General features: G+C 34.8%; 14 protein-coding genes and 1 non-coding gene across 22 annotated transcripts; 11 read left to right on the top strand and 4 right to left on the bottom strand.

Moving 5' to 3' along the window:
* Window positions 1-2,374: 2,374 nt before the first annotated feature.
* LOC107032427 lies at window positions 2,375-3,835 on the bottom strand. Of its 2 annotated transcripts, XM_027912098.1 has the most exons (2): window positions 3,693-3,832; window positions 2,375-3,588 (listed from the first exon to the last, which is right to left on the bottom strand). In XM_027912098.1, exon 2 carries the CDS (start codon window positions 3,437-3,439, stop codon window positions 2,483-2,485), a length of 957 nt encoding a protein of 318 aa, XP_027767899.1. In that variant the 5' UTR covers window positions 3,440-3,588; window positions 3,693-3,832; the 3' UTR covers window positions 2,375-2,482. The 2 variants fall into 2 exon arrangements, with proteins under 2 accessions (XP_027767899.1, XP_015089513.1); XM_015234027.2 differs by having other exon boundaries at window positions 2,375-3,835.
* Window positions 3,836-8,775: 4,940 nt separating this feature from the next.
* TRNAH-GUG lies at window positions 8,776-8,847 on the bottom strand. Its single transcript has one exon. It is a non-coding gene; the product is annotated as a tRNA-His (tRNA).
* Window positions 8,848-10,324: 1,477 nt separating this feature from the next.
* Window positions 10,325-18,124, top strand: LOC107002779 (BTB/POZ domain-containing protein At1g04390). 4 transcript variants are annotated; one of them, XR_003574848.1, is made up of 9 exons: window positions 10,325-10,552; window positions 12,201-12,327; window positions 13,024-13,531; window positions 13,624-13,757; window positions 13,849-14,294; window positions 14,543-15,657; window positions 16,107-16,259; window positions 16,618-16,864; window positions 16,991-17,132. XR_003574848.1 is itself a non-coding variant. In XM_015200946.2 (8 exons), the coding sequence occupies exons 1-8, from the start codon at window positions 10,443-10,445 to the stop codon at window positions 17,439-17,441; spliced, it is 3,054 nt and encodes a 1,017-aa protein (XP_015056432.1). In that variant the 5' UTR covers window positions 10,325-10,442; the 3' UTR covers window positions 17,442-18,124. The 4 variants fall into 4 exon arrangements, 2 of the variants coding, with proteins under 2 accessions (XP_015056432.1, XP_027768257.1); XR_003574849.1 differs by having other exon boundaries at window positions 14,543-15,667; XM_015200946.2 differs by lacking the exon at window positions 16,618-16,864 and having other exon boundaries at window positions 14,543-15,667; window positions 16,991-18,124.
* Window positions 18,125-18,910: 786 nt separating this feature from the next.
* On the top strand, window positions 18,911-25,612 carry LOC107002561 (serine/arginine-rich splicing factor SR45). Of its 3 annotated transcripts, none has more exons than XM_027912485.1 (12): window positions 18,911-19,240; window positions 20,440-20,514; window positions 21,003-21,091; window positions 23,055-23,101; window positions 23,211-23,291; window positions 23,392-23,557; window positions 23,641-23,851; window positions 23,937-23,990; window positions 24,429-24,539; window positions 24,868-24,934; window positions 25,048-25,088; window positions 25,301-25,612. In XM_027912485.1, exons 1-12 carry the CDS (start codon window positions 19,008-19,010, stop codon window positions 25,362-25,364), a joined length of 1,239 nt encoding a protein of 412 aa, XP_027768286.1. In that variant the 5' UTR covers window positions 18,911-19,007; the 3' UTR covers window positions 25,365-25,612. The 3 variants fall into 3 exon arrangements, with proteins under 3 accessions (XP_027768286.1, XP_027768285.1, XP_015056109.2); XM_027912484.1 differs by having other exon boundaries at window positions 23,922-23,990; XM_015200623.2 differs by having other exon boundaries at window positions 18,913-19,240; window positions 23,925-23,990.
* Window positions 25,613-26,611: 999 nt separating this feature from the next.
* Window positions 26,612-31,352, top strand: LOC107032182 (uncharacterized protein At4g15545). Its single transcript, XM_015233768.2, has 10 exons — window positions 26,612-27,065; window positions 27,162-27,230; window positions 29,260-29,313; window positions 29,797-29,860; window positions 30,007-30,078; window positions 30,160-30,417; window positions 30,604-30,649; window positions 30,739-30,817; window positions 30,921-31,033; window positions 31,111-31,352. The coding sequence occupies exons 1-9, from the start codon at window positions 26,769-26,771 to the stop codon at window positions 31,011-31,013; spliced, it is 1,032 nt and encodes a 343-aa protein (XP_015089254.1). The 5' UTR covers window positions 26,612-26,768; the 3' UTR covers window positions 31,014-31,033; window positions 31,111-31,352.
* Window positions 31,353-33,097: 1,745 nt separating this feature from the next.
* Window positions 33,098-37,291, top strand: LOC107002818 (ubiquitin-NEDD8-like protein RUB2). Its single transcript, XM_015200992.2, has 3 exons — window positions 33,098-33,320; window positions 35,207-35,466; window positions 36,994-37,291. Exons 1-3 carry the CDS (start codon window positions 33,228-33,230, stop codon window positions 37,103-37,105), a joined length of 465 nt encoding a protein of 154 aa, XP_015056478.1. The 5' UTR covers window positions 33,098-33,227; the 3' UTR covers window positions 37,106-37,291.
* A 3,785-nt stretch (window positions 37,292-41,076) lies between these two features.
* Window positions 41,077-42,309, top strand: LOC107002014 (transcription factor MYB58). Its single transcript, XM_015199947.2, has 3 exons — window positions 41,077-41,283; window positions 41,431-41,560; window positions 41,644-42,309. The coding sequence occupies exons 1-3, from the start codon at window positions 41,145-41,147 to the stop codon at window positions 42,101-42,103; spliced, it is 729 nt and encodes a 242-aa protein (XP_015055433.1). The 5' UTR covers window positions 41,077-41,144; the 3' UTR covers window positions 42,104-42,309.
* A 118-nt stretch (window positions 42,310-42,427) lies between these two features.
* On the bottom strand, window positions 42,428-45,933 carry LOC107032297 (putative rRNA methylase YtqB). Its single transcript, XM_015233885.2, has 6 exons — window positions 45,595-45,933; window positions 45,450-45,516; window positions 44,220-44,412; window positions 43,287-43,360; window positions 43,027-43,182; window positions 42,428-42,717 (listed from the first exon to the last, which is right to left on the bottom strand). Exons 1-6 carry the CDS (start codon window positions 45,836-45,838, stop codon window positions 42,594-42,596), a joined length of 858 nt encoding a protein of 285 aa, XP_015089371.1. The 5' UTR covers window positions 45,839-45,933; the 3' UTR covers window positions 42,428-42,593.
* A 1,828-nt stretch (window positions 45,934-47,761) lies between these two features.
* On the top strand, window positions 47,762-65,073 carry LOC107002467 (nuclear cap-binding protein subunit 1). Its single transcript, XM_015200505.2, has 19 exons — window positions 47,762-47,937; window positions 48,020-48,079; window positions 49,305-49,361; window positions 51,909-51,980; window positions 52,647-52,709; window positions 53,285-53,461; window positions 54,612-54,743; window positions 55,869-55,935; window positions 56,211-56,410; window positions 56,847-56,917; window positions 57,117-57,201; window positions 59,303-59,371; window positions 59,491-59,609; window positions 60,371-60,509; window positions 61,580-62,077; window positions 63,463-63,762; window positions 63,871-64,043; window positions 64,176-64,287; window positions 64,760-65,073. Exons 1-19 carry the CDS (start codon window positions 47,854-47,856, stop codon window positions 64,865-64,867), a joined length of 2,586 nt encoding a protein of 861 aa, XP_015055991.1. The 5' UTR covers window positions 47,762-47,853; the 3' UTR covers window positions 64,868-65,073.
* Window positions 65,074-65,521: 448 nt separating this feature from the next.
* On the top strand, window positions 65,522-72,332 carry LOC107031845 (DEAD-box ATP-dependent RNA helicase 36). The gene is made up of 6 exons (XM_015233332.2): window positions 65,522-66,359; window positions 66,994-67,316; window positions 69,750-69,953; window positions 70,035-70,116; window positions 71,166-71,264; window positions 71,977-72,332. Exons 1-6 carry the CDS (start codon window positions 65,763-65,765, stop codon window positions 72,136-72,138), a joined length of 1,467 nt encoding a protein of 488 aa, XP_015088818.1. The 5' UTR covers window positions 65,522-65,762; the 3' UTR covers window positions 72,139-72,332.
* Window positions 72,333-74,509: 2,177 nt separating this feature from the next.
* On the top strand, window positions 74,510-80,091 carry LOC107002617 (glyceraldehyde-3-phosphate dehydrogenase GAPCP1, chloroplastic-like). Its single transcript, XM_015200704.2, has 14 exons — window positions 74,510-74,709; window positions 74,880-74,977; window positions 75,060-75,127; window positions 75,226-75,264; window positions 75,457-75,557; window positions 76,136-76,248; window positions 76,339-76,438; window positions 76,533-76,679; window positions 76,773-76,833; window positions 76,935-77,032; window positions 77,169-77,311; window positions 77,407-77,490; window positions 79,565-79,654; window positions 79,788-80,091. Exons 1-14 carry the CDS (start codon window positions 74,647-74,649, stop codon window positions 79,840-79,842), a joined length of 1,260 nt encoding a protein of 419 aa, XP_015056190.1. The 5' UTR covers window positions 74,510-74,646; the 3' UTR covers window positions 79,843-80,091.
* Window positions 80,092-81,120: 1,029 nt separating this feature from the next.
* Window positions 81,121-83,532, top strand: LOC107032367 (metal tolerance protein 10). 2 transcript variants are annotated; one of them, XM_015233963.2, is made up of 6 exons: window positions 81,121-81,514; window positions 81,773-81,885; window positions 81,961-82,206; window positions 82,279-82,359; window positions 82,627-82,857; window positions 82,965-83,532. In XM_015233963.2, the coding sequence occupies exons 1-6, from the start codon at window positions 81,292-81,294 to the stop codon at window positions 83,307-83,309; spliced, it is 1,239 nt and encodes a 412-aa protein (XP_015089449.1). In that variant the 5' UTR covers window positions 81,121-81,291; the 3' UTR covers window positions 83,310-83,532. The 2 variants fall into 2 exon arrangements, with proteins under 2 accessions (XP_015089449.1, XP_027767912.1); XM_027912111.1 differs by having other exon boundaries at window positions 81,401-81,514; window positions 81,738-81,885.
* Window positions 83,533-84,688: 1,156 nt separating this feature from the next.
* LOC107002313 (protein FORGETTER 1) lies at window positions 84,689-111,750 on the top strand. The gene is made up of 32 exons (XM_015200283.2): window positions 84,689-85,345; window positions 89,474-89,539; window positions 90,045-90,218; window positions 90,293-90,423; window positions 90,641-90,717; window positions 91,358-91,539; window positions 91,689-91,766; window positions 94,421-94,553; window positions 95,942-96,002; window positions 96,077-96,158; window positions 96,862-96,990; window positions 97,106-97,249; window positions 97,407-97,506; window positions 97,583-97,708; window positions 98,341-98,414; window positions 98,510-98,682; window positions 98,800-98,893; window positions 101,424-101,521; window positions 101,598-101,733; window positions 101,939-102,045; window positions 102,263-102,358; window positions 102,451-102,538; window positions 102,649-102,769; window positions 106,985-107,096; window positions 107,172-107,295; window positions 107,362-107,439; window positions 107,511-107,629; window positions 108,535-108,588; window positions 108,709-108,811; window positions 109,886-110,014; window positions 110,738-110,849; window positions 111,350-111,750. The coding sequence occupies exons 1-32, from the start codon at window positions 84,902-84,904 to the stop codon at window positions 111,379-111,381; spliced, it is 3,777 nt and encodes a 1,258-aa protein (XP_015055769.1). The 5' UTR covers window positions 84,689-84,901; the 3' UTR covers window positions 111,382-111,750.
* Window positions 111,751-115,649: 3,899 nt separating this feature from the next.
* Window positions 115,650-117,495, top strand: LOC107032349 (F-box protein SKIP27-like). Its single transcript, XM_015233945.2, has 4 exons — window positions 115,650-115,850; window positions 116,218-116,458; window positions 116,650-116,724; window positions 116,837-117,495. The coding sequence occupies exons 2-4, from the start codon at window positions 116,258-116,260 to the stop codon at window positions 117,092-117,094; spliced, it is 534 nt and encodes a 177-aa protein (XP_015089431.1). The 5' UTR covers window positions 115,650-115,850; window positions 116,218-116,257; the 3' UTR covers window positions 117,095-117,495.
* A 2,249-nt stretch (window positions 117,496-119,744) lies between these two features.
* LOC107032225 lies at window positions 119,745-121,051 on the bottom strand. The gene is made up of 2 exons (XM_015233810.2): window positions 120,724-121,051; window positions 119,745-120,021 (listed from the first exon to the last, which is right to left on the bottom strand). Exons 1-2 carry the CDS (start codon window positions 120,973-120,975, stop codon window positions 119,854-119,856), a joined length of 420 nt encoding a protein of 139 aa, XP_015089296.1. The 5' UTR covers window positions 120,976-121,051; the 3' UTR covers window positions 119,745-119,853.
* Window positions 121,052-131,046: the final 9,995 nt, after the last annotated feature.

The following is a 131,046-nucleotide window of genomic DNA, read 5'->3' as shown; positions in this document are numbered from 1 at the left end:
TTTCCCCCCCCCCCCCCCCCTTAAATTACGTTCATAAAAACTTGTAATAGCTTACAAATTACACATAAAAAAGGATCAACTGTATTAGACAAATTAGCTCCGTCTGATACGATGAGTCAAAGGTATTCCGAACATATTATTCTTTTCCTTTTGATGTTTAATATCTGTATCTTTTAACATGTTTCGAAATTATTCATATTTAAGGCTTGAATTTAAAAACACTCTAACTATTTATTTGAATTGGACAGTTTATTTATTGTACACAAACGACAAGCAGTTATTTCTAAATCGAAAAAAAAATCAAATGGTCCAACACATTATTTATTTTACAGTTGCAAGTACGTTGGCCACTACATTTTATACAGTGATCATTTATCATAATGGACCGTATGTATAACAAACATCACATGAATAAATCAATTATGATTAAAGAAAAAAACATCAATCATGCAAAGAATTTTTTTAAAAAAAAGAAGAAGCTCTGATTATTGAAATATATTTAGTGTGTACAAACGGATTAATAGAATCGATAATTTATCTTGAAAATTACTTTATCTTAGTATATATTTATTGTATCAAGTGAGCATTTTATAATATTACTTATGGAGAGAATTAATTGCATATATTACAATATTTCTCTTAACCAGCTTGGCCGACTTAGGAGCAAGCTGGAGCTGTATACGAAATATTTCTTTCGTTTTAATTTATATTTTTTAAATTTTAAAATTTATAATTTATAAATAGGAAAAAGGGCTGATATACCCTTCAACTTTGTCATTTGGACCTGATATACCCCTCGTTATGAAAGTAGCTCATATATGCCCTTCTTGTTATACCGACGGCTCACATATACTCCTGCTGTTACAAAATGGCTCACATATACCCTTTATTTAACGGAAGTTAAAAAAATTAGTTTTAAATTTATATTTATCTCTTTTAATTTTTTTTAAAAATTATTTAGGGGTATATATGATTCTTCTATCAAAATTCAAGGTATATTTTAATTTTTTTAATACATAAATTATTTTTTGACTTTTTTTATTATAATTATTTGAGTTTCTTATGCTTATTTTATTTTTTCTTTCATTCCTTTGTTTAAAGAAAAAAGGTTTAAACTATTTTTTTTGTCTATATTGTATTTTGATTTTTGTATTCGAAGAAAAAAATTTAGTCATCTACAATAAGTTTTACAAGAATATTAGTGAAACATAAATAAATTTGATTATCAAAATAATAATTCTAAATTAGTCATTGAAACAAAAAAAGCAAAAAAATATATTTGAAAAGGATTAAATTTACTCATATGAAATTATATATTGTAAAAAAAATTAAATTAAAATTATCTTTTTTTTCATTTTCGTTAGAGAAAAAAGGTATATGTAAGTCATTTATTTATAAGTATGGATATATGTCACTTTCATAACAAGGAATATATCATCTCTAAATAACAAAGTAACAAAGTTAAGGAGTATATCAAACCTTTTTCCCTTTATAAATATATAAATTTCTGTTCGAAAATTGTTCAAACTTTAATAAACAAAATGACAGAGAAAGATGCCAAAACTCATGCATGGCTCTGCAGAAATGCCACACTTCTCAAAGCAACAACACAAACACGTGCTCTCACAGATCACACTGATTCAAACCCAACACCATCATTATACTAAAAGAAAATAAATTATTCTACTTTTTCTAAAAGTTATTCAATCACACAATTCTTTTAGTTTAACCCAAAAGTTATATCGTAATAAAGTTGATAATTACTTTTTTATCTTAGATTTATTAAATTCGAATTATTAGAACATTTTATCATTCAACATCAACTTTAATATAATAACGAATATTGGATAGAACAAAAACTACAAAGGAACTTTTCAACCATTTATCATAAAATATCTAGATGAGTTATCGTATATTGATACAAGTGTTTTTATCCTTAATCAGAGTTTATAAGTTCAAACTTGAAAATTTTATTAAAAATCGATGATACGTAATTCAGATTTACTCGAAATTTTAAGAAGAATATCGAGTGGAAAAAATGATCCGTCTATTGAAAATGTTACCTCTTAATAGATCGTACACAATTTTAATTTAATTGAAATTCTATTGTAGGATAGAAGGATATCGAGTGGAAAAAAACAATTCGTTATGAAATATTCTATCTGTTTTAAGTTATGAGATTTTAACAAATTTATAAGTATATAAATTTTATTTAGAGGTAATTTATAAATATATAAATTTTATTTCAAAAAAATTATTATAAGAATAAATTTTTGGTCAAACTTAAACGGTTACGCTACTTAAATTGGGGACAGAGAGATTAATTGGAAAATGAATTCAACATAGATTTAGGGTTAACTAAACAAAGAAGCAAGAACATGTAAACAAGATTAGTTAATTAATTCCATGCATATTTACATAATCTTCTAAGATTTGTAAAAACCAGAAAAAAAATAATTGAAATTGAGGATTTGATTACCATTTACTTCATTCTATGGCCTGTTGCAGTGTTGCTGCTACAATGGTGTTTCTTGTTTACAGTAGCAGAAGAAAACAGGGGAAACCCAAAAACTCCAGATTTTGAAGAACCTCGAAGAGAGCTGCAAACGGGAACATTCAGAACTGTAGTAACACGAACATTAGCTGAATAGGACCTTTCCACCCCACCTCCATGTTTGTATCTTGGTCCACCATTGAAGCTGCTTGGACTACTTGAGCTTCTTCCTAAGTTGTGGAAAATTATCTTCCCTGAAGAATTCATGCGAGGACTATCATCAATGGAGAGTCCCCGTAGAGTAGAATCAGCTGGTTGTTTGTTTATTGGGCTTCCAGCTAATCGAGTAGGGATTGGATTTTCCGATGACAAAGCTCTATGTTTCACTAATCGGATTCTAGGGGGATTAGGATTGCTATTGTGGTTTGTTTGAGTACTTGGTTTATCAGAATCAAGAGAAAGTCTAGGAAGATCATCGTGTTCATGGCCAGAAGAGGAAGACGATGAAAGAGATAAACGGGAACTAGAAATTGATATGGACTCGTTATCGGAGTCCTTATTGAGCAACGGAAGATGAAGAGACGAATCAACAGTGGATGATTTCGAGCTGCGATTGAGGAAATTCTTCAGAGATTTATGAGCATTGGAGCAGTTTTTTGTAGCTTCGTGCTTGTCATTTTGCAATTTCTTCAACCCTAGTATTTCTCTCCATCGACTAGAACACCTTGGAGCTTTCGGAGAGAACAGATACGGGTCCTTACGAGAAATCTCATTATTTCTCATACGAATTTTCGGCGTCTCCGGCGACCTTACACCGGCAGACGTAGACACAGCCGCCGGACGAACCGTCGGGAGTTGCAGAGGCATTAATTTTCCATCAGAAAAAAGCTCATCCGCCGGTAACATATTCACCGGATCTTCAAGTCGGAACTCGAAATCCACCATTTCATTGACGGAAACTTCCGGATCTAATATTACTTCCGGGTTATCCACAGGTGTTGATATTCTAGGACTCAACCAACCATATGACTTGTACTTGGTCGGAGAACAATCGAGAAAATTCTCCGGCGACACACCGACGTTGTTTATACAAGCTGAAGCCATGGTTTTAATTGGTGAAAAAAACAAAGAAAAAATACCCAAAAACAAACTTGTAGTAAAATCAAATTCTGCAGTTGAAAGAAGAAAGGAGAGGTACCATTTGTATAGAATCCCGAGCAGCTTCAAATCTATGGAGTTTTCAGAGAGAAAGCTAAGCTAGCTAGGGTTTAGAGAGGGGGTTGTGAATATTGTGGAGTTTAGTTTAAGCTAAGCATAGCATAGTAGTAGTATAGTGTAGTGATGAATGGTGATACTAGTAGATTAGAAATGCCACCCGATAGTTCGGTGCATAAATCATTTCGTATTTATATAAATTTTAATAAATAAATGACTTTTACGATTTAATAAATATGATGAAAATCGTACATATAAGTCATAATAACGAATTACATTTTGAAAGATATAATGAAAATCTTATACGATAACTGTTTTCACTATTCGAAACGTATTAATATAAAAGCATAATAGAATAAACATGATCCTTAACTTGGTTTCAGCGAACAACTATGCCTTCCAACTTTGAGCATGTACAAGTAGACACTTAAACTTGTATATAATTAAACAAGTAGACACACGTGTCTTACATGACATAATACATGTAGGACGCCACGTAGGATACAAAATTGTCATGTAGGGCCCATGTAGGACGAATGAGTATATTTGTTCAATTTTATACAAACTTAAGTGTCTAGTTGTATACACCCAAAATTAAGAATCATAATTGTCGATTGACGTCAAGTTAAAAATCATGTTTGTTCATTATGCCTAATATAAATTATAACAAAGAATCATAGTTTGAGTGATATGATGAGACTAATGTATAATAAGAAACAAATGTTCATTTTTTTCATACATCCCATACAAGTGATGTATATGAGTTTCAATTAGCATAATTAAGAAAGATTCAAACTAACTTGAATCATTCATATCATAGTACTAATAATATGTGGATATGATCAATCATATACAAAAATATGGATAGATTACATTAATTGTATAGTAGATGTCTAGTTTACTGTTTGGTTATACAAAAAATATGGATAGATTACATTAATTGTATATTAGAGGTCTAGTTTAGTGTTTTGACCAAAATGAAGGTTGAAAAACATTAGCTAGTACGTAATGGTAGATTTTTTTACTAAAACTTATATAAGGTATAGAGTATAATTAAAAAAACTCGAAAGAAAAAAAAAATCTTACATAAATTATAGCCTAGTTAACATTAACAAACGGTAAATATCATTTTTTAGAGCCGTAAAGAGAAATCATGATGCTATTATCTTTGATCCGTCGTAAAGGAAAAACTTTATTATCATTTGTATTACTTAAATTTTTCGCTTAGTAGCCTAAAAGGCTAACAAATACAATATACACCGAAGAAGGTCGAACTTCGTCCTCCTTCTTCCTCTATATTCTCTTAAACTTATACTCATCGTAATTTTACCTCAATTTATGATGTAAAGTTTACACTAAATAAATGTTATCCTTATATTTAATTTTATCGTTAAAATCTTTTTATATAATAAAATCTCGAGAAAAAAAAAACTAAACTATAATTAAAAATATGATAGTCTTATTTCATCTAAAGCTATAATTTTAACAAATTGAATTAAAGAAATAACTTTTTACTTCATCGAGGCTATTCGAGTGCAAATCATTCAAATTCTTTCTAAAGTACAATAATTAGTAATAGACAAATAGAATTAAACACAAAAAAATATAAGCATATTTATTTTCATACACCCATACAAGTAATAATATGATTAAGAAAGGTTCTATCAATTTAAGTTATTCATGTCACAATAATTCATAGTATATGTGGATATGAACAATCACATATCAAAATCAAACTATAGGATAAATTACATTAATAATGGTGGGGTTCTTGCTTAGTATTTTTGAGCAAATGAGGAGTTGAATTGTGGATATTTAGTCAAAAAAAAAAAATGGATGTGACTTTATTTTTATTATTTTATGATAGAATAAGGGATAATCCAAAAACAAAATTACAAAGAAAAGATAAATACCATAATTTGAGGAGGATGGTTCTTGGAAATATCTGAAAATGAATAAAATATAAAAATGACATGTGCTGCTATTATTTATTTATTTAATTAATTACAATAAGCTTAAATCAACGTGCTATGGAATAATTTTACTCACTATCCAAGATTTCTCCAAATTTCGAGGTAAATCTTGCATCTTATCTCATGTCATAAAAATTATGACGAGAAAATAAATAATTATTTTAATATTTGACTACTTTAATACTCCTTCCATTTCAAAATTAATGACCTAGTTTGAGTTTGAACGGAATTTAAGAAAATAAAGAAATTTTTCTAATTTTGTGGTTCTAAATTAAAGTTATATTAAGTATATCAAAACGCCCTTTAATCTTGTGGTCCTAAATATGTCATGTGGAAAGTTAAAGTTAAAGTATTGCCAAAAATGAAAATGAGTCATTTTTTTGAAAAAAATGAAAAGAAATATGACCATTTTTTAAAAATGGAAGAAGTATATATTTTAGGGAAAATGGAAAAATATTCCCCGAACTATCTTTAATGATATGCAGATATCCTTCGTCATACTTTAGGGACATTGCTGCCCTTGCCGTCCAAAAACTAAAACATATATCGATGGATAAGATTATGACACGTGTATGTCCGTTAGTATAAAGGATATATATGTTCTAGTTTTTGGACGATAGGGGCATCAATGTCGCTAAAGTATGACGGAGGGCATCTGTATGCCATCTACGATAGTTCGGCGACAAATTTATCCTTTTCTCCTATATTTTATATTTGAAATAAAACTAATCTTAATCTCAATATTAACGTATTTAAAATCGTAAATTATATTTTTAAAAAATCTCTATGTCAAATTTAAATGTTATCACATTAAAATAGAGAAAGTATTTATATATATTGAGCTAGATTAATAAATGAAATAATTATTTTTACTTGAAAGAATTCTAGACTTTTCAAGTAAAAAATATTATATACAAACATAGTCACTTTTATAACTTTATTTTAAAACTTGAAAGCATCATTTGGATAACGACTTATAAAGTGTTGGAAAAGACCACTTGTCACTTGTACTTCGTTTTCTTGAGGCTATATGACAAATAGTGGCTAAATACAAATAATTGTAACATAAATTGTCACCTAAAATAATATTACTAATGTTATTTTTTTGAATTTTTACTTGGTGTTCAGAGTCTATATTAGAGTTTAATTAAATATAGATCGCATACTGCAAGATTTATTTGGAGATGATGACTCTAACATGATTTTTTTTTTTCATATTCAAGGCTCGAACTTGAAATCTGTAGTTAAGGGTGAAACAATCTCACTATTGTATTACAATTCATGCTGATATGTTGGTAATGTTGATATAGCAATATTATTTTGTCAAACATCTTTATAACACGGAAAAAATTGAGACGTCAAATTTGTGTTGAAACTAAAATAAGATAAATCAAAAGATGAAGTTAGAATTTTTTTTAGGTATTCTACTACTCTTTTTGACAATTTTTATTATTCTATATCAAATAAGATTTAAATATTAGATAATATTTTAAATACATGATAATTAAATTTTATAATAAGTGAACGAAAACCCTAAAAACAAATAAAAATATTGTAGAGAAAATCAATTATATAAGTTGGATGTAGATATTAGTTGGTGCTAACCTATCCACCTAACCTAACAATTTATGATTTCATAATAAATTTTTACTATTTTCTTATTTTAAATGTTTTAAGAAAAAGATAGTGATCGAGTTTTTTCAATAGATAATGTTAAATAATTAGAAATTTTGATTGAAACAATTTTACAAAATTATAAATATCTTTTTTATTTTAAAATAAACAGATTTTTAATGTATTAAAGTTAAAAAAATAAAAATATTTTAAAAAATAAAATAACATAGATAAAATATCAGTATCATCAAATTCTGAACAAAATGATTTTTCCTTTTCAATAGACCATCAAATTTGAAAAGTAAAAAAAAAAAAAACATCACAATTCATTACTATGAAAACTGAAAAGTCAGTGTTTAATTTAATTCAGTTGAAATAATTATGGAGGAAAGTCTTACTAATCATTTAATTTGATTATGAATAGTGATTAATACCCCCCCTCCCCCCACCCCCTTTTTGTATAATAGAGAGAATAGGAGGGCCAAAGTTTTTTGACCAAAAAAACTAGGAGGAGGGACAAAGTTAAGAAATAATCTCCCAATAAAATACTATGAGAAACAATAAAAATAGTCACTTTTAACTTATCTTATTAGATATTAGATAATTTTACGTGAATATCATAGTGTTAAGAGTTAATGATATTTTATTTTTATATTTTTCAAATTATAAAATTTCGTATATTTAGTGGTATTTGAAGACGTTTTGATATAGAGCGTCCCAGTTTCGAATACATCCTTCAATATCTCGAAACATCGTGTTTTAATTTCGAATACATCACTGAACGTTTCGATATATCACGTATAGTGATGTATCCAAGTTATACATCGCGTATAATGATATATTCAAGAATAAAAGTGAGTAGAGACTTTTGTAAGTTCTTCAAATAATTTTTTTAAAAATATAATAAGATAAGTTCTGTATTTCCATAACTTTTTTCTAATTATTAGCCATTAACTTTTTAAAACTACTAACATTCAATCATTTTAAAAAGAAAATATTTTTAGACACAAATATTTAATTAAAACACAGAATAACTCTAGCAAATATTGTTTGGAATTCAAAGAGTTGGACAAGTGAACCTAAAAAATTATTTATCAAGTCCAAAAGCAAAAAATGATTCACAAAGCTAAATAAATTGCTAGAATTTCAAATCTCATGAATAAAATATGAGGTTTAAATTTTAATAAAATCAAACTAAAGAACAATTGATCAATTGCCACTCAATATGATAAAACTTGTTTTAGGAGGCATTTGTCCATGAAATTCTCCATTTTTTTCTGAAATTGAACTCTAGCCATGTTACTGCTATCTTTTTTCGGGAAAATTTCACAATAAAACATGATCGATCGCTCACTAACGTGGCTATTAATTCTAACACTAAACAAGGTATTAGATTGGGCTTTTTGTTGCTGTTTAGTGAAAAAGGGCTGCTACTTTAAAGCCCAATTTAATTGGAAATTAGCCCAAAAAAATTGAAAATGTGGCTGCTGGGATTCGAGCCCAGGTCTCCACGGCCACAACGTGGAATTCTTACCACTAAACTACAGCCACTTGATATTGCAAAAATTAATTTATTTTATATACTTCCTTTTATTTCAAAATAAGTAATTTTTACATTTTGAAAACTATATTGTACTCTTTGTTTTACCTTGCACATAACTAATTAGTAGTATATTTACGTATGAAAATGATATTTACAAGTCCCACATACATTTGACAACCTTATACTTTTTTTTTAGGTTTGTTACTTATTATTTCATAATGTATCGTATAGTGTTGTATTATTTTAATGTATATAATATTTGGATAAATTATGTTATTTTTTTAAAGTAAAAGTTTTAAATATATTATCGAATTTTGAGAAAAAACTTACTTGTGTCATCTGTTAAAAGTTTGGCTCATCTAAGCATTTTAGTTTGAGAAAAAGTTCATCCCTGACACTATTTGTTAACTGAGATAACATAAATGAGTTAGAATTTTAATGAATGACACATATGAATCTTTCCTCAAAGTCTGGTGACATATTTAAATCTTTCCTCTTTAAGAAATAATTTAATTAATGACGCGGGCAAATCACATTTAACCATGTGTAAAAAATGATTTTACAAAATTAAAACTATTTGAGTTATAAACAATTAATGGATGAGTCTTTTCTCAAACAAAAATGACATAGATGACTAAAACTTTTAACAAATGACATAAATTACGCTTCCTCAAAGTTTGATAACATATTTAAACATTTTCTCTTATTAGAATAATAAATAACTAAGAAGAAAATATTAAGGTAACATACAATCATATTTGATTGTCACATAAAAAAAGATTTATTGAACAAACATGACATTTAAATAACTATACAATCAATATTATATATAGGGCTGTGTATCGGTCAGTTCGGTTCGGTTTTGAAATTTATCGGGTTGGCTTATTGGTTATCGGTTTGTAGTGATGCTAAACCGTTATAGAACCATTAAGATATTGGTTTATCGATTTTTTGATCGTTATCGATTTAACCGTTAAGATTTGACCCAAAAGAAAAAATATTGAAAATCACTTAGAAACAAGACGACAAACCAAATAAACCATGCACTTGAGTTCACAAGTTACATCTTGCTCAAAAACAAACACTTTTATATCGTAGAATAATCAAGTGTTTGAGACAACCAAAAATAAAAGTAGGAAATTAAACTTTAAGTCGAGGACTTTATATACAAAATGGTATAAATATAAATATTTAATTTACTATCGGATTATCGGTTAATCCGTTAAGAAAAACTTTAAACCGTTAAGAACTGATAACCCGATAACAAAAAAAATCAAAACCGTTATCAAAACCACTAAACCAATAACTCAATACTATAAAATAACTCTTTTATCGATTCAGCTTATTAATTTCGGTTCGATTTTGAATAGTCTTAATCAATAACAACCATCTTAAACAAGGAGTTGATAAATTTTTCGAGTTTAAAAAATGAAACATATATTTAATATAAATATAAATATAAATTTAGTCGGATTTCGACGAACCCCCATCCCCATAGGAAGAAAGAGTGCATTTGAGCGGCTACACAACAACCGACTGCAGCGAGTACAACTACAAATTGCGTGTTTTTTTCTCAATTGAAAAACTTTTGGAGTTTGCAGAAATGAGGTCGTCGTCTTCTTCAAAGCAAGCTGCAGATAACAGCCGTGGTATTAATGGTCACATCTTGACTCTTCATCAACGCCTTTATCATGCTCTCAATCTCGGCACTAGGTAAACATAACTTCATATATTTTTCTTACAGTTTTTCTCTTACAGCATTTCATATAGTATTCGAATGTGTTGGGTCCTGATTTGATGTAGATGATAATATTTATTGGTTCTTGGTTTATTGATTGATTGGAGATTGGGGAATTTTGAAAATTATTGAGACTCTGATGTTTCTATGAGATTTATTGAAGCTCCTAGAGCTTTGGTTCAACTGCACGAGATGTGTTGGTGAACCTAAGTGTGGTGTTTAAATGGATAGGGGTAGAGGTATGGGTTCTGTATCTGCTGAGTTTCCAAGCTGGAACAATAGATTTTTGGTCATAAAGGAACCACCTTAAGCTTTGTAGGAAAATTATGTGGTTTACATGAGGTTAACTGTTAGATATTATGAGTGTGCATAAATTTTGCATACCCTTAATGCAACTGAGAGGAAAGTTGCACAGTCTTTGCCAAATTCCTGGCTCCGCCACTGTGTGGATTTCTCGTCAGCTCTTGTTGCAAAACGTCTCACTGTAAGGGGTCACAGGGTGGAGCAATGGTCTCGGAAGCGAGTTTGATATATTGTGGTACTTGTCCAGGTGAATTTCAACTGGTTATTGTAAAAAGATGCTTGTTTGACTAACAGAAACGTTGCACTGAGCTGCATAGTGTTGAGCCAGTCTTTTGGGCAATCAATTTTGGCTGTAAACGAAGTTTGAAAGACGCACAAATGGTAGTAAAGAAGTTAAAGGAATTTAAATTCTGAAGCCTAGTAAGCTTATGTGGCACATTGAGTTGTTCCAAGCTAAACAATCCACCAAGAGTACAGAATTGACTTTTGGATGGGTGTAAAGGATTCCTGCCGACTCTCATTGTTAACTGCATATTCAAATTTGAAGCATAGGTTTCTATATGCTTATAGAAAATGGGATTTGCAGGGTCAAACAGAATTTGAAGGGTCCTAGCTTATGTCATGCGTTCGATACAAAATCTCACATATATTGCTTCATCTAGTGGCCCCTAGGTGCTTGTTGGAGCTGCTGAACCCTTTTTTTAAAAGTTATTTGAAAGGGGTTCAACAGCCTATTGCCACTACTTGGAATTCAGTTGAAAGAACAAAATGGACAAATAGGTCGGGATGCAATGGCGAAGGGGAAATTGCAAGTCCTGTTTCCCACCACACTTTAACAGCATATCAGAGTTGTTCTTCATTTTCTTTATAGAATTAATTTATCCTCTTTTTATTACTGCTATCAGTTGTTCAATCAATCACCTCTTCTCAAACCAAAGTAGTTGGGGTTGTTTATATGAATCCTCTTAACATTTTTCACAAAAAAAGTCCATTTGCCTTTGGATGTAACTGATAGCTATATTTCATTTATCTGAAAAATGGACAGCGCTGAATTAGCTACTAACTTCACTAGAACAGGGACTTGAATAACAGCGGAATTTAGGGTCGATAATCAGAGTGAGCATCATTCTCATGATTTTCACTTGATATGCAATAGACCTATATTCTCTATCCAGTGTTCCTCAAATGCCATACTTGAAACACCATTTGCTCCTATGGACAGTGAAAACTGAAGACATAATAAGTGCATGTTTCTATTGGGCCGACAATCATTCAAATATGACACATCCTATTCTTTACTACGTTGGTTGTTTCTTGTAGATGTTGCGATGACAAGGGTCAAAAGTGGCAGTATTCTGATAATGAGACACAAAGACTTGTGGTTCGTTCAGTTGATGCATTTCTTGATAGTATATCTGCTGAATCATTACAACACCAAGTTGTGAAGGTAATTCGTCTTCCACTTACTAATCTTGTATAATTTTGGAGAGCACTTGATCTCGTATTTTTGTCATTTGGATCACCTATCATCTGTTGCTAAGAACGAGCAAGAGACAGAAATGAACTGCAACTTGGAGATGCATCATGTTCATGCACTTTTTGATTTTGCCTTTGTTATGCAAAAGAAAATTTTGGGAAACCTTAAGCCTTCCTGAATAAATTGAACTGGAATAATAGATCCATGTGATGAAAATCACACAGAAGGGCAATACCGCCCAGTGTACTAAGCTCCTACTATGCACATCCGGATCACCTTGCTCCCCAAAAATTTACCTCTATTTACAAAAAAGAGCGGTGAATTTTGGTTGCCTTTGTAACAGCGAGCTTTGATGTGAATTCTCCGGTTGAGATGCCCAACCTCTTATACCGAAACCAAAAGATTAGATTCCAGATAGTTGATTTCTTTCCTATGAAAAACACATAGTTGTGATTATTTTAACTTGTGGATACTGGTATTTAAAAAAGAACCTTCTACCAATACTTTCCTTCTCACTAATTTTCTCTTGTTTTCCTTTTAAAAGCATAATCATAAGTATTTCAAATTCATTATTTTATTTTTGGGAGGCAGTATTGTTTTGTGTCTCTTACGGGGATCAACCTATTTGAATAACTTTCTGCCTCTGTTATTTTCTTTTCATATCAGGAATCAGTTGGTGACATTGTTGGAGCTGTAGGAAGTATTCTAGCATCAAAAAGTGAAGCCACAATGAGATTGGCCTCAGATGTTACTGTTAAGATCGTCCGCATGATACCAAGTTCAATGCTGCAGCCTCACTTTTCCAATCTCATTCATCCTTTGTCATCCTTGTTAAGTTTCCGGGAATTACGAGTCGCCATATCTTGTGCCTCGGCCTTGAATTTGATTTTGGCAAATCTGACTTCTAAAAGAGAGAAAGAGGTATGGGAGATTTTAAAATCCACAAATGTGGTTGGTGATCTAGTTGAAAATGTAAAAGGATACTCCACTGAAAATAAGGCAACTGAGTATTTTCAAGAGATGGCTTCTCTGCTAAGTAAAATTTTGTGGCGTTGGCCTCCTTCTCGGTTTCATGTTTGGACTGATAAGAAATTGTTTAGTACCTTGGATACTGTCAAGCTCAACCCTGACCGCTCCATCAAAGTTGCTGTTATGCAGCTATTTTCTGCTTTAGGTATTCATATATCCTGCAAATTTCTTACCTTTCTCCTTTCTGTGGCTTAGAGCCTTAGACTCATGATATTGCATTCTTACTTTGGGTTGCAGCTCTATGCGGCAATGGAACTAATAAGCTTTTGGAGGATGGAGAAGGTCTTGTAAAAATTATGGTGGACAGTTTGGACAGTTCAAACCCGTATACCATCCAGATAGAGGGATTAAGACTTGCTCAATGTTTAATGGTAGCAATTGACACTAAATTGTTATCCTTTATCCTGTTTAGGAGCTCAAGTTTTTTTGTGTCGCTTACATTGATATATTTTAATTGCTCAGACAAATGAACAAGGATGTTCAAAGATTATTAAATTGTCTTGTGAGCCTATTGTGAAAGCCATTATTACCTTAATGAATAACTGGAGTTTGGATGCTGGAAAGCTTGCTAAGGGTCAAATGTCCATATTAGTTGAGGCATGTCGTTTAGCTCTGATCACTCATTGGGAAGGGGACCACCACTTCTATTTTTGGAAGGCAGGAGTTGATAGGGTTCTTCTTAGACTTATCACAGGAAATTCTGACACAACTCAGCAGTCTCTACAAAGCTTATCTCTACAAGAACAAATCATCAAGTTAGAAGAGGTCGTTGATACAGATGTTCTTCTTCCACTGAGACCGTTTGTTTGGGATATCCTTGGATGCCTCACAGCAAATTGTATGGAAGATTTCTTCCCAAAGATGCATGGAAATGAGACCGTGTTTAATGTTCTCGTTGTTTGTGCATGGTAATCAAACCGAAGATCTTGGTACAATTTTAATTTTCTCCAAATTTATTATATATGTATACACATACACACACCACATACATATTACATATATATATATATATATATATGTGTATGTGTCGGTATATATATTAAAGTTATTTTGTTTACAGCATGTAAAAATGTAGAAACTCCTAGCGAGTGTATTTTGACATGAGAATTTTCCCTCATCACTGTTATGCGCTTCTGCTTGTTTTTGTCTTTGAAAGCTTGGCCTTCGTGGACTCTATCCGCACCTCTCGCCAAATTTCCCAAGGGAATGCTTGTCATTCATCAGAGAGTGAACCAGCATCTAGAGCAGTCCTTATGATGATTTATTCTCCCAGCAAGTACATTTCTTCCAAAACAAGATTCATACTATCTGAAGTTCTGGCACTGAAGGGAAAAGACTATGTGGGATATTTACTGGATAGTTTGAAAGCCACATCTTCTGGAAACAAGTTTGGAATACCGAGTAATTTTAGACTTGTCATAAACTTGACAAGTCTGGCATGTTATTCAGCTCTGCCAAAATATCAGAAGCATGTAATTCAGCATGGAGGAATAGACATTCTGTCGAGCTTCATTAGTTGGTGGTTTGACAATCCTGTCCACCTAAATAGATCTAGTGTGGCAACTCATGTGCAAAACGGTTTCAGTGGAAGGACTTGTTGCTGGACTTCTCCAGAAGATTGGGAAGGTGAAGATATGCTTTTACTTTTTGGACTTGTGGCTCTTGCTGAATTGATAAATGTGGAAAATCGCTGTGGCATCTTTCAGAATCAGATGGATTTGCGAGCTTCTTTTATTAGAGATCTCCAGGAGATCTGCATAAACAATTCTTACTCCGGACCACGATGGTACGCTGCTTATATTCTTCGCCATCTTGGATTATATGGTTTTCCAAGTAAGTTTGGGAGAGAATTTCGGGAGCTCCTTACTGACAATGAGCATTCTGATGTGGAACTTATCATTAAAAATCAGGAACCTGTGCGTGTCCATGGTGTTATTCTTCTGGTTAGATGCCCATCACTATTACCTCCTGAAGTATTGCTTAAAGAGAAAGCATTTGATTCTTCTTTTAAGCAGGACTCAGATTCATGCAATAGGTTAATCACCAAAGTTCGCCTCTCAGCTCATGTTGATTGCCAGTCATTGACGAAGTTATTAGAGTATATTTATTCGGGATCCTTTGAAGCAGGAGAAGACCTTGTGAAGAAAATGAAAATTTTAGCCAAACATTGCAATTTGCAATCTCTAGTACAATTGCTCTGTGGAAGCAATCTGAAATGGGGAACTCCATTCCCAAGCTTTGACTTTACCTCTGCTCTTGAGCCAGCTGGACGTAATTTTTCGTATGAATCCTTTTTTCACTATTCATTTTGGGTATTTGTATGTCGTGTTAGACTTAGGGACTTTATTTGTGTCTTTTTGGCTTAAATTCTCTTCCAGAACTCATCTTTATGTTGTGGTGGATGCACGGAGTTGCTTTAGCTTTATCTAGATATAATAGTTTATTTAGCATGAGGCTGATCACTGGCCGACAGCCTGCAGACGTTATTAATGGATATCATTTGAATCTATCCTTAATGTGTGAAGTATGTTTATAGATAAATACTAAAAGACTTCCTGATATGAGCTGTTGGAATTTTCATCGACTTCTCTACTGTGTTAGCTATGTAGAGACACCTGAAGGTGTTTTAACTTTTAGTAATATTTTTGTTGTATATTAATATATGCTTTTTGTATAGACTAAGATATGACAATTTTTGGCCTTTTCCGCTTGCAAATCAGGGACATTATTTTGGAGGCTGAAACTTCGGGACCAAGTAATCAGGACTGCAGTTATTGCTCCATATCTGTTTTACACCTGCATGTTCACAAAGTTATACTGTGGCCAAGTTGTGAATACTTACGAGCCCTCTTTCAGTCAGGAATGCAAGAAAGGTATTCCAAATAAGTTGCTTTAACATTATGTGGATTCATAGTTATAACATGGTTTACTCCACAGTTGGATCAATTGCTAATACGTAGGATTTTTCATGGCTGTACAGATACTTTAATAGCTTGATCAATATGAATTTGTGACTTCTTAGCAGTTTAAATGCAAGCGTAAAACATCTCTCAAGATATCTTATTCTGTATACTGGTTGCTCAGAAGATTATGTTAATTTATGACCATAGCTCTCAATTCTTGTGCTCCTCCCGGCTTTTCTACATTATGTGCTTATGACTGATTATTCCTTCCCATTTATTGGCTTGGGTTGCATGAAATCAGTTTATGACGATACTTTTTTCTGTCCAGAATTTCCCCATGTACATGTTCAGATTAATGCAGAATCAGCTGAGATATCATTTGGCTAAAGGTTGTGAAGTATATGATTGTAGCTCTGAAGAAATTTTTGACTAGAAATGATTATGTATTATTGAGACAATATTTTCTCCTGTTGGTGCATATGCTAGGTTTGGTATTCTTACTGAACCTAGTTCTAATAAGTGTCAGCCGATTCCGCTTTCTCAAGTTTAGAAGTAGTTTTTCTTTCTTTCTGAAGGTAGAATGTTACCAAAAGAAAAATAACTACACTATGGAGTTTTTTCTTTATTTCTGTTGCTACATGTCTTTCTCCTTTTTTCTCCCAAATGTTTGGCTAATACTACATTTTCTGCTTTTGTTTCAGCCATTCACTGATCATCAAGGTGCCAGTTTGTTGGGATTCCTTGGTTAAGTTAGTCAGCTGGTTCTATTCTGGTGAGTTGCCTCGACCAATATCTGGCTGTCTATGGGATAATCTGAGCAAGGAGGAAAAGCTAAGTGAACTCGAGCCCTATGTGGAACTATGTTCGCTTGCTCAATTCTGGCTCTTAGAAGACTTGCATGAAAAATGTTTTAAACTGATTGTGTCCATTTTAGATTCCTGTCAGTACTTGTCTATAAAAATTATCCAGATGGCTGCTAACCTCAATCAATGGAAGCTAGTTGAAGTTGCAGCTGAGTATCTAGCCCCTATGTATCATCATCTACGTAACTCAAGCGAGTTTGATGCATTGGATGAGCATCTCATTGAAATTGTCCGTGCTGCCTCTGTTCAGTTTTCTCAAAGAAATGGACACTTGGTCACATTGACATGATGTTTCTAGTCAGATTTTAGATAATACGTCTTTTTGGACATGGACAACATACTTTCCAGACATTGAAAAGAACAGAGATCGGTTGAGTTAAGGTGTTCATTAATAGTTTGAACGATGCGATGGACATACTTCACTATCTGTCCACTCAAGGTATTGCAAGCAAATGGCTTGATATTCAGTTTGGAAGTCTTCTAACTCAATCAATCAATATTGACAAGCTGTCATGATCGATTATCAGCAACTCTGTGTTTGAGCTGATATGGGAACTTCTCCACGAGAAATATACTTGTACAGCTCTGTATCTGCTTTGATTATACAACTTCTGAACTTCGTGAGCTTCATCTGTTATAAGCCTAAAGTACGCGTGGTGTTAAGACCTTGTTCATTTTCGCTCAACCAGAGTAAGGACATTCGAGCCATTGCCTCTTGTTGCTGTCCCTGCTTTGATTGTTATCTGTATGTCATACATAGTCCACATTAAGGAAACAATGTACATATAATGGCTAGTTTACTGATCTTTGTTGTGAGCCATAATTTGCTGTGTGGTGGCTGGCGTTAAGTAATGGTTTCCTATAGCTCAAATTACATCCTTTTTAGGATGTCATTTCCTCAAAAAATGTCTCTCAACTATCTCAAACTCTGACTTTATATTACTTGTTGTATACATTAATCTTTACTTTGAAGTTTCATGTTCAAATCGGATTTTTTTTCTATCTGTTCAAATCTTAATAAATATAGTTGATAATTATTAATCGAGATATGCACAACATAATTAAAAGTGGTATTAGTACAAATGCAAACAAATAATTTGTCTAAATGTGTACGAACTAGAATTAGAAAATCAAAATGGCAAGTGTAGTAGGAAATTTAGTATGTGTATAGTCATTTATTAATTAATAATCCTTTATTTAGTATGGTTTTAAGTTTATGTATGATTGATCTATGTTATTTAGTATTATAGGGTATATACCTAAATAATACTTCTTTCTTTTTTTTAAAAAAATGGTCTAGTTCGACTTGGAACGGAGTTTAAGAAAAGAAAGAAGACTTTTTAATCTTGTTGTTCTAAATTAAAGTTATGTCAAATGTACAAAAATGCCTTTTAATCTTGTGGTCCTAAACATAATACGTGGAAAGTTAAAATTAAAGTGTTATAAAAAAAGGAAAAGGGTTATTTTTTTTGAAACAAACTAAAAAGGAAATAAAGATATTTTTTTTGATACGGAGAAAGTAGCAAACTGTTGTATTAGTTATACAAAAACTATTAATACATAAATAAACATGATTAAGAACAGAATTGCTCTTAGTATATTTAATCAAATAATAACTAAAAATATATCTAAACATTACTAATCCAAGTATTACGAAATATTTATTAAATGATTAATGTGTACTCTACCAAACGACCCGTAAGTACTAGTGAATACTCTTTGGGGATACAGCCCACTTCGGCCCATTTGTGTTTCGGGGCTAGAAGCTGATAACCTTTTTGTCCAAATGTACTCTGTCGACAGTTCTCTCTGTTGTTAGGGTTTATCACTGGGGTTTCGGAGTAAGCTGTTGCCAATGGCGAAACCAGGTCGAGGCCGTGCGGCTTCACCGTCAGGCTCGTCTTCTCGTTCCCGTTCCCGTTCCCGTTCACGGTCTCGTTCTTACACTCCTTCAAACTCTCGCTCCTCAAGTTCGCGTTCTCCATCTCGATCTAGATCCCGCTCCGGATCAATTTCTTCATCTTCCTCTGCTTCCCGGAGTGCAAGTTCTCGCAGCCCTAGTCGTCGCCCTCCATCTCAACGAAAAAGGTTTTTACTCTCTTTAAAATGTGTATTAGTTGCATAATGCATTTTTATAGTAATTTCCCGCTTTGTCTTGTTTATTACGTGATATTGGTAGTTTGAGATTCGTATGTCATCAGAATGTCTGATGTCGGAGAGTTAACTTGCAAACTATGGAGGACTGAATGAAATAAGCCCAAATATGTTTTAATTTCTTTGAATTGAGGTGAAGTAGTTGCTGCTGTTGGTTAATGTGCTTATGGCTGCTTGAATTATGTTAGATTCGCAAGGTTTATGACGTAGAGGAGTCTTACGGTTGAAGTAGAGTCGGGCACAAGTAGCACCGAGTCGCATTAACATTGCTAGTTGCTTTTGTTGTTGCTGAATCTGAGTTCTGATTGTCGGCTGGTTAGATATAGAATGGATATATATTCTGTAGTTTTGCATCTCAAACATTATATAGGTCAAGAGGCTATTTTTGCTATGTAATTCATAGTTGTTCCATACCTTTCCACTGTCTGAAGAGTGTTAAGCTGCGTCCTCTAATTCCTGGGCCATGTGACATAACTCTCTGCTGCACTTCGTTTCTGCAAGTGCAGATAGCTTATATTTGATAATTTATGGCATTTCCTGCTGCTTTTCTTAAGTTATTCCAACATGCAAGTAGCAAAACTAGAACATTGGTTGCATTGGTTTTGCTTTGAATGACTTTCTTCCATTTAGACAACAAGAAGCTGATCTCAATCCTCCGCGACTGTATAAAATAGATTTGGAAACACAACTCAAGGGTGTAACATAGTGGTCAAAGAAGTGGGCGAAAATCTTGGAGACCAAGTTTCAAATCCAACAGAGACAAAAGACATTATGTTGTTTATTTCTTTCCATCTGTCTAAGCTAGATATCTAAGTATTGATAGACAGAGTCATCCGATACGTGAGGTAGCAGGTTCTTGCTTGTGGCGAAATTGAGGTAGGCGCACTACTGGAATAGAAAACTGGAAACAAGAAATACTATGGTTAATCTTGAAGATTGGCCTCTTTTTTGTCGTCATATATTTTTGTTTGTTTGTTATGGAGCTTAGACAGGTTGGACTAGCATGAAAATTTCTTGAAATGTTGCTGTTCTATTAGTTTTCTATCTTGCAAAATAGCTAAAGTACTTCTCCAATCATCCTATTTCTGAATGATCCTAAACCCTATCCTTTATTGTTTATATGGTTTTGTTAGCCCTGCTGGAGTATCTAAGCGAGGCCGCTCGCCGCCGCCACCACCAGAGTCTAAGAAAGCTTCTCCACCTCCAAGGTAATGTTGTTTGTTTTTAAGCGGAGATTCGACTTTGGTTTATTCATTGAATAACTACTTACAAACCTCTTCCATAACATCCAAATTTCTGTTTTTTTTGGGGGATACCTTTCTTTTCTTGGCTTTGTTTTTCTCCTCTTCCAAATGAAATAAACACACACTAGGGTGCTGGGATATTGTGAGCTATTTTGAATGTGGACTCAGTTGCATTTATCAGATCTGTTTTTGGAGAATGCATTGCAGCTGGCCACGATTGTTCATAAATGATTTCGAATGCTCTTCAATTCCTTTCCATCCCAAGTACTCATAGACATGCGTGCTGTTGGTGCAACATTCAGCTATGCATCACATCCATTTTGGATGCAGTTGATAAAGATAGTTACTAATACCAATATCTTCTGATGATGCAAAAACGTTACTGCATGTAGAACTTTGGACATATGCATTGATAGGCTTTTTGATGTGTAACACTTGGGATCTGATTCCAGGAAAGTGTCTCCTATACCTGAGTCGCGTGTAATTCATGTGGATCAACTCAGCAGGAATGTCAATGAAAACCATTTGAAAGAAATATTTGGTATGTTCTGCACTTCTTTTTGATTAGGTGAAGTTTATTTTGCCTGGGTTGTAGAAATTCTACTCTAAGCTAGGGTTGTAACTGTCAACTGATAACCCAACAGCCCGTCCAGGGTAAATAGCCCATTATATCAGGTCCGTACAGAAGAACCTAACGGAACTGAAATTCGGTTTGGTATTTGGTATTTCACCAAGTGAAGAGTCTAAAACCAAGAATTGAACGCCAACTTCTAGTTCATTACTGTGAAATGGTCCAACCTTTTGGTTATAGATTCTATTTATTCTGTTTATTTAGCCTGTTTATATGTCAGACGTTCTAGTCTAACCCTGTTATTACAAGTTAGTTGACGAGCACAAACACACTATAGATTTAGCGCTTCATGTTCTCAAAAAAAAAGAACTATAGATCTAGCGCTTCACTAGTCAAAGATAGTATAGCATAAAGATCGTCTCCACAGAGTTTGGTACAAATAAAAATTCAATGAAATCTTGCTAATTGTTATTTAGGAGATCAAGAGAAGAGAGTTGGTTGTGGTTATTAACCATGACTATAGACTATTTGTAACTTAAAACAATTGGTAAATACAATGCTTAATAAAAATAATAGAAGATAGGGTACAAAACGGAACAGGTGCATAATGATAGCTGGAATTCTATCGTATTTGATCACATCTAAAGTTTTATCTATTCTCTCGAATTTGATAGTTGATTAGAGTAATCATAAAGTTTGGATTTCTCTTCCAAGTTAATCTCAAGTTTAAGAATAAACTAATTATATATTATAGTGATCCTAATATGCAAGAACATGTTATGTATTATTCTTGAGGAAATAATGTCCATTGACTATTCCCTAGAATTCAATCAATAATTGTCAACAAGCTTTTTCGATTACTTAGAAAAGATTTATTAGTTCAATCCGAACAAGACTATACAACAATATTCATAACTATTCCTCTTTCGAATAAATAAGATAATGAATAAAGTTGCAATTCAATTCAACTCCCATAACAAGTTCAAGCATTATAATGGAAATCAAAATCCCAAACATATTTATCAATACACTCACCATCTTAAGAAACTACTCCAGGGAGGAGAATAAATCTACTTAGAACAAGGAAGAACAAAAAGACATAACAACCACACTCTTAATCCCAACTTCTGTTTTAGATTTGAGTGGTGTACCATGTTTTCCTTCTCTCCTTCATAACCTAGTCTTTTTCTTGCTCTTATTCTCGATGCCCTATCTCTGGGACAAGTTCCAAACTCAGCATAGTGTCTCATGCGAAATCCCGGAATTACTCCTTGATTTGGTGATCTGCACGACTCTGCCTTGTGGGCCCCGGGCCGACCAGCACGCGGAGGACCAGTGGCTTTTAAGCCTTTCATCTTTGCTGCATGCCGGTAGCTTCAGTCTGCACGGTTGCACTGCTTCGCAGTGGAACAGCATTTTGCATTTTTCTGCTCTTTTCCTTCCTTTACTATTACCTGTTGGCCTTTTCCACTAATCACATTCAAACTTGAATTGGCAACACCTGAACATACAAAAGGTTGACAAATAATGGCAAAATTCACATCCTTAACTGTCTAAAAACTAGCTCATTTCATTGCCCAACATTAGTAACAGTTCAAGTAAAGATAATTTTTTTAAAATGTTCTTTTGGAAGCCAGGGTATGCTTAGTATCCTCATGGCGACTGAGTCAGTTTTTCATTAATGGGTTCTCCCAGCAGTAGCTCTAGTGTAATCAAGCCAATCAACATGCCTGTGCGGTGCGCTAGTTCCAGTGTATATTAATCCATGTACAATAAATAAATGGGAATAAAAGAGTTGAACAAAATTGTTCAGAAAATAGAATTTCCAGGTTTACAGGAAATGATTGACTGAATGCCATCGGCAATTTGATGTTGCTCTGTCCATCTCATGATCTTCATGATGGTTGATGTCTGTAACTTTTCCTTTTCTCAGGTAATTTTGGTGAAATTCTGCATGTGCAGTTGGCCATTGATCATGTTGTAAGTTAACAAGTGCCATATCTTTCGACGGTGTACAACTTATGTGATCCCCCCACCCGCGCCCCCTTTATTTTTTTTTCTTTCTAATATAAGAATTCACTTGTTGCAGGTTAATCTTCCCAAAGGGTTTGCTTATGTTGAGTTCAAGACTAGAATTGATGCTGAGAAAGCCCAACTACACATGGATGGTGTATGGTTTAAGATTTTTACATTCAGTTGGTTATTGCATCCAATCATTTTTATTTTTGTAATGAGGGATTAACTAAAATATTTGGTTGGTGTTAATGCAGGCTCAGATTGATGGGAAAGTAGTTCATGCCAGGTTTACCCTTCCTGAGCGAAAGAAGGCTGCCTCACCTCCAAGGGCTGTTGCAACTTCCTCAAGAAGAGATGCTCCGAGAACTGATAATGCCCCTGTTGATGTGGAGAAAGATGGACCAAAACGGCAACAAGAGTGTATGATACCCTTGTTATATTAGGAATTGTTCATTGTGTCTGTATGATGCATTGTTTAATTTGGTTTACTTTGATATAATCAGTATCTCCTCGTCGAAAGCCTGCCTCTTCACCTCGGAGGTCCCCTATAGGACGAAGAGGGTCTCCTAGACGTGGGCCAGATTCTCCTGTTCGCCGTCGAGCAAATTCTCCTTTTAGGCGTGGCAGTCCACCGCCCCACAGGAGGAGGCCTGCATCTCCCATGAGGCGCCGTTCACCATCCCCTCCACTAAGACGTCATCGGACACCTCCTAGGTTGGGTATTTCACATTTGCGTTTGAAATCTTGGAATTTTGATGTGTACCTTTACTGATTAAATCTTCAGCAGGGGCTCTCCCAGAAGAATTCGTGGCAGTCCTGTTAGAAGACGTTCTCCCCTTCCGCCAAGGCGACGGTGAGTTAGCATTTTGATTTCATAAACTTGAATAGTTGAAGTAAATGTTGAAAATATCTTTTCCTATGCTCCATAACTATAAAGTCCCTTAATGGTTCGCATAATGCTGTAGCCTGTAGGGATAAACCTGATGTTACGTACTTCAAAGAGGTTCTTTTAATTGTTAAACATGTGTGGTAGCTTAGATATGTCTGATATATATATATATAAATACATATATACATACTTGATTTATGCCATCTGTTACTGTTGAAATAGTGTTGTCCATGATAGGTGACAATTGCTTTTATTGTTAGTAGATGCAATGCTTGTTATGTTGAAAATATAGTTCTTTGTAGCCTGTACTATTTTAAATACTTCGTTTTGTGTTAACTAATGTATTTTCATAACTGACAGTGGTAGTTCATGGTATCTTTGTCTCCTTGTCTTTGTTTGTAGTTCTCCACGACGTGCTAGAAGTCCACCCAGAAGATCTCCGATTGGTCGTCGGTCCCGTTCACCTATTAGAAGGCCTCTCCGGTCACGATCAAGATCCATTTCTCCTAGGCGGTAATACATAAATTTGTATCATCTTTGTCACTAAAATGTTTTAGTGTCTAATTACAGCTAATTTTGTGTTATTTCTTTGAATTAGTGGGTCTGTTGCCATTATGTGTGGTCAGTAGTTCTCCTTTTATGCCTCTCTTGCTCAATTTAAACGTACATACTTTTGGGCACCTCTTACATTGCATGTTCTGATGCCTGGTTTCTTTCTATTGTGTGTATTTAATTACTATGACCATATTATCAAGAACACAACGCTATAAAATTTCTGAAAGAAGGCAGTTTCTTGTTTATATGAACAAGCAGTACTTATTTGTGAATGCTTCATGTATAGGGGAAGGGGTCCAGCTGCAAGACGTGGGAGGTCATCATCCTACTCTTCTTCTCCCAGTCCTCGCAAGGTCTGTGTTTGGTTGGGTTTTTAATTTAACAAACTTACCGTTTAGATTATTTTTTCCTTTGGGGTCAACACTTAAGATTGTTTGATGTGGATGTAATTTGCTTATTGGTTTAGGGACCCCGCAAGATTTCAAAGAGTCGCAGTCCTAAGAGAAGGTGGGTTCCGTGTAATCTCTTGCTATTGTTTTGGATTCTTGCTATAATTAGTCATTCATATGGTAGGTTTTTCCTTCCACTTGGATAAAGGTTAACTCCAGAGCCACAAGACACTTGCAGATGGTTTTGCAATCTTAGTATAGAAACGACTGATGATTATGTTTGTTGTTATTATGTTGGTTATGATATGCTGGTGCTTCAATAAAATGCAGGCCTTTTAGAGGTAGGAGCCCCAGCAACAGTAACAGCAGCAGTTCGCCACCTCGTAAGCCCTAGGTTTGTTGCTCTTGCAAGGAATCCGCGACATGTACGTCCTTAACGGATGAGCTTTGAATCTTAATTCTGCTGGAGAAAGGAGCCCCTTAGTACACTTGATTACTTCATTTGAACGTATGAATGTGAATTCTTTTAATGATTGTATACTGATGTCCAAATTCACATTATTTTGGTTAGTTGCATTGCTGTGCCTCAGATATCTTCCAACGACAGTAAACATATTAATTGAAAATGTTAGTTACTGTGAATCTTTTCTCGTATCCGCACTTTAAATTTGATTAATTACTTTACATTATCACTAATATGTTTCAAAATATTGCTTCTACTCCATTTTATCTTTCATAGTTTCTTCTTTTAAAATTATTTTAGTAGAGAAATGATTTCAATCTGTTGCATTTGGGGTTTAATTATACGGGTGAATAGGGTAGTTTGATGATTAATACTTGGAATGAGCTGTTAGCCGAAGTGATGAGAATAATGGTTCCCCATCAATCAAGTCCATGGCATCTACAAATTAAGATTCTAAACTACCAGACTTAGTATTTAATTAGTTGCCCACGTTGTATAGGATTGTTGAATTGATTTAGAACTTTAGACAATAACATATTCAATACAATCTAATAAAGTGGGATTTAGGATAAATTACTTCAGATCATAGTTGATACGGGATAAATATATTTATATTACGGATACATCATTGCCCTATCAAAACCAATATATAACTATGCATGAAATTGTCTCATCTCTTCAACCTACTTTTTCTTGGATGTGAAATAAAATTATGCACACATACATTAGATATATCATGAATATACTAGATATATCAATGCACAAATACATTAGATACATCACTCATACACCCGATTCATTAGTACCCTATCAAACTAAATATATAACTATGCATCGATACACTAGCATTACGTATAAATATATAAAAGATTATTAGTACCCTATCAAACTAAATATATAACTATGCATCGATACACTAGCATTACGTATAAATATATAAAAAAAATAGAAGGACGAGAAAGACGAGCAAGCAAAAGAGGATAGATTGATAGGTAAATAGTCAATTTTAAAGTACGGTGTTAGCGGGTTTAGATTAGGGCCCATAGGCCCAAGCGGACCAAACCGAAAAGGACGATTAAGCTTTGGAGGGAAAACAAATAATAAATTCAAACCCATAAATGAGACAAACTACCGTAAAGCATGTCCCATTTGTTCTTTATTTTAATTAGTCATTTTTAAATTCAAAAACACAAGTCAAACAGAATCAAAATTAATTCCTAATTAAACTCATTAATTACCTCATTTCTTCTGTTCAAATTCTCCATTGGATTCTCCGTAATCCATTTATTCCCCCAAATTTCCATCATTGGGCGTTAGGGTTTTTGGAATTCGGAGATGTCGTTGGATAGCAGCAGCGATAGTAGCCGGAGTCCCGGGCCGGACTTTCATCTTTCCGATGAAATACTATCGGTCATTCCAACGGACCCTTACGACCAGTTGGATCTAGCTAGGAAGATTACTTCCATGGCTATAGCGTCTCGTGTTACCAAACTTGAGTCGGAGACGGGGAGACTTCATCAGAAGCTTAACGACAAGGATCGGGTCAATGTGGAGCTCCAGGACAAGGTCTCTCAGCTCGAGAAGGCTTGTCATGAAAATGAATTGCGGTTGCAATTTACTTGTGATGATAATGTACTGCTTGTATTTGCTTGTCTTTTCATTTCTAACGCTTGCATTTGTTTGGAACGGAAAGGCCTTAATCTAACTTTTTTTGGTAAAAAATGACAGATGAAGCTTACGAAGGAGAGGGATTCATTGGCTATGACAGTAAAGAAAATGGCTCGAGATTTAGCAAAGGTGATAAACCAGTTATCTCTTTTAAACTATTGTTGTTGAACTCCTGCTGGATTAATGGAGAAAAATATCTAAGTTGAACGTTGTTTAATACATAATTTTGTTGTTGAACTCCTGCTGGATTATTGGATTAATTTTTTTTAGAGGGTTATGCTTCAATTAGTCATGGGTTGACGCTACTGCTTGGCACTCCCTCTGTCCATTTTATAGTAATGTAATATGTACATCAAATTAACATTTTAAGCTCAATATACAGTCTAACACCGTATATTCAGCTTAAGATGTTAATTTGGCATCTATATTATATTAGTGATAGTGAACAGAAACTTGCAGTAATAAGTGAAAAGTTGGTTTGATTGAAATATCACCACATCAAGATGTGAACTTTGAATACTTAATAAATTTGAATTCTTTGTGAAAGTTACAAATTACACTACTATTGTATGAATGTTTTCAAACATTTTGGGATGTTCTAAAATGTAAAGACTAAGACTATCATGTAAGTAGGTAAAAAGAGATGATGGTTTCTTGAGGGGATCTGTATCCTTACTTAAAATATATATTTGATTTTCAAGTAGATGACTGTGAAACCTTTGTTCACTGGATACTACTAGATTGATTTTCTATGCTGTAGTGCCCCTTAAGCTATTTTTACTAGGTTATCTGATGCAACTAAGATTTGGCACATCGAGTTCAACTTAATTGATTGCAGTTTGAAGTTCCTGATCATTTGATAAATCCAAGGTGGCTCAAGAGGTTTGGGTCTTGAGCTTAGAGCGTAGGCTCGTCAATATGAAGAGGCTCAGCATGTTAAGAAGCATGCCTGGAGCATAGAGAATAGGTTCTACAGTTGGAAGAGTAGATTTATAGTTGAGAGAGAAGGCTCAGCAGGATAAACAGGAATGGGTCTTTTGAGCAAACCTATGGCTCAATGAACTAAATTCAGAGAGAGAGTCCAGAATGTTACAGTAGGTAGAGACAAAGCTGTTGTGAAAATGAATTTACAAAGTTTTCCTTTTAATGCCATGTAAAGAATTTGAGTTTCCAATCCAAATCTTAAGGTTGGAGTAGTTGAAGTAACTATAAATAGAATTAATTACTTCATCAAAAAAAAAAGTATCTATAAACCTTTTTGAGACCCTTTTCACAACTAACGTTGAACCGCTTGAATGTCTAACAAATATTAGCTGTAAAGTAATGAGAAACAAAAACTAAACCGTATTACCAGTCACAGGCTCCCTGCTTACATATTCTTTTCTTTATGAATAAATAAAGATAACCATTCCAAAGTGCAAGACAAAAAAAAGGAATGAATGTTTAACAGTTTTTGGTCAGTGAGACACTGAGATCCCTGTTGTAATGAATATCAAGGAAAGATACAGATACACAGTGCATGATAAAAGTAATGAAGTTATTTGGGAAGGCAACCCAATGCAATGTATCTTTAAAGCTTAGCCCATTGTCTCATTTTCAGGGCTGTGATAGTCATAAGTCCAACATCCTTTTAGATTTTCCTATCCCGTGAATCAACTATTGGACCAAAAAAGGGTTATTTATAGCACTGCTGCTATATATGGATCTACATTGGTGGAAGGTTTTGAACAGTTTATCACAGGGGCAATTAACTTTTAGCCAAGATTTTGGTCATTGTTTTATAAATCATCAATCACATGAAACTGAGAAGTGGGCCTAAATTGGCTTATATCGTGAGAATTTTCCACCTTAGAGAGTAAGTGATTCAGATACATTATGCTCTTTCTCAGAGAAGCCAGATCCGTCAACTTCCATATCTCTATCTTGTGATGAGAAAGCAGTCTCACCTTTCAATTTTCTTACTTCTTCATCAAGAGCCGCATTCGATGACAAAGTTAGAGCATTATAGGAGAGAGATTTATCAATATATCCTCAACATGACAGTGGTTTCCAAGCCTCTGATTGTTTGATTGAAATCTTAGTTGTAGCTTCTGCCTCTGCTATGTCATTTATTGCTTACTTGTTGCATAGCATAAACTTGCTTTCTTTATTTTTACAGTTGGAGACTTTTAAAAGGCAATTGGTGCAGTCTCTTAGTGATGATAATTCATCGGTAAGATTTCAGAATTTTGATCTCTTCACATTTCATTTTAGGAAAATCATGTAGAGAGTAACTTAGGGCCCATTGGACATACAATTTTTTCCTTTTTCAAAGAACTGTTTGGTCATACATTGTTGTCAGTTTTTTGCTCCAAGTTGAAGTTGAGTCTTTCAAGTTTGAAAAAGTGGTTGTAAGTCTTTTCCCCGCGCAAAACCTCATCTATTTTTCAAGTTAAATGCATATCCAAACACTATTCCAACTTCCATATACCCTTTTTTCACTTAACTTCAAATACTATTTTTTTCAAATATCATCAAATTCATGTCCAAATTCCTACTTAAACTTCCTAAAAGATTTTTTTGGTAATAATATTGGAATTCAGATATTTGCGCTAGTCAAATTTCTGCTTTTTAGTAGCATTAGAGCAAGACCATTTTCTTTTCTATCATGTGCTTCTGCTAGACTAAACTACCAATCTTGTTTCTGCATCTTCAGCCAGCTGAAACTGTTGATATTGGCACTTACGACCAATCTAACCATAAGGCCTATTCCGCGAAGGGTATGTCTTGGCTTCAATTTATATGTATTTCCTCTTTTGTGCTCATTTGTCATGTTCAATATGTTATGTCACACTTTTGGCTGCCTCAAGATATGGTGTTCTATCTTTGATGTTCTAAATTTTGTTTTGATGATAATATCGTGCAGAGGAGGTGAACAGCTATGCAGTACACCATTCTTTCAATGGTTCTATGGACAGCACAGTAATTAATGATGATGGTATTTAAACATTATGTTTTCTGCTTATAATATCATAATGTTGCAAAAGAAATTAACTTTGTGCCATTTTCTTGGATCCAGCCTCAAAGCGAGCTTTGCAAAGTTATTCCATGTCACCCTACATAACACCGCGTTTTACTCCAACTGGGACTCCCAAAATAATCTCCACTAGTGTATCTCCTAGAAGATATTCTGTTGCTGGATCTCCCCAGAGGATGTCTGGCGCCAACTCTCCAACAAACTCTCAATATGAGGGACGTGGTTCAATGTCATCTTTTTTCCCATCAAGTCAACAGTCATCAGCAGCTAATTCCCCTCCCAAGTCACGCCCATTGCCAGGTTCCTAAGAACTAACTTTCAATTTTCTTTTGTGAGCTTTGCAAATATTACTTTTTTCTGTTGTATTGCACTTATGGTGTTGCACATTTACAAAGGCATTCTTGCTTGAGATAATTTCAAAAAATCTTGTTACTGACTGGTTTATGTATGATCCTCTAATCTGCTTTCATTAATGCGAATTACTAGGTCAAACTCCTCGAATTGATGGGAAGGAGTTCTTCCGACAAGCTAGGTGGATAGCTAAACTACTTTCTTTCTCGAAAATTTATTTTTACTAAGCAAGTATCTTTCACCTGACAGTATCACATGTTGTTGATATAGGAGTCGCCTATCCTATGAGCAGTTCAGTGCCTTTCTGACCAACATTAAGGAATTAAATGCACAAAAGCAGTCTCGTGAGGTGATGAGCATTTTTAGTTGCGTTAACATTCTATGAATTCCTCCTATTTGTCTACTAGTAACTGAACGTCTTCTCCTATTCCTTTTCGCCATTATAAATTTAGGAAACTTTGAAAAAATCAGAAGAGATTTTCGGAACGGAGAACAAAGATCTTTATCTGTCATTCCAAGGTTTGCTTAACCGTAGTGCTCGGTGAAAGCAATAGAGTAAACACTGGTATGTGTGATTTCCCATCATATAAACTTACAGTGACATTTTGTTTCGTGTCTCATTATTTTTGCATGTGTCTAAAGGTGACCAAAGGCACCACTTCAAAAACAGAACCAGCACTAAGAGATCCTCCTCAACGCAGAAATGTGCTTAGGGAACGCAGAGTCTCTGGCTTATGAATGATTAATGTCAAGTTACATTCACTTTTTCATGGACGCATTCTGTAAATTACTGCTCTTTTTCTTTTCGTTCAACTTCATCGTACTACATCTGAAAGCAGTTGGATTAGCAGATGACAACCACAAATTGAATGAGTTTTCGAGTAGATTTCCTTCTTTTTCCGCCAACAGGTTCTCTCTCTCTCTCTCTCATGCGCGCCTACACACTAACATGTTTGTAACTCATTCACAGTGAAATGAATATCAGCAGTATTGTCAATGTGTTGTTTGCTTCAGATATGAAACAAAAATATTGTTGTTAATGTGTTGTTTCCTTCAAGCTTCATTTATGAATTTTTACGCATGTCAAGTGAGATGTAGTACTTTTGTCCAGAATTTGCTTTATAGTTATTATTACAAGTGAACCACATGATACCATCCAACATATGACCATTTTTAAGTGCAACAAACGTAAATAAATTAATTTTGGGTCTGGCTCAATCCCAAAAACTAGCTCTTAAGGGTGTTAGTAGTTCGGTTTGAATTGGTTATTGATTAAAATCAAAATCAAATCAATCTAGTCGGTTTTTTAAATTTCTAAAATCAAATCAAACCAAACGAAAAAAATAACCATCGGTTTGGTTAGTGTCGGTTTGGTTCAGTTTTTCTGATTTATTCGGTATGAAAGTAATAATTTTTGTGAAGACCTAGTATCTTGATAGACACAAATAACAAGTACATGAATAATTTACAGAAAAGCTAATGTCGGTTCAGACAAGCAATTAAGCAATATTAGAGTTATCATTACACGAACAAAGTGATTCATTTAAGAGTAAGTATGACTATTTTATGTGAAGGTAGAGTAGGTAAAGACTAAATGGATTTTGATGGACTTGGATTTGAGATTGTTATACTTGGGTTAAAGTGTTGTGCTTGATAAAATGATAAAGTTAAAGACTTAAGATAATTAACATTTAACAAATATTTTTAATTTATTTATGAATAATATATAAATAATTATAAAATTTATATATTTAATTTATCGGTTCGGTTTGATTATTTTTGAAGTTATTTTTTAGTAAAATAAAAACCAAACCAAATAGTATCGGTTTTTGAAATTTAAAAACCAAACCTAATCTAACTAAACTAAATCAAATATCGATTTTTTTAATCGGTTTGGTTCAAATTGCGATTTGATTTGATTGTTAACCATAACCATGAACAACCCTAACTATATCCAAAGCATGCTCTATACCACTATCAAACATATATATGCACAAGCAGATACAAATTTTATGTGACGTCATAAAGTTCAACACAACATACATATTAGTTAAGGTTAAGTTAATTAACTATTTATGTATTAAAAAATGTTTAGAAGAACTTTCTAAGATCTAAAAAATAATGTATTTTGTATTGTCAACAATAAACGGGAACATTATACAAAAATCAAAATAACAAACCTTTAGACTTTATTATGTTCTATAGCTACAATTTAAGAAAATTGTAATTCATGACTACAGTTTCTCCAATTCTCGCTATAAAACCGTGACCAACATGGATTTACATCAAAATATAAATATATCAGTTAAGCGAAATTAATCGAAGAGGTGTATAAAATAATTATTGAGTAAAATATGAGCGTAAAGAGGTATATATTTATAATTATATTGCTTTTATGGAATGTTAACTTAATTTTCCCTTAAATTATAATTATAGAAAGTAATTAAAAAAATTATAACTATAGAAACTTATATTTGTTATTTTTGAAATTTACTAGTAATAGAAAACCTTTTACCATATATTATTTGTTGTTTGTGTGCTATTAGAATAAATAAAAATAAAAAAAGCGGGTTATAAAAAGAAAGGAATATATTTGATGGGTCAGAAATTTGTTTGTTTTTAGGGCCAATAGAATAGAACAAATAAATAGGGTTCCTATTCTTTTTTCCTTATTATTTCATCATCCGAATTTTTGTGCTTAGCGTAAAGTGAACGAGCTGCTTCTGTAGGAACCAATTTGATCGATCGATCAATCAATCATGCAGATCTTTGTGAAAACCCTAACCGGAAAGACCATCACCCTCGAAGTTGAGAGCAGCGATACCATCGACAATGTCAAAGCCAAAATTCAGGTACTATTTTCATGCTTCACAATTTTTGTGCTGTTGTTTTCATAAATTAGGGTTTTGTATCTTGTTGTATGTGTTGAGATTGATATGATACGTATAATTGCTCAACGTGTTTGTGTTTGTCAATTCGTGATCTCAGTAGTTGATTTTGTTCTATGTACTGACTTTGGTGGACATAGTTAGGCACTGGTACCTGTTGTGGGTGTGAGGTGACAGGTATGATGTGCTTGTTTCGGGTTAAAACGGATGTGGGTGGGTTTAATTTGGTTTTTCTTAATTTAGATGTATTTTTTACTTTTTTGGCTGATTTAATTAATCACTTGGAGTATCATAGTTATGTACAAAGCTGTATGTTAAAATATAATGGCATTGATGACATATTTATTAAATACACTAGTTTTTTGGATATACGTCTCATCTGTCCTAGATTTGATGGACAGAGTTACCAAATACCTGTTATGGGAGTGAGGCAGGCATTCTGTAGGAATTAGTCATATAAAAATATATATATAGTTGCACTGTCTTTAAACACTAGCTGAGTCAGTGGATTGCGGGTTTGAGGTGATAGGTATCCCGTTGAAATTATTCATAAAAAAGTTAGTTGCACCGGCTCTTAGCACTAGCTGATTTAGTCGCATTGTCCTAGATTTGGTGGACACACATGTTGTGGGAGTAACAAATTGAAATTCAGGGAGTATTTCATATACTTAAGTACGTTTCAAATAAAACAAGGGACTTTCAAACCCTCTGTGGTAATACATAGTTCCATAGATACAGACTTTATTGGCGCATACAATGCATTTAGTCTGTATTGTCCTAGTTGTGCATAAATGGGATATGCACTTCAAATTGATGTGCATCTTATGAATGATAAACTCTCTTAAGCTACCTGCATCAAAAAAGGAACTTGCCTACTATTTACAGGTGATTAAATATATTGAATTTTAAGTATCTCCTGAATGTAAAGGCACCAGATTTTGATTGCATACTTTCAGAAAAATTTGATAGAAAACAGACAGAAGCATGCAATGATGTGTTGACACCAGAATGTAGTCTTGTGTGTGATTGATGGTGGCTTTTGTTAAAATATTCTACTGTTCTTTCTTCTCTTTTTTTTGGTAAGTATTTGGTGGAGCATTTATCTCCTTGCATGGTCCAAGTAAAGTCCCTGTTTCACTTTCAAAGGTTATCTTCACTTCTTGCTTGCCCTTTCTAATCTTCCTCGAGATGTTATTGGAGTGAATGTACAACATGTGAAGAGGATTGGTGGTGCTATCACGCTCTTTATGATATCCCATAGGCCACTGTTACAAGATATTCACCTGTTTGGAGCTTGTTTTGAAGCCTTTTATCTTGTTTAGGCACTAGGTATAGTGAACCCTTTGTCAAGCAGGTCGCAAAGATGCTAGAGACCTATGCTCCCTAAACCATGATTTTTCCCTATTTTAAGGCTAGACAGACCTGGTCAAATACAGCTCAAGCTTATGCTAAGTTTTTTACTTTCTGACTAGTTAATTTGAAGTCAACCTTAATATTTTAAGATATGCTTTGCCAAAATATGACCAACCCACGAAATGTAAGAGCCCACCATAACGCTAAAGGAAAACCTCATATTTGTACAGTCCCTATCAAAGCTATGGTCTTTAAATTACAATTGTACATACATTAACTTCTAATTGCCTAAAATATGTGATTTGCTGCATGTTGTATGGTCAAGTGTTGCCTTCTGTTCAGTTTGCCCCCTTCTTCTGCTATCTATGCCCTGACCTATCCTGTGTTTGTCCACTTCTCTTCTGTAGTATTTGTTAACTGTTGGCGCTAGTGCTAACATGTAATAGTCAATCTTCTGTTCTTCTCATTTTACTAAGAGCTGATGTGTTGCTTACCAGGATAAAGAAGGCATACCTCCTGATCAGCAGAGACTGATTTTTGCTGGAAAACAATTGGAAGATGGTAGAACCCTGGCTGATTACAACATTCAGAAAGAATCAACTCTTCACCTTGTTCTGAGGCTCAGGGGAGGAACCATGATCAAGGTGAAGACTCTCACTGGAAAGGAAATTGAGATCGACATTGAACCCACTGACACCATTGATCGTATCAAGGAACGTGTTGAGGAGAAAGAAGGAATACCTCCTGTGCAGCAAAGGTTTGTATTTCCTTTATTTCATTCAAATTGCATACACTAGATTTGTGGTTTTCAGTGTTTGTGTTTTCTCCTCTTCCTCGTGCCATACTACTTCCTCTCCCCCCAAACTATGAGACCAAAAGATCAGTTATGTTGTATGTGCGATGCTGTGTGCCTGGCCTATGAATCTTTTTTGGAATTCCCTTCAAATTTGTGCAGGTTGTCATGTTTCTCTTCCCTGTTATTTCTAGCATTCCAGTAATAACTGTACTTCTTTAGGACTTGAAAAGATTTCTATTATTCAATGCCCTTATATGCCCGATTCCATATTTGTAATCATCCTTAGACCATAGGTGTTACAATTGAATGTCTCATATGATTTGCTTAAATGCAGTGTAATTAAGGATAGAGGGAATGTGAAATCCTCATGTCCATTTTGGGTCATACCCCAGGTTTTAGATTATACAAATGAACTTTTGTGTGGTTTATTTGATAGCATAAAATTAAAGACTTAATGACTTGAAATATATGTCAGGTAGTTCTTAAAAAACTGGTAGTGCTGCAAGCTTAAGTGCGTTGTAAATAGGGAACGGGTCTAATAGGTCTTGCATCTGCAATTCTGCTTAATACATCGTCTAGAAAACTCAGCAGGTCTCATAAAATTTATAGATCTTGCAATCTGCATCTGCTCTCATTAGTCATATTTTATCAGTCTTATTTGAGACCTGCCTGCTAGCATTGCCATAAAAATGGTGGGCATCCTGGTGTTTGTTTTTCCAAGTTGGGTGTAAATTATTTTTTTTTGGGATAATCATGACATCCTTGGGGTGGTGAATGATTCGAAGCTCTATCAACAATGTTCTGCCCCTCTGCCTTTCTTGAACACAAGGTTTTTGTCTTCAGCAGAATTCTAACCCCTGACGTGCATCTTACCCACATCACATATTGCAATCGTACCACTAGACCGAAGCCCTGGAGACTTTCAATTCTCTCTCTTTTTGAGAGATATTTCGCTTAGTATTGACTTCGTAAAAGGATTTTCTTGCTAGTACACAGATAAAATCAACATGTAGTTTGTTATAATAATTTTGGACAAGTTTGCTTATTCGCTTTCTTATCAGTGACAGTGAATGCCAAAAAACAGAACTATATGAGTGCTCAGTCTATGGTGTTTGTATCTTAACGGATTGAGATCATAGAAAATATGAAAACATTATATTTCTCTTCATTAACCATTTTGGCAGACTTATATTTGTCTGTCATGATCATTATAGTACTATAGCACATCAGTATATGGCTTTTACTTGTATACCATTTCTTAGTTTATGGGAAGTCTTGGTGTACCTATTTGAGATGTTGTAGGATTTCACCTTCATCTTATGGGCAGAATGTGCAGAGTGTCTCGTAGACATTGAAGTAGTTGATATATTTATTTTTGTGAACGACCTACCCAGTTTATCTTTACTCTGTGTGATACAAGTTGTGTGTTATTTATTTTTGGCAGTTTGAGACAGTGGATTTACACTTTATACTTTTGGTTTAATGCAGGCTTATTTATGCCGGAAAACAGCTAGCAGATGACAAGACAGCTAAAGACTATAATATCGAAGGTGGTTCTGTTCTTCACCTTGTTCTTGCACTTAGGGGTGGCAGACTCTAGGTTGCACTTAACTTGGTGAAAACTTAGATGTCCTGTCTTTATTCCATGAATTTGGGATGAACATTCTTCTGTTCCCTTTTTTGGTGATGTACGATTGGAATAAACAGGAAAAAACTTGTGTTTGAACGTTTTGTGATTGTCTGCACCTTATGTTAAATTCAGGTTTAATGGTCTCTTTTTTTTCCATTTCTTGCTGCAATGTGAAGAGGCTTTTACTCCCTTCAGATATGCTCATAAATTGCTCCGCTGCGAACCATATGTATATAATACTCCTTTACCTAGGAGAAACTTGTGAGAACTCTGATGGACAAAAAATACTAGGTGATTCTTTCCATCTGTTCTAGTCTTGGTGGATAGAATTACCTATTAATGGTGGCAGGTGGTGGGTATTCCGCGAACAAAACAAAAAAAAGCTTTTACACAATGACTCATTGGTAAAACAAAACTACTTCAATCATTGTCATTGTTGTTGGTGAAGAGTATTTGGACTCTTTAGCTTGTCAAAGAATGCTGCAACCATAAACAATATTTTGTCAAACATGGTCCCATTTTTTCTGCCGTCCTTTCACCTGTTTGGATTCTTAATCTTTTGATAAAACTCTCTCAATCTAAAAAGTAGAGCAATCTTGATACTGCACGGATCCTTTCACCTGCCAATGTGTGAACACTTTGAAAGTTTCATGTGCTCACAAGTTCAAACCACAAAATTCACATAAAAACATTATTGGTATAAGTTTATTTTTTTCATCGAGTATTCAGTATTGAAGCCTGACATTCTTAATTTGTATCGCGTAGAATCCCATTTGCGGGAAATGCTCTCTATCATGGATTTCTATATTTCTAGGGTTCGAATCCGAATCACTAGTTAAGAAAAAAGTAGCTTCATCCACTGCACCTGCACCATACGGGCTTTGGTGATTATTGATATTAGTAGCTTGTAAGTTGATGCCCAAAAAAATTCCATGCCGCAACTATTATGGTTTGACAAGTGACAAAAGAGTGTATTGTCATCAATTTCAGGTCCTTCAAAATAAGCATTGACAACATTTAAAATACGTCTAGTTGATTTGTTTGAGAATTAGAGACATAGATTTATGAAAATTTACCAATTTTGTGTTTAAATTATAAGCACCTAGGCTAATATAGTATTTTGATAATAATATTATTTTTATATTATACTATAAGAGGAGCTTAATAATATACATATGGATAACACAAGTTTGATGCGTGTCAAACATTATGTGCCTTTCACCCTCCAACCAAATTCAATACATTAACTAATTATTAGCCACACTTTTAACTCAAATAAAACATACATTAAAAAATTAATAATGCATGCATAGAAAAACACAATTTGTAAAATTATTATACGTGACTAGGTGTTTAATTAGGAAATGGCATTAATTGTGATGGTTCTTAAGTTCAACTGATAGATGACTTTTAATCAAATTTACAATTCCACTATGCTTAGATTAATCATGTCATGTCATTAAATTTTGTGATCATAAAAAAAAAAAAACAAATTGCAAGTCATGACACGTCAACTATATTTGGCAAAAACTAATTAATGATACTAAAAATATGGAGTTTTGTGTGATCCCAAGTGGCAACTCCCTAAGATAAAAGGCTACGTTAAACTATTTTTTTTAAAAAAAGTTATAAATTTATAAATGAAGCACATAAAAATTATGTTGTTGTTTAAATTATAACTGATCATATATAGGAGATTAATATTATTGGTTCTTAAAAGTCATCAATGCAAACAATGCCGTAATTCAAATTTAAAATAATTAAATGAATAAAGATTAACCTAAAAGCAATATTGGCATACATACTTCCTCCATTTATTTTTACTCGTTCATTATTTCAAAAATAGATTTTCGTTATTATCACTTGAAATTTTTAACAAATAAAAAAATTCATATTTTCCTAATTATTACACTTATTTTCAATTATTTTCCAAGACCTAATTACCAAAAAATCAATTAATATGCAATTATGTCAAACACATATTAACTATTATTTTTTAAGAGACGTGTAAAGTTTAAAGTGGACTTATACAAGTGAACAGAAGCTACCCTATGGTTAGGGGTCAATCTGAATCATCTTCGATGAAAAATTACACTATTTATATATGATTAAAATAATTTTTAGACATATACATATAAGAGATATTACACGCCTTTCGATTAATTCATATGTCTATTTTTTTATATTTTAAATTTTTTAAGTGAGAAATTTTGACTCCGCGCTGAGCGGATGAAGTTTTTATTTGCTGAGGCAAATGCTAAATGCATGCTGCTTCTAATTCCTTATCCATTTTAATAAGGAAAAATTACGTTTAATTGTCATTTTAGAATTGCGAAACTGACTGTCCCATGCATTTCTTTTAACTTTTTTTTAAAAAAAAACATCTTTTTTTAGTATATGTATATATGTCAACAAAAATTCACCTAAGTAGCTTTCTGATTTTTTTAATTAAAATAAACAAATTAAAAACACAACTTTTACCACTAGATATGTGGAAAACTAAAGTAGTAATATTTCTACACAAGGGACAAAAAACACTACTAATCTTTCTGTTTAAAAAATGATAACTTAGTTTGATTTGAAACGAAATTTAAGAAAAAAAATAGATTTTTTAATCTTGTGATTCTAAATTGAAGTTATGTCAAATGTATCAAAATGTCATTTAATCTTGTGATCTTAAACATGTCACGTGAAAAGTTAAAGTTAAAGTGTTATAAAAAAAGGAAGGGAATCATTCTTTTTGAAACAGACTAAAAAGGAAATATGATCATTTTTTCCCTACAAAATGTTCAATCACTATGTGCATAAATATTTTGATTAAATTGGTGCGAAAATAATAATAATATTTTTATAAAAAAAATTAAAAAGTTTTTCACTATTTTAATAAAATTAATTATTTTTCGATGAACTGATTAGATGAGAGATAAATTGCGATAATTATTTTTTATAACATAAATTTTCTACTAATCCGATATTATTTATATGTCGGAAGTTGAAAAAAAGTTTCAACGCTTTAGAAAATCGTACCAAACTAACTGTGACAACATATATATCACTGTGTAAAAGGATGTCCACTTTTGGTCTAATGTAGGTAAGAAAATCAACACTAATCTTTCTAAATTATTATATTATATATATGTATATATATGACTCAACACGTGTTCTTTCTTTTGTTATTCGTGAATATTATATATCTCCAAGTTCATGGATCGAACCTTTCGAAGCATGAATAAAATTTTATATTGATAATTAAAAAAATTTACCGTAGTACATACAAGATGTTTAATATTATTAGTGATGTAAGATCTTTTAAGAAAACTATATGATCTTAAACAACATTTTTAAATCAATAATCTTACAATACTGTTGATTTGCTTATTAATAGTGATAAAGTAAAATATAAAACGATATCTATTGAGAAGTTTTTCTTTTTCAAAAACTCAAATAAGCTAAGGTTATGATCGATTAAGAATGAAAAGAAACTTCATTCCGTTACATAATGTCTTTGTGATAAATCTGACAATAACATATTCAGAAAAAATCAATTAAATGAAATCTGAAGAGGTTAAATATACGTAAATTTGATTACTATTTGATGAAGATAAAGAGATAAATTTTTAAAATATATAAATTAAAGAGTAGTTGTATAATTCTATTCAACATTTCTTCAATTTTGAAAATGGTGTATTTGTTATTTTTACTCATTTTTAAGTACTTTAAATTACTTTTTTACTCGTAAAACTTCAACATTTCTCTCGTAAAATATATGTTCAAATATAACTTCATCGGATACTATTTATTTTTTTAATTCATATATCAGGGTCCACATGAAATTCTTGGTATGGACCCACTCCTTATTAGACATCTTAAACCCTCCTACTATATATATATATATATGTATTGGTTCATCAAAAAGAATCTAACATAACATATATGTGAGTTTATAAGAGCTTATTGATCATATCTTATCATATATAATATATATACACAAATAATATTATTAAATATTATGGGTAAAGGAAGAACAGCTTGTTGTGATAAAAGTAAAGTGAAGAAAGGGCCATGGACTCCTTCTGAAGATTTGAAGCTTATTTCTTTCATACAAAAACATGGCCATGGCAATTGGCGTGCCCTTCCTAAACAAGCTGGTACGTATCTTTATTTGTTGTAGCAGATAATACGTGTCTCAACGATCTTTTTAAAAAAAAATTATTTATCGACTTGATTGCTAAGTTAGCATGCATGTCAGTGTATAGAAGTTTTAACTCGTTATTTATATTGTCGTATGTGTATAGGGTTATTGAGGTGTGGGAAGAGTTGCCGGTTGAGGTGGATTAACTACTTAAGACCTGACGTAAAGCGAGGGAATTTCACCCCACAAGAAGAAGACACCATTATTAACCTACATCGCGCTTTTGGCAACAGGTATATATAGAGTGAGTGAGAGATAGATAATTTACGTTGTATGTCTATGTTTTGAAATTAATTTCACGTGTATGATGGTACAGGTGGTCAAAGATAGCATCTCATTTACCAGGAAGAACAGATAACGAGATTAAAAATGTGTGGAATACTCATTTGAAGAAGAGATTAGTTGTGATGAAGAAAGAGGAATGCAAGTCTTCTTCATCATCAACTTCAACAAGTAGTCATCAAGGCCAATACATGGATAATAATAATAATAATAGCACTACTTTAGAGTCTCTCTCTCCCACTTCTTCCAAGGCTAATGATCAAGTTATGGACTTTTGGGAATACATGTTGGATACTAGTAGTACTCCTACTAGTATTAATAATTTGGATCATTTAGACAGCTACTCCAAATTGGACATTACTAGTGAACATCATCCTCAGCAGCTTGTAGATGAATATGAATGCCAAAAGTGGTTGACATACTTGGAAATTGAACTAGGACTAACAACAAATAATCAACAAGAAGACCACCAAAATAACTTCATGCAACTCTAGATGGGGAGTTTAAGTTCTATACAGTGTCCGTCCATGTAACAATTTAAATTTACATACACTAACAGCGATGTATATTACTTAAATGAGCTAGGAATAACATTTAGTACCTGGCTAGCACAAAAACTCATTGTACCTTTCAGCTAGAAATAATAAATAAAGGCATGTCTGCATGTTCATCATATATACTAGCAGTTTCAGTTTGGTTATTTCTGTTGCTAACTATATATCTAGCATATAGTAATTGTAACTACTAGGATGATGCATGGATGAAAAGTGGAGATTGTTGTAGCAGCTATACAAATATAACTGTATCTCATGATGATATATTCAACTCATTTTTCATTTATTGAACTAATAATTAATCAGAACTACAATATCATTTTTTTTTTCTTTTACAACTACAATATCACATTGCACTACACTTTTTGATGAATTATATTTCACTTTGAGATGATACCAAGTCTCATTTTGGTAAAAGAAAAAACCTGTTCTATCTTTTGAATAAGAATAACAGCATGGGAGCTAGTGGGCGATTTAAAGTATGTAGTTTGCAACAGTTCCAGGCCTCAACAGGTAGTCTCGAAGCAAATTCTTCAATCTTCTCAAACTCCTCCCTATATGATAAACAAATGTAAATATGTATCTAACATAAATACTAACTACTATAAACTAAACCCATTGCAAATAGGGTACCATCACACGTGAGATAATCATACAAATACTTCCTTATACATGGGTCGGTAGGAAAGTTAAAGGGCGTTAATAGAGTACAATGAGAAAGACCATTGAACAGAACTTTTCCAACTTAAATAGTCAAGAAGATTGAATGTATAGTCAGCAAGTGGATATATGATGACTCTCAAACAACAGAAATGGGAACTTTCAGCTGAAAATGGTTATGAACATAAGGTTCAAGAATTTACCTCCCACCAGGATGGCCCACATAAGTTACAATGCTGATGAGTCCGCCAGGTGCTAAGATTCTCTTAGCAGCCTCTATTGCAAGTACAGTTGTTTCAGACCTGGTAATGATTTTTTTGTCACCTCCAGGAAGGTATCCCAAGTTGAAAGCAACTAACCTGACACAAGCATGGTGCAAAAAAAAATTGGAGGTGATCATTCGGATGCTAAGATCATTCAGAGTTTAAGTCATTAACATCCCTTATTTGAGAAACAACAATACCTTACAGCCACATCATTTGGAACAATGTCCTCCATTTGACTATGAGACATAACAAATAGCTCAACAAGTTCTTTCTGCATGAAGAACAGCAGATGTGCTTCAAATGTATGTATAACTGATGAAGTGGGTGAACAACAATCATTTTTGAAAGAAAGCAGATAATTAAAGAATTGTCAGAACAATGGTCATTAAAGAAGCTACGTCTGAAAAATAATTTGTAAGGAGAAATAGTTGAATGTCAAGAAAAGAACACAAGTTCTGCCATTTGACTCTTCGTGGATGCTCAATCTACGCCTTCACATGTTCAAGAATTAGAATGAAAATATAAAGTGCATTAGCTCACAAGACACTGGTAAAGAGGGTTAAATCCATTCACCCATGTGTGAGCAGTAATGAGAGTGGGTCTTGCAAACTTTCGAATGAAGTCTTATGGTGAGCCTCGCTGTTCCATACGCACACTTGTGAAATATTTAAACTAATTCTTGTTCCAGTTGTCTTTGGACTGAAAAGGGCATAAACAGAGAGATCCCTGCATATGTTAAGCACAGTATAACAGACTATCATTAGTGAAGTTTGGATGGTTCTAGTAATTTGGAGTTGGAAGTAGAGTTACCAGGCAAGATGCCGAGACCTGACTCTTGCAAGAGGGGAAGTGCAAGTTAGGGCTGAGATAAACTACTTCACACTTTTAGGATGGTGTTATATCTTCAATTAAGATTATTATACAATAAATGCAAGCGACTGTATGCTATGTGCTTATAGTATAGATGCTTTAAACCAAACAGAATGACAACTTTATGGAAAAGATGTATCTGAACTCCATTCACTCTAGCTTCCGCCAAGATAGTTGGGACGGTCTATTTATTGGGATCATCATCAGTAAAATGTCATAGCTAATTAGACCCTGAGATACAAATTAAGCAGCAGCAGTACCTCATCTGGATTAGCAAACTGGTCCAGTAAGGATGAAGTGCTTTCTAAAGCAATTTTCTGCACATCCATGCCATAAACTCGACCTCTCCGTGTCTTATCAGCAACCAGTTTCAATAATGCCAAGGTATCGTAACCATTTCCACAGGTGGCATCAACAACTGCATCCCCCTTCTGAACAACATGCTTCCATACACTGCCAGAAAAGGGATTATACGCTGATAAAATTATATGATACCCTTGATGCTACCCAATTATAGAAAGAGGTAAGCGAGCATCTGTGGTCTCCTATTATCATACAGCTATAAACTCAAAACAAGACAATGCATTTAAGCTTTAACTTGTATATCTTCAATAACTGTAAAGAAGAAGCATTTGCTGAGACGTTTAATAGTCAAAAGTTAAATATACAGAGTAATGAACTTTTGAACAGACTTAAGATTTCAGAATTCTAATTGATTAGCTGAAATATAGAAGACAGACGCAACCAAGAGAAACAGTAACAAATAATTTATCACCTTTATTATTGATAACACATGATTGGAATAAGGAACTGTCAAACAGACTTATGAGCTCAGAATTCGAATTGATCAACTGGAACATATAAGACAGATACTCACTAACAAGAGAAATCAATTACTCCGTCCATTTTAATTTTTTTGTCTAGTTTTGACTTGCACGGAGTTAAAGAAAGTAAAGAAAACTTTTGAATCTTGTGGTCTTAAACTAAAGTATGTAGAATGTACCAAAATGTCTTTCAATTTTGTAGTCTCAACTCTCAAACATGTCACCAACCAAATTGCCATAAAAAAAGAGGAAAGATACATTCTTTCTGAAACGGGCTAAAAGGAAATTAAGACAAACAAATTGAAGTGGAGAGAGTACAAGCAATTTGTGAACTTTATCAGTGGTAGCACTCATTTCGAATGTGCGCAGTTCATATATGTATACTGCTAGGAGTCATTCAGAGAAGATAAAAGACAGAAGGGCTAGTCCCATTGAGCAGTTTCTCGCAGCATAAAAACATTACTCCATCATACTTATTACCAACCAAATTGCAAGTATGAAACTTTAAGTAGAAATATCACAATAACACAAAGAAATACAGATGCTTCCCCTTGGAAAAAAGAACTATTTTGCACATTGCATGGAGGCAAAATGTACCCAATTATAACGATGAACCACAAAACTAGACACTAAAAGAGTTGAAGATAACGGGACTCGGGTACCTACTAGTGAGCAACTTCAGTTGCTTTTTTTCTCCCAAAAACATATTCCACCATTACTTGCTCCATAGACCCTGAACAAAAATTAAACACTAAATGTAATGACTTGATTTCTGAAGCAATCACTGTGACAAATTGGGAATAAAAGGAACCTGAAATGGGGGAATCGCGAAAAAAAGGGATCGACGAAGAACTTTCAGCTCCAGCTACTGAAATGGATGCTCCATTTAGCTCCGACGAACTTGCAAATGCTGCTATACTTATAGTACTTTTCTTAGATGAGAATAACAATGGAGAAATGGAGAATTTCAGGTTCCATTCGCATTTCACCATTCTCCGACCTAAAATCGAAGAATATGAACTGAGATTCATTTGAATCGACTCCACAAATAGCATATAGCGTTGCTGGTGGCGCTAAGGATAAACTCAAAATCATACAAGGGGCATGGTAAGGCAGCGTTTGGCACTGACCGTTTGCCGGGATTTTGTTTGAATTAAGCTATGAACATATGATTTATTAATTGTAATTGACATGGTTAAAAAAATATCAATATTTAAGTTATTCATGTAAAATATTTTTGGTATATTAAACTTAATTGGAACATATATGAGGTTAATGTATGATTTATTGAGATTAATATATATAATTAATTTTTATAGCAAATTTTTTTTTTAAACATGAAATAAAAAAATATTAATATCATGAATTTATTGGTGTGACATAAATAAATTAAATATATTTAAGCAAATAATTGAAATTTGGAGTCAAAAAGGCAACAGATTTTGACACCGTCTAAATTATGTTTCTCTTCGCAAGACACAAAAATCAATGTACCTTGTAAGGTGCAGCAACCTTGAGTCTTGTAAGGCTCAACTGACATGTGCCTTACAAGGTTCAAGATTTCAACGTTTTGCAGCCTTTATATATATATATATGGACGCTTTTAAAATGTCTATTAGATAGTCTCTTGAATCTAATTAAGTTTCGTGTATTTTAATATCCTCTTATTGCCATAACATAGAATTTGCCTTTCTAGGTAAAAGAAGAAAAATATATTGACTAGACTCGAATCTTATATTGCTGATTTTTGACAATTGTATTTTAATTGTAAAGCAGATTAATACAAGTATTATCTAGTTTTTCATTTTATGATGGATTTTATTCACTGGATAATATTTTTCACTTTCCTTCTTTAGCTAGTTGTTTGGATTGGGTATGTGTTATGACGAGTTGAAAACGATCAGATATTTTCTTTTTTAAAATGGTTGCAAAACGTTGAAATATTGCGTCTTGTAAAACGTATGTTACCCGAGCCTTACAAGGCTCAAGATTGTTGGGCCTTACAAGATGCATTGGTTTCCACGTCTAACTTTGTTGCCATTTTGATTTGATAAAAATTTTTGTTGCCCTTTTGAATTTTCTGAAAATTTTGGTTGTGCTTTTAACTTCGAACCTCCAAATAATTGATGATAAGCGCACATTCAAATACTCTTGATAAATTAAACGTTGAATTATTCTAAAAAAAAATCTTCATTATAGATCTAAGCTTGCACTCTATATAAAATAAATTTTAATCTAATAGATCACAAACATCATACTTGATTTTTATCCATAAAACAAATATTGAATTTTATATACGAATATTAATATACTACCTGTAAAAGTTAAATCAAATAATTTGTTTGAACTTTAGTGATCAAGTGAGTAACATTACTAGATCAATTTGAATTTTACATCAATCTTCCAAAGATTTTGATATGGATCGGAATACTTTTCAAATAAAAAATTTAAATTATAAAATATTACAATGCTATATCCTCTTTTATTTTCGAGTGAACTCCTATTGTTATGTTAATTAACCTATACACAAACTTATTAATATCAATATATTTTAGAGTTATCTTGTTTTTTAAAAAAGTAAATTGATAAATAAATATTTTTACTAAATAATTGGCTTTTCTTATCATTAATCATGACTTCTAATTTCAGCTTTATCTATAATTATAAAGATGAATTTATCGATTTATCCCGTATAAAAGAATTATTATTGTATAGAAAATAATTTAATTTAGATAACTTTAGCAACATTCACAATTTAATTCAATTTATTTTTTTAAATGCTTGTTATATAAATAAATCAACGACTTGAAATATGTTTTTTATGTTAAAGACAACACTATTTTTATACATTATATCAAACGACCCCCCTAGTAAATTTTGTTGGTGAACCAAACAAGCCCTAAAAAATTTTGTACTTTGATTTGAACCGGGTCGGGTCTTTTGTAATAGAAGGTATATGAGTGGAGTAAAGCCCAGTGAAGAGTACAAAACCCTGCCCTTCTTCTTCTTCTTCTTCTTCGTTGCATCAGTTGAGTCCTTGCTGCTGTAATTTGCTTGTAAGAAAAAAGGAATGAGTAGTTGGAGGAGTTTGCTCTTGCGACTCGGCGAGAAGTGTCCTGAGTACGCCGGAAATGCTGATTTCAAAGATCAAATAGTCAGTACATCCGTCTTCTATGTTGTAACGGATTTCACAATTCAAACGGTTTGAAATTCTCATCGTTTTTTTGATATTGCAGGATGCATGCCATAGTTTGGTTCGCCGAGAAATAGAGCATTCTGGGGACGATGTTTTTCCAGTAAGAACATTATCCTGTTTGTTAATACTCCTCGTTACCTCTATTACTCACTGTTGTTTTTATTTTTGTTGTTGGTATTGAGAAAGCTCATGTGAGTCAATTGGCTCAACCTCAATTATGGTGCTCACAGGTTAGAAAGTATGAGCACAGTGCTCCCACTTAGCAGAGCGAGTGAGCTGTACCTACCCATACTCCACTTTTTGTTTACTTAGCACTCGAACAAAGTACTGAGGACTACCACTTTTTTCTGGATTGTTTTTGTTGTTGTGTATGTATGAAGCACGATCCTACTATCCCACTCATTTCCTTTTCCACTTTGTAATTTCACTTAATGTATTAAATTGTGCATGTTATCTTAGTAGCATGAGGCAAATATTGTGGTAACTGGCAATCAACACTATACTTTAGACAACATGATGGCAGAGACACGGAAGATCGGAAATGTTTCTCCTTCCTGTATTGACCAAATATGATGTGACCTTAGAAAAGAAAAAGGAAATTGTCTATGTGTCCCAAAAGAGATGTCCACATTTAGTTCCTTCTCCATAGGCGTGTTATATGTGAAATGTTCTTGCTCTGATGGAAGGCTATTATCCTGTTGGTTATCATTGGGTCTAATAATAGTTAGATATTGATGTAAAAATGTGGAAATTAGGTTCAATGCTACTGAAACTGCAGATGAGGTCCAGCGTCACTGCTTCAATATATTTAGAGCAATTGCATTTCAGAATGTTGGTTTCAATTTAAGCATCTTCTGCATTAACATAAAAGCAAAACTTTGGGTTAGTTTCTTATGTGTAATAAACTAAACTTATAAAATTGTCAACTCTTCCACCACTTGGCAGATCTACTAGTTCTGATAAATTTCAAATGGATACTTTTCACCTATCAAACAAAAAATTTAGTTCTGATAAGTTTTCTTGGCATATTGACCAGTCTTTATAATGCAGTGCTTTTGGCATGAATTATTCATTGGGGTGTATATATATAATGTAGTTGAAGATTTCAGTTTTCTGTCTCTCTTAAATGTGTCCCATCATTCGCTTTATTGAAGAGTCATCCTCCTCTCCAACCTATCATTGCCTAAGAGTTCCCTTGCTGTAAAAGCTTTGCACTGTTGCCATCATTAATCAAGAGTTATCCAATTTGTGCTTACAAGGAGGCTTAGTGTTATACTACTGAATTGCATGCTGAATTATGTACTTTATTTCCCTATACCTTGCAGTTCCTTCTCCAGTGTGCTGAGCAATTGCCTCACAAGATACCTCTGTATGGAACACTGGTAAGTTATCATACATTTCTCTGAGTTCTGTTCAGTGCATGTTTTTTCTTCTTGATCCTTGTGTTTATCCTCTTGTCTGTTTTCTTCACATACTTATGAATATATATGCGGTGATGCCATATTTAGACAATTGATGGTCAATAAATCTATATTGTTAAAAGCCACATTGGTTCAGAATTTCACAGTTGAAGCTCAAGAAAAATGTGCAGCAGATACAGTTATCGAAACATTTTTCCAGCAGGCCTCAAGGTTTTTTAGAAACATATATTTTGATTCTGCTAATCAGGAATAGACACACCGTAGATGAATCAGGAAAATTGTTCAATGGAAAAATATGATTTTTTAATGAAGTAAGAATATTATTAACAAAAGGGTGTTAACTAGCCCTTATACTAGAAGTATTTTTTGACAAGAGATTCTATACATAATTAGATAATCAACATCTTTTTTTGGCAAGAAATTGTATACATGTTAGGGAAAGCGAGTTTCAAAGTATTGTGTCCACACTACCTATGACCTCAAAAACTCACCCTACTCTCCTCATCCATCCAAAAAGACATATTTTTTTATTTTTTTTTGAGAAGGTAACAATTGGTATTATAAACCAGTACTTGTGTAGTACTGAAAGCCCTTTGCAAAAAGTATGAAAATCTAGGAATGAAAACAGCAAGCCTAGCATGATTCCAATACTTCTAAGGTTGCTTCTGCACCTATATGGGAACTCTTTGTACACCAAAAACATAATAACAGAATATAATCTGTTTTGATCGTTTGTAGGGATCTGCTTCCATCCTCAAAGCTTCTAGCATTCCTTTCTCTCCAAATGGTCCACCAGATGCATCCTGGAATGGTCCTCCAATAACTTCTGTTCTTTGCCTCAATTCTTGCTTCCTCCCAACTTGAGAGAGTGTCAACAATCTTGCTAGGCATTGTCCATTGAATGCCTCTGAGGTTGATGAAAATTTTCCACGGTTGATCAGTGATTTTGCAATATAAGAACAAATGTCTAAGAACAAATGTCTAACTGTCTCATCTGCTTCCCCACATAAATAACAATGTGTCACCAGAATGTTGATTCTTTTCCTTAGATTCTCATGTGTTAGTACTGCCTCCTTTGCTAGCAGCCAAGTGGAACATGCCACCTTAAGTGGAACTTTGACTTTCCAGATTTGTATCGGAAGGCCATTGAGGGTTAGAAGAGCCCTGTTTATGACCTTGTAACCTGGGCTCACTTTGAGTCTTCCTTTGTTGTGCTCTGTCCACTGTAGGCAGTCTCCCCCTCCTTCAAACCTTGAAATGATTCCAACCTTTTAAAGAACTTAACTAATGTACAAACTTCCCGATCATTTAAATTCTTTCTGTGAGATAGATCCCGACCTTGGGGTTCAGCCACTGTTCTGTCTTTATGTAGACCCAAAAAGATGTATTCTCGTTGAACTCTTGCCGTCCTTTTAAAATAGTCCTCCATAGGCCACAACCGTTGGGAAGTGGGGCATTTTTAGTCCTCCAACCCCCCTCTAAAGCCCCATGCTTCTCCACAATTTCTCCAAAAAGCATTTACCTCTACCCCAAATCTCTATAACCGCTTTTCTAGAAGTGCCTTGTCATAGATTCACTTTCCCTAACATGTATAGAATTTCTTGCCATGTATACACTTTCCTAGAAGTGCCATCGTAACGTGGAAGGCTTGAATGTTCTTCAACCCTCATCCTTTACAATATTCCAGAACTGCTGAAAGAATGTTAGAGTGAAATAATCAGGTCCGAGAGCTGTATCTCCCGCATAACTTTCGATTGCCTCCTTCACCTCCTCTTCTCCATCACTATTTTTAGTCACCCCTCTTTTCTTCCCCCTTTTGAGTAAATTTTAAATCCCCCAATCTAAGCCTCCAAAAATCTATTCTGATTTCCGCCTCCTCCTTAAAGGGAAAATATGATCTAATACCACACAAAATGGTGGTGTCAGTTACCTTTTTTTCCCTATAAATATGAGCGAGGGGATTACAAGGTGGGGGATTGGCCCCATCCATCTAGGCGGAAGCTTGGTGGGGATCCGACCCCCACGATCAGGATTACCATGTTGCCTTGGCCCTTATTTCTCCGGGCAATCTTTATGTTATTACTTTTATTTCTTTTCTACAAAGAATCTCTATAGGTTTATTTATTTATCTGGGTATTGTCACATCAGTGCTTGTGCTGAGCAGGAGTTCATATTTTTATTCAGTGTAGGCTATTCGAAATTTAAAGAACTTCTTGTATTATGATTCCCACTAATGTCTTACAAGTCAAGATTATTGGGTGTTGGAAAGAGATAGGTTTCAAGTAGAGTTAAAAGGATGTATAAGATCCATACAATTGACTGAAGTAGCTCTGGGTGGGTATATTTGGTTAATTGCACTATCAATTCATTTATTGGGATATTTTGCATTTCATGGTTATTATTTCCGCTTATTAATTGTTCTTGTGTTTTCGTTTTACTTTTTTATAAATGTTCTATTACTTTCTTTCCCTCCTCCTCTCTGCATTTACGACGTCTGTCCATCTGCAGATTGGCCTTTTGAATTTGGAAAATGAGGAATTTGTCAAGAAATTAGTGGAGAGCACTCAAATTAATTTACAGGTCAGCAAGCTCCAATATTTGGTTATTCTTGAGCATTGGGAATAGTGGTCTTGCTTTTTTTTTTTTTTTTTTGGAAAAGAGAGGATCTTTTGTAATAAATGGAAGTGGCATTTACCTTGATTTTGCATATCTAAACTCCATGTCTGTTACTGCATACAGCTTAAGTCTTGTTACCCTGGGGTTATCTGCTACATTATTGTTTTTTTACACTATAAAAATCAACTTGCCAGACACATCTAGATTCATTTGTTTCAAATTTTCTTCTTGCTGTTTCTCTATTAATGCAGCAAAATGGTGCTAAAATATTTAGAATATGGTACACAAAGGCATGTCCAGGATATGCAATCTTTGGGTTCCTTTAGTAATCTCAAATTAATTGACGATGATAACTGGGTTCTGAATTAAATATTTATACATTTTTAGTGGATGTTTTAAAACACATACAGTGTATGGGTAAAAGCTACTGGGTTACTCCTAGTTTTGAGCTTAGAGAGTTCTTTTGCTTATATGCTTTTGGCATTTCCATCTCCTTTGTTGAAGAAAGTGGTGTGAGAGGAGTTAAAGGAAGTTCCATCAATGTTAATTTTGTAGTCAAATTTGTAACATCGGCTTGTATTACTCTGGATGAGATGTCCTTTTGATAATTGCTGTTTTCCCTTAATTCAGGACGCGTTGGAGACTGGACAGTGCAACAAGATCCGTATATTGATGAGGTTTTTGACTGTTTTGGTATGTTCTAGGAATCTGCTACTTTTGCTGCTCTGATGTTATACTCCAACTAAAAGTCCTCTGTTGTTTTTCTGTTCTGATCTTATTGAGTTTGAAAACTAAGTGGTCTGTGAGCAGGGTGTTTGGTAGCCTTTTGGTTAAGGTATGGAGATATTTGGTAAAGAATGTAAATATGTGTAAAGTACATTTACCAAAGTTTTGATCATCTATGATTCCGTTCTTTGTGGGTGAAATTATCCCAGCATTCAGAACATTCCTCAGGACCAAGTTCATTCATAACCATAATTTGTATCCTTCTCTCTCTCTCTGTAACTTTGTTATGATTTTACTCTATCAGTTAGGATTGAGTGCGACATTCGAACATCAAAGTGACTATTTTTTTTTTTTTGGATTAGGCTCGCCCATGAGATTATTATCATCAAATTGAGTTCATTCACTTCTTTACTGAGTTTCTGCTTTACCTGAAACCTTGCATCACATTTGCTTGTGTCCTCACAGACAGTTTTGAGTATGATCTGATGCCGCTAGTCAATTGGTAGTTGTTAGTGAAGTTAATATATTGTTTGTGTTGTTAGATGTGCAGCAAAGTTATCCAACCGAGTGCATTAGTGGTTATTTTTGAAAGCTTATTATCATCAGCAGCGACTACTGTGGACGAAGAAAAAGGAATTCCCTCTTGGCAAGCACGTGCTGACTTCTATATTACGTGTATTTTATCGTGCCTTCCTTGGGGTGGTGCTGAACTTGTTGAGGTAACAATATGCACTTGATCAAAATGCCAAACCTTTATAATTCTTGCCTGCAATTGGGTGACAAGTTCTTTTTTTTTCTGATTGTACTTTTTCTGGTTATTTTCTTTTTTCTTTCACGAGCCGGGGCGAAAAAAATATGGATCTTAGAGATTCATCATAGCGAAGCCTCTTTACTGGTTTACTGTACCCAAAATTGTATCTAAGCTTGAACTGCACATTGGGGTTGGCAGATTGGCAATATGAGTAGGAACTAGGGAACTTTATCCAAAAAAGGAGTCGGGTAAAAGATTTATGGCAGTATCCCGAGTAGATTGGCGTTTAGGCTTACTTGATTGATCTCAAAATTAAGACATCTGTTACAAGGGGCAAAGTGTGGGAATATATTTCTATTTCTGTTGCTTACACTTGTAAGTTTATCACACAGACTTTTCTTTTTGAAATAGTATAGATTTCATTACACATTGAATTAGGGTTATATTGTTGATTATGAGTATATATTGCATGCTTGTAGATGCCTGGAGTCATGATCATGAAGGCTTTAAGGCTTGTGCCTCAGCTTATTTTGTATTATTATTATTGTTGTTGTTGTTGTTGTTGTTATTATTATTATTATTATTATTGTATTATTATTTTTATTACTGTTATTATTATTATTACTGATTTGATGATAGCTGAGATATCCCTGAGGTGAATGACGCACAGTTCAAAACTTGGTGGATAATGAGCCTGCCTCTCCTTGCTTCTCCACTTTATCTGTTACAGGTTTTGAACCGTGACACTTGCCTAATTCGCAAATCACGCGTGCGCTCTTACCACTAGACCAAAAACCCGGAGTTTTTTTGTATAATTTCATCGTCTTTTGCTTGGTTCTTTCTGTCAAATTACTTTTTTGTTACGAAAACTTAAGCCCGAGGAGTAACTCAAAGTGTCTTGAAGATTGTCAACCATTTTTGGTTTTTATGCATTCACAGCGAATTTATGTATTTTATACGTCTCTATATATTTTCTGGTTATATTTGTGGTTCTCTTGTAGTTGTGTAATGTGCCAATATCTTCTATTCCTTTACTCAATCATATGCTTCCTTTCTTCTTATTTACTTCATCTTTCTCAGCTAAAGCTGAATTACCTACCTCTCATGTCAATTTTCAGCAAGTTCCTGAGGAGATTGAAAGGGTTATGGTTGGAGTAGAAGCCTATTTAAGTATTCGAAGGCGTGTGTCTGATGCTGGGGTTTCTGTCTTTGAGGATATTGAAGAATCCAATAATGTTGTCAATGAGAAGGTATATATTTGTAGTAGATGTGAAAATCGCTTTATGTTATACTAGCTTGTGTATTTGCACTGTCTGTTTTTTTTTACTTTCTTTTAAGACCTTTAACATCATATAGTCTATGTTTTCAATCATAGCAATAGTATCATAGAGACAAGTTCTAGAGTAGTGGGTGATGAATTTCTTATGAATATACTTGTCCCTTGAACGAAAACAATTATCAGCATCAGTATAAAGATGTAAATTCTTCATCTTCTTCTGTAGTTTCTGCTTCAATTTCGTTTTACCTGCTTAAACTAAGATGAACCCTTTCAACTTATCCCTACCATAATCATCTCTTCCTCTATGAATGCCAAACTAAATGAGTCCTCTGCCCTTCTCTAAAATGGTTGATCCAAAAGCTACTTTATTGGACAAAGTGATGGTGCCTTGTTGTAAATCTTTTCTATTGGGATTTAAAAAATGCAGGAACTATGAATTTTTTCATACAAGCTTCACTTCTTATGAATAGAACCCTGTTATCCTCTTGAAAACAAATCACCTTCTCTTGTCTTTCTTAAGAAAAGAACTTAGGAATAAGGTGAAACTTTTATGAATATGACTCATTGGTGTTCACAGGTGGGTTTTCTGACAAGTTTCACTCCTCATGAATAAGATCCTGCTTAATCATTTTTGAAATTAAATTACCTTTTCCTTCTTCCAAAGCAAACGATTAAAGAAAAAACAATGAATTGAAGGAAAGATAGTATGAACTTTGGAACCATGCCCTATTGTTGTGCACTGAATTGACACTGTTATCTAAAAAGGAAATTACTGAAAAAGAGCATGGTTGAATGTGTATGACTTGGTGTCTGATTGTTGTCTGTGGCCAGTTAGAGTACAACTTGAATCAATGTGTAGCCTTGGACTTGGTTTCTCTACTTTCTAGCATATAATGGGTAGTTTCCTTTGTGGTTCTTGATGGTTTTTCTCATATTATCATTCGACGGACTCGAGTGATAGAAGTTTGCTAAACATGTGAGATTCTCCAGATGCTCTTCCATCAAAGTAGTTTGTTGTACCCCCATCCTTCCTCATCATTTATATGCCTATGCCGCAATGTTTGTACTATTAAAAGTTGAGATATTTGATGTACAGGATTTCTTGGAGGACTTGTGGTCTCGAGTTCAAGATCTTTCTAATAGAGGGTGGAAACTTGATAGTGGTATTCTTACTTCTTATTTATCTTAAATTTGTTTTATTCCTTGATTGTGCAATTGGAGAGATAACTTGAAATTAATACTAGGCTATTGTTTTTCCTTGATTGTGCAATTTGACTTCTTTAAGTCAAGTGTGATTTATGTCTTCTGTATTTCTAGACTGTTTTGAGCGTCTTTCTCTTTATGTCCTCGCAATTCGTTTTTCTCTTTCCCATTTTTAATTTAATGTTAAAAGTGTCTTGTCTTGAAGTCCATTTCTTTTTTATTTGGAAAAAACTAGTTCCCAGACTGCACCTGTCTTTTGAGGCACAGCTGGTTGCTGGTAAGTCTCATGATTTATCTCCAGTAAGCTGCCCTGAGCAACCAGGTCCTCCCGGAGCATTATCTGGAATTGCCTTCGGTAGACAAAAGCACGAAGCTGAGTTAAAATATCCTCAAAGGATACGGAGGCTAAATATATTTCCTTCAAATAAAACTGAGGTAATTGATTAGTTTATGTTTTGATTATTGAATTGATCCTTCATCCTAGCATAGGAAAATGGTGTTTGATCAGTTGATAGAGGTTTTGATTTGCATGTATCCAGGTGTGTTAGATATGAGTATGTTATTACTTTGTTGTATTTTTAGTCTTGTTATTTGTGCCTGCCAGTTCTCCCTAGAATCTCCCCTCCCCTCGTATCCTCCTCTCAGGAAATCTTCCACCAATTGTTGCAATATATCAGTGTATATTGTGTTATTGAAGGGATCTACTTGGCCTTATAGCTATAGAGCCAGCATGTTAGAGTTTAGTCAACACTAGTTGGTTTCTATGAACAGCTTGGCTGCTGAGGATACATTGTTCAGGGGCTGAACTTGATTTTTGCACTTGTTATTTCTACTTGCTGATCTTGCCTTCTATTTTTTTTTTGAATGGCAGGATCTCCAACCCATTGATCGCTTTGTTGTCGAAGAGTATTTGTTGGATGTGCTTTTCTTCTTGAATGGATGGTTTGTTGATTCTCCCAATTTTTGGTTCCACTAATTTTTAGTAGGATTTCTGTTTCAGTTCATTGTGTTAGGGTGTAGGGTTTAAGGTTAGAGGTGCGCTTGTGTATATATGCTGTACCTAGTTGTTATGTGCATTTGTAGATATGCTGAACTTGATGATTTTTCTTGTTCCCTTTTCTTTTCGGTTGATGCAAGCTAGTCGAAAGGAATGTGCTGCGTACATGGTTGGGCTGCCTGTACCTTTCAGATATGAATATCTTATGGCTGAGACAATATTTTCTCAGGTAAGAACTGTTGCGGTTGCTTATAGAATAAAGATTTATTGTAGGTGGCAGTGTTAGAGAATATTAAACTTCAGCAATGCTATTTTCCTTCCTTTCTTGGTCACTTATTGCCGTAGCTCCTAGACCCCCTCTGCCCTCTCCCTCTCTTTCCCTCCTTAGAACCTGTTTGGATTTGCTTATTTTAGGTGCTTTTAAGCCAGAATAGCTTTTGAGTGGTTTTGTAGTGTTTGTGTAAGGTAAAATAGTGTTTTTACGCTAAAAGCATAGGTGAGGATTCCTAGCTTATGCTTTATACTTGTAAGCCATACGCTATAAGCCCATCCAAAAGACTCTTACATATATATATATATATATATATATATATATACCACAGATTTCAACTGGTTTTGTATATAAATGTTAAGTCTTGCACCACTTTGAACCAAATTAATATCCTAAACAAATGTTGAAGCTTTCTTACCTATGTTACACAAGAAATTCACCGGATTATTAACAAATAATTGTGATATAACCATTCTCCCCTATCTTCTGCTCACCTGCACAAAACCCCACAAGAAAACTAGTGCCTCCATCACAATAAAAAGAATAGCAACAGATATGACCGCCAACTCCGTGCACCTCAACTAGTTCCACGGGGTATGTCACGTCCCAAAATACCCCTTAGACGTGACTGGCACCCAACCAGCAGTACCCGCTAGGCGAACAAGCTCATACCATGCACTTAACATTTAATCAAGACTCAATCGAAAGAAATGCAAGTTACAACACTCCAATAATTAAATACGAATAATTAATGATCCCAATTGTTCCATAAGTATTTACCAATAATAATGATAAAATGAAGGAAGAAAACTCTAGCCCAAGATCCCACACTAGACCATGGAACATCTAATAGAGACTCAAAAGTCGGTGTGCAGTTATAAACAAATGGTATACCTCCTTTTTGGGAGCCTCCTCGAACAATTTGGAGGCTCACCTCAACAACTGGATCAACTCTCACAAACTCATCTGCTTCTAGCTTCATCCTTAATAACAACATCTGTATGGATATACCCCCCTCATCTTGCGCTTGCCATATAGAGATGATATACCTCTCGTTATAAAAGTGGTTCACAGATACCCCTACCGTTACAAAAGTGAAAAATTTGTCTTCCTAAAAAAACATCTACATGGATATGCAGGTAAGTAGTTAGTTATGCATAAATATAACCCAGTAAGATCCTTGACCCGCCACTTTAGATACACAAATACGCTCTGCAGTCTGCACAAGAATTGTATCATTATATAATAATATGTCCAACAAGGTCCAAACAATTTTTTATCAATAATACAATACATTCAACACAATCCACATAAAGACTTGTCACAAATGTCAGATAAAACAATTAATCAACACTGAGTCCCTGACAACATATAAGGTGTGCCGATTCTTAGAACTCTTTGGTCACATTAGAAGATAAAAGTGGTGAAAATGGTGTTTTCTTTCTGTTTTTTAGAGGATCGCTGTAAGGCTCACATAATCCCATCCATTATTTTTTCGGACTGAACATTTTGAATTTCAAGTGTATATATATGCTTTTCACACCGGATCAAAGTGAGATATCCTTTTTATGCTTTCCGGAAGTTATAGTGAATATTTTAGTCACTGGGGTCTGGTGTCCAGGATATCTGCTTTGCTGCACATTTGGATTAGTGAATACTTGTTAGTTGTTATAGCCACTACTTTCTCATCTATTGCTTTCGGAAGAGAAATATATGTAAATTGCTGAACGAATACTTTTTTTATTTGAACTGGTAAAAGTTAATTGCTGCAGGTATACCATATAGAGGCTATTGGTTTTACCTACAGACCTTAACTCTGCCATCCACCTGAACTGGCAGAGCTTAACCTACAGTTAGGATGAAGAACATGTATTTATTCTCTTAAGGGGGGCTAAGTTATACATAACCTTAACAGCATAGAAGTAGTAAAACCTTATTATTGATAGTGTGTTCTCAGTTAACTTTTGTTCCTTGGGATGTTGCCTATTTCATCATTGATGCATGATAACTTTACGGGAGCTTCTTCTTCATCCCTCCTGATATCTTTTGAATCTTGCAGCTTCTCTTGTTGCCGCAACCGCCCTTCAGACCGATATATTACACATTGGTTATCATTGATTTATGCAAGGTAATCGCTAGCTTCTTAGAATTTTCATAAACTTCCTATCAACTGCTGTGGAGCTGAAAGTTTCCGTTTGAAGATATTTCCACTAACTAGTACTCATGATTGTGTGTTTCTCATTTTAGGCTCTGCCAGGGGCCTTTCCTGCGGTAATAGCTGGAGCTGTCCGTGCTCTTTTTGATAAAATAACAGATCTAGACATGGAATGCCGTACACGTCTTGTCCTTTGGTTCTCACATCATTTGTAAGTTGAAATGCTACAGTTGTGAGAGATGTTCCATTATCTTCAGCAAGCTCTTGTTTTTAACAGTTAGGCCAGTAATGGCACATTGCTTTTATGAAGAGTTTTCTTGATGTTGCTCAAGTGGCGTATTATTGCTACTTATTGGTGTTCGTAGCTTATTTGTGGTACTGGGTTTTCTGTTCATGAACTTCTTGTTGGTGTTAATTCTGAATTAACTGCAACCTTCTACCTTTTTGATGTTGAAGTGTGATGATCTTAGATGAAATGATCATACGTTCAACATCGTACCTAGATCTATTCCAATTCATTGTTTGCTCGATGTTATGCCCCATATTATATCATCCACACCCTAGATGTCCAGTCTTTGGTGTGCAAGAAGTCCAACATCAGTTGCGAGTTAGATAATTGGTCTCCTTACATAGTATTGGGCATTCATCACCCCTTGAGCTTGCTTAGGGGTTTAGTTAGTCCCAGGATTTATCTTTTAACATGGTATCAGAGTAGGTAGAGGTTCTGGGTTCGAGTATCTTTACCAGGCACCAGCCATTAGAAAAACAGAAAGAGAATTTTCACGTGCTTGACTCATGAAAATGAATCAAGCACATAAGTGAGGGCCTGAGGGGGAGTGCTGAAGACATTATTAGATATATTAAACTGTGCTCTCTAACAACTTGAGCATTTAGATGTGGACACACTCTTTAATAATTGAGTCGTGTTTGTGTACAAACAGTGAGATCATTCTGTTTGAAATTGTGTTGCAGGTCAAACTTTCAATTTATCTGGCCATGGGAAGAATGGGCGTATGTGTTAGATCTCCCAAAGTGGGCCCCACAACGTGTTTTTGTTCAAGAGGTTTTGGAAAGGGAAGTCCGTCTTTCATATTGGGACAAAATCAAGCAGGTATCTGGTTACTAGTGGAAAAATACCAACTTGTTGCAGATTGTTTTTGAGTTAATTTAGTCATTAAAGTTTCTCAAATGAGTTACAACACACTAATGAGGTGCTGTACTTATATTTGACCAATGACAACCTATAACAAGTTAGACATTTGGGACTTGAGTTATTTCCATGGCAATTGTATTAATTTTTCTTTTTGAAAGAATTTCACCAACTCGTAACAGCTAGGACAAATCTATATTTTCAATTCTTTCGAGTTACCTTCTATGATATGCCATTTTTATCCTTGGTATTCTTGGCGGAAAGCTGGAACACTTGCTTCAGCCATAGAAGAGGACATACAATAAAGCTTAAAAAGTTTCCTTAATGGGTTTATAATATTATTTAAACATATATTATTTCTTTCACATAGTTTATAATTTTCCATTAACTTTGTTTCTCCACTCTTCCTAGCAATAGAGCTTAAAATCAATTTGAAATGTTGCAAGACAAATGAATCAGTTTGCTTGATATGATTCCCTTTTTTTTGAGTGGGGTTGCGGGGGTGTCAATATGCAAGCATTGATATTCATTTTTGTTTAATGTGTAAACATATCAAGTTTATAGCTAAAAGCAATATTGCGTGAGTTTAGGTAGACTTTGGCCTGATTTCACAACATTCCTTTAGGTGATTTAGACAAAAGTGGACAAGATTCACTCGAAGATAAAATGGGTTGCTCAAACAAATCCCAAGACTGAATTGCATCAAGTAATAATGAATAATTGTGTACTGTGTGATACTACTGTTACTTCTATGAGTATCAATTTAGAAGCAGATATTCTGTAAGTTAAAGTTAAAGGTTTTTGCTTTTATTTGGGCTGATAATTGAAGTACTACATGAACATGTTCTCTAGGAAACTATTTTTAATCTTTATCTTACCTCTATATATCATTAGATAATTTTTAGATGGAGTAAACACTAGAAATAAGTTAGTGATGTTGTCTCCTTTTTTCTGGGAAGAATTAATAATCTATTTCCTTACGCTCCTTTTAGTGCAGTTTATATATTTCTTCCTTCTTTCATTTTCTATAGAGCATTGAGAATGCCCCTGCTTTGGAGGAGTTACTTCCACCAAGAGGTGGACCACAATTTAAATATAGTGCGGAAGATGGTACTGATCCAACTGAGCGTGCACTTTCTTTAGAACTCAAGGACATGGTGAAAGGTAGGAAAACTGCCCGGGAAATGATTTCCTGGGTAGAAGAAAATGTTTTTCCAGCCCATGGGTTTGATATTACCCTTGGAGTTGTTGTTCAAACACTTCTCGACATCGGATCAAAAAGCTTTACTCATTTGATTACTGTCTTGGAGAGATATGGCCAAGTCATTGCAAAGATGTGTACTGATGATGATCAACAAGTTAAGCTGATTACGGAAGTAAGTTCTTACTGGCAAAACAGTGCTCAAATGACAGCTATTGCCATCGACCGGATGATGAGTTATCGGCTTATATCTAATTTGGCCATAGTGAGATGGGTTTTCTCTCCACTGAATCTTGATCGGTTTCATGTTTCTGACAGTTCATGGGAGGTAAATTACCTGATTTAACTAGTGCGAAGTCGTTTACTTAGAGGCATGTTTATTTCATTCTCCTTTTGAAAACTCAGTTATGTTCTCTTTCTAAAACTTACCACATACTTTTGTGTTGTGTGCTTTGTAAGCTCTCGTGTCTAAGTAATACATACCCCTCCAACTTGTACAGATCTTCCTTTTACACACCGTCAATACATGAACGACATTATACACATACATTTGTAGCGAGTACTTAATGGTTTTACCTTGGACACTTTTAAGCTTGGAAGGCATGAAACAAACACCTCATTACGTTAAAAAAAAACAACTAATAAGCTCTCCCTTGCTCGTAAGTTTATTAGTTACAATCCAAATTAGTTTTCTTGCAAAATTACCATCTACTCCTCTCTACCACTACCACTCTTCTCCTCCATCTGGTTCTCCCTGTCACAGCCTCCACCACCAATAAAACCACCATCTTCGAAATATACCACCACTCCTTACTCTACAATAGTTACGTCCCTCTTCTGGGGCTGAACTTCCCATGTTTACAACAGATATAAGCTTTCTTTTTTGTTGTTGTATGTTGAAGATCGCTCTTACATCTGATCATGCCACCTAGCACAGTAGAAAAATAATATGGTCAAAAGGCTTTTTGTTGGCTTATCTTGATTTTGTCTTCACAGTTGGATTCATTTCTGTGGTTCTTTGTTTTTGTGGGTTTCTGGTCTGAAAGAGTGAATAGATGTCAATAAGAACATTGGGGGTATTTTGTCTTTTCTTGAATTGGAGCATGTGATCGAGGTTTTGGTGGTGGTAGAGGCTCGGGAGAAAGGCATGGAGAAGAGTATGGAGCTGGTATGGAGTAGGTGGCGGTGCTGGGTGGGGATGATGTTGGTGGAGTTGATGTAGCCTACTTAATCAAAAATAAGAAAATGAAAATGTTTAGGCCATTTGATCAAATATGAGCCGTTGAATTTGTCTTAGATCTTTTAAATTTTAGCCCTTCAGACACTAGAAGTTTTGGCAATAAATGCCCTTGCTATGTGGTGAGATTGTGGGGTATTATCTATGGATTTTTCAAGTTATGGTGTATATAAGGTTTGGCCATGTATTTAGGGTGCAAAGGAAATTCCCCAAATTTGTATGGGGACAGGGGATGGGGGGAATCTTATGAATTAGCCCTCAGTTGTAAGTTGGAACTCTTTGGGCTCAATGTTTTTATCCTTCCCCTTTTTTTTAATGGAAACCTATAATTTGTTGTCTTGCCTGATTATTGTGATACGCTGTTGGGCTCCCTCTGCATTGCTTGCTTGTTTTTCTTCCCGTCTCCAACACTACTTCCGGCGTTGTTATAATCTAGTTTGAGTTATGAATCATGATTTAGTGTTTTGTGGCTATAGATCCTCAGGAATGCTGTCAGTAAGACGTATAATCGGATTTCTGATCTGAGAAAAGAGATTTCATCCCTTGAGAGAAGTGTTGTCTTGGCTGAAAAAGCTGCATCTAGAGCTAGAGAAGAGTTAGAATCTGCCGAGTCTAAGCTGAGTGTCATAGATGGGGAACCTGTTCTTGGTGAAAACCCTGTAAGAATAAAACGGCTGAAATCATATGCTGAAAAAGCAAAAGAAGAGGAGGTATCTGTTCGTGATTCTTTAGAAGCAAAGGAAGCTCTCCTTGCTCGAGCAGTTGATGAAATTGAGGTACTTTATGTTGGTCGTGATTCGTGAATATAGATGAATTAAAATTGACTTGTATCATATCTTGGATCTGGAATGAGGGCCCAAGTGCTGACAAAAATATATTTACAGGCTTTGTTTCTTTCACTGTATAAAAGCTTCTTGACTGCTTTAGCGGAACCCCTTCATGATGCATCCAGAGATGGAACCTTGCGGCCCTCTGGTCATGCAGATGATATGACCATTGACGTTGAAGATTCTTCAGTAATGGAGTTAGACAAGGATGACGAACGACCAAAGAAAAGGTGGTGTATCCATTAATTACTCTTCATTCTGATGCTATTAAGACAAGATTTTATCTTATGTTTTTTCTTCTGGTTTCCTTTGTCCTTGATGATTTTTAAATTATTCTTCTCTTTTATGTGGGCGAGTTACAGCCATCCGAATGGGAGCGGAGAAAGAAAGGGCTATAATCTTGATGAAAAACAGCAATGGTGTTTAACAACTCTGGGTTACCTCAAAGCCTTCACTAGGCAATATGCTTCAGAGGTAATTACTCATTTACTTGTCATGTAGCAATTACAATATCTGACCTATTTCTGCCTATGTTGCTTAGACTCTTAAGAGGTGTTGATGGATGTCTGTCGGATCCTCCAAAAACTGTGTATTTGCGGAGGATCCTTGTAATATAGATGATACCAGCTACGACTACTTTTATCAGCCAAATTGATGCGTGAGTTCTTTTTTTGGTGAAAAAAGTGCCTAAGTTGTGGTTAAGAGTGAAATTAACCCATTTTTGTAAAGTTCCTAAAGTAATGAGTTAATGTCACTCTTAACCACAACTTAGGCACCTACTCTAACCACATCTTGGTGAAAAAAGTGCCTAAAGTTCCAATTGAAAGAACCCAAAACTGCAGCTACCTACTTAAAGTGTGAATTACTTTCATGCTGCAACTTGATGCAACCTAACTGCTACAATTTCTTATCGTGGTCTTTGTTTAATTTGTTTGGTGATGTACAGATATGGCAGCATATTGAGAAGCTGGATGCGGAGGTACTAACTGAAGATACTCACCCTCTGGTTCGAAAAGCTATATACTGTGGCCTGCGAAGACCTCTGGAGGAATGATTTACAACTTTGTTTATTTTTATTTTCTACTTTTGCTTGTTCCTGATGAGTTTTGTTGGTGTATCATGAGTAATAGATTTTGTTGTGTAGATTAGATGTTCAATGTAAAAATAGTTGGGAGCAAAAGCTAACAGCAGTAGTAAGAAGAATCGTGCTTTATTCAGAAATTCGTTTCGTTTAATGATATTGAAACTGATTCAGCCCTATGTCTTTGCATTTTTTGAATTTTTGGGGTTCTTCATTTGAGTAGTCTCTTATGTTTCTCATTAATTTTATTGATCGCTAGGTCACATTTTTAGTGTCACTTATAGCTTAATATAGTTTCAAGTTTATTATCCAATACATAAGTTTATGTTTAAGATCATATACAAACAACTTGTGTTATGTAATCTATAAACTATGGTCCGAAGAAGGTAGATCTAGTGTAATCCACCAAATAGGGTGTAGAGAGAATAAAACAAAGATAGTCAGGATCGATAAATATTCTAAATAATAATCATAACAAGATTCAAGTATAATGACTAAACTCAAAAGACGAGAAACTACTATAGTAATACGACTAAACATAAGTCAACTAGCTACTCTACTCGGTTCATATGTGAAAGCGAATTATTTTGTGGTTTGATTCATATGCGAAAGTGAATTGTTTTGTCGTTTGATATTTGATATCTATTTTATCTTTCAAATAGGGTTGCATTCAACTTAAACCCAAATTAATAGATTTATTTTGGGCTTTTCCAAATCGGCCCATTTATAGGCTGAAAACTGAAAGCCGCCGTCTTCCATCTCTGTCTCCGGCACTGTCTTATCTCCGATAATCGCAACTTTCTCAGAGTCTATCGGAATTTCTCTGTGAAACCCTAATAACAGTTACCTTAGTTGAGTTCTGTATACAATGGAAGAGGAAGTCCAAGTGGATGAGAATTTTCCCTTATTCTCCCGGAAAACTAAATCGGCCACAAAAAAACTCGTTCCTGCTCCAACCTCCATTGAAGAAACCCCAAAGCAGCTTGACAAGGAGACTAACTCTGGTCCTACCCCTAGTCATATCACCTTCTCTGACTTAGGCCTCGCCGGGTGGGCTGTACAGACCTGTAATGAGCTGGGCATGAAGAAACCCACTCCTGTACAATATCACTGTATCCCCAGAATACTCTCCGGACAGGATGTGTTAGGTTTAGCTCAGACTGGTAGTGGAAAAACAGCTGCATTTGCATTGCCTATTCTTCATCGTTTAGCTGAAGATCCTTATGGGGTGTCCTGTCTTGTGGTTACTCCGACACGGGAGCTTGCCTTTCAGCTTGCCGAGCAGTTTCGGGCCCTGGGATCCTGCTTGAATTTGCGGTGTGCTGTGATTGTGGGAGGAATGGATATGATAACCCAGACTAAGACTCTGATGCAAAGACCTCATGTGGTGATAGCAACTCCCGGAAGGATTAAGGTTCTCATTGAACAGAATCCTGATATTCCCCCAGTTTTCTCCAAAACTAAGGTAAAAACTAAGAGCTCTTTTTAGTTCTTAGAATTCCATTATTGTAGCTAAAAGAAACTATTTTTGAGAGGAAAGAATAAATTGAGATGAACTAAGGTCCAAAGGGTACATTTTTAAGGAGATTTCATTTAAAGATGCCTGTCGGAAGATTTGTATAATCAGTGCACTGTCACAGTACTAGTTTTTGTCAAAAATAATACAAAAAAGCTTTTTACCTCTTTGATAATCGATGTACGAGAATTATTTTGATATGTGGGTACACAAAAGTACTCGTAGAGCTTCACAGGCAAATAGCAGCAAGGCAGGTTTTGCAAAAAAATAAGTTCCGAATTTGTGTAATGATCATCTTTGAGCCCTCTGAAATCTTTTTCCGTAAGGGCCAGGAAAAAGAAGAGCAACAAATGAAGTTTTAGACACACTTTATTTCATGGAGACAAGAAGAGCAAAAATCATTTTCCTTGTTTTATGTGTTTTCTGTGTTTATGGCTGGCATCATATCCTGAAGGGTGAATTTATTTACTTGAAGTCCCATGTTCCTGTCAGGCTCCTTTACTATACCGTTAGTTTAATATTTGAAAATGCACAGAATAAATTCTCTTCAATTGTGAACGCTTATTTGTATGTTGCCTTTCAGTTCCTTGTCTTGGATGAAGCAGATAGAGTTCTAGACGTAGGGTTTGAAGAGGAGTTGAGAGCAATCTTTCAGTGTTTGCCGAAGAATCGACAAACTCTTCTGTTTTCTGCAACAATGACTAGCAACCTGCAGACGCTACTTGAGCTTTCTGCAAACAAAGCATATTTCTATGAGGCATATGAGGGATTCAAGACTGTAGAATCACTTAAGCAGCAGTACATTTTTATTCCAAAAAATGTGAAGGATGTCTATCTGCAATACATTTTATCCAAAATCAAAGATATAGACGTTCGCTCTGCAATTATTTTTGTTTCCACCTGCAGGTAGAATTATTTCTGAATCCCTAGACTCATTTTACTAATTAAATTTCTCTTATGTAGTCATGGAATAGATTAAAGCATTACCACTAGGGATATCTTATCAATCCAATAAATATTGAACAGTCACATGCTTTATTCGGGTTATTGTAGCTTCATATGAAAATTCTTTTGAGTGGTTTGCATGTGTGAAAGGATAGTCAAAATATGACTCCCATTACGATTCTATTGTCTAACTATGCACAGGGTCACAACTTTAATTATTGACTGGGGATTTGTCTGTAGCTTATGTAAAGGTCCAATTGTTATGTTAAAAGTTTCATTTGTTTTGGTGACTCTGACATTCCTCTTGGTAATATGATATTTGCATTACTCTATGTTTTTCATTTTTTCTGATTGGAAACTTCTTGCTGATAAAAGATAAGCTAGGATTTTTTTATTTTATTTTGAGAAGGTAACATTGTGTATATTCATTGAAACCAGTGCTTGGGTTGCACTAAACCATATTTACAGCTTGTCAAAAAGTAAAAAAACTGAATCTGAATCCGAATCCTAACAGGAACCTAGGATATCAATAATGGATTCAATGTCCTCTAAATACATTTGGTTGCACCAGAAACAAAAGATCCTGATACAATTTAGTTTTGATCTTTTGAAGATCACAACTCTTGCTCCCAAAACATCTAGCATTTCTTTCTTTCCAAACAATCCACCAAATACAGGCTGGGACAATCCTCCATCTATCTCTATCTGCAGCTCCCACCCTTACTTCTCCCCAACTGTATAAGCTAAGATTTATACAGTTATTTAGTCATATTGACCAATTAGGTGTAGATATGGTCAGAAAATTTGGTAGTTGCGAGGTTTATTAGCAGAGACTATGGGTGTGTTCGGTATGAGGGAAAATATTTACCAGAAAACAGTTTACAATTTTTCGATGTTCGGTTGGTTAAAATTTTTGTAATTTCTTTTTCTAGGAAAACAAGTTCTTTATAAGTGAGGAAAATGACTTCCCTCGTGTTTATGTCCTTCCCACTCTCTAGCACACCTTATCTTCACCCCCATTCCCACCACCGCACACCCCTACCCTCCCCACCGGTCACCGCCCATAGTATTTGTCTAGTCTAGGCTATATTCACATCCTTTAGGACTATAATTTTTGCTAACATACCGAGCACAAGAAAATAAGTAAGAAATTCACTTATTTTCCATCATTCCGAAAACGCTCTTAAAGAGAATGTGCAAAGATACATGAATACACGGTTCATTTCTTAACTTCTCTTTTGTGTGATGGATGAAAATTGTATAAAATACGACATTCTAGTTACGCATGTAGTACGAGAAAGATATATCTGAGAACAGAAAGAACTGAGAGTATATGGAAACAGGAAAAATGTGTGTTTTCTTTTCAGCATTACCCTACTAAATGATAGTTTCTATTCTTCTGCTGTGGCATGCAATGTTTGTCAGACAAAACTGTCGAGAATATGAAAAGCAGAGAATTCATGTTTGAGACCTATCTAAATAAATTAATGCATCTTGACTCTCTCTAATAGCACAAGCTTTTAAGAGGTGGTGCACACAACTCGACATGGTACCAAAGCTTACAGTATTAGTCTGTTTTTATCTGTTTTGTACCTGGAGTGTCCCGTTTTTTACCAGTACTAACTTAGTGCGTGGGCATTTACAGTAATAAAACTGCATAACATTTTATAAGTTCAACATGGTATTGAATTAGATAAGGTGCTAGATTCGGGTTTGATTCTTGTTGCTAATCATAATTATAAGGTTTTTCATGAAAAATGAATTTGGTCATATACAAAGAGCTGAGAGGCGTATTGGAAACTTACATTAAAAAAAAGGAATTATCTACCCTCTCAAGTCTCGAATAGTATAAGTTGCTCGGTTGATAAAACAAAATTAATTCAAAAACTTCTTCAACTTGTATTCTTTTTATGTTTTTATTGGCATGCAATACAGTTTTTTAGTGAATGAAAAATCCAGTATTCCTTTCACTAATAGCACCCCGATCAGTCTCACAACTCATAAGTATGTAAAAGGGTGTGACTCGGCTACTGTGATCTACCAAGACTAACTACAACAGCACACTCAGTGTAATCCTACCGGTGGAGCCTGGGAAGGGTAGGATGTACTCAGACCATACCCCCTCCCCCCCCTAAACGTTCGTGGTATAGAGAGGAAATGATACTACCAAGATCAACTATTTCACCAAAAATAAGAGATAAAACAAAAAAAGATCTCTTAAGGCGTAGATTTCAATAAGTGAAAGTATGTACAACACTTAGGTATGCAGACTAGTTTCGAACAAGTATCATAATCTTAGAGGTGACAGTACTCGTTGATGCTTTACTTATCAATCGTAAAAAATAAAAGAATGCTTTCTGTACATTCACAGTCATGTTTTACTATTTTGACTAGGAGTTGTCAGCTTTTGGGCTTGTTGTTGGAAGAACTCGAAATTGATGCTGCTGCATTGCATTCATACAAGTCCCAGTCACTGAGGCTTTCTGCTCTTCATAAATTCAAATCTGGCCAGGTCCCAATATTGGTCGCTACTGATGTCGCGAGTCGTGGTTTAGACATTCCAACAGTTGATCTGGTGGTAAATTATGACATTCCAAGGTGCGAATATGATTGTATCTTTCCATTACAAGTTAATTTAAAAGAGTTTAACGTTATAAATGTAGTGATTGTTTACTGCAGGTATCCACAGGATTATGTTCATCGTGTTGGACGTACTGCAAGAGCTGGACGAGGTGGACTTGCTGTCAGCTTTGTTACTCAGGTGAGAAGTTTTGCTGAATTAGCACCATCTAAAGGCAATACCAGCCCTTTATTCTCTTCTTCACAATTTTGAAGTTGTTGCCTGAGCTTGCCATGAGCATCCTCTAGATGACTGCACTGTTCCTTTTGTTTAGTTGATCTGCAAACTTCCTTTTTTCATCATCCATTTCCAGTAGCATTCATCATTGTCTCTCAGTATTTTCTTGCGTTGGCTCTCCTATCAGCTTCTGATGCCTTTTTCTTCTGTGAAGTCTACGCAGGCCTTAGCCTTTCAATTTCTTGTTTGATAGGATGAATATATTGTTCTTGATTGATATTGGTTGCATTAGCACCATCTAGTGCCATTGCTGACCGGCTATTTTCTTCACATTTTCAAAGCATCTCAGCATAGTCAGCACAAAGCTTTTCAAGTTAGCTTAAATGGTTGACAGCAGTCTCTTGTTCCTTTAGTTTTGACTCGATTGCTTCATAGAATTGTTTCGCTACATCGTGCTCATCCTCTTTCCAATTCAATTCATGAGTGAGCTTCATTGCTTTCGAATTTGCCTCCTAATCTTCTTCTTTTTTTCAAGTTCTTGGACGCAACTTGGCTTTACTTTTGATATCGAGTTTGTCCTGAGCTTCAGTCTCAAGCTTGGCCTCATCTGTTGCTTCATGTCGTGTACCCATTTCATCAATCTACAATTAGATCTTACCAAAAATACCTGACAGTTAGATTTTGGGTTGTAGTCCATCCCAAAAGGGAGAAGAAAAGAAGTGTGTTTAAGTTGGAAATGAAGAAATTGAATCGACAGACCTTTAGTCAAAAGGGTGTGTTGCTAATAAGTGTGATTCAGTATTAGTACTGGTTTTCTCTGAGTGAAGTCCTCTTCCTTTTATTTCGTCAAGCTTACTTACCCATATCACGGAAAAGGTGTTAGGGTATACACCAATAATAATGTTTGCTTTATGAATGTTTTTCTTTGCCTTAGGACTAATCAGGAACTTCTAGGACTTGAAGCTTTCAAATTTATTCTTTTGTTTGCTTAGTGTAAAGATTATTTCTTGCAGAATGATGTGGATCTCATTCATGAAATAGAAGCGGTGCTTGGGAAACAATTGGAGAAATTTGATTGTAAAGAGAATGAGGTGCTTGATGATATATCAAAGGTAAGACAGATACCTTCTTTTCCCCTTTTTGAAAATGTCTGGCCAATTTAATAAGTTTAGGATGTCAGTTTTATTTGCCTGCTTTGGATATTTCTATGCAATGAGTATCTCACAGGATTAAAGGGTGTGTTTGGTATGCCAGAAAATATTTTTGATTACCTGTATTGAGTACCTTGATGCAATAAGTACCCAACAGGCTTAAAAGTGTGCATTTGGTGTGGCAGAAAACATTCTTCAATACCTGTATTAATACCTTGATACAATACCAACAGGCTTAAAGGTGTATTTGGTATGGCAAAAAGTATTCTTGAATACCTGTATTAAATACCTCGATGCAAAGGGCAAAGAGTACCGACAGGCTTAAAGGGTGTGTTCTTAATAGTTTTCAAAACATAAGTTATTTTCTGGTACTTGATACTTGAGGGGAAATATTTTGCTCCAAAAGAGGGAGAATGACTTCCCTTTACTTTAGGTCAAAGTCATTGTCTTTCACTACTATCACATCTCTCAACTTCATATCCTTGCCTTAACCTAATGGTGTTACATCAAAACAATATCTGGTTTGCAACCAAATACCAGTAAACATCTTTTCGTTTTCCAGAAAATGACTTATGTCAAACCAAATACGCCTCAAGTGTTCAGTACTAATTTTAGATTCCTTCAATTGGTTGAAATTCTTTTAGCTTGACATGAACTTTTGTGACATGTGAAGGTTTACAAGGCGAAGCGTGTTGCATCAATGAAGATGATGGATGATGGGTTTGAGGAGAAAGCAGAAAGTCGTAAAGCCCAGAAACAGAAAATGCAAAATGAGAGAAAGGGAAAGAGCAAAAAGCAGAAAAGAGAAAGAGTAACAAAAGATATAGAAGTTTGAGATCTCCTATATTTGTGGATAGCTTAGGAGCAGAGAGTTTTTTTTTTATATAAGAGAGTTCTATTTTACACAAGTAGCTGAGATGTATATGTGATTTGGGTTTGGTTCAGATTTTTCAAAAATTAAATCAAACCATTTGTATCAAATTTTTAAATTTATAAACAAAATCGAATTAATGATATTTGGGTTTTCAATCTTGGGCTTTTTCGTTGTTGGTTTGAGTTTTTCAAATACCAAATCAAATTGTTTGTATTGAATTTTTAAAAATTCAAATTAAATCAAAATAATAAACATTGGATGATAAAGTATTCATACAAATATATAATTAATTTGTGCTTTAGGTATTTCTTTAGTCTAAATAAAACATAATTATCTTAGGTACTTCTTAAGAAATTAACACAAAATATGAGATGAGTGATGATACTAAAATATTCAATAAAAAATAATAATGAAATTGTATAAAATAAACATTGCAAATTGATAAGTGATAATGAAAATGATCATAATTTAAAAGTACTAAATACTGGTAAAATAAGTCCGATAAGTATTACTCCCTTCGTCTGGTATTGTTTGTCATGGTTTTTATTTTTAAGTCAAACTATAAAAATTTTGACTAACATTTTAAGATGCATTTTTTTCGTCATACTAATATGAAAAAATTGTAATCTATAGTACTTTTCATATAGTTTTAGAATATCTAATTTTTTTGTTTAAAGCATCGAATTAATGTGATTTAATTTACCTTTAAAAATTAGTCAAATTGACTTTCGAGAAGCGCAACATGACAAACATTTCTGTCGGAGGGAGTAGTTACATGATTAAACATTAAAGAAAAATTAAAATTAGATTATATATTTTAAATGTCAAAATCAATGTAAAACTAAAGAAAAAATATTCAATATTTTTGAATTCTTAGTGTTGATTAATTATTTTATTGACATTAGCACTGATTTGATTTTGAATTGAGCTTTATTAGATTTATAAATATTTAATGGACTATAAAATTATAAAAACGTATAAGTAATGTTTAGAAATTACATCAAAGTTATGTATAATATAAATTTAAAAATTATACATATTAATGTCAGATTGATTTGATTCCGAATTAACTTTTCTTTAGTTCTTTAAAATTAAATCAACCCACATATAATTAAATTTTTTTTCAATATCAAATCAAATCATTAATCGACTTTTTTTTAATATTCGTAGTTGAGAATCATATTTGACTTTTCTAGTATTAATGATCAATGTACTATATATAAAAATGTAAATTTTATATTAATTAAAAGATGATGATATTAAAAATGAATTATTTCCATGTACAAATATATATATCACATCATCCATCAGGTGCAAATCCAACATCCATCCTCCCTTTCACATTTACTACACCTAACCCGCATCTTCTTACGGGCCTCTTCATGTTAGGTTAGGCCCGCCCTGGCCCGGTTTGCTTGCTACTTCTTTCGAAGACACTCAGTTTATATAATTTATTTTATATTTTAGTATGTGTTTGAATATATAATTTTAAGTTGGTTTCATTTTATATTGTGATTTAAAAAGTTTTAATATAAAAATTGATTCATAAATTTAGATTTTGCAAAATAATCTCTACTAACCATGTATTTTATTTGTAAATAAAATCTATAATTCATATCATTACTTTTTAAACCACTTAAACTTATATCAACATAAAATATGTTATTATTTCAAATCATTTCATACTTTACCATTTATATTCATCAAATTCTTTAAATTTTTTTTGTCAAATTTGTTTGCCGACTAAGTTGTTCAATAAATGACTCAAATTAATAATGTTGGTTCATCTTCTCAATCATATATCGAGAAATGTATCTTGCTCAAAACTCAAAATCAAAATACTGTCACATTTTAGAATAATAAAAAAATTAAGACAACCTAAGAATAAAAATATGAAACTACAATATAAATATAATTATTTAACCTACGACTGATTTATCAATCAATCCATTAAAAAATACTTCAAACAATTAGAAAACAAACATCCAATAATAATAATTAAAAAATCATTATCGAAATCTTTACATTAATAATTCATTTACCGATAACTCAATAATTTTTGTCGATTCGATTTTGAAGGTGGTAGCATTTTTATTTTTGTTAATGTCCATTTCTCTCCCCACATGAAACATGAGTTTTTATAAAAAAAAAAAAAAAAAAAAGGGTGATTTGAAGTTAAGAGGTCAAAAAGGCAAAATCCAATTAAATAGACATGTAAGCGGGCCCATCTGTCGGCCCAGTCAACTCCACACATGTGTTATATATATTCGGCCCGGCCCGGCCCGGCCCATTATGGGTTCAGCTGGTTACTTCCCCCTCCCTGTGTACTGTACAACAATACAACAGCTTCTTAGAATCTCCGCTCATTTTCTCATTTCCTTTTTTTTTTCTCCTTTGTCTAGGGTTTTTGACAACAGTATATAAACACAGTTGCATAGAGATTCACCAAACTCTCTCGTATTCATTACAATGGCTTTTTCTTCTCTTCTCAAACCTACCGCCTCCGTAGTTCGACCTTCACATCGATCTCAGGTAAATATGCTGTTATTTGGATCTATGTTTCATTTTCTTCAACTTTGTTTTGTTTGCGTTCGTTGTAAGCTTTGTTACCAGTCGATCTGAATTTCTTCAGCTGCATTTTGATTTATTTTTTTAGTTTATGTATTAATGGAAGTGTTTTGACTTTTTATGAGTTTGTTCAGGTATCATGTGCAGGACTTCATCATAGTAGTAATTCTGTTAAATTACAATCGTCTATCTTCGGAGATGCTGTGACAATTTTGCAATCTTCGTCTTTACAGTGAGTGATTGTGTTTAAATATCTTTGATTTTCGTTACTAAGTAAAGAGAAAAGAGCTGATATACAAAAGTTAAACCTGCAGAAAATCTGGTGCCTGTAGTATTCAACCTGTCAGAGCAACTGCTACTGAGCTGCCTCCAACAGTTCCAAGTAATTTTTTTTTTTACATTTCTAAGTTTAAACGTTGTGATTTGATGATCAAATGGATGTGTTGTTGATATGCTTGAATTTGTTTGGCATTTGCTCAGGGTCACAGACTGGTGGGAAGACAAAGGTTGGCATAAATGGTATGTTGCTTCGTTTTGCTTTAGATTATGTAGTTCTCAAGGTTCTAGAGTTGAAAATATTAGCTGCTTTGTTTAAGATGTTCTCTTGATTTTCTGTCACTTGTAGAAGTTTATATCAAATTTCTAGTGTGAACATATATGGTTGTTACATTACCTGCAGAAATGTATGTCTAAGTTGTTCAAACATTGCAGGTTTTGGACGTATTGGAAGATTGGTATTACGAATTGCAACATTCAGGGATGATATTGAAGTGGTCGCCGTTAATGACCCATTTATCGATGCAAAGTATATGGTAAGAATGTATCCCATGAAAATATGGTGTGTGATTCTGCATGGAATTGGGATTGGTAGTGTTAATTGCCCTGTTCTATAAGCTCTGTAGAAATTAATATTGCGTTGCTAGGACTTCTGCTGATGTTAGTATGTCGAACTTAAGTATTAACACCTTAATAGGAAGGGTTGTCAATTGAATGGACTTTCCTGATATTAACAAGGATACATTTAAAAAGCACCATCATTAAACAAATAGTTCATTATATTTCTTTTTGTTTCTGCATTTATGAATTACTTCTTCCTCCTCCTCCTCCTGTATTTTGTGCTTTTCATCTTTTGATGGGACCACACCTTCCTTTCCTGCACAAGAGTTCCTTCTCAATTGTCCTTTATGTACTTCTGCGAGTAGATTTTTAGCTCTCTGTGGTATAGCTGACAAGGGAGGGATAGCCTAGCAATGAATCAGTGAAGAATCTCTAACTGTATTTATCACTAAGGGAGCAAAGTGAGGATGAACCACAGGGGTTCTGATCATATCAAAAGAAAAAAAACACCTTATGGGTTAAAGATGTAACATTTTCTGTTTGTTCATTTTAGGCTTACATGCTCAAGTATGATTCCACTCATGGAGTCTACAGTGGATCCATCAGTGTCCTGGATGACTCTACTTTGGAAATCAATGGGAAGCAGATTAAAGTCAGTAGCAAAAGGTATGTCAATTAAGGTACAAGTAAAACAAAAAAAAAAGATAAATCATGTTAGTTTATTGCTATCCCTCATGCAAACTTCTCTTGATGCAGGGATCCCGCAGATATTCCATGGGGTGATTTAGGTGCAGATTATGTTGTTGAATCTTCTGGTGTCTTCACAACTATTGATAAGGCCTCAGCACATAAGAAGGTGGAGGACATGCTATTGCTGGCCTTAAACGCTCTTTCTTTGCCCACCTTATTCATGCAGCTCTTGTGTTGATACTTTTTGTTTGATTGTGCAGGGTGGTGCAAAAAAGGTCGTAATCTCAGCACCATCAGCTGATGCACCTATGTTTGTGGTAGGAGTGAATGAGAAAACTTACAAAGCCAACATGGATGTTGTTTCTAACGCTAGCTGTACTACCAATTGCCTTGCTCCCCTTGCCAAGGTTTGGCTTAAGAACTGGCTTAATTGAACAACCACACATGATTTGCTTGTTCTCCACTTTTGACGGTCTTTCCGATGCTGTTTCTCGTTGCAGGTGGTTCATGAAGAGTTTGGCATTGTTGAGGGATTAATGACTACTGTGCATGCAACAACAGGTATGTCTCTTCTTGCTTAACACACATGTAAACCATGTCTACCTTCTCTTTTGTTTGTTTACATTCTTCGGATGTTGTATTTAAATTGATATCATGGTCAGCTACCCAAAAGACTGTTGATGGGCCATCAATGAAGGATTGGCGAGGAGGCCGTGGTGCTGGGCAAAACATCATTCCTAGTTCAACTGGTGCTGCTAAGGTATTACATAAGTTCTTGATATATTATTTACCTTTTCTGATTCTCTTTCCTTTTCTTTTTTTTGGTTATTGGGGTGGGGGGAAGAGGGGCAAGTTCAATTTCGTGTTGGAAGATAAATGTTCCTCTTTGATTATAGGCTGTAGGAAAAGTTCTGCCAGAATTGAATGGGAAGCTCACTGGAATGGCGTTCCGTGTCCCAACACCTAATGTCTCTGTTGTTGACTTGACTTGCCGGCTAGATAAAAGTGCTTCTTATGATGATGTGAAAGCAGCGATAAAGTACGCTTTCTATATGCTCTATCATTTGGCTCTTGTTTAATGGGCAATCGTGTTTTTGGGCCACTTTGCCTGATTTAGTGCTTTCTTTGCTCTAGGTATGCATCAGAGGGTCCACTTAAAGGCATTTTGGGTTACACAGACGAGGATGTTGTCTCAAATGATTTTGTTGGCGATTTCAGGTAGATTTGCTCATTCTCCTCTTTTGATCTCTAACACGGTAATCTTAGGGAATAGTTGTCATATAGCCAGGGAGATCTAATGTGATTTAGAAGTTCATATTCTCTGAATGCTTCCATATATCTGTTTCCTGTTGCACCTTTGACGAGATAAAATGTGAAACATATTAATGGTTGTGGATAATTATCACTCCATTATTGCCCCTGGGTAGATGTGCTACTCAGAGACTTCCAGTTTCATGAGCCCAAAAGATCACAAACAAAAACGTATTTTTTAAAAGAAAAACAAATTCACCCGTATTCTGCAGTCCTTCTCTTGAATGTTTTTCTGTAAAATAATTTATTGTCTGCCACACGGGCTTTTGTATAGTGGTTAGAGCACTGGGTTTTGGTGCATTTCATGAGTTCAAACCCTGGTGCAGTCAAATCCGGGTATTTAAGTGACTAAGAGTAGAAGAGTGCAGGTCGATTATCGACCGAGTCTCAAACCATGCACCAGCTAGCCCTCGGGAATTTCTCGGTTTGAAATAATTTATGTGTGATCTTAACTTCTCATTCTAAAGTTTCACGGTAAACACTATTAGGGGAAAGCAAGATGTCCCTCTATGTACAGAAATTGTTAGGGGAGTTGCATGACTGTTCGTTCTCTTTATTTTGTGGAAGTGGAAGATTTCTTGCAACAGCTCATTAAATTATGCATGCAAGCGGAATGTCTGTCGTCTTCAAAAGTTGGCTTAGGTATGGAAGAGGAGAAAGGTTGATATGCTCTCCTCTTCTCAGCTACATATGATTATATGGGTGTTTGTCAAGCTCGTCTTATAAAATAAAGGAGGATAAAGTATTTGAGTTTCTGGTGCTCTTGTATAAGACACTTTTGACCTTCATCTGAATAAAGGATGATGAAGTAATACTAATATCTGAGCTTCTGGTGCTTGTGTAAGACATGATTAACCTTAAGGGGCTGTTTGGTAGGATGTAATAGATAAAATAATACTCTCTCCGTCCCATTTTATGGGGCAACATTTGACCCGGCACGGAGTTTAAGAAATAATGAGACTTTGGAATGTTTACCAAATTGCCCTTCAAAAAAGTAAACTCGCCTTTCTCTCTCCTCATAAATGTATTAGAGTACTTAAGTGGGACCAACAAGGGTAAAAGAGGAATTGTACCTTTAAATACTTACCATAAAAGAAGATGTGACATTCTTTTTGGGACCGACCAAAAAGGAAATGGTGCCACATAAAATGGGACGGAGGGAGTAGTACATTATTAGCCAACGACTACTTTTCTCATGAAGTCAAGAGACTAGAAGGAGAATTCACTTGTGGAAAGGGGGCAGGGCTAGAGGACTGTGTGGCTCAAGACACAAAGAACGGCAAGGAAAGTCACCACCTTAGGTTGAAAGCACACTTCCCTTTTGAATTGTGTTTGTGAGCTTCTTGCCTCTGGCATCTGTCTTGTCTGTCTGAATGATGGAACTTCCAATATAATGGTATAATACCTTGTTTGATAGTGTTTTCAAGGTATGTATAACTAATAGTTATATTGGGGTGTACAACTATAGTAGCAACCCATAGTATTAGCAATATCAGGGTTATAAATACATGGATATTTAAATACAGAACTTCATTGAATATACCAAACGAAAGTGGCTAGAAACTAATCCCAACATTACATTACATCCTATCCGGTACTATCTTAGACACCCTACCAGACGACCCCTAAGTGTAATAGTATTTTGGAGTAGCCAATATCTCAACTTTTGCTGAATAAACAACACGTTTTTTAATATGATGCCAGATTGATTTATTAACAATAGAAAATTCCTCCTGATAAGTAACGACATTTATATACAAATTAGTCATTTGGCAGTGCTATCATTAAGTGGTACACTTAAGTATAATCATCCAAAGATAAAAGGGTTGTGCTATGAATTGAGGACACGAGTATTAGAGGACAGTGGCGTGTAGGATATAAGTAGACAAAACTGCTAATAGTTTTAACTTTGAATGATATACTACTACAACTACTGATTTGAAGCTATGCTGAATTTCTAATTAATTAATTTGGTATGTAGATCAAGCATATTTGATGCTAAAGCTGGTATAGGCCTGAGCAAATCATTCGTGAAGCTCGTCTCCTGGTATGATAACGAGTGGGGTTACAGGTATGGCTTTTTATCTCTGAACCAACCGTCCCAAACAAGAAAGTTAATGACAAAAAATGAGTTGAAAACCTTGTCCATATTACTATATCACAGAACTGTTGACAAAGTTGTATTGGAATCTTAACCTTTGCAGCAACCGAGTATTGGACCTCATCGAGCACATGGCGTTGGTTGCATCCATCCATTGAAATACAACATAATACTAGCTACTGCAGAGTTTGGCGCAAGCAATATTTTGTATTTGAAAAAGTTGTGGAGTAGAATGCTCCATTTTGGTTATGGATTGAGTTTCATTACTATCGTACTTTAGTTTACAATAATGAAACAGTTGGACATGTATGATTGATTATATGCTGTCTTTTTCACAAGGATGTAATTTTATACTGTTGCTACTATGGAGAGGTGGCAATTTTCTTGCTTAAAAGGAGAGCAGAAAATTTGTTAATTTGCCGATTACTGCTGAACTTAATAGATGATATCTAACTGCTACAATTACACTCTTGATTCTCTGATTCACATTGTTAAAAGAAGTTTGTCATCGTGAAGGCTTATAGATATCAAAAGCTAAATAGTTTAAAAACAAGTGTTTCTGATTTGTATTCTACTTGTAGTTGTAGGATAAGTGGTGCTTCCAATTTGTGCTTTATGAAGCACTTGGAATAGATAAGGACAAAAAATCGATTGTTTAGTGCATATTCTTTCACTTTTATGCCTTGTTTTTTAATGTATAATGGAGAATGACGCATCATAAAGCTAGTAAAAGAAGAAAAAGGATGCAAGATTCATGCAGCAATGTTTATATGTGGAGTAGTTGGTTTTATTGCCAATTAAAGTTTGAATGCTACGTACTCCGTATTTCTTATCTGATAAGACTTACTAGTACTCACTTAAGTTAAAATTAAAGTTTATGGGTTAAGAGTTATAGTCCATTCGAATCATTGAGTTTTAAATTAATAACTTAACATATTTCTTGAGGCAAATATAGAATTTTGATCAAACTACTACGTGCTCAAAAGGAATACTATCACTTTATCATTATTAAAGAAGAAAGTATCCAACTTTAATTAAATGACGACTGATTCAGACTTGCTCAAGTAGTTGAACACTCTCATCACCGATCTGGTCGGTTAAAAGTTTGAATTATTTAAAGGGTAATGAGAACATTATTGATCTTCTTGAAATGAGACGGATAAATGAAAATGTTATTAATCCTCTCGAAATGAAACGGATAAGTGAGAACGTTATTGATCCTCAGAAAAAAAACATAGATGTGGATAGATGACTGTTGTCGTGCTGCAATGGACTAGATATCAAATGCATGATGACTGTTAAGTAAAACAATATTTTTATAATCCAATTCTACGTACTAGGGTAATTTAATTCATTTTTTTGCAAGTATTTAAATGCCTTTTCATTTCCTCAGCTATTTGATTTTACATGAAAATTAAGAAGAACAAAAACATTTTTTTTTTTATATATATAAGAACTTTCAAATATAAAAATGCATTGTTAACTGATTTTATCATAAAAATATTGTGGTTAAGAAAAATCATGAGATGATGACTCTTACTATATAAACAGCAGAAAAACTAATTGTTCAGTAATATCAGTACGTAACTATTACGACTACTATAAACATGGAGATCAGTCGGAGTAATGTTGGTGGCGGCAGCAATGACGGCCCTCTGTTCGACAGTTTTAGGACGGAACTGCTGTCTCCGGCTGCCCAGGCGGTGGTTGATCAGATTCAGTCATCATCTTCCGCGTCATGGAGGCTTAACGTTAGTGAATTTCATCTTCCAGAGCAACGACGCTCTGATCCTCGCTGCTTCAGTGTCCATCGTCTCCTTCCCACTCCCAGTATGTATCTGTTCCAATTTATGTAGCACGGTTCAAATTTCGAGGGTCAAATAGTTTAATTTGGGCATGTAATCTTCAAACGATTCCAATTTATATAGCACAGTTCAAATTTCGAGAGTCAAATAGTTTAATTTGGGGATAAATCTTCAAATGTAAAATACAGTCAATTATAAATTTGTTTGAATCTCGAAATTTAAAAAGTAAGTACTAATTCATTTTCCAGTCGCGATTTCTGTTCTATTGCGTGATAATTTACAGGGAAACAGGGTAAAATCGCGGAATATTACAAAAGGCAGGAAAGGCTTGTAGAAGGGTTCAATGAGATGGATACCATTAATGAATCTGGTTGTTTACCTGCAAGTCTAACTGAGGTTTGTTTGTTTGTTTCTTTAAATTGCTCGAGAAGGCGTAAATTGACTCTTGACAATAATTGTGTACTTTATCAGGACGAAATGAAGCAGCTTGCTAGGAGTGAAAGGATGGCTATTCATTTATCAAACATGGCTAATGTGTTACTATTCATAGCAAAAATATACGCATCTGTTCAGAGTAAATCATTGGCTGTTATAGCATCGACGTTGGATTCTCTGTTAGACCTTTTATCCGGGTTTATTCTGTGGTTTACTTCTAATGCCATGAGAAATCCAAATCAGTATCACTATCCTATTGGGAAAAAAAGGATGCAGCCTGTGGTGCGTGATCATACTCAGTTTAATTCATTTGTTCTATTGTTTTCTTAACTCATTCGTTGCTATTTTGCTCAGGGTGTTATTGTTTTTGCATCTGTAATGGCAACACTAGGATTACAAATACTGTTTGAGTCTGCAAAAGAACTCATAAATCAGGTATGTCAATTGCTGAGAATGGATTTTGCACAGCAGCTGCTACCTTATGATGATTGAGTTTTGAAAATTTGAATTCCAACTACTAGAGATCAATCGTTAAAATTTGTCCCTCGATTTTGAAATACTAGGAAACGGAAGGGCAAAACGATAGGTTTTGGTACTTCTACTGTTGGATAGATATTGCAATTTCTCTAGCAACTGCATTACACTTGACTTGTTAACCTGCATTTGTTGTTTGGATGGTTCTATCTATGTGTATGAGATCAGTCTCGCCCTGAGATGGACCACGAGAAGGAAAAATGGACGATTGGGATTATGGTCTCGGTCACAATGGTCAAGTTTCTGCTTATGGTCTACTGTCGAAGGTTCAAAAATGAAATTGTAAGAGCTTATGCCCAAGACCATTTCTTTGATGTCATAACCAACTCAGTTGGATTAGTGACTGCTGTCTTAGCAGTCCGATTCTACTGGTGGATCGATCCTACAGGAGCTATCATAGTGAGTTCACAATCACAAGTCACAACTTTCGATTAGTAGTAAGACATTGTTTCACACTGCTGATAATCTTAGAAGTCTTTATATATATATACACATTGTACTTTCAGATAGCTCTGTACACAATTAGCACGTGGGCGAGGACAGTAGCAGAAAATGTCGGGGTACTCATAGGAAGAACAGCTCCACCAGACTTTCTTACGAAATTAACCTATCTTATATGGAATCATCATGAAGAGATCAAGCACATTGACACGGTTAGAGCATATACTTTTGGCGTAAATTACTTTGTGGAAGTTGATATAGTGTTGCCAGAGGACATGTTTTTGAATCAGGCACATAATATTGGTGAAACACTGCAAGAAAAACTGGAGCAACTCCCTGAAGTAGAGCGTGCTTTCGTCCATATTGACTTCGAGTTCACTCACAGGCCAGAACACAAAATCACAGTGTAATGACACACATACTAGTTGCATCAAGGACCTTTACTCAAAATAATATTTATGTTGAGTTGAATCCATGAATTATTCAAGATCATTGGCTTTGTCCAGATGAAAGAAAAATCTAGCGAAGTTTCTTTGTTTGATAAGGTAACAATTTTATTATTGAATTGAACAATAAAAAGCTAGTTGAAAACAAGAAGTATATCAGAACTTATAAAAAGCGGATATTCAGATACTGATTCAAATTCACACATCATATTATTAATATGAGACCTCAATCTTATAAACAAAAGGAATACTATGGGTGCACCAAAAGGAATCATGGACAAAAGATTTACTCTTCTTTTTTTAATCAAGATAAAGAATGTCATTGAGATAGATTGTTTTTGTTATTTTTATTGTTTGAACGCTTCTAAAGAAAAAAGATGATATAATAGATCAGAATTTGTTCTCTCGCTCCTTGCTGGAGGAGCGATATATCAGAAAGTAAAGCCCTTTTCTTTAACTTAAGTATCATAATTACTAATGAGTTGTTGATGAGAATTATACAATTTTGGTATCGCTTTATCTTTAACTTGTATAATTACAGTCATAAATTAGATTTTTAAAGTTATTTAAGAGTTGCAAAATTATAGTTATTAAATAAGAGATGAGATATAATGGTGAGCTCAAACTTTTGAAAAACGGGTCAATGAATCATGCGAGTAAAATTTTTAAATAAATGAATTTTATTTTAATATCGATCTTGCACGTATCAAATTTAGAAATATCAAGTTATGAATATTTTATTTGATGTGAATGTCCACTATTAAATGTAGCTTCTCCATTACGATTCACCATTAAGTTCCACCTCCTCAATGATCTCTATTTCTTCTAACTTTCGTGTCTCCGATATTCTCCATAATCTTTTTCTTTAGAAGTCGTTTGATAATTAGATAAGAAATGAGTTATTTATATATTAATTTTCATGTAACTTAATCAACATTTGATTGGTAGAAAGAAAATAAGTTATTAATTATAAAATTCATAAAACGTTTGATTAAACATCCCATATAACTAATACATGGTTATATGTATACGTTGTAAGAATATTTACATATTATTTTATGCAAGATGAAATGCTTATGAATAACTAATTCCTGCATGATTAATACATTATACATAAATTTGCTCATAATTCATACATCATTACTTACATAACTCTATCTAGCTACCAAATAAAAAAGGCGAAGTCATATTATGAAATACACTTGAAAGTTAGAATTATTTTTGACGAAAAAAATTAATCGAGGATATTTATGTGTCATTCTTAATACATTAGGGGTAACTTTAGCCATTTTCCATTCTTTTATGGGCCAAACAACTCAAATAAAAACTCACTCGTCCATTTATCTGTGTAAAGTATTGCGACTCGCCGGAAGCGGGAGCATCAGCCCCAAAGCCCATGAATTAACGACAACCCAAAACTCACCGGACATCGCCGACCTCCTCCGCCGGCTGTTTAGTTGACGGAAACTTCTGTTCTCGCATCGTCACTACTGAATTCAGTCACAACATTTCAGTACATTTTGATTTCAACGTTTGTTAATACATATAGTAATAATATGGGACAGCAATCGGTGCCGACACCTTCAGTTAATCTTCCATCTCTACCACCACCGTCGGCGAGTAGTTCAGATAGTGGAGGAGGTTGTCAAGTTCGATGTGCTGGTTGTAAGATGATTTTGACAGTCGCTCCCGGACTGACAGAGTTTATATGCCCTACTTGTCAATTGCCGCAGATGCTACCTCCGGAACTCATGCCTCAGCAGCAGCGAAGCAGTGCCCTGGCTCATGGAATTGATCCTACCAAGATCCAGTTGCCCTGCGCTCACTGCAAAGCTATACTCAATGTCCCTCACGGCCTATCTCGCTTCTCCTGCCCTCAATGTGGGATCGACCTTGCCGTTGATGTATCTAAGATTAGGCAATTTCTTCCTCAGTCGTCATCGAATCCTGCTGCTCTCCGTCCCCCTGCGCCACCTCTGCCTGAGGAAGAAGTCAATGAGGTTTTCAGTCAAAACTAATCTTCCCAACCCCATTTTATTGTACTCTTAACAAAATAACCAAAATTTGAAGGCAATGTGAACTTCCCCACTTGTGGGATTACACTGGGATTTCTATGGGATTTCCAAAATCAGTGTTCGTTCTTCCTTTTCTGCCACGAAGAGATTAGTACCTATTGGGTGGCTTTTATTTTATGTATTGCGCATGGTTGCCAGTTTTAACCATACTAACTGTTTTTTTGTTGCTCTTAACCAAAATTTTCCACATAAAGCTAGCCTCGCTAAACAACCATATATTTCAATTAGTTGATTTCTAAGTAGCTTAAGGTATAAAAAATCAAGTAGAAGGTTATTGACAAAGTTTGAATGCCAGACATATCTGTTGGAGCATCCTATAAGGATTATGCTATGTAGGATCCTATCATAGAGAAGTTTGAGAAACATCTTGCATGGTGCCCAAAAAAAGAAAACTTTCATAAGGAAAGAAGCTTTGAATCTTGATAGAGAGTAGGGTGGAGCTAGGAGGGTGCAAGGGATTCACCTGGATCCCTTTTCTTTTGGAAAAGTATACTACATTGTACATGCAAGTTTAAGGCTATTCTTTAATATATAGTAGATGTTGGATCCCTTTGGCTTCTTTGTTTGTTTTCAGTATTGTGAAAGGTGCTCGCCATAGCGCCTTTGGCGAATGGCGAGGCTGTGTCACCATTATCCACTGAGGCGAGGCGACCTCAAATAGGCGACCCGAGGCGACTCGAGGCGACCCAATGGCGACGTAAATGGCTTTGCCATTTTGATTTTTTTTTTAAAAAAAGTTTTAACTTAATAATATTAGGCTTTTTTTTTTCTATGATCAAACTTTCATCAGACTTTCGTGTATTCCTCTTCTTCTCTTCCTCGAGTCGCTGCTTCTTCTTCTCTTCCTCAGTCGCTGCTCTCTTCTTCTCTTCCTCAGTCGCTGCTCTCTTCTTCGTCTCTTTCCCTCGAGTTGCTTCTCCATTCGTCTCTTTCTCTTTCACTCTTCATTGCTCCCTGCCTTCACTACTCTTTTTTTTCCTCTGTTTTCTTCACTCTCTGTTTTGTCCCGGATTACTGTAAAATGCTTTCTGCTTTCACTGTGTTGTGACTGCTGTCCATTATTTTTTTGAAAAAAATTAATTCTTCTATAGTAATTATTATAGTATTTGTAATATATGTAATTGCTATTGAAATTTTGAATATTATATGTGCAATTAAATGTTTTTAATTTTTGGTATTAATTGGCGCCTCAATTTAAAAAGGCGAGCGCCTCACCGCTCACCTCGCCACGTTGCGAGGCAGGCCCTTGTCGCCTTTTGTCGCCTCTCGCCGTCCAAAACACTGTTTTGAATCTCCTTATTGAAGATAGTGGCTCAACAACTTCTCTAACATACCAATCTATTATATATCGTTGATGTTCATCCATGTAAGTGTGGTGCAAAAGTTGGAAAGAATGCTGAGGAACGTCTGATGGTATGAACATAGGAGGTGAAGAAGTATCCTGGAGTTAAGTGGGAGATCATGACGTCTCCTAGGCTAGTGATAAGAGACTTGATGGTGTTCTATAAAGCATTACTTTGAATATGGAATATTTGGAGAGTAGAGTGATCTTCTGCTCATTTGGAAATTTTCCTCGCTGCCCCTATGCTGTCTTAGTAACACTCTCAGATGAATTGAAAGAAAAAAAAAGTGAAATTCCCCCAAAGACTCTTCCTTGCATGCTATGACTTCCCTTTTGTTCCTCGATCATAGACCACCAGATGCCCCTTACAACAACAATAACATACCTCGTGAGATCCTACAAATGGGGTATGGGGAGGGTAGAGTGCCCGCAAACCATACTTCTATTTCGTGAATGAGTCTGTTCCGGGGGGACCCTCGGCTCGAGTATAACATATCAAAATAATGAAAAAAAAGAGGGGAAATGATAGTGGAGAAACAAAACAACTAATAAGGAAACAGTAACAACCACAAAATAATGCAATAAGCTAAACACAATCAACAACAAGTAATGCTGGAATCAGAAGCGAGATTCTATTAGAAAACAGCTAAACCCCTCGAAAATCAAGACAACACTCTATACCTACTAACCTTTTACCGTATTACGCGATCTCCACGCCCTCCTATCTAAGGCGCTATGTCCTCGGTAATCTGGAGCTATGTCCTGTCTAATCACCTCTCCCTAATACTTTCTTGGCCTACCTCATATGACTCTCTCTCTCTCTCTCTCTCTCTCTATATATATATATATATATATATATATATATATATATCAATCTAAACTTCTCGCCTTGGTCATGGATGTAGTCAAGGCACCCAAGGTAAGTTGACCAAATCTGGTGTGGATCCCGTACCCACACCCCTGTTGTGTCGACATGGTGTCCTTCCTCTGGCATACAAATCCTTCTATTTTTTTTTCTTTTTCCCTTTCACTATTGTGTTATCAAATGACCAGTTATCAATATTGTTCTTTGTAGGTCTAGTGATAGTTATTGTTTCCTCTAATGTAGATTCTAACAAGTAACAATGTAGTTTTTTTTATGGGAATCTCTATATGTACCCTATTATGCAAAATTCTTTGCTTTAACTACAGGTAAACAATTTCATTTCATAAACCAAAAGGCCAAAAAAATCTGCTGTATACAAGAAGTATACCAAAAAGTAAAAATCTACAAAAGATATGGTTCTCTACAAAAGACACCCAATCCTCTATAGATCCCGGTAGCCTTATGTTGATGATGCCCAGTCAGAAGCAAAAAATCAATTTCCATATCCAACATCTATCTGGTTTATTAATGCCCAACAAATTATCTCTCGCACATTAGATCTCAACATTAGCTCATAAGAAGCAAAAACAAAAATTAGGCATCAAATCAATTTAGCATTAACTTACAATAATTTTTTGTAGAGACACCCAAACGGAAACAAAAGAAACAATCAACCTTTTGGTTAAGAGGGTGATGCACGGAGAAACTGATAAAACTCATGGAGGGTTGTCAAAAATATGAAGCAAATGCTGAAAATAAATAATTTTCCCTCCGTTTAAAAAAAAAATGACCTAGTTTTCTTTTAGTGTGTTAAAAAAAAATGACCCCTTTTTTTTTTGGCAACACTTTAGCTTCAACTTTGATGTGACATGTTTAAGGCCCCAAGATTAAATGACATTTTGGTACATTTGACATAACTTTTATTTAGAACCACAAGATTTAAAACTCTTCTTTCTTTTCTTAAACTCCGTTCCAAATTAAACTATGCCATTCTTTTTGAAACGGAGGGAGGAATGGACAGCACTGTGTCAAAGAGGTTAACACCAAGACCAATGAAGATCAGGTGTAGCGTAAACAGTTGAGCCTCACCATAACATTATTGATATTCAGCAAAAATCGATCAATAAGCACAGACTAATTTAGGGTTAACACTGCAACAACTTCTTGTTGAGGAATTTTATATCCTCTGCTTAAGATATCAAATAGTTTTAGAATTAGTAACAGCAAAATATAAAGACATAAGTGAGAGTAGAAATAGAAGAAGGAACCATAGAAATTGTACTATACAAAGAACCATCCACTAAAGAAGGAACAAAGAAGCAGAAGGAAAATGGGAAATAAAAAGGTAAACACGTGTCACGAAAAAGAGGAGAATTGAATTGAAGTGTATATAAGAGAAGAGAAAAGATATTCAGTACCAAAGACATATGTCCATGTATGATAAAAAAGAGTAAGGTTCAAGTGTATAGTTTATAATACTTTTGGTACAATTGCCCAGTGCAATGTTCGTACATCCCCTTCGTAAATATTTGTTACTTTTGGTATAACTGTGCACTTCAGTGTTCATCCCCTCCTCATTTATATATAGTAGAAAAGTATAAATCTAAGTAGCATTTTCCGTATCACCAGAATAGTGTTCTAATGAGAAAGGTTGTGCTCAACAATTAGAACTTATGGAACAATTTTTGATGGATCAGGCTCAATAATTGCAAACTCTTCTGGTTAATTATTTCTGCCGCTCTCTTCTGATCAGATGATGTGTATACACCAATCGACCTTATTTATCTCGTATAGGGAACTTTGTTCCATATTTTTTAGTTCTCAACATTGCATCGTGATGTTTCAGGTGGCCATTGAAGTAGAACGTGAAGAAGACGAGGGTGGCATGGTTGGAGAAACTTTTATGGACTACGTATGATTTCTTTGCTATCTCAGCATTTACTCCTAGTATTGTAATAGTGGGAGAAATATGTGTTTTGCCTTCAATTATTTTTAATATGTAAAATTCTGTAATGTTGTAGAAGAGAGAATGGGAGAACACGAAAAGCCTGTGATAATGGCTGTAGAGAGTGGGATGGAGTAAAAGAGAGATGAATATGTTACTTTTGTTACAATGACTGACAACTTAGCAATGACTTTATTAACTGTTCGAATTTCTTTGCTAACCAGTTTAAAAAATAGAGAGGTTATTGTAAGCCTATCATTGGAGAAACGTGTGATACCGTTTTGTGGATGCTAACTCCAACAATCCCCTCCTCTCCCTAAATGTGTTAGCGTGATACCGTTTTGTGGATGTTAACTCCAACAATCCCCTCCTCTCCCTAAATCATCATTGATTATAACCTTTTGAGATTTTCATGTTAGCATGTTCATGTTGATCCTCTTCATTCTTATTTTCTTGTCCTGTTTTAACACAGCGGCCTCCCAAGCTATCTATTGGACCTCCGCATCCTGATCCTATCGTGGAGACATCTTCCTTATCTGCAGTACAACCACCTGAACCCACCTATGATCTTACGATCAAAGAGGACTTGGAAAGCTCAAAAACATTGTCCTGCCTGCAAATTGAGACATTGGTTTATGCTTGTCAGGTTGCTATTCAAACTCATGTTACTCAACTCTGTTAGTAGGCTCTTAGCTTATAGTTACTGTTTTCCTGTAACAGAGACACCTTCAGTTCCTTCCAAATGGTACTAGAGCAGGATTTTTTGTCGGTGATGGTGCTGGTGTGGGGAAAGGACGAACAATTGCTGGACTAATATGGGAGAATTGGCACCATGATAGAAGGAAAGCATTGTAAGTTCTCAAGTAAAAGAAGTACATTGCTGTACTTACCACTTAAAAGATTGCATTATTGAATCTTAACCTATTCTAACATCCATTTAATGGTTGTCTCCTTGTTGCTAAAATGATGACTGTACTCCTAAAGAATCTGTTTTTCTTCGTTTATGATCAAACACACGATAGTTTCTACGATTAAATCTTATTGTTTCCTCCTAATGCTTTTCCCCAGGTGGATTTCTGTTGGTTCGGATTTGAAATTTGATGCAAGACGAGACATGGATGATGTGGGAGCTACATGTGTAGAAGGTAGTTACTGAGAATCTTCAGTATGGTCTTGGTTAAATGCTGCATGCGATCTACCTATTCCTTTCTCCGTTTGTTTATGTTAGTTTGTGCTTTTGTGTCTTTGATGCTTACCTATTCCTTAAGCTTTTGAAGTTTAAGGGATATAAACTTCGAGCACCTTTTTGCTTTCTATGTTCTTGTTTCTGGGAACTGCAGAGATCAACTGATAACTCTGGGAGCCTGGATAGACGCTGCTGCAATGAGGTCTTAACTACTCTATTAGAATCTAAGAAAGGAAATACAGATAAGATGTTGACTTTGTAGTTTGGGACAGTCATGACTATCTTTCGATATATGTACTTGGGTTATTTGTAGTAAGTGGTCAAATTTGGTTATTTTGGGTCAATTCATGATGTATATGTACCACATTCTACTGTTTTCTATGAGTTGCTTTTGTTGGTGGAATGCTACTTAAGATTTTTGTGAGTTATCAACTGAATGTATTATATTGTGAAATCGTGCATGGATTTTTATGTGATTTTTTTTTTTTGGATAAAAGTAACATGGTTTTTTATGCAAATTTTCCTTTTATCATTTCCTATTCAAATGGTTAATGACTGAATCGATTTTGTAACTGGAAATCTATAAATTTCTCTTGTAGTGCATGCTTTGAACAAGCTACCTTATTCTAAGCTTGACTCGAAGTCTGTTGGCGTCAGGGAGGGAGTTGTTTTTTCAACATACAGCAGTCTGATAGCATCTTCAGAGAAAGGTCGGTCCCGTTTGCAGCAGCTTGTACAGTGGTGTGGGCCAGAATTTGATGGTCTTGTCATATTTGATGAGGTATAATTTCAAAATAAAAAAAAATCCTTTTGGACCAAGTTCGAATTGTATGCATCATTGTAATGGATTTTATCAGTTGTGCAAATTCTTGAAAGAAAGAGACATCCAATTTGTTGCACTTAGCTATAACTTTTATTATTCATTTGTAGTGTCACAAGGCAAAAAATTTGGTCCCTGAAGCTGGGGGACAGCCAACTCGAACTGGTGAAGCTGTACTTGAAATCCAGGTTTGTTTTTCAAATTGAGTCATTGAATTTCGGTAAGATGTGGTTTCCACCCAAATTAAGTCATGAATCGCAGGTTGTCAAAAACGAATATGCATCTTATAAGTTAGTTAAATGAGAGCAAGAAACGTGTTATTTATATTTGAAAAGAGCGAGTCTTATAAGTTAGGAAAGTTAATGCATATAATACAGTGGGAAGTAGTTAAGCTGGAGATTTGCACTCTCAAAAGCAAGTTTAGATCTCTTCCCTCCATTCTATATATATTCTTTTGAAGTTGTGAGCTTGGGATGTTTGCCAAATATATTTGCCAAGTAATGGTAAATTATATGGCTAAATAATAGTTCCCAAATTCTCCCCAAATATATTTGTGGCCAAACGGGTAGGTGTAGTCGTATTCTCCTTTTTGAATTTTGAATTTATAAGTTAGTTGTACATTTACAAAAAATTAAAGCACCTAAATCAATTTCAGAAATTAAATTATCCAAATCAATATTAATAAAAAACTAGAAAAAGAGCCACTTATATGTGAAAATAGTCACCAGAAAGATACACGGTGACCCAACTTTTGCTAACATAATCATTGGCCGGACAGGCAACATATATGGATAATAGCCCGCCGGCAGGGTAAGCTCTTTGATTCTTTATCAAGATCGTAGAGGCTCTGATACCATGTGTGAAATATAGAAGAGCATTATTGAATTGTTGTTTTTTCTACATTATTACATTGAGACCCTATTTACACACTACAATACAATCCTTTACCAAGTAGGATACTATTTAGTATTCCTATTTCTGTTTCTATTCCTAGGATTGTATAAACCTATTCCTACTCTAATAGGATTGTATAAACCTATTCATATTCTAACAGTTCTTGTGGGGAAAAACCATGGTGGTTGGGCATCAGAAACCTGAAGCTTCAGAGTAGGGCTCTTAGATTTCAAATGGTTGTGGAGGTAAAGCAGAAACTCTTTCAAATAGAGCCAAATAGTTCTAAGAATTCTAAGTTGATCCTCACTAGCACCACAAAGATTTTTTTTAGTTTCAAAAAACATATTCTGCGTGGTGCTGATGACGATCAACTTAGAATTCTTGGAGCATTTTGCTCTACTTGAAGGAGTTTTTGGTTTACACAAACTAGAAAAAGAGCTACTTATACCTAGTTAATGCAGTACCTAGTATGGAGGGTTTGAGATGATTCTGGGTGGAGAAGTGGGCACACTGCCTACCACTAATCTGGGGATGTCTTTTGGTGCCATAGCAAAGTCCAAGAATATCTTGAACACAACAGAAGTTAACTAAGTGGAAATCACAATAGTTGTCAATAGGAGGTAGAGTCACTTTCATAAACTCAGTTCTGAATGCACTCCCAGCATATATGATGTCCATCGTAGACAAGCTTAGAAGGGATTTCCTTTGGCAAGGAAATGAGACAAGAAAGTATTGCATCTTGACAAGGTTCTTGTGGGGAAAAAGCATGGTAGATTGGGTTTTTGGTAGTAATTCAGTGTTATCGAAAGCGAAAAATGCAAAAAAACTCTAAGGTCTGTGGGGGCTTTTAGCGCAAAGCACAAATAAAACACGGGCTTTAACGAAAAAGGCGCAAAGGGAGAAAAGAATAAAATATATATGTTTAGTCCAAGTCTAATAATTATAAACATGAAATGACAAATATATGACCAAAGAAATTGAAAAAAATTATGATAAAGTGAAATATCAATTATTTAGCTTCAAATTCTTCATAAGAGGCTCATTGGCAAGGAAATGTTTGTCTTAGAACCTTGATGACGACACTAAAGCACACATAAAGGGAGGCGAAGCGCTCAACATGTTTTGAGCCTCACTTCAGGGCTTAAGCGCGCCTTTGATAACACTGTAATTGCGAACATCTCTCCTCTTCTCTTAGCGTGCACAGTTTGCTTAGGCACATCTCTCTTTCTTAGTTTCACGCTGGACTAATGATAATGAATGAAAGTGTTGTGGAGATATTCTCAAACACCTCAATCCTACTGGAGTAGCATTATCAAAGCAAAGTATGGTGAGGAGAACAAATGGAAGTTTAAAAGATCTTTTCCTCGATATTTATGGGCTATATATTTCTTTTACATGTATAATATTTGTTGATCAGCTTTTGCCTGTTGGTATATATAGTTTGATGATTTATTACTTAATGAATGGATTGATACAACATACCCGGGGAAATTCCACAAAGTAAACAAGAATGATGGTTAGCTAAGCGTAGCATTAAAACTGCTCCTTTCTCACCTTAAGATACCCATAGCTTTATGTTTTACCATATTATTCTAAAAACCTTGATCTATCCTCTTAATGGAATCCTCAAGTTATTTCAGCCTTTTGAGTGGTATAACCTCCAGGAGAAGCTAGAGAACACAATCTAGTCTGATCAACATTAACATCTGCATCACCCCATTTAGCATATTTATATACAGTAAAAGCTTGTCCTTTTTAATATGTTCGCATAATCATTGAATACAGTTGCTATGTTGGGTTTATTTGAAGCAGACATTATTGGGTCATAATATCTGCTGGTCCTGATATCTGTTGCACATGAACAGCTATTACGATCGATCAAGTAATTTTACTTTTCTTGTTTTCTTGGTAAGTTATATTTATGAGCTAGTTGCATTTTGTATAACAGGCTCGTCTTCCTCAAGCTCGTGTTGTTTATTGTTCAGCAACTGGTGCTTCTGAGCCTCGCAATATGGCCTACATGGTTCGCCTTGGGCTTTGGGGAGCTGGAACTTCTTTTCTTAATTTCCGTGACTTCTTAGGTTAGCCTTCTGTTGCTAAAATTAACTGTTCCTTAGCATAGTTCTTTTTATTTTAGAAAAAACATTGATCAGTAAGCAAGATACATTACAAAATGAACAGAAAAACCAGCATTAAAGAGGTGCTAACCAGCACTAAGGAGGTGCTTGAATTCGCATATATTTATCTATGCTTCTTATTGTTAAAAAAGTCTGATCATGAAGTTACAAGTAGCTGAGTCATCTCACTTTCAGTGACTTCTAAAAGTAAATTTATTGTAATCTTATATATTACTCATTAGCAGTACAAGAAGCAAGAGGAAAAGGTAGCAACTTGATGATAATATATGAGGGGTTGTGTTATGCTGTCGTAGAGTATTGATTGCTTTATCTGCATGTACAAATATTGAAGTTTATACTTGTCTGCTTATGTGGCTAGTGGGAATATCATAGTTGAAACTAAACGTTGTGGTCATTTCAGCAATTCCTTGTGAAGGAGGTGAAAAAGTATATCATCTTCATTACTTGTTTAGAGAGCTACTAATCTAGTGCTTCACTAGGAGGTCTAGGCTTGTGTTCATACTTAAGTATGATTCAGCTTAAGCTTTTTAAACTCAAAAAATGGAGGTATTGACTTTCCATTGTTTTGGTTTTTGGACAAGGCATACATTAATTTCACTTTTCCTCCATTTGAATGCACAAGACAAAGACTATAAATATAGATATGTATAAGTAGATGTTCCAGAAATGACTAAAATTTTAATTGTATTTGAAATAAGAGCAGAAGAGAGAAGGAGATTTGGGGAATTAGTTGCTTAATTATTCCCTCAAGCTATTGGGTTTAAATAACCTTTACAAGGAGTACTATGTAAGGAAAGAGAAATATGGAATAGTTACATTCCTACAAAATCTCGTAGAATTTGGGAAGCTTTCTCTATTTACATGATATCTGCTTTAACCATATTTCTCTATTTACATATCATACGCTTCTAGCCTGCCACATATATAGTCAATTCTGGATCCTCAAAGTAATTTTGTGAAGCCAGACAAGCTGGTGCTTTTAGTTTTCTAAACTCGTTACAATGCAACCAGACGTAGGCTTCTGCCTAATGAAATGACAATCTATATCTATGTGCTTCGTCCTTAAATAGAACTTTTGGTTTGAATCAATATGTAGAGCAAATTTAATTCATTGGTTAAACTCCGCAAGTCTTCAATTTTTGACAGGTGCTCCATATTGGGGACCAAATTAATTGGAAAAAGGCGACTCTCATTCCATTTTATTTGTAGACCAGAAATGGCTACAAATTAACTGATATTAACCTTAGTATAAGCAATTGTTCCTCTTTAGCACCACAAAACATGAGTGTGTCATCAACATGTTGACTCCTTTTTCTCTTTGGAAATTACAGGTGCTATGGAGAAAGGTGGTGTGGGGGCACTTGAACTTGTTGCCATGGACATGAAAACAAGGTTTCTTCTGGGCTATCTATGTCTAAGTGATCAAGCCAATCTATCTATGTACTATTAACCTCTTGATGTCTCAGGGGTATGTATGTGTGTCGTACACTTAGCTACAAAGGTGCAGAGTTTGAAGTAGTTGAAGTACCTTTAGAGGCCCAGATGCAGGTATGATATTTTTTTTATTGGATGATGATTGGTAAAATGTGGTCTCTTGCTCACATTGGTCCAGAATGAAATCACACTAATGCTACAAGGTGGGAGAAATTGTATCCGTCTTCCTAAATTGCAGCGGCAGTATAGTGTCAGATTGGGTGCTTTAGATGCCTTGCGGTTGAGCTTTGTATTCCTCTAATGGGAGCATATCTCCCCATATAGAGTCTTTATTCGATCTGGCTTGATTCTGATGTCATTTACTTGCTTTGTGTTTCTTAATAGTATAATTTCCTGGAGGGTCCATAATTTTATGGGTCCTTGAAAGAAACAAAAGGAACAATGTATTTGATCTTTACCTTGCAGTCAAATTTTCTTGTTGCTATGTCAACTAAATTTGCAGTTGGTATTTTGATACTTCATTGTCTGTTTTGTGCTTTAAATGGTAAAAGTGTTTTTTACTTCTTTAGCTTATTCATGGGCATGAAAGATTGAAATTGCCAAAATATTCTGCCTCTTTTCTCATGAATTGTGATTGTGATTTTTCACTTTAAGCTTCATTATGCCTGATTTTCTGAATATTTTTAAGGGAGTATGTGCTGCTTTTTTGGTGCATACCCCCGACCATAATGAAAATCTTCCTTTATTTGATTACCAAATTTTCTTATTTTTCAGTTTGTGCATTTTGTCCATTTGACTCATTATTTTATGTTTTTAGGACTTGTATAAAAAGGCTGCTGAATTCTGGGCGGAGCTTAGAGTGGAATTGCTGTCAGCTGGTGCATTTCTCACTGATGATAAGCCCTCTTCTAATCAGCTCTGGAGACTTTATTGGGCTAATCATCAGGTTTAAGACCTCCGTGTTTTGTTGCTGAAAAGCTACTTGATGCAAACAATGTCTTTATTATGTTATAAGAGACGTACATCTCAGTTACCTCCTTTTTTTCTGTTCTAAAATGTAGCGCTTCTTTAGACACTTGTGTATATCCGCTAAGGTGCCTGCAGTAGTTAGAATCGCAAAGGAAGCATTGACTGAAGGTAAATGTGTGGTCATAGGCCTTCAAAGCACTGGAGAAGCAAGAACTGAGGAAGCTGTTTCGAAATATGTAAGTCACATGTCTTGCATCATGTTTGTTTTCTCTGTGTTTACATGTATCTACATTTTCTGAGATACTTCTTGTATTCAGGTTTGGAAATAAGCCAAGTGACATATGAAAATTGTGTTCCTTAACCTATTTTCTTGTGTTTCTTGAATCTTGATAGGGTCTTGAACTTGATGATTTTGTTTCTGGACCTCGTGAGTTGTTACTTAAATTTGTAGAAGAGAATTATCCATTGCCTGAAGAACCTGAACCACTTCCTGGTATGTGCATCTATAATGGCTTTGTGTATCTTCCTCCAATGGCCGCTAGTTTGCTTACGTTCTAATTCATGCATAGATGAAAGTGTCAAAGAGCTTCAGCGAAAGAGACACTCTGCAACACCTGGTGTATCAATTAGAGGGAGAGTGAGAAAAGTTGCTAAATGGCAAACGGGTGATCAGATGAGTGATGAAGAATCAGATAGTAAATTTCTAATCCTTAAATTCTGTTCTTTTCCTGTGTCAATTATGCCTTTCACTTTCAATTTGGTAATTTGGTGTTGGCAGTAGTTTGATATGTATCATGTTTTGCAGTTCAACTAATGATTGATTTCCAATGAATTTCTTGCAAATGAAGAAATTTTGGGAAACAACTTCCTTCCATGTCCAAAATTGATGTTTTAATACCATATATATGCTAAAACTAACCAGATTCAGTACTGGTACTAGGTTGGTGGTTGTTATCATACATGCATTTGATGTCTTATAGTATGTATGCATGCAGCATGTGTAGTCTATAAGCTTTGTGTTTATCTTCGAAATGTCAAGACCTCTGGATCTTCTTGAAACCCTCTGGTTGTACATGATATATTTTTTCTCGAAATAGATTGAACTTTACATAACAATTTTGTAATCACAGGATTCACGACTAGTGAAGGTTCCATAGACATAATATTTCTTCCCTCTTCAACAGTTAAGGTGTTTAAATTGGATTATCTATTGAAGTTATCCCGAATTCTCTTAGCATTGTTATTATTTCTGAGTAAAATACATGATGCTTCATAGAGTTTGCTCTTGGCATTTTTCTTGCTGCTGAATTCTTTTTACTAAGTACAGCTGATTCTGAATATGAATCTACCGAGTCCGATGACGATGAATTTCAGATCTGTGATGTTTGTAGTTCGGAGGAGGTACTAGTCTCTGATTATTGGTGCTTCTATTTCTGTTGGTGTGTTTGGTTCTTTTGTATTGATCTTCCTACTGCTATTGGTGGCCATCCAATTAGGAGAGGAAAAAATTGCTCCAGTGTTCCTGTTGTAGCCAACTTATACATCCAGCATGCTTAGTTCCACCTGTTACAGAGCCAGTTTCTGCGGATTGGTGTTGCCACTCTTGCAAGGAAAAGACAGATGAATACATACAAGCAAGACATGCCTATGTTGCGGAACTATCAAAAAGGTGGAACTTGTGAAAATGTGGTTCTTGTCTGATTGTGTTCACTTTTTTTCTTCGTTATAGATCATCTCAGTCAGTGTTTGCGGAAGTTTCAATACTAACCACCTGTGTGATGTTAAGGTATGAAGGAGCTCTGGAGAGAAGGTCCAAGATTTTGGATATAATTCGTTCTTTGGATCTTCCAAACAATCCGTTGGATGATATTATCGATCAGGTTTCTTCCCTATTCTTTATTTGGAAATCCCTCTCTATGTGTTGATTCTGGGTGCTCTGTGTACCTTAAAAAAATGTTAAATATGGTTAAACAAAATAGTACCTGGTTACATCCCCTAAAAGCAAAAAGGAATCCTGACTTTCTATTCACTGTAACAGAGTTTTAGCATCATTAACCCAATCCATTTTACCACCGGTCCACCCCAACAGGAGACCGAAAAAACAGAGTCAGATTTAATCCGTTTTATACCCCAACAGGCAGTGCCATCTTGTCTATATCAAAACACGTTCCTTTTCTTTCCCTCCATAGACACCACCATATACAGGCCGGTATTATGATCCATGTGTCTTCACTACTTTTTACAGTCCTGCTCCAGCACATAGGGTGCTCAGCGTACTTTTCCCGAATATTGTGGTTTAAAGTAAAAAATAGTAGGCAGTGGTTCTCTTTATGGCTTTATATAGGTATTTGCACTTTAATTGGGAGATAGGTACTTTTACAGTCTTTTCAACTCCATAAAAGAAGGGAAGAAAACAGCCTTCGAATTTAAATGATTATGACTAGACAAATTCGTCAATCTTGTTGAAAAATAAACTAGGTTCATCTCAAGTACATGAATTAAGTAAATTCATGTATTGGGAAATTTATGAGGATGCATCTATGATTTTGTTCATGAAGTAGCCAACATAAAAAGTTTTGAACTAGATTAGATGCTGCTAGAAAAGTTCTATAGATACCTATGTATTTATGTAAGCAAGTTAGTGAAGTAAAGAAGAATTACTTCTCCACTTGTCTTCAAAGAGAATTTGAGTGATTTGAGGTCCTCCCCTCCCCAAATGTCTAATATTTAGTATCAGAGACATTTGTCTTGAGGGACCTGTGCAGAATCCCAATTTGCAAAGATTTGAAAGAATGAATCTTCAAATGAAAAATGAATATGACTGAGATTTGCTACTACAGCTATGGGGATGTTGAGCTAGAGAAGCACCATCTTGAAGAAACTATTTTGGTTGGTGGGAATAACCAAGATCTCAAAAGTTATTCTGAAGAATTTTGCTGATGCCAAGGAGCCCAACAAGAGTATCAAGCCTGTTGAAGTAGTTGCACGACAACGAATCTTGAATAGAGAGGTAACGAATGATATTGCTGCCATGAGAAAGATGAACATGAAATCTACACTCTATAAGGAAGAGAAGTCTCATAAGGAAAAGATTGAGATTATGACAACAATGATAATTAAGAGAAGATATGAAGAAGATTAGAAGGATGGTTGGTCGTTGCAAGAGTATTTAATCTTTGAATTTACAATTTAATTTTGTGGTTGTTGATGAGTCCAAGGATTCGGACATCATGGCCATAGATGAACTTCAGAGTTATTTTGATCTTTGAATTTATGATTTAATTTGCGGTTATTGTTGATGACTCCAAGGATTTGGACATAATAGCCATATATGAACTTAAGGGATCTTTGCAATGAAGAAAGATCAATCTTCAAAGAAGTCAGAACAAGAATTTGAACAACCTTTGCAATCAAAGTTTCTTTGAAGGAGACTCTCCATCAAAGAGGCCATGAACATGGATGAGATAGAGAAAAACCTAAGAAAGATTGGCGTCTTCCAAAAGACTTTTGGAGTGATGAATCTAGTTTAAAGCGGGGTTGTTGAAAAAACAAACTAGATTGCATATATGATTTTGTTCATGAACTAAGGAAGATATGTAATTTAGAAATAAATTTAGGTACATGTACTAGACTAGTAAATAAATACCTAGGCACTATAGCTATTTTGTGTAAGCAATTTAAGTGAAGTAAATAAGAATCATTTCCTCACTTGTCTTCAACGAAAGATACGATTGATGGAGAGTGCTCCTCCTCCCTATTTATCCAACAAATCTCACCTCTTTGGCAAAAGAAAGTATGAGTGAAGTGTATGTGTTTTTTAAATGATGAACATTAGGCTCTTTTAGACATTTTGCATACTGCTTCTTCAATATACTTAAATACCTCTCAATCATACAAGGCTCTTTCCTCCTCGCTTCTCCACAACCACACCCATATGCAACATCACATCCCTCTTCAAGCTCCTGTAGCATGCACCATCCTTACTCCTTATAGCCACCAGAACCAGCCCACCTCCAGCTCTCCTGTCCCCAAACTAACGTAGCGACCTTTGGTCTCCCTACTCCACTCTTTTGGCATACCTCCCTCATCTTCACTCTCTTTTGCCCTTATCCTCCTCCCTTTTTTGCTGGTACGTCTCGTAGCTCCTATTATCCACCTTACTACTCAACCTACATTTTAGAAGGACAAAGGGTTAAATTTACAACTTTACTATTTAAAATTTTTTATATTTGACCTTCGTTATGCTTTCTGAACAAAGGACTCAAAGACAAGTTCTTTTTAACTTGAAAAAGATTCTTTGCACCCACCTGCAACTTTCAAGGCTATGCAAGATTCCACATTTGTACCCAACCAAGCGCCTCTTGGAGGTATTATATAATCACAGATTTACATATTTCAAGTCTTATGCAGCTTGGGGGCCCAGAGAAAGTGGCAGAAATAACAGGGAGAAAAGGCATGCTTGTGAGGGCCGCTAATGGAAAAGGTGTCACCTATCAGGCGCGAAATACGTGAGTTTCTGATGTTTAAATCAAATTATAGATTGTTTTTTTCTCATAATGGCTGAGCGATTTTTTCTTGCTTTAGGAAGGATGTAAGCATGGAAATGGTCAATATACATGAGAAACAGCTCTTCATGGAAGGGAAGAAGCTGGTAGCTATAATATCTGAAGCTGGATCAGCTGGTGTTTCTCTGCAAGCTGATAGAAGGGCCTTAAACCAGGTAGCTTTTTGTTTTTTTGTTTTCATCATTTACTGCATGGAGCAAAAGACATCATCTCTTATATGTATATGTGTGTGTGGAAATGTAGTAGACACTCTTTTCTCTCTCTCTCTCTCTATATATATATCCTCCGATCCTCAAGGAATCAGCTGCTCTTGATAGTTGTTTTCTGATTATGCCGTTTGTATTCCTTCCCTTGTGTCAGAGAAGAAGGGTCCATTTGACTCTGGAGTTACCTTGGAGTGCTGATCGGGCAATTCAGCAGTTTGGAAGAACTCATCGCTCTAATCAAGCTTCTGCACCCGAGTATAAGTAGGTACCGTGTCTGGTTACATGTGAATAATGGTTATGCTATATGATGACAAACCTGGTTTATACAAATTACCATTGTAACTATTTGGTGGCGTACCTGGAGTGTTACAAGTTGCCATAAAATATGCTTTTCATACTTGCCAGAAATTAATTTCCCTGTATAAATCACTTTTTCATATTTTGCACTTATGATATTTTTCTTTTTCTCAATATACAGGCTACTATTTACTAATCTTGGCGGCGAACGGCGGTTTGCATCCGTTGTTGCCAAGAGACTTGAATCACTTGGGGCATTGACTCAGGGAGATCGTCGGTGAGTGCGTTATTGTTTAGCATATGTTGGAAGTGTGATTATGAAAACATGCAAAGTTACGGCTCTTTTTAATTGCTCTTGATATATTGCAGAGCTGGACCATCTCTTAGTGCTTATAACTACGATAGTTCCTATGGGAAAAGAGCCCTTGTGATGTTGTATAGAGGGATCATGGAGCAGGTGTCTATGCCTTTTGCTTGATACTGTCATTTCTTACTTGTATTACATTCTTTTCCCACTTAAGCATGTATGTGTACAAGTGAATATTCAACATGCTATATGGTTTGCAGGATCCTTTTCCACTTGTACCACCAGGTTGTTCTGCTGATGTACCGGATGCTATACAGGATTTTATTTTGAAGGGGAAAGCTGCACTTGTTTCTGTTGGAATAATAAGAGACTCGGTTCTAGGTAAGACATTTACCTTTTTAATGAATCAATTTAAAGAATTATTCATGTAGCAAAATGTATGCTAGCATAAGAATTTTATCGGGACCATCTAAGTCATCACAGTTTCTCGATCAATTATCTATGACTCTGGCAAACTTCTTTAACCAAAGTGTAAGTCAATACTGGATAAGTAAAAATGGATGGGGGGAGTACTTCCCTACGACAATAACTTCATCTCAGTACCAGCCAAGTTGCAGTGTGCTGCTTGAATCCTCATGTTTCCAAATTAAATTAAGGGAAAAGGCTCAAATATGCCATCGAACTTTCAGAAAAGGCTCATTTATGCCATCAGTTAAAAGTTTGGCTCATTTATGCCCTTACTGTTAAAAAAAAGGCTCATTCATGCCATTATTTTTCAACGGTAATTTTGCAAAACCATTTTTGACACGTGTCCAATTATAATTCTGCCATGTCATCAATTTTTAATAAAAAAAATCATAATTCTAAAAAAAATTGAATTAAGTTTTTGTTATGTTTTTAATTAAATAAATTGATGACGTGGCCGAATTATAATTGGCCACGTCATCAATTTTTTTAATTAAAAAAGTCAAAATTCTGAATAAAAATTGAATATTTTTTTTGATTTTTTTATTAAAAAAATTGATGACGTGGCCGAATTATGATTGGCCACGTGTCAAAAGTGGTTTTGCAAAACCACCGTTAAAAAATAATGGCATGAATGAGCCTTTTCTTTAACGGTAATGGCATAAATGAGTCAAACTTTTAACTGATGACATAAATGAACCTTTTCTAAAAGTTAAATGGCATATTTGAGCCTTTTCCCTTAAATTAATAATAGGTCAAAAATTTACCAAACAATATTACAAGTACTTTATATTTCCTACTGGCATAAAAATCTGTAATAGGGCTAGAAAAGTGCTATAAAGCATAAAACCTAACATTATCTTACTAGCATGACTCAAGTAAATTTCAACTAATCGGTATTGCTTATTAAAATCTGTTATACCCATTGTGCCCTATCTTTTGCATTCTGCATTGCTTCCAAGTGACTATTGGTTTTTCAAGACAGATGTTTTTCATGTGATTTTAGGTGTACCTTTGTTCCGTCTAAACATCTTCCCTCACCGTGGTTTCACACCTACCAAACAGTGGATCTAGAGGTCAATGTGAAACATGACGAAATTATCTCAAACGATGTTCTCTTATTTTATCCTTGATATGTGTGGTCATTTTTACTCTTGTATAATCTTATATGTCCGCACATCTATCCTAGGATTCCCATTTCTGCGACATCCAACTTGTGAATGTGCCGGACTTCAGCAGTCTAACATTCACTCCATACAACATTGCTAGTCTTATAACCGTTTGATTATCATGTAACATTTTCATTTATCATTCTTTCTCTTGAAATACAAGCCTAGATATCCAAATTGTTTGCATTTAAGCCTGAATTTCTTCCAGATTCACCTCAAGCTGCCTGTTTGGGGTCTGAAAACGATGTTGATGATTCTTGAGGGGTGATCAGGGGTGATAGGGGGGGTCGGTTCAGTTGGGATTTTTAGGCAGGAGGTTCAATTGGGGAACAGGGGGAGTATTTTTTGGGGAAATTGTTGTATTTATTCTTCCTCTTTAACAGTTGGCCATCAAATGAGTAGTGTTATGGACTGTTATGGGGCAGATTAGGGCTGTTCAAAATCGAATCGAAACCGATAAGCCGAATCGATAAAAAAGTTATTGGTTTATAGTATTGGGTTATTGATTTAGTGGTTTTGATTTATTTTGTTATCGGGTTATTGGTTCTTAACGGTTTAAAGTTTTTTCTTAATGGGTTAACTGATAACCCGATAGTAAATTAAATAACTGTATTTATACCATTTTGTATATAAAGTCCTCGACTTGGAGTTTTATTCCTACTTTTATTTTTGGTTGTCTCAAACACTTGATTATTCTACAATGTAAAAGTGTTTGCTTTTGAGCAAGATGTAACTTGTGAACTCAAGTGATGGTTTATTTGGTTTGTCACCTTGTTTCTAAGTGATTTTCAATGTTTTTTCTTTTGTGTCAAATCTTAACGGTTAAACCGATAACCGAACCGATAACGATCAAAAACCGATAAACCAATAACCGATAAGCCAATATCTTAATGGTTCTATAACGGTTTAGCATCTCTACAAACCGATAACCAATAAGCCAACCCGATAAACTTCAAAACCGAACCGAACTGGCCGATACATAGCCCTAGGGCAGATGCTAAGCCTATTCCTGAAGAAATCATTGAGGGGGGGAGGAAAATTTCCAAATGGGCAATTGAGAAGTACATTTAACTTTGGGGAGTTCTATATCCATCAACTGGGTAGTGTTAGGGACTGTTATGGGGCAGATGCTAAGCCTATTCCTGAAGAAATCACTGAGGGGGAGAGGAAAATTTTCAAATGGGCAATAGAGAAGTACATTTAACTTTGGGAAGTTCTATATCCATCATCTCACACCTCCATACTGCATCTGTGTATTTCTTCTTCACATGCTCAAACCATCTCAATTTCATTTCCCTAAGCTTGTTCCTTACCCATTTGGTCTCCCGAACACACATGATGTCAATCTTCATATTCTTGAGAAATTTCACTAGCTCTATAGTCTATGGACTTCACCATCTATGTCCCTATGTTCCAACACCCCACTTTCAGGTTAGAAGAACCCTCAACTCACTTACCACTCCTGTCCCTCAACCCCAGTACCGACCAAAGGCATTGCCCTAGTCAACTATCGTTCACCAGAATCTCTAAAGTAAATGCAAACTAGTCGGTTATAGAATAATTAAGTGCACAATAATCAACAAACTAAACACAAAAAATACCAATAAACAAGGGGCAACCTGTAAATCAGAAGCAATAAACTGAAGTAAATATACCAGATCAAAGTAGGAGCCAAAAAACGCAGTACTATTTATAATAGTGCACCAATAAATTCATGAACCCAATATCAGATTTAAGGAAATCAGTTAACAATGAAGCTACAATAAGGGGCTGCACAATCTGTCAAAGAAAGAAAACAACGGATGCACAATATATTAAGGAAAGAAATGAATGGAGGTGGTGGATCATATTTGGGAATCTAGAATAGAAAAACTACTATGGGCATGTTTGCCGAAGTCCGGCAAGGTCTGATGTACCCCTTGGTCCAACAGTCGTCGGGATGGGGTCGCTGGATTCCTGTTGACCGATGGTGACAGTGCAAAAATAAAAAAATTAGAGAGAGTGAGAGTGAGAATGTGAGAGAAAGGGATAAAGAAAGAGGGTGTAGGGAAATCGTACATGGTCGCCGGTGGTGGAGGGTTGTCATCAGGGAAATGACGTGCAATGGTGAGTGGTGGGTGGTGGTTATGTGGTGATGATGATAGTGGAATTATTTTATCATTGATCTCTAGAGAAGGAGAGAGAACGCTAGGGGAGAGAGGGAACACTAGAGGGGTAATATTGACGGCAGAATATCTTAAGAAATGAAAGGTTGTTTGCGTAAGCTAATGTTTTTCTTGTAAGGAGGGAGGTGAGGTTATGGATCATATTCTGTTACATAGTAACTTAGCCATGAGTTGTGGTGGGATATTTCTAGACGGTTTGGTGTCTCATGTGCACTGCTCTGATCTGTGAAAGAGTTGATGTTCAATAGGAGTCGGGAAGAGTGGATCTGGGAGAAGAAAGCACAAGTTGTGGAACGTTACTCCTCTTGTTTTAATGTGAGTCATTTGGAGAGAGAAATAGAAGAGGTTTTGAAGGGGTAGAGATGAATTTTGCTCAATTAAAGAGTAATATCTGTTTCCTTATTTTCTTTTAGTGCACCCATGTAGTTCTTGATTTATAGAGGACTCATGTTGTGTAGGTTTTTTCTTTTTTGGTATACCTCTTGTATACAGCCAAGTTGGCCATGGTATTATAAATCTTTTGTTTGATAAAAAACTCCATAGTCCCATTTAATCTCACCTCAGTCTCACTCTTCTTATGCTCACTAAACTTGCAGTGTAGAATCCTTATTCTCCAAATTGTTTTGTCATAGTTCAAGCTTTTGGTTGACACTCTCACTAGTTTCGTCAATTATCACAATGTCATCAACACATAGCATGCACCTTGGACCTCATCTTATATTGTGTTGGGCTGTTGGTTAACTCATCTCATCCTTAACTTAACCCCTTTCTACTCTTTGCTTTTGTTGATTGTTAAGGTAATGGAAAGGATTCTGGGAAGCTTTCTGGCCGTATAGTTGATTCAGACATGCATGATGTTGGGCGTTTCCTTAACAGGCTCTTGGGGTTGCCACCTGAGATCCAAAATAGGTCTATTCTCTAACCATCTAAATATGTATGCTTGTTATCCATGTCTATAATAATACAAGTTTGTTTTGAAACCAGGTTATTTGAGTTATTTGTCAGCATTCTTGATCTTTTAGTTCAGAATGCACGTCTTGAAGGACATTTAGACTCTGGAATTGTTGAAGTGAAAGCTACCACTGTTGAACAACAAGGGACGCCAAAGGTTATGCTGTTCCTATATCTCTTTGCTTTCTTACATAAAACATCTTGTGACATCAATGTATTACAGACTGTTCATGTTGACAACTTGTCTGGTGCTTCAACCATATTGTTCACTTTTACATTGGACCGTGGATTGATGTGGGAGGTACCGTTATAAACTTGATTAGATAGTTACCGTCCAATTTCGCTTTGTAACCTTTTATTCTCTACATGTAGTGTGCATATGCGTTGCTTGAGGAGAAGCAAAAGGATGAGTCTAGCTCAACTTATAATGGATTCTATGAATCCAAACGAGAATGGTTGGGAAGACGACATTTTTTGTTAGCATTTGAAGGGTATGGAAATTCTTGGTTGGTTTAATGCACCAGATTGTATTTTTTTTGTATACAATAAATTATGTCTAGACCACTCAACTGCCTTTCAATCCTGTAGAATTGGAGAAAGAAAAGAAGGCTTCATTATATTGCACTACATCCAATGAGAAGGGGTATTTATACGAGTGAATACTAACTAATTAAGGAAAGGCAATCAATTACAATAAAATGAAATATTCTATTTACGCTAGGAAAAGGAAAAATAAAGTCTCTATATGTAATTATTTTCTTCCATGTGACGCCTAGGGGGATGAGTTTGGTTCCACTAGTAGTATTATAGACAAGATGTTGTACCACAAAACAAGGGGCCTACAAATCAAACTTCTATATTTTCGATAGATGTTTATGTGTGTTGGGATTCTGGTGTAAACTAGAGGATGTACCTTTATATATTCCTCAATCCTCTCTACTCCTTATCCTAAAACCCTTACTCTCTGTAGTTTCTACTTTTGGTTAGTTCCTTGCTTATTTCATCAATTAACACTATTATCTACGAACAGTGTGCAACATATATACATTGTGAAAGCTTTGAAGCGAAAAATGTATCATTCTCAAGCTTTTCTATCAATTTTAAATTTTCATTTGTATTGGAAAGATACGTAGGGTGACATTTCCATTGCTTCCTTCCTTTCACAACTAAAACTATCATGAATTATTGTGGAAGCTGGAAGTATCTCTTATTTCTTATATATTGGTTCCACCTAAGTGCAGGCTCATGCATGGTCTAGGTCTTTACCTTGTCATTGGATTTTTGTCTTAATTGTTCAATTTTGAGTTCTTTTAAACATGCAATGTTAATTTTATTCATATAAGTGCCTTTGGTTCAAATGCTCGTGATTTGATCTTTCTATTTGTGGTTGTTCTAGTTCTGCTTCAGGAATGTATAAGGTATTTCGTCCTACTGTTGGAGAGGCCCTAAGGTACTAAAGGCTTTTAATTTTAGGCTATATGTTACTTTCCTTTTAGAAAATTGACTGCTTCATCCTCTGCACCCTACCCTATCTTCCACTGTGTATACTTTAACACTTCTCGATGTTTAGGGAGATGCCACTTGTAGAATTGAAAGACAAGTACCGGAAACTATCATCCTTAGAAAAGGCTCGTCGTGGATGGGAAGACGAATACGAAGTTTCATTGAAACAGGTAAAATTCTTTATGATCATATATCTTGCAGGATATGCTGATGAAAAATGCACTGGGCAGCTTCCTTTATTTTTAATGCGATAGAACAAATAGTATTGTAATAATCATAGAATCAGCACTCTCGGGTGTTTTTCTGCATCCTAGTTTCACTTATAAGCTAGTCCCTTGATCCCTACTGTAAATCTTCTCTGCACAACTTCTTGTGAATTGGTCATCTAAGAGCAAATAAAACTCCCATTGAACTTCAAGTTTTGCTGCCATGATATGGGAGAGTTTATCTAGTAGAAAATAAAACCTGGGCGAAATTGAACAGTTTAAATTGCTTCATTGGAAACTACCAATTCCCTTCCTCCTTTCTGACATAACATCTTCTAGAATAGGTTAAAATCGGCATTTCAGCAGAATTGGTATTTCCTGGGGACCTGATGAGGAGAAGTCTAAAATCTATTGATGAGTTGAAAGAACTCAAAGGCTTAAATGCATCTTTAACTTTGATAGCTTAGAAGTGGAAGAGAAGATTAATCTTGCTAGGAAGGATATGGATTGACTTGGAACAGTTTTACTGTATAGATTTTGTATATAGCTGGTATGTCTTGATTTGAACAGAGTCATCCCTCCTTTCAATGTGTTTATAGTATACCTTTATTTGCCCCTAAATAGATGAAAAAATGAAATAAGAGTAATTTGATGTGAATCGATCATGTATTTTTTTTATTTTTTTTGATGACTGGTTCTGAGCCAGCTTAGTCTCACCTCGGCTATTTCAACGGGTATCTCCTATCTCGCACCATAATAATTACAGGGTAATTCTTTATATAAAGGTTTGGACAGATGGAAGTGAAGCAAACTTGTACTTTCCACATGAAAATGTCGATTCCAGCTAGGCTTCATAAGTGAAAACAAGAGGATCACCTTTCGAAATTTCTAGCAGGCCATGAATGTAACTGAAAGGAACCCTCAGAGAGGGGCTTGCCTGATTACTGATAATGAAAAAAAACCTTGTAGTATCGAGGGATTTTTTTTTTTGTGCAAGAATCAAATGCTTTCAGAACTCATTCTGGTTTTCGTTTTTAGTGCATGCATGGCCCAAAATGTAAGCTAGGCAGTTTCTGCACAGTTGGTCGAAGAGTACAGGAAGTGAATGTATTAGGTGGGCTTATACTTCCTGTGTGGGGAACTGTTGAGAAGGCGCTCTCTAAGCAAGTAAGATTTTCTTTCATTCTTTTATTTCAATATCATTTTCCTCTATATCTCTGATATGCCTTGGAGATGTGTCACACTTTGGGATACAAGAACTGAGAAAGCCAAAAAGATAACTCATCTTTCTTCATGATGACTATCTAATCCATAAGTACTAGTTTCGACTAGGAATATGCAAAAAATAGAAGTATCTCGTTACATAAGAGATGGAGAAAGTCTACAGATAAAGAAAATTTATGATGAATAGGGTTTAGAATCATAAAACTCTTTTTATGAGTAATCAATTGGTCTTTATGGATTTCATTTTTTTTAAATTTCAATTTTGATTATCCCTATTTTCTGAAGTTGTGGGGACTCTTCACTTTTGATGCCGTACCTGTGTCGGATTTCCAAGCAACATAGCAGGCTATTTTGCCATTTTGTGGCATCTAGACTCTAACCTGAGATTAGTTTTAGCTACAAGGAGCTCAAAAAGGTGGGAAACTTACTAGACTAGTTTTATAAATGGTGTCTGCCCAGAAAAAAATCAAAGTCTGAACATTTTCTCTTAAGGCTTCTAGAATCTTGTTGCATGTCCATTGAAAAATCTTCTCCTCTCTCATTCAAAAGTACAGAGTAACAGCTTTTCACAATTTTTGGAGTTTCTTTGGTACTGGATCTCCTTCCCACATTTTGGAATGTACGGTCACTCACTCGTTTATTGGTTTTAATTGTTGTTGGATACAGGCTCGCCAAAGCCATCGAAGAATCCGCATTGTACAGATTGTAACAACTACTGACAATCAACGGATTGTAGGGTTGCTTATCCCAAATGCAGCAGTAGAAGCAGTGCTTCAAGGTTATATTCTAGATTCTCTCCTTTCACAATTTTATGGTTGTCTTCCTCCATTAAGTAATGGGGCACAAAACCAGCCTGAGGGTTTGATTCGTTGTGTTAACTATCCCACATTGGGTAAGGGATGGTTTATGTCTCATAATTCTTTTTGGTGTAATCCTCACTTTATGAGCTATCTTATTGGGTGAGTTATGTCCAGTGTTTATTTCTTTAGGTCCATCCTTGTTATTGTGTTTTCCCAATGTTGGGCTCCCATGTTATGTTATCCATGGTCTAGTTGACGTGCATTGGTGAGGGAAGGTTGTCTGTCTTCTCATATGATTCTGGGTAGTCATCATAAGGCCCAAAGTCTAATTTTAACACCTCTAGACACGCCTTCTCGTCAATTAGCATTTAATAAGAAAAGTTTCATTATTATGTCTTGTGATTAGTTTGTAAATTCAGAGTGGTGTATATTCTTCACATGTCTGGTTGAGTTGCTATTAAGATGTTATTGATTGCAGATTTGGCATGGGTTCAAGATGTTGATGAATGAAAGAAGTGTAATTAAAATTTTGTGTCAAGAATATATGATTACAAAAGTTTCTGGAATAGCCTGGCAAGATGCAGTTTCAGTAAGAAGCTAGCTCCCCCTGCATTTTATGGTTGTAGAGAAGCAGTCTTGGTTACAAAATCCGTGGAATGAGAATGAGCACCATAGAGTACCTCTTCAAAATTCTTTTTTGCATCATAGTTTTTAGATATCAATTCCTTGTAAATCAGATTTAAGAAAGATTTTATTTTTCTTAATCAATTTAGTGGAGTGATTATTTGAATTTTGAGATCGTTTGATAGAATGGAATCTGCCGGATCATTGAGTATTGTTTGTCACATGAAATGATGATATAATGTTAAATTTCTGTTTCGTGATCGAAATCCAAGAAAAATAACGAGTATCGTTTAATAGATATTTTGGAAATTTATAGACAACATATGAAGATAAATTTGAAATTCTGATTTGTGACACCAACTCCAAAAGAAGCAATGTCCTACTTTTGAAACGATAAGAATCATTTAATAGAATAACAAATGAACCATAAAATTTATGCTCATACAGAGTATGAGACAATTCGAAAAATTGAGACAATTGTGAATTTCTATTTTGTGACATAAACGCTATAAAATTTCATGACACAAACACCAAAAATGTAATAAATGCCTTTTGAAAATAATGAATACATAAAAATCTAATAGGTCGTCACTAATGGTTGTTTTTCGTGGCAAAATAAACCTTTTAGCAGTGATTAAAGTTGCCACTAAAACGAACTTTGGTGGCCAATCATAAATGTTTTAGCGGCAATAAAAGTAGTCAGTAATACATGTTTTTAGTCGCAAAAAGAATACTTTTTAGCGGCGACAAAAGTTGCACTAAAAAATACTTTTGGTGGCCAATCATAAATGTTTAGACAAAAGCGGTGACCAATATATACTTTTAGTGGCAACTCATATATTAGTGGCAATTAAAGTTGCAAGTAATAACTTTTTTTACTGGCGATTGCGTCGCTAATACATACTTTTAGTGGCAACTAATAAGTATTAGCAGCGATATACCTACTTTTAGTGGCAACTATTATTAGTTTTAACGGCGAATAAAGTTGCTACTAATTCCTACTTTTAGTGGCAACTAATATGAGTTTTAGCAGCGATTTAAGTTCCCACTAATACCTACTTTTAGTGACAACTTATATGAGTTTTAGCGGAATTTTGAGTTTCCACTAATACCAACTTTAGTGGCGACTTATATGAGTATTAAAGTTGCCACTAATACACACTACTGGCTACTTATATAAGTTTCAGCGGCGACCATAGTTACTAATACATACTTTTAGTGACAATATATATGAGTTTAGCGGCAACGGTAGTTGCCACTAAAACACACTTTTAGTGACACATATATGAGCTTTAGCGGCGACTGAAGTTGCCACTAACATACTTCTAGTGGCGACTTTTATATCTTTTAGCGGCGACTGAAGTTGCCACTAACACACTTCTAGTGGCGACTTTTATATTTTTTAACGGCGACTGAAGTGCCACTAATACACTTTTAGTGGCGACATATATGAGATTTAGCGGCGACTGAAGTTGCCACTAATACGATCTTTTAGTGGCGACTTTTATATCTTTTAGCGGCGACGGAAGTTGCCACTAAAACGATCTTTTAGTAGCGACTTTTATATTTTTTAGCGGCGACTGACGTTGCCACTACATACTTTTAGTGGCGACATATATGAGCTTTAGCGGCGAATGAAGTTGCCGCTAATACATACTTTTAGTGGCGACATATATGAGCTTTAGCGGCAATTGAAGTTGCCACTAATACGATCTTTTAGTGGCGACTTTTATATCTTTTAACGGCGACTGAAGTTACCACTAATACGATCTTTTAGTGGCGACATATATGAGCTTTAGCGGCGACAGAAGTTGCCACTAATACTATCTTTTTGACGACTTTTATATCTTTTAGCGGCAACTGAAGTTGCCACTAATACGATCTTTTAGTGGCAACTTTTGTATCTTATAGCGGCGACTGAAGTTGCCGCTAAAACACACTTTTAGTGGCGACAGATATGAGCTTTAGCGGCGACTGAAGTTGCCACTAATACGATCTTTTAGCGGCGACTTTTATATCTTTTAGCGACTGAAGTTGCCACTAATACGATCTTTTAGTGGCGACTTTTATATCTTTTAGCGGCGACTGACGTTGCCACTAATACATACTTTTAGTGGCGACATATATGAGCTTTAGCGGCGACTGAAGTTGCCGCTAATACATACTTTTAGTGGCGACTTATATATGTTTTAGAGGCTACTGAAGTTGCAACTAATATATGCTTTTAGTGGCGACTTATATATGTTTTACCGGCGACAAAAGTTGCCACTAATAAATACTTTTAGTGGCGACTTAGATGAGTTTAGCGGCGACCAAAGTTGCCACTAATATATACTTTAGTGGCGACTTTTTTGAGTTTTAGGGCGACTGAAGTTGCAACTTACTCATGCTTTCAGTGGCGACAAATATGAGTTTTAGCAACGACCGGCTTGCCACTAATACATACTGCGACTTATATGTGTTTTAGCGGCAATAAGTTACCACTAATAAATACTTTTAGTGGCGACTTATATGAGTTTTAACGGCGACTAAAATTTACACTAATACCTACTTTAGTGGCAAATAATATTAGTTTAAGTGGTGAAAATGGTCATCGCTAATGCTAGTTTCTTTTGACAAAAATATACCTTTTAGCGGCGATTAAAATTGCCACTAATACATACTTTTTATGGCTACGGATCTTGTTTTAGCGGCAATTAAAGTCGTCACTAATGCAAGTTTTAGTGGCAAAAAATATACCTTCTAGCAACTAAAACATACTTTTAGTGTTGACGCATATATGTTTTAGTGGCAATAGTATTTATTAGTATTACTATTGCCATTATGTAGTTTCTTGTATATCTCTTCATCTTTTCACGGGGCGAGGCAAAGCGTATTTATGCCAGATGAAGTGAGGTACATTGGATACAATAAATTATACTATTGTAGGGCGGAGCAGAACGGATTAAAATCTTAGTAGGTTTATGCGAGTTTTCCTTGTGGCTATTCCATCGTATTTCATTGTCATTTCTAGTTACACCGACAAAGTATAAATTCATAATCATTAAAATAATACTAAATACGAATATTATTATTTACCATGTGACATATTCCTAGACCCCACGAGTGTAAAATTGATACAGCCGTCACCAAACAAAACAAAAAATAAACAGCCGTCACCTTATTAAAAATTTGAGCCACCATTTTAGAATATACGTAATACTTTTCTTGGAAGGATCTAAAATTGACCAATAATGTGAATATATTCAAAAGATCGCGACCGTCCATTACTACACTTGCTTACCTCTCATAATCTCGACCATCCATTTCATCTTAAACTTCGTGTAAGATAAATAAATCTACCAATACAATAGCAATATAATCCACGTAATATCATAGTAGAGTCCCAAAAGAATAATGCCACTATTAAAAAACATTGTGTTTTATCCACGATTAATAAGAAAAAAGTGTTATAAAATAATTTTTCCACTTATCTTCCGTAACGTAAAAATACTATTATTTTTTTCGTATTGTTACTCAAAATATCTTTAAAAATAATTACTAAATATTATTCCGTGAGAAATTTCAATAAAAAATAATAATATTATAAGATGGATAAATTTATATATGTAGACTTTACCTCCCTACTATATAAAGTAAAAAAGTTATTTCTAATAACATATACACTCGACTAAAAAATTACAAAAAGAAAAATAATAAATGCGGAGGAATCAGGACAAAACGCTAAAGAGAGTAAGACAAATTATACTAAAAAGAAACAATCTACTCATTATAACAAAGTACTACAATAATAATCGTCGAGCAAAAAACATCACATATAAACATAAAAATAGAATAATAAAAAGAACTCTTAACATAACATACAACCATTAATATATATAAGAATAAGCTAAATATCTTCCGATTATATTAACTAACCATCCATCTTTATCCGCGTAGAATCATTAAAAATATATATATTATATTGAATTGTTGAACATGTCTATGAACAGAGTACAGAACGCGTTTTAGGTAAAAGCCAACCGACAAGTAGACTTGGACCGACCAATCACCTGAACCACCCATGTTATTTCCACTTTAGCCATCTCTTATTTCGCCACGTGTAAATCTCCAACGGCTATTTTTTTCATATAGATAAATAAAATCCATTTTGTCATCAAAAATTACTTACTTATCTTTTAGCCAGTTGAAAATTAAATAAATACACTAGACAAAACTGTCTTTTCTTTTTTAGAAAAAACATTACATATAAACAAATTTGACTCATTTCTTCAAACAATTGTTTGTACAAAAAGGATATAGCTTTGTTGGATCAGTCTTGGTATAGTGTTTATCTTCAAATTATTAGTATAAAGGTATGTATCCAATACTTTTCTGCTTACCATTTGACTCAATTGACAATATTTATTTCAAAGATTGAATCTTTGTTGAAAAATAATTGTTGGGGTTTCATTGTTTTGCTGTTTAGTCCATTTGGGAAGTTGGGTTTTGGTTTTTTTGATGGTTTGTTCATTTGGGGTTTTTTGGAATTGTCTAATTTGGTGGAAAAACCTAATCTTGACAGTGAAAAAGTTTTTAAAATGGTGATGGGGATGACATGAAAAGTGAAAATTTGCCTGATTTTATTGTTTTTATTCCATTTGCTTAGTTGAGGTTAGTTTCTAGGGTTTGATTTTGGATGATACTGATTTGTTTTGTTCTCTGTTTTTGTGTAAAAATCAGATCTTTGCAGTTGTGTTTTCTGTGAAAAAGTTGAAGAGAAATGGCAATGGGAAAGAAGATATGTGAAAATGTTGGATTTGGGCTTGTGAGAAGTACATCATTTGGGAGGAAAAGAGTTTGTTTGCCTAATATTAGGGATCTTGATTTCATTTCAACAACACCTACAAAGAAAATATGCAGAAATAATTCATTTTCCACTTGTGTGAAGTCCCCTCTTGAAGCTCTGCCTCAAGATATCCTGGTTAGTACAAAAATCATTTTTTTTTTCTTTTAAGCATTGGTTCGAGTCGTGGAAACAATCACAAATGCTTACATTAGAATAGAATGTCTACGTCATATCCTTTACTGTACTTAAATTCATGGATTCCCAATTCATTTACTATTTAGTGGACTGGCTTACTGAAAAAGATGTGTTGTTTTATCATTATGCAGATAAGGATAGTGTGTGGAGTTGAACATGAGGATCTAAAGAGGTTGTTTCATGTATCAAAACCAATTAGAGAAGCGGTAAGCATTAGTTAATTGTTATTGAATATGGTATTACACTATAGTTGGAAAAAAAAAGTTTGATAGGATGTAAGTATTGATGAACTCTATGGTTTATTTGGTAAATGAACAGACTTTGGTTGCAAAAAGATGGCATTTTGAATATAGTACACCAAAAAAGACACTTGGTTTTAAGAATGCTACTGATATGGATGATTGGAATGAGTCTAATGATGTTGAAGTGCCTAATGCTCCTAGGCAATCGAAGTTTCCGAGGACTCGTTTAAGCCAGAAGAAACTAGCTGACATATCCGTAGCGTTGTTTACATCAGATAGTGAAGAAAATTGGCCGCGGAGAGAGTTATTTATGCAAATGGACACCGAGCTATAGATCTCATATCAGATTCTTTATTGGTACTACAACATCAACAACTATGCTTCAATCTCAAGCGAGTTGGGGTCGGTGCCATATGGATCCTCATTGTTCGGTTGCTCCCATTTAAGCCCGTCCCAGTCTGGATTCTGTATAGGTTTTGTTGTAGAAATTACAGGTCTTATCAGATGTCAGTTGCTTTGTGTAGATGTCACAACAGTCTTTACAAGCCACATTGTTCTTCAACACTTTCATTGAAGATGGGGTGGCCTGTTTGTATTTGTTTTGTACTTGTAGAGGTTATTTAGGGATTTTGTTTCTGATCTCATAAGAACTTCAGTTGTATATAGGAGTCTAGTCTCTTGTATTACCATTTTGTTTAGTTAAATGAATAAATATGTATTCAACTTTAGCTCAAACTTGTTTGCAATTTGGATATTGTCTTGGATTTCTAGTTCTATTTTGTTTACATCTACTTTTCTTGCATGAATACCATTATGGACAATATTGTGAAGAGATGCAATGTGATCTGGTAAGAAATAACATTATCTATGGAGATTTTGTTTGTTCTCGATAGACCACTAGCTCAAAGAAAAATAGTCCAAAGCAATCCAGAAAAAAAAGTAATGAAATCGTTAAAGCATAACAAGAGATTTTGTACAGATAACTACTACAAATAGTAACACAAATTAAATGACAAGAAACTATATGAGCTATTTTGGTTTAAGAGTTGCTCACCCTACCATACTAAAGGCTTTTGAGGCTTATAAATCCGAGCCATAAAGTTTCTCAGTTCTGATGCAATGTACTTATTAGATTAAACGATCGGAGATTGAGAAAACACTACTATTTACTATCCTAATTCATGTTATTCACGATCTCCTATCTAATCACCTTTTCCAAAAGAAGATTGATGAATGTATTTTTTAAAATTAAACATTTGGATGAAGCAATAAGTTAAAGAAAAAGACAAGAACAAAATTTTCAATATCTTTTTTTCTTCAACTTCCTTTCATTAGTTGGACAAAATTAAAGAACAAATTGCTAACCATGTGCTCATGTGTTTTACATTAAATATACATATGAGCACATGACACTTATTTTAAATATTATATATATATATATATATGCATGAACACATGACATTAATGAAGAACCAGATTGATTCTGTGTCCTTCCATATCTTGGTCACCTAACATGTACTCTATAGAAAGTCAGTAATACACATGCATTTGATTACTTGGTAAAATATGACAGATATATAAATTGAGCTTTAACTATGACTAATAGTCAATGCGGACTCATATAGTCAGCTTTAACTTACTTAGAATTGAAACGTAATCATTAGTCATAGCGGACTCATATAGTCAGCTTTAACTTACTTAGAATTGAAACGTAATTATGATTGTTGATTGTTTCCGTCTTGACTTTTCTTTACAATGTGATAAAAGAGTGATATATAACTTTTAATAGGATGGTTAATCCTTAAAAATCAAATAAACAAATCATTGAAGAAGAGTAGATGAATGCAATATCTTTAACACAGAATTAAAAATCTTTTCTAAAAAAGTATTTAATTATATATTATTTTTTATTTTGTACTAATTATTTGAGTTGACAGAAATACACGGATAAAAAGGTTCCATACTTTTTTCCCATCCTTAGCTTGTAAAAATTTCAAGTTCCTCCCCTCCATTAAGCTATTAAATTTTCACTTTTTTAATATTCATAACAAAATTTAATTTTTTATTAAGAGATTTTTCATCGAGAGATTTTAAAATAACGGTGGACTATAGGTAATATTTCTCAAACTTATTACATAGGCTGTCATAAAGGTTTTTAAGAAAAATTTTTACGTGCTCGCTCGAAGGCGTAGAATTCAGATTCATGGGCTAATACATACGAAAAAAGAAAGTCGAGCAGTTTCTAAAAGTTAGCTCGTAAATACGTAAATATAATTTTAAAATGGTGAAATTATAGATAATGTTTTCCCAACTCATTACGAAAATTTTCATAAAATTTTTTTAGATTATTTTTTTGAGTGCTTCAAGGCTTGACTAATACACATGAAAAATAAAAAAAGCTTTGTGCATAATTTCACCATTTTAAAAATATATTTACGAGTTAACTTTTAAAAATTACACGGTTTTTTAAATTTTTTTATATATATTAGCTCATAAATTTAATGCGTTGGAGCACTCAAAAAATTTCATGCACCAAGGAGATAAAGACTTGTGTATCTAAGCTTAAGGGTCTCAATGATTTCAATTTAAAATTAATTAAGTGGATTTGTTTCTTTTTTAAAATAAATTATCGTAATTCATTTGAATATATCTGACTAAATTAGATCAGTGAAAGAGTTTTAATATTATTCAGATTTTATACATAATACACGTTTTTATTACTCTTGCACACACTCACGCTTGTTTAATTTATCATTTCCAAAGCAATTGCATTGGTCCTCATCTCTTTCAACTATCAATCATTTAACCTATTATTTTTCTCTTTAATTAATAAATTATCAAATCAAATTTCGAATATTTTCAAAATCAATTCTTTATTTGTATCTCGTATATTTAATGCTCGTTTTCAATTGAAAAATTGGAGTTTAAAGAGAACAACAAAATGTCCATAACTTAAGTCAAACATAGCATATAAGATTCAGATATTAAAAACAAATAAGCGTTAACACATAAAAAGAAAGCAAGGAATATTATTAAGGAAAAAGAATTAGTGTTTTGTTCATTTTTATATTTTTACTTTCAATAGAGGGAGAATTATAGTTGGAAATCAGATTCATCCCATTGAAGTACAGCAGAATCCAAATTTTGTTCTCTTTTAAGCTTATCTTTCAAGAACCAATCACATATTTTCCCAGCATTTAACTCTTCAATTGAACAACCTTCTTGTTCTCCTATCACTCTTAATAAATTGAGTGATGAAATCTGCAAAAAAAAAAAAAAAAGGTGTATGACACTCTACTTAATTATAGTAATTTCAACAAATACATATCTCATCATATGTTTTTTTTCTTCCATTGGTTCACAAATTTTCTTTTTAATATTAATAATTTGCTTCAACTATTCTCACCTGGTGACACGGATAAGATTTCATTAGATTCGAGTGGTGAAAATAATTCTTTTTTAGTAGAGAACACTTTCCTTTTAAATTGGTCTTACGCAACACAAATTTATATTAGCCAAGATATCAAATATTGAGAGGAAAATAAAAAAAAATTACTCGCGTTTCAACTTTCTTCCAAATTTATATTAGCCAACATATCAAATATTGAGAGGAAAATCAAAAAAAATTACTCTCTTTTCAACTTCTTGTTTGCCCGCCCCCTCCAAATTAAAGTGTTACACCTTCCACATAAATGTCACACAAAAACAATTATATGACTGCTCCAAAGCCTAGTGGGGGGCTTGTGAGTGAGCTAAGTTGGGTCGAGGGGATATGGTTAAAACTATTTTCATATAAATATAGTAAATAATGACAACTTTCTTTGATTTTTTGTGTGTTTACTTTAATTGAACTCTGGTTAATGGATATCCTAATTGCGTTGTGGATTAAATCACGTGTCATAACATGTTTTTCAAAAAATTAAATTGTACTATCGATATATATAACTTAAATCTGTGACGTACCGTCAATCGACATAGAAAACGTTCATGAGTGCTGAGGCCGGACACTTCAACAAGGCCAGCTTCTTCTAGTGTCAAAAAAGTACGCCTTTCACCATTACTTGCTTTCAATACTAAGCTTTGCATTTGCTTTTTTCTATAAGCAAATTTTAGTGGTTCTACAACATAATTAGCATTTGCATTTTGATATTTGGAACTTATAAATGATGGTACTAATTGATGGTAATTTTCTCCACAAGTTTTGAGCATATTCATTGTTTGAACAAAATGGGGAATAAAATGCTTGTTATGTTTTATTTTTCTTCAATCAATTTTACATGGGGTGGATTGGTATTTTATCTCTATGGATTTCTTTGTGTGGTTTAAAATGCATGACATATTTTGGATGGTTGTATATTAATTGGGCTACCAATTAGCCAAGTTTGGACCAATTATTTACTCTTTTGTATTAATTTATACGAGTTACTTTGATTTGATTTGATTCGAAATTTAAGAAAATATGATTTTTAAAATTTATCCCTTTACATTAATTTATATGAATTACTTTAATTTGATTTGATTCAAAATTCAAGAAAATATGATTTTAAAAATTTGTAGTCTAAATGAAACATAAATATTTGATGGTAACAAAATTTAAGTATGGCAATTTTCTCCACAAGTTTTTGGCACACTTATCAATTGGATTATTGGGGGTAGGGATAGTAGAAAAAACTTCTTGGGAATTGGGCTAGCTAACACACATTCAGGCCCAATAGTGTGTGGTTAAGTTTGTAAAGATATACTAAGTCCAAAACTTAATTTTTGCCACTTATAATAAATAAAATAAACTTTTTTACGAGGCTAAAGTTTATATTTACATATTATAATGTCTCACATATTATATTTAGACATAATTTCATTTTTGAAGAACTTAGGCTTCATTAAACATAAGTTCAATGGATAAAAAATAAAAAATAATAGTAGTTCATTTAAAAGACAAAAATTAAAGACTAATCAATTTTGAAGAAAAAACGTGAATTTTAAGAATTTAATTACATGATAAAACACTTTAGGGATCTTTTGATTTTGAAGTAAGGTATGCAAGAATTCACAATGTAGGTAGATGTTTTTATGAAAAAACGCTTATGAGACTAAAACTCATGTCCTGTCGAGCACCTTCAAGCCTAGAGACCAAGAAATAGGTGTGACAAAAGTCTTACATGAACGCATTATATTGTAATTCTTCTTACCTTCTGAGTTAATTTTTTTCTTAAAACTAAAGAATTTACTTACCTTCAGTCGATATTATTTCGCCGTATAATAATATAATATAAAATTATTCCTTCCTCGGCAAGCTTGGGAGTTTCCTGATGTAAGCTTCCTGGGTACGGTTTTGGAGTTTATGTAAATGCCCTATCTTCAAAGGGAGCTGCGAAGATCAAGTTGGTGAGCCGTGTGATGGGAAACCTTCCCGCACGGTTCGGAGAGCACTGAATTAGAATGAGAGGTTTACCACCACATCATTGCATGCAAGGGGAGCTCGCTCGATTCGCAGATTGGTCCGACTCATAATTCACTTCTGACCCCGTGTTCGATAGCCCGACTGTAGTGATGTTAATTGTGGTTACATTTATAAATAGCTTGGTCCATCTTTATTCCATTTCATATATGTCTGAGGATCCGCATAGCCCTCGATTAAGTAATATTTCAAATATATAAATTCATATTTCTTTAAAAAAAAAACTTATTTATAAATATCTCTTACATAAGTAATAGTATAATTTCCTTAACAACTTATATAACTTAAATTCTTATAGTCTTTAATATCAACCAATTTATAGGGAATAACAAATGGGTTCCTTCAGCATATTCAATTACTTAATTGTAACTATGTTATTAACTTATAATATTATGAGAGAAATAGGGGAAATCTAAGTACAGGCCAGTTTCTGGAGATGTTCCATCAGTTATAACAGATAAATTAATTATGGATTTGGATGAATTTATTAAATTTTTGTTTAAAATTTTATATCAAAAAAATCATGAATTACCTATAAATATTGTATTGCAACTAAATGATTATAACGATAACAAATTTAACAATTAAATTCAAAACTCATAATTCTAAAATTTAAAAACTTCATCTCTAATTGCATATTTTCTATGGCAATGTTCTTGAAATTTATTTGTCAAATTATTATATTGACATGTCATCAATTATTGGAGATATGTTAAAAATCTTCTTGAATGAGTTTTTTTTTATATATATATATATATTAATTAGTTAGTTATATTTTATATTTTCATAATCTCGAGAAAATACTGGATCATTCTAGAAAAGTCAACCATATTATATTGGAAAGTTCTCGAATTATTTGACACCATTTAAGATTCAAATCCATTTATATATAATGCTAAAAAAAAGGGTCAAATAAATTTAAAACCCTTGAAATATGCCTAGAGTTGCACGTATAAACAAGTCTTACAACATTAATTTAGGAGTAATAATAATTTGTAACTATTCGTATTAATCATACATTTTGAATCCGAGCTTCGAATATGAATTGTTTTTTTATACAAAAAAATTTCTTTTGGAGGTCCTAAACATTACGAATTTGAATTAATCAGATTTCAATATACACTTATGTATTTTATTTTATTACTATAAAATATTATTTATATTATCAGTACTTGTATATATTAAATTGATATGAATATCGTTTTAAACTATGCATGAATTGCATGGTTATCATACATGTATATGCATGAATAGAGGTATTACATGAGTTGATCGATTAAGTCGAATTTAATTCGGTTAAAATAAATTAAACTAATTAATAATTAATAATGATTGAGTTATTAATTCACCCAAAAGTTAGTTGGGCTAAACTCTGTGTCATAAACTAACATGTACAATAATTTTTTAGTACATAATGAAGATATTATTTTCTCTTTTTTATTATAGTTATATATGATATATTAGATTTAAAAAATTTCTTTTTATAAATATTCTAATAAGATTTCTCTCGAATCAATTCAGATTTCATTTTAATAGACTGAATTATAAAAGGCTAATCTAATAAATGATCATATTAATAATCAGTCTAAACTTAAATGAATTGATATATATTACGATATAATGAACTAATTTTGCCACCTCCATGCATGACATTCCTCTAAAATATTAGTGTCAATGCTATTGGTACACCAGTCCCATATAATACTTCAACAATTAGACTGAATTTCTTAAAATAGTATTAAGAAATTGTTATCCACTAATACTTTGGATCTCATATCTAAATATAGCTATTTTCAAAATCAATTTCTACTAAAAGAAAAAATCCCATTTACGTAGAATATATTCGAAGGTTTGTTGGAGAAATCGAACAACTCTAAATAAGATATGCACAACACACACTATTATTTGATGATAAAACCATTTAAACAGAGGTGAATTCAGAATTTGAACTTTACGGATTCTAAATTTTAGGGTAATGATAATATATATCAAGTACTAGTAACTTGGCTCGGATTTTAAGTTTTTTTTTAAAATATATTTTTAGTGATTTTCTCAACACATATACGATTGAAGTCTGAATTAAAGTTATTAAATTCTAGCGAAGTTGTATGTTTGACCCTATAAATATCCACTCACTTAAACGTAAATTAATAATTTTAGGACTCATGCACAAGCAAACACTAAGATTTGGACAAGTTGTTACCAATTTAAGTATGAAGATGTAAGCATTGATTAAAATTATTGCAAGTATCATCAATATTTTTTAATTTTTATCTAAGATACACCTAAGGTACAATCTGGACTTAGTAGTTATCCATTTGACTATATGAGATTATATTATGCATTCGTTAAAATTTAATATATGGTTTTAATCAAACTAATAGCATAATCAGCATTCTAAACTTTATATTTTTACTTTATAAATTGCTTTCATGACACCAAACATTGAGATATTTTCCTAAGATTGTGCCATTTTTCAATGTGAATAGTAATATATCATAAGGTTATATGTTAAATTTGTCAGCATATATTTGTTGACTAATTCTATATTAAGGCACGTAGACTTATTATTCAATTATTTTATGTGTCCAAAGAGTTCTTTCAAACTAATTAGTGATGACAAAATCCTTCTAAGGGAACAAGTATGAATTTGCTTAAGGGACAAAATTCAAACTCGTTTTTCTATAACAAACTCAAATTAATATACAATAATAGTTATTGATTAATTCAAAATCAAATATTAATAGATATTTAGTGAATTTCTTAAAACAAGCATATACATTACATAATCTTAAAAAGGTTACTTGCTAGGTCCACATGAATGCATCTGCTACATACTATAGATCTGCGCATCCACCTAATTGTTCATAGAAAGTGAAATCGATAACTTAAAAATAAGATAAATTATGTATATTACAACCAATATCGAAGTCAGGAATTTAACAAGGAAATTGGTAAACATGCCACATCTAGTATTTTTAGACCATATTCCCACCAACATTATTATTTTTTAACAAAAAACAATCCAGAAAATTGAAAAAGTAGAGAGACAAAAACGTAAAATCCCTCGAATTTGATAGGACAATTTTTTTTAGCATTTTAATTTCACGAGTAAATTTCTTACCCCATAATCTTATCTCAAGTGAATATATATATATATGGGCAAATCGATTCATTTTTAAGTTCAAACGAGTCTCATAGCAAGTAAATTTTCATTTTTATCGATTTTCGTGTGCTATAGTCCATAAATTATTGGTGATTCGGAATTTCTAAAAAAAAAATTATTGAAATTTTCCAGGGACGTCCGTTAAAACCTTAACAATGGAGTCAGTTTGTCCCAACGGGCAAATCGGCCAATCTTAAACTTCAAACTATCCCCACAACAGGTAAACCCCATTTTTATCGACTTTCATGTGCTATAGTCCATGAATTTTTTTGGTGATCTACAATTTTGAATTTTGTTTTTTTGCCAAAATTTTTCATGGACGTTTGTTAAGACCTTAAAAATAGAGTCAATTGGTCCCGACGGGCAAACCAGCCCATTTTCAAGTTGAGACGAACCTCACAGCAGGTAAACCCCCATTTTTGCCGATTTCCGTGTGCTATAGTTCATGAATTTCTGAACCAAAATTCCAAATTTTTTTTGTCTAAACTTTTCATGGACGTTTGTTAAAACCTAGCAATGGATCCAGTTAGTTCCAAGGGGAAAATCAATCTATTTTCAAGTTCAAACGAGCCCCACAACAGGTAAACCCACATTTTTGGTAATATTCATGTACTATAGTCCATGAATTTTTAGTGATCCGACATTCAAAAAGAAAATTTGTCAAAATTTTTCATGGACGTCCGTTAAGACCTTAGCAACGGAGTCAGTTGGTCCCAACATAAAAATTGGCCCATTTTAAAGTTCAAATGAGACCCAGAACAGGTAAACCCCATTTTTATCGATTTTCATGTGCTATGGTCCATGAATATTTGGTGATCCAGAATTCTGAATTTCTTTTTCTTGAAATTTTTCATGAATGTCCGTTAAGACCTTATTGATGAAGTCAATTGGTCTCGTGGGGCAAATCAACCCATTTTTAAGTTCAAACGAGCCCCACGGTAGACAAACCCCCATGTGTGTCGATTTTCATGTGTTATAGCCCATGTATGGTTTTTTTGGTGATTTAGAATTCCAAATTTATTTTACCAAAATTTTTCATGGACGTCTATTAAGACCTTAGCAATGGAACCAGTTGGTCCTTACGAGCAAACCGACCCATTTACAACTTCAAACGAGCTCCACAAAAGGTAAACTCCCATTTTTGTTGATTTTTAGTGTGCTATAGTCAATGAATTTTTTGGTGATTCGAAATTCTAAAAAAAATTTACCGAAATTTTTCATGGACATCCGTTAAAACCTTAGCAATGGAGCCAGTTGGTCTCGACGGGCAAACCATCTCATTTTCAAGTTCAAACAAGCCTCCAACAGGTAAACCCCCATTTTTATCGATTTCGTGTGTTATAGTCCATGAATTTTTGATGATCTGAAATTCTGGATTTTCTTTACCAAAAGTTTTAACGGACGTCCGATAACACCTTAGCAATGGAGCCAGTTGGTTGCGATGAACAAATCGATCTATTTTCAAGTTCAAATGAGATCCACAATAGATAAACCTCCATTTTTATAGATTTTTGTGTGCTATAGTCCATGAAATTTTGGTGATCAAAAATTCTGGATTTTTTTCGCCAAATTTTTTCATGGACGTTCGTTAAGACCTTAGCAATGGCGCCAGTTCGTCCCGACGGACAAATCGATCCATTTTCAAGTTCAAACAAGCCCCACAATAGGTAAACCCTCATTTTTGTCGATTTTCGTGTGCTATAATCCATGAATTTTTGGTCATCCAAAATTTCGGATTTATTTTTACCAAAATTTTTCATAGACGTCCGTTAAGACCTTAGAAATGAAGATAGTTGGTCCCGACGGTCAAATCAATCCATTTTCAAGTTCAAACAAATCCCACAGCAGGTAAGCCCCCACATTTATCGATTTTCGTGTGCTATAATCAATGATTTTTTGGTGATATGGAATTTTTGGTTTTTGTTTGCCAAAATCTTTTATGGACGTCCGCTAAGACCTTAGAAATGAAACTAGTTGGTCCCGACAACCAAATCAGTCTATTTTCAAGTTCAAACGAGTTCCACAGCGGGTAAACCCTCATTTTTACCGATTTTTGTGTGCTATAGTCCATGAATTTTTGGTGATCATGAATTTCAGATTTTTTTTGATGAAATTTTCCATGGACGTCATTTAAGACCTTAGCAATTGCGCTAGTTGGTCCCGACAGGAAAATCAATCCATTTTCAAGTTCAAACGAGCCCCACGGCAGATAAACCCCCATTTTTGTCAATTTTTCATGTGCTATATAGTCCACGAATTTTATTTAATCCGGAATATTAGATTTTTTTAGCCGAAATTTTTCATGAACTGCAGTAAGACCTTGGCGATGGAACACTTTGCCCCGAGAGCCCCGAAGCGAGCATACCCCTCATTTCGACGATTTTCGTGTGCTATAGCATACCATTTTTAGGGTGATCCGGATTCCGACGTCAAAAATGCCAAATTTTTTCGTGGACGTCCGTCAAGACCTTGTCTATGCATACGGTTGGCCATCACGGCTTGTCCGACCCATTTGGAAGGTCAAACGAGCCCCGAAGCGAGCATACCCCCTCATTTCGACGATTTTCGTGTGCTATAGCATACCATTTTTAGGGTGATCCGGATTCCGACGTCAAAAATGCCAAATTTTTTCGTGGACGTCCGTCAAGACCTTGTCTATGCATACGGTTGGCCATCACGGCTTGTCCGACCCATTTGGAAGGTCAAACGAGCCCCGAAGCGAGCATACCCCCTCATTTCGACGATTTTCGTGTGCTATAGCATACCATTTTTAGGGTGATCCGGATTCCGACGTCAAAAATGCCAAATTTTTTCGTGGACGTCCGTCAAGACCTTGTCTATGCATACGGTTGGCCATCACGGCTTGTCCGACCCATTTGGAAGGTCAAACGAGCCCCGAAGCGAGCATACCCCCTCATTTCGACGATTTTCGTGTGCTATAGCATACCATTTTTAGGGTGATCCGGATTCCGACGTCAAAAATGCCAAATTTTTTCGTGGACGTCCGTCAAGACCTTGTCTATGCATACGGTTGGCCATCACGGCTTGTCCGACCCATTTGGAAGGTCAAACGAGCCCCGAAGCGAGCATACCCCCTCATTTCGACGATTTTCGTGTGCTATAGCATACCATTTTTAGGGTGATCCGGATTCCGACGTCAAAAATGCCAAATTTTTTCGTGGACGTCCGTCAAGACCTTGTCTATGCATACGGTTGGCCATCACGGCTTGTCCGACCCATTTGGAAGGTCAAACGAGCCCCGAAGCGAGCATACCCCCTCATTTCGACGATTTTCGTGTGCTATAGCATACCATTTTTAGGGTGATCCGGATTCCGACGTCAAAAATGCCAAATTTTTTCGTGGACGTCCGTCAAGACCTTGTCTATGCATACGGTTGGCCATCACGGCTTGTCCGACCCATTTGGAAGGTCAAACGAGCCCCGAAGCGAGCATACCCCCTCATTTCGACGATTTTCGTGTGCTATAGCATACCATTTTTAGGGTGATCCGGATTCCGACGTCAAAAATGCCAAATTTTTTCGTGGACGTCCGTCAAGACCTTGTCTATGCATACGGTTGGCCATCACGGCTTGTCCGACCCATTTGGAAGGTCAAACGAGCCCCGAAGCGAGCATACCCCCTCATTTCGACGATTTTCGTGTGCTATAGCATACCATTTTTAGGGTGATCCGGATTCCGACGTCAAAAATGCCAAATTTTTTCGTGGACGTCCGTCAAGACCTTGTCTATGCATACGGTTGGCCATCACGGCTTGTCCGACCCATTTGGAAGGTCAAACGAGCCCCGAAGCGAGCATACCCCCTCATTTCGACGATTTTCGTGTGCTATAGCATACCATTTTTAGGGTGATCCGGATTCCGACGTCAAAAATGCCAAATTTTTTCGTGGACGTCCGTCAAGACCTTGTCTATGCATACGGTTGGCCATCACGGCTTGTCCGACCCATTTGGAAGGTCAAACGAGCCCCGAAGCGAGCATACCCCCTCATTTCGACGATTTTCGTGTGCTATAGCATACCATTTTTAGGGTGATCCGGATTCCGACGTCAAAAATGCCAAATTTTTTCGTGGACGTCCGTCAAGACCTTGTCTATGCATACGGTTGGCCATCACGGCTTGTCCGACCCATTTGGAAGGTCAAACGAGCCCCGAAGCGAGCATACCCCCTCATTTCGACGATTTTCGTGTGCTATAGCATACCATTTTTAGGGTGATCCGGATTCCGACGTCAAAAATGCCAAATTTTTTCGTGGACGTCCGTCAAGACCTTGTCTATGCATACGGTTGGCCATCACGGCTTGTCCGACCCATTTGGAAGGTCAAACGAGCCCCGAAGCGAGCATACCCCCTCATTTCGACGATTTTCGTGTGCTATAGCATACCATTTTTAGGGTGATCCGGATTCCGACGTCAAAAATGCCAAATTTTTTCGTGGACGTCCGTCAAGACCTTGTCTATGCATACGGTTGGCCATCACGGCTTGTCCGACCCATTTGGAAGGTCAAACGAGCCCCGAAGCGAGCATACCCCCTCATTTCGACGATTTTCGTGTGCTATAGCATACCATTTTTAGGGTGATCCGGATTCCGACGTCAAAAATGCCAAATTTTTTCGTGGACGTCCGTCAAGACCTTGTCTATGCATACGGTTGGCCATCACGGCTTGTCCGACCCATTTGGAAGGTCAAACGAGCCCCGAAGCGAGCATACCCCCTCATTTCGACGATTTTCGTGTGCTATAGCATACCATTTTTAGGGTGATCCGGATTCCGACGTCAAAAATGCCAAATTTTTTCGTGGACGTCCGTCAAGACCTTGTCTATGCATACGGTTGGCCATCACGGCTTGTCCGACCCATTTGGAAGGTCAAACGAGCCCCGAAGCGAGCATACCCCCTCATTTCGACGATTTTCGTGTGCTATAGCATACCATTTTTAGGGTGATCCGGATTCCGACGTCAAAAATGCCAAATTTTTTCGTGGACGTCCGTCAAGACCTTGTCTATGCATACGGTTGGCCATCACGGCTTGTCCGACCCATTTGGAAGGTCAAACGAGCCCCGAAGCGAGCATACCCCCTCATTTCGACGATTTTCGTGTGCTATAGCATACCATTTTTAGGGTGATCCGGATTCCGACGTCAAAAATGCCAAATTTTTTCGTGGACGTCCGTCAAGACCTTGTCTATGCATACGGTTGGCCATCACGGCTTGTCCGACCCATTTGGAAGGTCAAACGAGCCCCGAAGCGAGCATACCCCCTCATTTCGACGATTTTCGTGTGCTATAGCATACCATTTTTAGGGTGATCCGGATTCCGACGTCAAAAATGCCAAATTTTTTCGTGGACGTCCGTCAAGACCTTGTCTATGCATACGGTTGGCCATCACGGCTTGTCCGACCCATTTGGAAGGTCAAACGAGCCCCGAAGCGAGCATACCCCCTCATTTCGACGATTTTCGTGTGCTATAGCACACCATTTTTTGGGTGATCCGGATTCCGACGTCGAAAATGCAAAATTTTTTCGTGGATGTCCGTCAAGACCTTGTCTATGCATACTGTTGGCCATCACGGCTGTCCCACCCATTTGGACGGTCAAACCAGCCCCGAAGCGAGCATACCCCTCATTTCGACGATTTTCGTG

This window comes from Solanum pennellii, chromosome 10 (genome assembly GCF_001406875.1).
Source record: "Solanum pennellii chromosome 10, SPENNV200".
Lineage (NCBI taxonomy): Eukaryota > Viridiplantae > Streptophyta > Magnoliopsida > Solanales > Solanaceae > Solanum > Solanum pennellii.
This window is presented reverse-complemented; position numbering and strand designations above follow the sequence as displayed.

What these genes read in the sequence shown, in the direction of transcription:
- LOC107032182 (XM_015233768.2), top strand. Translation starts at nt 26,769, where the DNA reads ATGTCGTTGGATAGCAGCAGCGATAGTAGCCGGAGTCCCGGGCCGGAC. An exon ending in AATTTACTTGTGATGATAAT is followed by an intron (nt 27,066 to 27,161) that starts GTACTGCTTGTA and finishes AAAAAATGACAG; the next exon opens with ATGAAGCTTACGAAGGAGAG. An exon ending in CAAGTCACGCCCATTGCCAG is followed by an intron (nt 30,418 to 30,603) that starts GTTCCTAAGAAC and finishes GCGAATTACTAG; the next exon opens with GTCAAACTCCTCGAATTGAT.
- LOC107032297 (XM_015233885.2), bottom strand. Translation starts at nt 45,838, where the DNA reads ATGCTATTTGTGGAGTCGATTCAAATGAATCTCAGTTCATATTCTTCG. An exon ending in AGTTTGCTAATCCAGATGAG is followed by an intron (nt 43,361 to 44,219) that starts GTACTGCTGCTG and finishes TTCTTCATGCAG; the next exon opens with AAAGAACTTGTTGAGCTATT. An exon ending in CCAAATGATGTGGCTGTAAG is followed by an intron (nt 43,183 to 43,286) that starts GTATTGTTGTTT and finishes TGCTTGTGTCAG; the next exon opens with GTTAGTTGCTTTCAACTTGG.
- LOC107002561 (XM_027912484.1), top strand. Translation starts at nt 19,008, where the DNA reads ATGGCGAAACCAGGTCGAGGCCGTGCGGCTTCACCGTCAGGCTCGTCT. An exon ending in CCATTTGAAAGAAATATTTG is followed by an intron (nt 21,092 to 23,054) that starts GTATGTTCTGCA and finishes TCCTTTTCTCAG; the next exon opens with GTAATTTTGGTGAAATTCTG. An exon ending in ACCAAAACGGCAACAAGAGT is followed by an intron (nt 23,558 to 23,640) that starts GTATGATACCCT and finishes TGATATAATCAG; the next exon opens with TATCTCCTCGTCGAAAGCCT.
- LOC107002313 (XM_015200283.2), top strand. Translation starts at nt 84,902, where the DNA reads ATGGGACAGCAATCGGTGCCGACACCTTCAGTTAATCTTCCATCTCTA. An exon ending in AGGAAGCTGTTTCGAAATAT is followed by an intron (nt 97,250 to 97,406) that starts GTAAGTCACATG and finishes GAATCTTGATAG; the next exon opens with GGTCTTGAACTTGATGATTT. An exon ending in TTTTTGTTAGCATTTGAAGG is followed by an intron (nt 107,630 to 108,534) that starts GTATGGAAATTC and finishes TGGTTGTTCTAG; the next exon opens with TTCTGCTTCAGGAATGTATA.
- LOC107032427 (XM_015234027.2), bottom strand. Translation starts at nt 3,598, where the DNA reads ATGGCTTCAGCTTGTATAAACAACGTCGGTGTGTCGCCGGAGAATTTT.
- LOC107002014 (XM_015199947.2), top strand. Translation starts at nt 41,145, where the DNA reads ATGGGTAAAGGAAGAACAGCTTGTTGTGATAAAAGTAAAGTGAAGAAA. An exon ending in TGCCCTTCCTAAACAAGCTG is followed by an intron (nt 41,284 to 41,430) that starts GTACGTATCTTT and finishes GTATGTGTATAG; the next exon opens with GGTTATTGAGGTGTGGGAAG. An exon ending in CATCGCGCTTTTGGCAACAG is followed by an intron (nt 41,561 to 41,643) that starts GTATATATAGAG and finishes ATGATGGTACAG; the next exon opens with GTGGTCAAAGATAGCATCTC.
- LOC107032349 (XM_015233945.2), top strand. Translation starts at nt 116,258, where the DNA reads ATGGCAATGGGAAAGAAGATATGTGAAAATGTTGGATTTGGGCTTGTG. An exon ending in CTCTGCCTCAAGATATCCTG is followed by an intron (nt 116,459 to 116,649) that starts GTTAGTACAAAA and finishes ATCATTATGCAG; the next exon opens with ATAAGGATAGTGTGTGGAGT. An exon ending in CAAAACCAATTAGAGAAGCG is followed by an intron (nt 116,725 to 116,836) that starts GTAAGCATTAGT and finishes GTAAATGAACAG; the next exon opens with ACTTTGGTTGCAAAAAGATG.
- LOC107002467 (XM_015200505.2), top strand. Translation starts at nt 47,854, where the DNA reads ATGAGTAGTTGGAGGAGTTTGCTCTTGCGACTCGGCGAGAAGTGTCCT. An exon ending in TTCCTTCAAATAAAACTGAG is followed by an intron (nt 56,411 to 56,846) that starts GTAATTGATTAG and finishes TTTGAATGGCAG; the next exon opens with GATCTCCAACCCATTGATCG. An exon ending in CTGAGACAATATTTTCTCAG is followed by an intron (nt 57,202 to 59,302) that starts GTAAGAACTGTT and finishes TGAATCTTGCAG; the next exon opens with CTTCTCTTGTTGCCGCAACC.
- LOC107002818 (XM_015200992.2), top strand. Translation starts at nt 33,228, where the DNA reads ATGCAGATCTTTGTGAAAACCCTAACCGGAAAGACCATCACCCTCGAA. An exon ending in ATGTCAAAGCCAAAATTCAG is followed by an intron (nt 33,321 to 35,206) that starts GTACTATTTTCA and finishes GTTGCTTACCAG; the next exon opens with GATAAAGAAGGCATACCTCC. An exon ending in ATACCTCCTGTGCAGCAAAG is followed by an intron (nt 35,467 to 36,993) that starts GTTTGTATTTCC and finishes GGTTTAATGCAG; the next exon opens with GCTTATTTATGCCGGAAAAC.
- LOC107031845 (XM_015233332.2), top strand. Translation starts at nt 65,763, where the DNA reads ATGGAAGAGGAAGTCCAAGTGGATGAGAATTTTCCCTTATTCTCCCGG. An exon ending in CTGTCAGCTTTGTTACTCAG is followed by an intron (nt 70,117 to 71,165) that starts GTGAGAAGTTTT and finishes TATTTCTTGCAG; the next exon opens with AATGATGTGGATCTCATTCA. An exon ending in TGCTTGATGATATATCAAAG is followed by an intron (nt 71,265 to 71,976) that starts GTAAGACAGATA and finishes TGACATGTGAAG; the next exon opens with GTTTACAAGGCGAAGCGTGT.
- LOC107002617 (XM_015200704.2), top strand. Translation starts at nt 74,647, where the DNA reads ATGGCTTTTTCTTCTCTTCTCAAACCTACCGCCTCCGTAGTTCGACCT. An exon ending in GACCTTCACATCGATCTCAG is followed by an intron (nt 74,710 to 74,879) that starts GTAAATATGCTG and finishes GAGTTTGTTCAG; the next exon opens with GTATCATGTGCAGGACTTCA. An exon ending in AGGCCTCAGCACATAAGAAG is followed by an intron (nt 76,439 to 76,532) that starts GTGGAGGACATG and finishes TTGATTGTGCAG; the next exon opens with GGTGGTGCAAAAAAGGTCGT.
- LOC107002779 (XM_015200946.2), top strand. Translation starts at nt 10,443, where the DNA reads ATGAGGTCGTCGTCTTCTTCAAAGCAAGCTGCAGATAACAGCCGTGGT. An exon ending in GCAGCTATTTTCTGCTTTAG is followed by an intron (nt 13,532 to 13,623) that starts GTATTCATATAT and finishes TTTGGGTTGCAG; the next exon opens with CTCTATGCGGCAATGGAACT. An exon ending in GTTCTCGTTGTTTGTGCATG is followed by an intron (nt 14,295 to 14,542) that starts GTAATCAAACCG and finishes TGTCTTTGAAAG; the next exon opens with CTTGGCCTTCGTGGACTCTA.
- LOC107032225 (XM_015233810.2), bottom strand. Translation starts at nt 120,975, where the DNA reads ATGAATATGCTCAAAACTTGTGGAGAAAATTACCATCAATTAGTACCA. An exon ending in GTTTTCTATGTCGATTGACG is followed by an intron (nt 120,022 to 120,723) that starts GTACGTCACAGA and finishes TTTTTTTTGCAG; the next exon opens with ATTTCATCACTCAATTTATT.
- LOC107032367 (XM_015233963.2), top strand. Translation starts at nt 81,292, where the DNA reads ATGGAGATCAGTCGGAGTAATGTTGGTGGCGGCAGCAATGACGGCCCT. An exon ending in TCGTCTCCTTCCCACTCCCA is followed by an intron (nt 81,515 to 81,772) that starts GTATGTATCTGT and finishes GATAATTTACAG; the next exon opens with GGAAACAGGGTAAAATCGCG. An exon ending in TACCTGCAAGTCTAACTGAG is followed by an intron (nt 81,886 to 81,960) that starts GTTTGTTTGTTT and finishes GTACTTTATCAG; the next exon opens with GACGAAATGAAGCAGCTTGC.